General features: G+C 42.5%; 1 protein-coding gene across 2 annotated transcripts; it reads right to left on the bottom strand.

Moving 5' to 3' along the window:
- Positions 1-28338: 28338 nt before the first annotated feature.
- On the bottom strand, positions 28339-113969 carry LOC308291383 (voltage-gated potassium channel subunit beta-2-like; the record flags this gene model as incomplete). Of its 2 annotated transcripts, none has more annotated exons than XM_080733381.1 (14): positions 28339-33376; positions 38789-38877; positions 39670-39790; positions 41254-41348; positions 41969-42089; positions 44463-44548; positions 52834-52920; positions 53281-53324; positions 53588-53632; positions 55311-55355; positions 62983-63062; positions 64993-65030; positions 65968-66011; positions 113620-113969. In XM_080733381.1, the coding sequence occupies 14 exons, from the start codon at positions 113967-113969 to the stop codon at positions 33287-33289; spliced, it is 1335 nt and encodes a 444-aa protein (XP_080589507.1). In that variant the 3' UTR covers positions 28339-33286. The 2 variants fall into 2 exon arrangements, with proteins under 2 accessions (XP_080589507.1, XP_080589508.1); XM_080733382.1 differs by lacking the exon at positions 113620-113969 and adding an exon at positions 91893-92399.
- Positions 113970-144179: the final 30210 nt, after the last annotated feature.

Genomic DNA, 144179 nt, shown 5'->3' with positions numbered 1-144179 from the left:
TAATACAAGTATTACTAGGCGCAAATTGCAACACTACATTTTAAAATCTGATGAATCTAGGGTTGCAACTTGCAATACCTCCCATAGGGATTCAATTCATCAAGTACATTGATAATTTTAATGTTCTCTGGTCATAAACATGTTTTCTGCTGTATCATCAGTTATCATTGGTAGAGAATAGGGATAAATAAACTTAAACAATTTTTGGAGGAGCGCTACCCACACGTTTGGCTGTGTTTCTCATTCCACGAATGCCAGATCCTTACAAACTGTACCTCATTGTAAAGGTGACGAATCAACGATAACAATGATATCAAACACAATACCATTTGGCACAATTAAAGGGGAGATATAATGGACCGAATGTTGGCAAATTTTGGGTCAGCGCAACCCACACGTTTTGCTGTGTAGCTCATGCCTCGAATGCCCGATGCTTACAAGCTGTACCTTGTTGTAAAGGTGACAAATCAACAATGAAAATGATATAAAACACAATACCATTTGGGTTTATTAAAGGGGAGATATAATCGACCAAAGTTAGATTTCCGAACTTTTTGTGGCGAGTGTATAACATCACCTTGTAAACCAACACATATCTGCCACAACCAAACACTTATTTATATCGTGACTACTAATTGAAGCCGAGGCCGAATTGCACGAAAGAGCCCTGACAGCACATGGTTGGTTCTACAGACTCCAAATTTCGCACGCAGATAGCTCAGACCTTTGCCTACGTTCTTAGCTAGGCCTCGACCGGACCCGATATGCGGTTTTCCGGAACCAACGCGAAAGGTTCGGAATCTCCATATGCGGAGTCCTGACTACTAATTGAAGTCAATGGACGCGAATCCGAATTGGCCCGAATCGCATGAAAGAGCCCTGACAGCACATGGTTGGTGCTACAGACTCCAAATTTCGGACGCAGATAGCTCAGACCTTTGCCTACGTTCTTAGCTAGGCCTCGACCCGACCCGATACAGTTTTTCGGATCCGGCACGAAAGGTTTGGAATCTCCGTATGCGGAGATGACTGACATCGGGCCGTTCCGGAGCAAGCGCTGACTCATTGTGACATCACTTCATAAAAGGCTCTGACATCACATACGCCACATGAGTCAACAAAAAATCCTCTGTGAGTGTGTATGTATGTATGTATGTATATATATGTATGTATGTATGTATGTAATCCGCGTATCTTGAGAACCGTTCGTCCCACCAGCTTCAAATTCAGCGTGCGTGTTCCCTGCCACAGCAGTTAGTGCAGTGCCCGGCCTCGACCCGACCCGATACGCGATTTTTCGGAACCCAGCGCAAAAAGTTTGGATTCTCCGTATGCAGAGCTGTTGTCTGACATAAGGGTCTTCCGGAATCTGCACTGTGTCTGCAGAGATCTCCATATATGGGCATAAAATGTACGCAGACAGATACTGATATCTCCATATATGGGCATAAATGGACTCAGGCAAACAGATGGTCAAAATGGATCCTATGACAACAGGTATAATGGGGTTTGCATTACACAGAATTCGGCACACGCGTTCCCCGCCGCAGCAGGGAGTGCAGTGCCCGGCCTCGACCTGACCTGATATGCGGTTATCCGGAACCAGCGCGAAAGGTCCGGAATCTCCGTATGCGGAGCTAATGTCTGACATTAGTGTTTTCCAGAACCGGCACTGTGTCTGCAGAGATCCCCATATGGGCTTAAATGGACGCAGGCAGACAGATACAGATATCTACATATATGGGCATAAATGGACACAGACAAACAGATGGTCAAAACAGGTTATGAGTTTGTATTAAAGGGCGGGGCATTCATTCCCTATTTACATCGTTCCCGAGTAGGCCGGTCCTCGACTAGACGCTCGGCCGACTGTCAGGCAGATACAGAGATATATGGGCATAACTTGGACGCAGTCAGACAGATATCTCCATATATGGGCATACATGGACACAGTCAAACAGATGGTCAACACGGGTCCTATGACAACAGGTATAATGGGGATTGCATTAAAGGGCGGGGCATTCATTCTCTATTTATATCGTTCCCGAGTTGGCCAGGTTGCCGACTAGACGCAAAGGGCGGCCGAGCTTCTAGTTTTATTAATTTGCACAGCAAAGTTAACAATGCAATTGTTCACTGTAAACTTGGTAATTAGTGCAAATCATTTCAAATCGGTGGAGTGGTGTTGTGCTCCCTAGCCTGGTACCCAGGGCCAGGCTTGTATTTTCATTGCACAGGCCAACTGCAGAGCTAGCTCTAAAACGCTAAACGCTATGGACCAGAGCTACTGATAGGCTATAGTTTGCATAGTGCCTCAGTGCCTCCATATTAATCAAACCAACTTCCAACCTGGGTGGTCTTATTTAGGCATTCCAGTTAAAAAAAAGAAAAGAAAAGGCTGATAAGCTCATAATGCATCAAAGATACCACGTTGTGATTCAATCTTCTATTTCCATCTCCTCGAGGCAAAGCAGAGACCATAGGCCTATTATGACGAGGTGCACAGAAAGTTAGATTGGGGCACGAGGAAACAATATTTTAAAACACCATCCACCAACATCATTAATTAACTGTAGAATAATACTCACTTGACAGTGAAATGTCCAGGACTCCAGTTCTGTGTTTTGTGCCAGGTCACAGCCACAGGTTAATCAGATTCAGGAGTTCAACTTCAAACTACGGAAATTAAATGTGTAAAGTTTTAGTCGTAGATATCCACGATACAACACCAAGGAGCCATGTTTAAACTATTCACGTTGGTCGTAAATGGGGGGGGGGGGGGGGGGGGTTTAGAAGCTTACAAAATAACCTCTCACATTGTCAGTCGATTGTTTAATCTGATCAAAAGAAATCTGTGTAAAAAGTAGTCTACTAAAAATGGACGATCGTTGTCGATTGATATCAAGAATCACACAAATTAAACAGTTTAGAACTCACCATGAAGCTGGACGCCAAGTCTCACCAGGTCGCTCTAAAGCACTGCAGATCAGCTGCAAAAAATTAGGAGGAGGACGTTACGTCACCGCATCAGATGAAGCTGGAAGTGATTGTGAATGTTGAGAACCAACTCATATTTATAAAGAAATGTATTTGTCAAAAGTTCTTCTTGATACGTGTTGCGAAGTCCTACAATTTGCCACATAGTCACACACTCATGTTTTGACTTATGTTGTAGGCTATATTTGAATTTTACTTACAGATAAATGGTAAAATTCGATTTTCTTCAATATCCTCCTGATATTTTGATATTGTTCACCAAAAGAAAATCTATTTAATTCTATGACTAAAATAGTCAAGGAATCAAATTAGATCCTATTGGATTTCTTATATAATAAAAATAAATCCTGTAAGAACAAATCCTAATGGATTTCTTCTTATAGGATAATAATCCTAAAAGAAAAAGAAAGAAAAATCCTATAAAAGTAAATCCTATAATAGTAGTCGTATCCTACACTGGGAAGCCATGTACAAGAGCCAAAGTAATGACCCCACCCAGACAACAACGAATTTTACCTTCTGGCTCCCCCTTCCTCTTCATTACTCCTGGATGCTCACTTAAGGCTATGCACTTATGCGGGATAATTATGTTGTTGGTGGTGTTGAAATGTCCTATACAAACTGTCTTGCCTTGCCTATCAGTGGAGGGGAGCAAGTAGGCCTATGTGGCTTAACTACTCTTAACAAACCTAGACCATATATGCTTGCAGATGACATCTGCTTGCTATCTGACGTAAGAATGCACAGATGCTCCAATCCAGAGTTTTTCCATGTCCTGCGATGAATGCCACGAATGCAGAGTTCGCAGTGCTCATTACAGTTGTAATGATTCACTCAACCTATTATTCAGTTCGGTTTATGATACTGGCCGGGTTCATGATAGGATTTTCTTCTTATTCTTTTATAATGGGATTCAATGATTAATTTAATTAGAATACTTAGACAAAAATGAAAAAACAAACAAAAAACAACACTATTTTATTCATCTTATATCAAATTAATTAATGGTTTACTCGATCTATAGTATATCTACCAAAGACTCCCTAATCGCGGAGATAAGCGACCGTCAGGTTGCATACACAAACTTAAATGGGACAGATGTTGATGACATGACTTTAGAAATACTGTGTACCGTTTTCGTGATATATACAGATCTTAGGCCAAAATCCGTAGGAGCAGTGTCCAAAGATGTGTTTTGCAAAAATCGGCCTGATGGCGGCACTAGAAGAGGGCCATGTGATAAATGCGGGTGGAGGTTGTGGTTTGGCAGCCAAGGAGTGTGTGTGCAAAGTTTGGTAGGGGCAACGGTGCCGGATATAAGAGTAGGCCAAAAGTGTGACGTGACAGACTGACGGACAGCCGGTGGAGCTTTTCATAGTAACTTGCGACTTGACGGTCGCAACAACCTCAGTAGTGAGTTTGTAGATCTGTTATTTTTTTGGAGAAACCAGTTGTAGATATTTTGCCATTACCGCGATCTATTTTAACTGTGTTTTGCAGAAGTTTTTGAAATGAAAACTGTCTCGCTGTAAGTGTTGCCCCAAAACAAAAGAGGGCGCTGCAGGGCTCCATCGCGCTCCATGTGTGGGTGGATGTACAGTACCACTCCACTAGATCAATAGCATAACAGTAAGTAAGCCTTGCTGTGAGCCATGTGGCCCATAGGGCAGGAGCCCATCTCCTGTTTCTGTAGGGTGAAGCAGCTTGATGTACACACAGGGTTCCCACACATTTTTACCAATTAATTTCCAAAACTTTTCCAAAACTTTTCCAGAATATTTAACCCTATTTCCAGGACTATATCTAACATATAATTTTCCAAAAGTCTGTCTGTCTGAGTGTCTGTAACAGCGTTTCTCCTCAATGGCTGGAGCAATTGATCTGAAATCGCATCACCATTAGAATATGAACACACCTGACATAACTGTGAAGCCCGTTTGTCACTTTCACAAATCGTATGCTGTATATTAGCATTTTTATGATTTTTATGGTGTATCTGTCTGTCTGTAACAGCGTTTCTCCTCAGTGGCTGGAGCAATTGATCTGAAATCGCATCACCATTAGCATATGAACACACCTGACATAACTGTGAAGCCCGTTTGTCACTTTCACAAATCGTATGCTGTATATTAGCATTTTTATGGTGTATCTACTATCTATTCTGCATCTAGCATGAGGCATATCTATTCTGCATCTAGCATGAGGCAACATGTTTAACCAGCTCTGTGTGTGTGTGTGTGTGTGTGTGTGTGTGTGTGTGTGTGTGTGTGTGTGTGTGTGTGTGTGTGTGTGTGTGTGTGTGTGTGTGTGTGTGTGTAGGCAGGCAGGCAGGCGGGTGTGTGTGCAGGCGGGTGGGCGGGCGGGCGGGCGGGGGGACACATGCAGTATCTCTGTAGCCATTAAACGAAACGGGTATTTCTTACATTGATGCTCCACATATTATCATGCAAGCACGAGTTAAAGTTACTTTCCATCCCTCATATACTGTGTGCACAGTGCTCATCCCATAACCCACACACTGCACATCATTTCAGAGCTCATATCTTTGAACGGGTAAGGGCTAGTAACAATAATTCAGCTCAATAACAGGTCGCTTACTCCTATGCGCAATGCCCAAAGACAGGAAGACAAGTGTATGCCAGTGGTTCTCAACCTTTTCAGGCCACGACCCCCAAAATAATCATGTTTTAACTGGGGACCCTTGAAAGGAGGAAGAGAGGAGCACTCGTCAACAAAGTTCCAATACCAGTCTTGGGTGCACGGCTCAGAGAGCAAATGTACTTAGGAAAGATGCCAGCACTCACTTTAGTCTCCTTGCATTTTTATTTAATTATTGCCCCAGCAGCAGCATTCGTGGACGTTTCGACCCTCTCGGGTCTTCCTCAGCGTGTACATACCTGTACACGCTTCCTCAGCGTGTACCTCACACTGAGGAAGACCCGAGAGGGTCGAAACGTCCGCGAATGCTGCTGCTGGGGCAATAATTAAATAAAAATGCAAGGAGACTAAAGTGAGTGCTGGCATCTTTCCTAAGTACATTAACTGACGAGCACTAAGAGTTGAAGAATTTTGTATAACACGGTTCTATTGTGAAAATAGCAGATCTACTGCTGAGCATGTAGCATGTAGATCGGCTATTTTCTGCCTCTAATGTTTGACAATTTGGCCCATGTTTAATTTGTCATTTCAGTGGTATTAACAAAATCAATAACCAAAGACAATGCATAGCTATTTTTTCCAGGACCTTCCAGGACCCTTGATAAATTCCAAAACTTTTCCAGTGCTGGAAAAATATTTTTCTAATTTCAAAATATTTCCAGGACCGTGGGAAGCCTGTGTACAAGGTACACCCCTTATACAGGAGGCTATGTTGCAGGGACTGGGAGCCCTATCCAACCCTTGATGCTGAGTGCCAAGCAGGGAGGTATTGGGTCCCATTTTTGAGCGGTGGTCACAACGCTCCTATACGTGGCCGTGTGTGTGGGTCTGTCTGTCTGTCTGTCTGTCTGTATGCGTGTCTGTATGTAGCCTACAGTACCTTTTGTGACCACACATGTTAAGGGAGGGGCGCTGTTGTTCAGGCCAGGCCAGACACCCACACACACACACAATATATATATATATATTTGTTTTGCTGTTGCGCAGCCTCCACGACCACCGCTCAGTTCACACGGGTGTGATTTTTATATTTGGTATGACCCAGCCAGGGGTCGAACACCACAACCTCCCAATTTTAGGGCTGATACTAGAACGACAGGGCCACTGAACTGGTAGACCGATAGGTGTCGCCCTTTCTTCTTTGACGATGGGTTCCCAGATTGCTGAACTGGTAACATCTAACACATCCATGGGCAACTGTTAATACCAGAATACGGAATATTATTGATTTCAGCTGTTACAATTCCAAACATGACCTGCTTTAATTCTGTCAGTCTATATTTGTAGCTTAATGACTAGTATAGTACTATTATAATGTATTTTTTATGTCCAATGTATTTGTATTTATGTTCATAAAGTTAACATGAGTATATAACTAAATGCGTTTGAAATAAAATCAAAATGTAACATTTCAGGATTCCAATTAAGAAATAATAATTCAAAAGAAGCAAAAATAGCCGATCTGCAAGCTCAAAACACATCGCAGCGTGATGCGTTTTGAGCTTGTAGATCTGCTATTTTTGCCTCTATTGTATGCGATAATGACAAAGTAGGAATATAGCAATATGCAATGTGGCCCTCTGGAGTGAAGGTGGAAATATAGTGGCCCTCACCATCATCAAAGTTGCCCACCCCTGATCTAACAGTACACCATTGTTATTATAAACTCTGCATGCGGGGGTGCACTTCTACCACTCTAAGAAGTTTAAACTAAATGATGAAATCAGCCATGTTGTGCCTCCATTTAGTTCTAACAGGTCAATAATGGAGTTCAGCCGTCTCTTGATAACTACAGTAGGTACATACATATTTTGTTCTGAATGTACTTCCAAAACAACACTCACACTCAGACCTGAACATTTGAGGACCGCTCATGTTTAAATATATTGTATTTTGTATCTATTAATTCTAATGGCACATAAATCTATTAAAAACTAAACAAAAACAACTGTGCACAGCGGAGAGTGGTTGGAGGGGACAACAACTATTTTAACAGAATCCAGGATGACTGATTGAGTTTGGTTCTCATATATAGGCCAATAATATACATATAAATTATACAATAAGACTGTACTGTCGAGGTGCCAACTTGCGCCTTGTGGACATGCATGGCCTGCGTGTGCACCAGCAGAGCGCGCCTTATTTATCTATTGTTCCATTGACTTGCCTATTTTTGTTATTAGGGTTAATTTATATTGTTTATTTTGTCATATTTTACTTTGACTGCTCTTCCATTTCCGAGAATTGTACAAACTTTGTTCAGTACAGGCCGTTTATCACACAAACATTTGCTGCTAGTATCTTTGTTTAAATGCTCCTATTGAATTGACCCATGTTAACATCAAGTGGTTACTGGTAGTATTTTGTTTGGAGTTGTGTTCTACCAGTGATTCTTACTTCAAACATTCCACATTTGATAAACATTAGGACAATAAGTCCACTATTTGATTAATGTTCATCATAGGAACCCAATCGAATAGTGTTAGTATTCTACAGTATGTAGGCCAATTTATTCTTATAAAAAGGATCTCTAGCCTTCCCTCATATTATATACATATATGGATCAACAAATGATTTTCCTTTATAGATCAAATAGATCATTAGTAATCATAATGACTTAGGATTTTGGGACAGATATTCATGGTGAATCCAAGATCTCTTAACATTTATTTACCAACATTAGTACAAGCTCTTTATAACAGAAATGGGTACAAGCAGCTGCCAGTATGTACAAACTTCAAACAAAATACAACAGCCAATTCAAATAGCATATAAACCTAGAAGTACCGTAGCACACAGACATAAAAAGGTAGACTCCTCCTCTGGCTCTGGGGCGCTGGTAAAAAAGGACTGGCAAGCTTCCGGAATTCTGAAAGACGCTTCATTGTGCATCACAGAATGGGATGCTCGGTAGGACAATCAGATGCGTGACTCCCTCTTTCCCACTGCAGGGGGCAGAGTCATAGAGTATATAGATTAAGGGCAGAGAGCCTTCCACAGTTACACAGTGCTGCACTTCCTCGCCAGTCCTGTTTTACCAGTCGCGCCCATGAACTGCAGCAGCAGATGAGGTATCTAGCTTTTTATATCTGTGCCGTAGCTGCCCAAAAACAATTTAACATGTTTTGAAACATCAAAACAAAAATCTGAGAAAAAAAAAGAAAAGCAGGGCATGTCCCTGGGACTGTCCCAACCCAAAGATCTACCCCCAAGCATTCACTAAACATGGCGTTAACACAGTGGTCACAAGAATATACAGCTACTCTCAAGGCTAAATGTCTGTTACTGACCCAATCAAACAATCTTTGGCTGCCTATCCTGAGAAAACAATTAGGCAAAAAAATATATACTTCTGTAATGGACTTAAAATAAGAAATTCTCACTATCCCATACCATCTTTCCCAGTATACACATACTGTACAGATAGTGTTCAAAAGCTTTTAATATAGCTATCAAAGTAACAAACATGTTGCTAAACAGCCCAATTTCAATGCAAATGTTTGTGCTGCGTTCTTTTCGTATATTTTAATTCTCACAAAAACCGCAGACATGCAATAATTATGTTTCTTTAACATTTCCTCAATGTTATATAAACCTGACTTTCCATAAATGCTTTTTCTTTACTCCAAGTTAAATGCAAATTTAGAAAATACACATTTGGAAATCACACATCGCACATGTTCTCAAGGCCATTATTTAAGGTTCCCCTTTTTGTTCCAACTAACCCATCCCTGATTTGGGCAGATTATAGAACATTCAACAGTTTCTAAATGTTGTTCCTCACAAATAGTAGAATAGGGCTTAAGTTGTTCAATGTTCAAAACCCTAAATACTTTTCTTAGCAAACTGAAACTTCTGTTCTACTCCTTGGTCATCATTCAAATTTGAGTAAATGTTTTTCCATTTCGTTTTATACTATTGAGTATTGACCTTCCCTATTCTATACTCCTTTTGTCATCTCTGCAGGGCTCATTCCCTCAATGTGCTCTCTGAGAACCACAATTGGCATGTTTTAGCTACAAATGCCAACGTCGTCTTGGCATCTAACTGCGTCCTTTAGTGACGCAGAGCTTCCTTGGTATCACTTTCAGAGGGAGGGGCATGCAGGTCCCAAAGGTTGGAAAGAGTCTCTCAGTAAAATTCTGTCTGAAGGTGTGTAGGTGTGTTTTGGAATCAAGATCAGAGAAGGTCAGCTTTCTGTAGATCCAGTCTAGCTGGACCCTGATCCTCCGAGCCTTGTGGGTTATTGAGAGATCGGTGAACACTGGTCCTGGTGAGCATGCTTTGTATTTACCATCATGAAACTCTAGTAACCACCCTCTACGCTTTAACCTCGGGTAACTCTGTTCTGACACACCCAGTCTCCAGTATGTATGGTCACCAACCTCAACTTCCCAGCTGTGAGTCCCAGAGTTAAAAAAGCCCTCAGAACCTTTGACATAGTTAATGTCACACCTCTCTGGGGTGTCAGGAAGCTTCTGTGTTAAACCAATTTGCACACAGGTCAGGTCTTCAGACAGGTTGAGTCGACAACCGGCAGTGTTTGGGTCCAGAATAACAGGAGAGTAAGAGACAAGCTTCTTCATCTTGTCCCAGACTCCGAAGGTCAGGTTGCCCAAGTGTTTGGCCACATCCATCAGTGCTCCTGAGACTGCCTGTGGGTCTGGCAGCTTGTCTGTGAGCTGGACATCTTCCACTGTGGCCTTATAGTTCTGCAGGAATGAAATGTCATCGCTGACTTTCAATTGGTCCTCAGCGGCCTTGACTGTAGCCGAAAGCCTCGCCTTATTTCTGATCAGCAACTCAATCTGGTCCTTCATCACCCGACTCTTCAGTGCCTGTTCCGTCCTCATTGCAGTGAGCCTCAAATCCTCTTCCTCTTGTAGGAAATCTCGAAGCTTCTTAAACTGCTCCTTAATCTGATTCTCTATGTGCTGGGCCTGGACCTTAATGTGTTTTTCTCTATGATAAAAGTCTGCTTCAACTTTATCAAGGACCTTCCTTTTCTCCTGTAAGGGATTCAGTAATGTCTGGAGTTGCACTTTGAGATCTACTGTGGCCTCATCAATGGGTCTAAACCTGTGGTTGTTGTGCTTTGTAGAATCCCGACACACGAGACAGGCAGGAACTTTGTCTTCCAGACAGAAGAGCATGAGTTTCTGGCCATGTGAAACGCAGAGAGCGTCCGACCTCTCCGACAAAGCACTCCGATGTCTCTCGCACATGTTCTTCAACACCAAACTGGTAATAGGTTCTTCATTGGACAGTCTTCTACAAACAGGACATTCCTTTGTTGGTTTTCCCGTCCACCATCCCTGTAGACAGCTTTTGCAGAAGCTGTGGCTACATGACAGGATAACCGGATCTTTATAGATCTCATGACACACAGGACAGCTGAGCTCTTCCTCCCGAGTCAAATTGGAAGCCATTGTCGTCTGCCCGTAGTCACTGGTGTTTTTCAATGTTACAGCAGGAGAACTAGCAGAGGAAAACAGTAATAACACAATTAACCAAAATACAAACATAATTGATACAAATACAAAATATGTCTGGTCCCAACAAGTTTGGTCCTAACAAGCAGTAATACAAGTATTACTAGGTGCAAATTGCAACACTACATTTTTAAATCTGATGAATCTAGGGTTGCAACTTGCAATACCTCCCATAGGGATTCAATTCATCAAGTAAATTGATAATTTTAATGTTCTCTGGTCATAAACACGTTTTCTGCTGTATCATCAGTTATCATTGGTAGAGAATAGGGATAAATATAACATCACCTTGTAAAACCAACACGTATCTGCCACAACCAAACACTTATTTATATTTTATTAATTTGCACAGCAAAGTTAACAATGCAATTGTTCACTGTAAACTTGGTGATTAGTGCAAACCATTTCAAATCGGTGGAGTGGTGTGGTGCTCCCAAGCCCGGTACCCAGGGCCAGGCTTCTATTTTCATTGCACAGGCCAACTGCAGAGCTAGCTCTGGTCCATAGCGTTTGGAGTAACGCCAAAGAGATTCTATAATAAGAGACGGCACTCCCTATACATCTCATTACAACAAGCAGCGCCCATGTTGCTCCGCCATCTTGGAGTGATGACGACTTCCGGTGGTTAAAAAAAAAAAAAACATAATAAAGTCATGCTGTACAATCAAAAATGTGTTTTTATTCTGTTCTACTATGATACATTTAATGATTCTATATAACTGGTCTGTGTTGAACAGCAAAAAAGTATTAGCCTATATATGCATACTACTATAATGATTTACTATTTTATTTATAATATTTATCAATGGATCAAAACTGAAATGACTTAATAGTAACATTTCAGGGTGCGTGTGTGCACATGCGTGTATATGCTAATGCATGTTTGCGTGCAGGCACATGTTAAATATGATGTGTTAATACCAAATAGAAATGATTAAAACCCATCATTATAAAAGGAGGGGAAACTCTGCGCTCTGCTGCTTTTTTGGCAGCACCAAATCTGTTCCTAAGCGATTGTGAATGACAAAACAGTAAAACATGATATAGACCTAATGTAGGCCCACATGATAAATTATTGTCCACAAAAGCCAGACTAATGTCAAACAGATAAAATAAATTAACATTAGACCAATTAGAACAATCCGAAATGTATTATTCATACCAAATTATTAATATTTCTTATAACTGAAAAATACTATTCTATGCTTCTATTGATCTGTTTAGCAGTCTATGATAATATGTAATATCAATGGTGATTTTCACTTTGTTGGGTGATCAAGACAGCTTTGGAAAACGTTATTCACAACCAATTTAATTGTTTTGATTAATTTAAGAGCAGAGCCATCACTCCAAGATGGCGGCAGCGCTACAGCTGCGCCATCTAGTGGTGATTCCATATATTTAAGGACTGCCATCTCTTATTATATTATCTCTTTGGTAACGCTATGGACCAGATCTGATAGGCCAGTGGTTCTCAACCTTTTCCGGCCGCGACCCCCAAAATAATCATATTTTAACTGGGGACCCCCCCACCCTACGAGCACTAAGAGTTACATTTTGTATAACACGGTTCTATTGTGAAAATAGCAGATCTACAAGCTCACAACGCCACACTTATTTTCACAATTTCTTCCTCTAATATTTGACAATTTGGCCAATGTTTAATTTGTCATTTTAGATGTATTAAAAAGGCCTTAAATTGTCACTTTAGAAATGTGTAGATACCCTCTTTACACTTGAACTTTATGTTGCTTAATGTTGATGATTAGCTTAATGTTTCACATTAAACTAATCATCTGGCGACCCCCCAAAATAATTTGGGGACCCCCCTGGGTGTCCTGACCCACAGGTTGAGAACCACTATGATAGGCTATGGGGCTGTTAAGTATGACATCATTTTGTAGGCAGAGGAGAATTTCTGCCCCCAGTTTCCGTGAATCTTTTTACTATTTTTACTATTTACACATTTTTCTTCTCTTTGTTGTTGAAAGGAAAGTGTTAGAATTATACTTTAGTCGTTATTTTTTAGTCGTTTTTTGAAATAGCGAGGGACAGAAAATGCTCTGGGGGCAGATTCTCCTCTGCCTACAAAATGATGTCACGGCTTAAAAGCCCCTTGCATACTGCCTCAGTGCCTCCATATTAATCAAACCAACTTCCAACCTGGGTGGTCTTATTTAGGCATTCCAGTTAAAAAAGAAAAGAAAAGGCTGATCTAAGCTCATAATGCATCAAAGAAAGCTACCACGTTGTGATTCAATCATCTATTTCCATCTCCTCGAGGCCAAGCAGAGACCATGACGAGGTGCACAGAAAGTTAGATAGCGGCACGAGGAAACAATATTTTAAAACACCATCTACCAACATCATTAATTAACTGTAGAATAATACTCACTTGACAGTAAAATGTCCAGGACTCCAGTTCTGTGTTTTGTGCCAGGTCACAGCCACAGGTTAATCAGATTCAGGAATTCAAACTACGGAAATTAAATGTGTAAAGTTTTAGTCGTAGATATCCAAGATACAACAACAAGGAGCCATGTTTAAACTATTCACGTTGGTCGTAAATAGGGAGGGAGGGGGGGGGGGGGGGTAGAAGCTTACTTAATAACCTCACACATTGTCAATCGATTGTTTAATCTGCTCAAAAGAAATCTGTGTAAAAAGTAGTCTACTAAATATGGACGATCGTTGTCGAATGATATCAAGAATCACACAAATTAAACAGTTTAGAACTCACCATGTGGACAGTGGACGCATGTCGCTCAAGCACTGCAGCTGCAAACAATTAGGAGGAGGACCTTACGTCACCGCATCAGGTGAAGCTGGAAGTGATTGTGAATGTTGACAATTTCACTCGTAAGTTTTGGTCAGATCTAGAAGCCCACTTTTTCAATTCGGTCAATCTAAATTATTCCTTTAACCTCAAGGACATCATTTGCTACTACAGCAACCCAGACAATGACGAGTTTGAGTTTATTTTTAATTTCATTACTCTTTATGCCAAATTTTTTATTCACAAGCAAAAATTCGCCAAATCCCCACCTATTTTCACCCACTTCAAATTGGAATTCAATCTTCTAATCAAATCACTAGATCTAGTAAATAACAAAAACAAATTAAAACTCTTAACTTTGTATAATCTTCATTTTCCCGATTTCTCTGTTTAATGTTATCAGATAATATGGTTGTACTGTTGTTTTTTAGTTTTTTTCTTTCATGTATGTCATGTTGTTATTGTCTATTACCCGTGCTGTTTGAATACCTGAACATTGTGTAAATTGTATATTCTTCAATAAAAAAAAATAAAAAAAGGATCTCAATGTAAATAAGCAAAAAAAAAAAAAAAAAAAAGATTGTGAATGTTGAGAACCAACTCATATAAAGAAATTTATTTGTCAAAAGATGATGATACGTGTTGAGAAGTCCTACAATTTGCCACATAGTCACACGCTATGTAGGCTATAGACTTGTAGGCTATATTTGAATTTTACTTAGGCCCATGGTAAAATTAGATTTTCTTCAATATCCTCCTGATGTTTTGATATTGTTCACCAAAAGAAAATCTATTTAATTCTATGACTAAAATAGTCAAGGAATCAAATTAGATCCTATTTGATTTCTTATATTATAAAAATAAATCCTGTAAGAACAAATCCTGATGGATTTCTTCTTATAGGATAATAATCCTAAAAAAAAGAAAGAAAAATCCTATAAAAGTAAATCCTATAATAGTAGTTGTATCCTACAACTGGACTATAGAAGCCATGTACATGGGTACAAGAGCCAAAGTAATGACCCCACCCAGACAACAAATTTTACCTTCTGGCAGGTTGGGCACCCTCTCCCCCTTCCTCTTCATTATACTCCTGGACTATGCTCACTTATGCAGGCTATGCACATATTATGCAGGATATGTTGTTGTAGCCTGGTTAATAAACCAGACTGCACAACACCACCCCCTGGCGGTAGTGGTGGTATCAGGCAGTGAGGAATTAGTATGAGCAACGCCAGGCTAATGTTGTTGGTGGTGTTGAAATGTCCTATACAAACTTGTCTTGCCTTGCCCATCAGTGGAGGGGAGCAAGTAGGCCTATGTGGCTTCACTACTCTTAACAAACCTAGACCATTAGGCTATGCAGATGACATCTGCTTGCTATCTGACCATGTAGAGAATGCACAGATGCTCCAATCCAGAGTTTTGCCATGTCCTGCGATGAATGCCACGAATGCAGAGTTCGCAGTGCTCATTAGTTGTAATGATTCACTCAACCTATTATTCAGTTCGGTTTATGATACTGGCCGGGTTCATTTTAGGATTTTCTTCTTATTCTTTTTTAATGGGATTCCATACCAATGATTAATTTAATTAGAATACTTAGACAAAAATGAAAAAAAAAAAAAAAACACTATTTTATTCCTCTTATATCAAATTAATTAATGGTTTACTGTGGTTAATGCATACTAGATCTATAGTATATCTACCAGTAAGACTCCCTAATCGGGAGATAAGCGACCATCAGGTTGCATACACAAACCTTAGAAATGGGACAGATGTTGATGAAATGACTTTAGAAATACTGTGTACCGTTTTCGTGATATATATATGTCACGGTTTGTTAGAGAAACAGTACGGTCGAGAAACGGAGCACTCGCCGTGCAGCACGGGGCAGAACAAGCGGTCGCCCACAACAACGTCCTCCAGGCGGAGCCGCTCGATTGTCCACGACATTGCAAGCGGCGCGAAGGACAGCGGACCTTGGTCCTGCTCTTCGCCCGAGTGGCTGCGAAGAGCGGGCCATCCGCCAGCCGCGCGAGTTACGAAGCCGTGGTGAATGCAATCGTTATATTTTATGCCCAGGCCGTAAGGCCTGGGCAAGCCCACGATAAACGCTCATAGTAAGCTAATGGCTAAGCTAATGGCTAAGCTAATGGCTAAACACCGCCCAGCTAGGCTAGTAAATAAAGAAAGAGAGTCGCAAACGAGTGACGTCAGCGCCTGCACTAGTGAATGGCTGTCTATGGGCTGTCGTCGCCATCTGGTGGTGATTAGTGTGTGGTGAACGACAAAACAAGCGCTCTTACTCTTACCGTCCTGAGTTACCCAAACATACTGTAACATATATAATCTGTAGGAGCAGTGTCCAAAGATGTGTTTTGCAAAAATCGGCCTGATGGCGGCACTAGAAGAGGGCCATGTGAGAAATGCGGGTGGAGGTTGTGGTTTGGCAGCCAAGGAGTGTGTGTGCAAAGTTTGGTAGGGGCAACGGTGCCGGATATAAGAGTAGGCCAAAAGTGAGACGTGACAGACTGACGGACAGCCGGTGGAGCTTTTCATAGTAACTTGCGACTTGACGGTCGCAACAACCTCAGTAGTGAGTTTGTAGATGTTATTTCTTTTGGAGAAACCAGTTGTAGATATTTTGCCATTACAGCGATCTATTTTAACTGTGATTTGCAGAAGTTTTTTAAATGAAAACTGTCTCGCTGTAAGTGTTGCCCCAAAACAAAAGAGGGAGCTGCAGGGCTCCATCTCACTGTGTGGTTGGACATACAGTACCACTCCACTAGATCAATAGCAGAACAGTAAGTAAGCCTTGCTGTGAGCCATGTGGCCCATAGGGCAGGAGCCCATCTCCTGTTTCTGTAGGGTGAGGCAGCATGATGTATTAATTAAAATGTAATTAAAAATTAATTTCCAAAACTTTTCCAGAATATTTAACCCAATTTCAAGGACTATATAACAATAATTCAGCTCAATAACAGGTCGCTTAGTCCTTTGCGCAATGCCCAAAGACAGGAAGTGTATGCCAGTGGTTCTCAACCTTTTCAGGCCACGACCCCCAAAATAATCATGTTTTAACTGGGGACCCCCACCCTGACGAGCACTAAGAGTTGAGGAATTTTGTATAACACGGTTCTATTGTGAAAATAGCAGATCTACATGCTCACAACTCCTCGCGTTGCGAGGCGTTGTGAGCATGTAGATCGGCTATGTTTGACAATTTGGCCCATGTTTAATTTGTCATTTCAGTGGTATTAACAAAATCAATAATCAAAGACAATGCATAGCTATTTTTTTCCAGGGCCTTCCAGGACCCTTGATAAATTCCAAAACTTTTCCAGTGCTGGAAAAATATTTTTCTAATTTCAAAATATTTCCAGGAATTTCCAGGACCGTGGGAAGCCTGTGTACAAGTACACCCCTTATACAGGAGGCTATGTTGCAGGGACTGGGACCCCTATCCAACCCTTGATGCTGAGTGCCAAGCAGGGAGGTATTGGATCCCATTTTTATATTTGGTATGACCCGGCCAGGGGTCGAACACCACAACCTCCCAATGTCAGGGCTGATACTAGAAGGACAAGACCACTGAGCTGGTAACATCTAACAGTACACCACTGTCATTATAAACTGCCTCCCTTTAGTTCCAACAGGTCAATAATGGAGTTCAGCCGCTCTTCAGTAGGTACATAATTTGTTCTGAACTTCCAAAACAACACTCACACTCAGACCTGAACATTTGAGGACCGCTCATGTTTAAATATCGTCACTGTCGGGCAGAAACCTCGTATCTCCAAGTTTCAAATTTGTATGTTTTTTCACAAAGTTAAGCCCTGCTTCATCATACAAGGTCGTCGCACAAAGGTAGTGAAAACAGCAGATCTACAAGCACACTGTGCTTGTAGATCGGCTGTTTTCACTAGTTTAAATCATTTAAAAAAAAATCAATGCAAAAAGAACAGTTTTGGACATACAAGGTTTTCACCCGACAACGACGATATACTGTATTTTGTATCTTATTCTAATGGCACGTAAATCTATCAAAACAAAATAAACAAAAACACTGCACAGCAGAGAGTGGTTGGAGGGGACAACAACTATTTTAACAGACTCCAGGATGACTGATTGAGTTTGGTTCTCATATATAGGCCAATAATATAATATATAAATTATATATTAAGACTGTACTCTGTCGAGGTGCCAACTTGCGCCTTGTGAACATGTATGGCTTGTGCACCAGCAGAGCGCGCCTTATTTATCTATTGTTCCTTTGATTTGCCTATTATTGTTATTAGGGTTAATTTATATTGTATATTTTGTCATATTTTACTTTGACTGCTCTTTATTTCCTAGAATTGTACAAACTTTGTTCAGCACATGTACACAGGCCGTTTATCACACAAACATTTGCTGCTAGTATCTTTGTTTAAATGCTCCTATTGAATTGACCCATGTTAAGATCAAGTGGTTACTGGTAGTATTTTGTTTGGAGTTGTGTTCTGCCAGTGATTCTTACTTCAAACACTCCACATTTGATAAACATTAGGACAATAAGGCCACTATTTGATTAATGTTCATCATAGGAACCCAATCGAAGTGTTGTTAGACCTCAAGTATGCTACAGTATGTAGGCCAATTTATTCTTATACAAAAGATCTCTAGCCTTCCCTCGTATTATATACATATATGGATCAACAAATGATTTTCCTTTATAGATCAAATAGATCATTAGTAATCATAATGACTTAGGATTTTGGGACAGATATTCATGGTGAATCCAAGATCTCTTAACATTTATTTACCAACATTAGTACAAGTACAAGCTCTTTATAACAGAAATGGGTACAAGCAGCTCCCGCCTCCCAGTTTGTACAAACTACAAACAAAATACAATAGCCAATTGAAATGGCATATAAAACTTGAAGTATCGTAGCACATAGACATAAAAAGGTAGACTCCTCCTCCGGCTCTGGGGCGCTGGTAAAAAAGGACTGGCAAGCTTCCGGAATTCTGAAAGACGCTTCATTGTGTATCACAGAATGGGATGCTCGGTAGGACAATCAGATGCGTGACTCCCTCTTTCCCACTGCAGGGGGCAGAGTCATAGAGTATATAGATTAAAGGCCCCTCCATACTTCGACCGAAACCACTGTTTTCGGTCAAAAGGTCCTTTTCTACCATAAAATTATATCGAGTCATAGAGTATATAGATTAAAGGTCCCTCCATACTTCGACCGAAACCGCCGTTTTCGGTCAAAAGGTCCTTTTCTACCATAAAATTATATCCCTCGGGACTTCTGAAAAGCATTGGACCGAACGAGAGTTCGGAAATTTGCACGTCGGAAAACACAACTCACCGAACATTTCGATCGAAGTATGGAGAGGCCTTAAGGGCAGAGAGCCTTCCAGAGTTCTGCACTTCCTCGCCAGTCCTTTTTTACCAGTCGCGCCCATGAACTGCAGCAGCAGATGAGGTATATAGCTTTTTATATCTGTGCCGTAGTTGCCCAAAAACAATTTAACATGTATTGAAACATTAAAACAAAGATAAGATTCAAGATGACACATGGGATAAAGCATAATACAGTATTGTTTACACTGGTAAATAACAAATTTAAGAATTGACCTTCGCGTAACAATTAAAATAAAATCTGAGGGGAAAAAAAGAAAAGAAGGGCATGTCCCAACTCCCAACTCCAAACATCTACCCCCAACAAGCATTCACTAAACATGGCGTTACACAGTGGTCATAAGAGTATGAAGCTACTCTAGACTAAATGTATGTTACTGACCCAATCATACAATCCGACTTTGGCTGCCTATCCTGAGAAAACAATTAGGCAAAAAAAATAATGTCATAGACTTAAAATAAGAAATTCTCGCTATCCCATACCACCTACTTCCCAGTTTACACATACTGTACAGATAGTGTTCAAAAGCTTTTAATATAGCTATCAAAGTAACAACATTTTTGCTAGACAGCTCAATTTCAATGCAAATGTTTGTGCTGCATTCTTTTCATATATTTTAATTCTCACCAAAACCGCAGACATTCAATAATTAAATATATTCAGTAACAGGTATGTTTCTTTAACATTTCCTCAATGTTATATAAGCCTGACCTTCCATAATGCTTTTTCTTTACGCCAAGTGAAATTTAGAAAATACACATTTGGAAATCACACGTCGCACATGTTCTCAAGGCCATTATTTAAGCTTCCCCTTTTTGTTCCAACTAACCTATCCCTGATTTGGGCAGATTATAGAACATTCAACAGTTTCTAAATGTTGTTTCTCACAAATAGTAGAATAGGGCTTAAGTTGTTCAATGTTTTGCCCCTCAAAACCCTAAATACTTTTCTTAGCAAACTGAAACTTCTGTGTCATCATTCAAATTCGAGTAAATGTTTTTCCATTTAGTTTTATACTATTGAGTATTGACCTTCCCTATTCCTATTCTATACTCCTTTTTTTTTTTTATCTCTGCAGGGCTCATTCCCTCAATGTGCTCTCTGAGAACCACAATTACCATGCTTTAGCTACAAATGCCAACGTCGTCTTGGCGTCTTAACTGTGTCCCTTAGTGACGCAGAGCTTCCTTGGTATCACTTTCAGAGGGAGGGGCATGTAGGAATCGTAGGTGCCAAACGTTGGAAAGATTCTCTCAGTAAAATTCTGTCTAAAGGTGTGTAGGTGTGTGTTAGAATCAAGATCAGAGAAGGTCAGCTTTCTGTTGATGCAGTCTAGCTGGACCCTGATTCTCAGAGCCTTATGCTTTATTGAGAGATCGGTGAACGCTGCTCCTGATGAGCTTGCCTTGTATTTTCCATGAAGACAATCTAGTAACCACCATCTACCCTGTGACTTCCTCGGGAAACTCTGTTCTGACACACCCAGTCTCCAGTTTGTATTGTCACCAACCTCAACTTCCCAGCTGTGAGTCCCAGAGTTAAAAAAGCCCTCAGAACCTTTGACATAGTTATAGCCACACCTCTCTGGGTTGTCAGGAAGCTTCTGTGTTAAACCAACTTTCACACAGGTCACACAGGTCAGGTCTTCAGACAGGTTGAGTCGACAACTGGCAGTGTTTGGGTCCAGAATAACAGGAGAGTAAGAGACAAGCTTCTTCATCTTGTCCCAGACTCCGAAGGTCAGGTTTCCCAGGTGTTTGGCCACATCCATCAGTGCTCCTGAGACTGCCTGTGGGTCCGGCAGCTTGTCTGTGAGCTGGACATCTTCCACTGTGGCCTTGTAGTTCTGCAGGAATGAAATGTCATCGCTGACTTTCAATTGGTCCTCAGCGGCCTTGACTGTAGCCGAAAGCCTCGCCTTATTTCTGATCAGCAACTCAATCTGGTCCTTCAGCACCCGACTCTTCAGTTCCTGTTCCGCCCTCATTGCAGCGAGCCTCAAATCCTCTTCCTCTTGTAGGAAATCTCGAAGCTTCTTAAACTGCTCCTTAATCTGATTCTCTATGTGTTGGGCCTGGTCCTTAATGTGTTTTTCTCTATGACACGAGTCTGCTTCAACTTTATCAAGGACCTTCCTTTTCTCCAGTAAGGGATTCAGTAATGTCTGGAGTTCCACTTTGAGATCTAGTGTGGCCTCATCAATGGGTCTAAACCTGTGGTTGTTGTGCTTTTTAGAATCCCGACACACAAGACAGGCAGGAACTTTGTCTTCCAGACAGAAGAGCATGAGTTTCTGGCCATGTGAAATGCAGAGAGCGTCCGACCTCTCCGACAAAGCACTCCGATGTCTCTCGCACATGTTCTTCAACACCAAATTGGTAATAGGTTCTTCATTGGACAGTCTTCTACAAACAGGACATTCCTTTGTTGGTTTTCCCGTCCACCATCCCTGTAGACAGCTTTTGCAGAAGCTGTGGCTACATGACAGGATAACCGGATCTTTATATATCTCATGACACACAGGACAGCTGAGCTCTTCCTCCTGAGTCAAATTGGAAGCCATTGTCGTCTGCCCGTAGTCACTGGTGTTTTTCAATGTTACAGCAGGAGAACTAGCAGAGGAAAACAGTAATAACACAATTAACCAAACTACAAACATAATTGATACAAATACAAAATATGTCTGGTCCTAACAAGTTTGGTCCTAACAAGCAGTAATACAAGTATTACTAGGTGCAAATTGCAACACTACATTTTTAAATCTGATGAATCTAGGGTTGCAACTTGCAATACCTCCCATAGGGATTCAATTCATCAAGTACATTGATAATTTGGTCACCAGTGCTTTCGCCTATGTTTTTTTCACCTACATGGATATGGTCTTTTCGCGTGGCACTTTCGCCGTGGAGGAGAGTGTTTTCACCTAACCTGTCTGGCCGTTTCGCCGCCGTTGAAGAGCCATTTCGCCTATGCTCAATTCTGCTGTCAGACTGTCTTATGTTTGCATATTATCGCGTTGTCATTTAAATATTATAGTGACTGTGACAGTGGTGTCAAAGGGACCATACCTAAAACGAATGCTGTGATGTGGGGATAGAGAGGGGAACATAGAACCTGGGGAACATAGGGTGGACCCCATGTCAAACAGGGCAACATGTCTGTCCTTAGGTCGAACACCCTTAAATTGCTTTGGTCCGACCACCAAAACCTAACCTTAACCTCAGTAAAACTATGCCTAAACCTAATCCTAACCCTAACCTCAGTAACTGTGATGCGGGTGATTATCTAACCTGGTGATTATCTAACCCATTTAATTATTTGGACGCACCTGATTCCAATAGCTCTAATCTGTATTAATGTGATTTCTAATATGGGCTGCTTAGGATAGCCATGTGTAATGGTCACCGTTTGACAGGTGAGGTAACACCACTGTCATGCAAATGCAAACATGGACAATCTAAGGCAGGAGAAATGGCTCTTCAACTGCGGTGAATGGGCCAGACAGGATAAGTGAAAAGACTCCTCCACGGCAAAAGTGCCATGCGAAAGGACCAAATGCATGCAGGCGAAAAAAACATAGGCGAATACGCCTGACACCGATAATTTTAATGTTCTCTGGTCATAAACACGTTTTCTGCTGTATCATCAGTTATCATTGATAGAGAATAGGGATAAATACCAGTAAGACTCACTAATCGGGAGATAAGCGACCGTTGGTCGCTTATCTCCACAAAGAGGGCAAAAATAAGTTTTTCCAAAATCTTCCTGATCCATGTTGATGACATGAGTGTAGACATACTGTGTAGTGATTTTCGTGATTTTAGAGCAGTGTCCAAAAATGTGTTTTTTAAAATCGGCCTGAAGGTGGCGCTATATGGGACAGATTCATGTCGATGGGATGAGTGTAGACATACTGTGTAGCGATTTGCGTGATTTTAGGGAAAAAAAATTGTAGGAGCAGTGGCCAAAAATGTGTTTTAAAAATCGGCCTGAAGGTGGCGCAATATGGGACAGATCCAAGTTGATGAAATGAGTGTAGACATACTGTGTACCGATTTGCGTGATTTTAGGGCAAAAATTGTAGGAGCAGTGTCCAAAAATGTGTTTTGCAAGAATCGGCCTCCTCATGGTGGCGCTAGAAGAGGGCCATGTGAGAAATGAGGGGTGGGGTCTCCGCGTTGCCTTGGCGGACGAATAGACCTACCGGCCCCGGCTCTCCCGGACGCTCCTAGCCCGAGTTACGGCATTTTATGAGCTGCAGTGGAGGGGGTCCTCCACTGGGGGCGTCACCACTTTTGCATGCGTTCTGGAGCACCAGGAGTGGGGGGTCCCCGGGAATTCACTGTGAGCAGCCCCGTTGGGGTGGTCATTTTTGCACATTTGGTCATTTTTTACACCTGGGGGTCCCCCAGGGACCTGGGGATCCCTGGAGCTCCGGGGGTCCTTGGAGGTTGTAGTTTGGCAGGTAAGGAGTGTGTGTGTGTGTGTGTGTGTAAAATTTGGCATGGATGGGGGCAACGGTTGTGGAGATATGAGCAGGGCAAAAGTGTGACGTGTGACTGACTGACTGACGGACGGACAGCCGGTGGAGGTTTTGGTAGTAAATGCGACCTTATGGTCGCAATAACATCACCTTGTAAACCAACACGTATCTGCCACCACCAAACACTTATTTATATTTTATTAATTTGCACAGCAAAGTTAACAATTCAATTGTTCACTGTAAACTTGGTAATTGGTGCAAACCATTTCAAATTGGTGGAGTGGTGGCGCTCCCTAGCCTGGTACCCAGGGCCAGGCTTCTATTTTCATATAGGCCTACTGCAGAGCTAGCTCTGGTCCATAGAGTTAGTGGGAGAACTCCACTAACACTATGGACCAGAGCTACTGCAGAGCCAGCTGCGTGTAATAATATATTTTTCAACTTTGCATACTGCCTCAGTGCCTCCATAATTAATCGAACCAACTTCAATGAACTGGGTGGTATTATTTAGGCATTCCAGTTAAAGAAAAAGAAAAGGCTGATCTAAGCTCACAATGCATCAAAGTACCACGTTGTGTTTCGATCTTCTATTTCCATCTCCTCGAGGCCAAGCAGAGACCATATTATGCATTATGACGAGGTGCACAGAAAGTTAAATAGGGGCACGAGGAAACAATATTTTAACACCATCTACCAACATCATTAATTAACTGTAGAATAATACTCACTTGACAGTGAAATGTCCAGGACTTAAGTTCTGTGTTTTGTGCCAGGTCACAGCCACTGAGCCACAGGTTGATCAGATTCATGAGTTCAAACTACGGAATGTAAATGTGCAGTTTTAGTGATACAACAACAAAGGAGCCATGTTTAAACTCACGTTGGTCGTAAATGGGGGGGTAGAAGCTTACAAAACCTCACACATTGTCAACGTTTGTTTAATCTGCTCAAAAGAAATCTGTGTAAAAAGGTAGTCTACTAATAGTATAGACGAGGGCTGTCGATTGATATCAAGAATCACTAAACAGTTTAGAACTCACCATGAAGCTTAGCTGGACGCTGTCTCATCAGGACGCTCTAAAGGACTGCAGCTGCAAACAATTAGGAGGAGGACGTTACGTCACCGCATCAGGTGAAGCTGGAAGTTTGTGAATGTTGAGAACCAACTCAGATTTATAAAGAAATGTATGTCAAAACTAAAGTTCTTCTTGATACGTGTTGAGAAGTCCTACAATGTATTGCCACATAGTCACACACTCATGTTTTGACTTGTGTTGTAGGCTATATTTGAATTTTACTTATGGTAAAATTAGATTTTCTTCAATATCCTCCTGATACTGATGTTTTGATATTGTTCACCAAAAGAAAATCTATTTCATTCTATGACTAAAAATAGTCAAGGAATCAAATTAGATCCTATTGGATTTCTTCTAATAATACCATAAAAGTAAATCCTATAAGAACACATCCTAATGGATTTCTTCTTATAGGATAATAATCCTAAAAAAAGAAAGACAAATCCTATAAAAGTAAATCCTATAATAGTAGTTGTATCCTACAACTGGGCTATAGAAGCCATGTACATGGGTACAAGAGCCAAAGTAATGACCCACCCAGACAACAACGAATTTTACCTTCTGGCAGGTTCCTCTTCATTATACTCCTGGACTATGCTCACTTATGCAGGCTATGCACTTATGCAAGATATGTTGGTGGTGGTGTTGAAATGTCCTATACAAACTTGTCTTGCCTTGCCTATCAGTGGAGGGGAGCAAGTAGGCCTATGTGGCTTCACTACTCTTAACAAACTAGACCATAGGCTATGCAGATGACATCTGCTTGCTATCTGACCATGTAGAGAATGCACAGATGCTCCAATCCAGGGTTTTGCCACTTTTTCCTGCGATGAATGCCATGCAGAGAAAACCTAGGCTAGAAGCAGTGCTCTTCCGAGCACAGGTCTCCATCACGTAGCCATTTTGTTCTAAAAATCTGTTTTGAAAAAGTGGACCTACTGCCTGGTGGCTCTGATGCGCTGTGGCTTTTAAGGTTCTTTTATTTGTTTTTAAATCCCTTCATGGCCTGTCACCCTCTTATCTTTCTGATTTAATAAAACCCTATGTCCCCACCAGAGCCTTGAGGTCCGCGGACAAGATGCTGCTGGAGGACACCCTCAATACTAACAAGAGGAGTAGAGGTGACCGCGCTTTTGCTGCCGCGGGCCCAAAGCTCTGGAATATGTTGCCCCTTCCCATTAGATCCGCCCAGTCAATTGGTGCTTTTAAATCTTTGCTAAAAACGCACCTGTTCTCCACTGCCTTTAGTTGTATATAGCTCTTCTTTCTGTTGTCTTAACTCTTGTATTTTGGTTTTGTATCATTGCATTTTAGGTATTGTTGTTTCTGTATTATTGATTTTATCATGTTCAGCACTTTGGTCAGCTCCGCTGTTGTAAATGTGCTATACAAATAAAGGTTGATTTGATTTGATTTGATTTGATTTGATAACAGGCCAATGTGAAAAGGGTGGAATGTGTTCTTTGACCTAGTGAGAATGTGTGCAAATAGTTTCACACAAATTCCACATTGCATTGATGATTTGAGGCATTTTGTTCAAAACGGACCAATCCTTCAAACTTTGGAAGGCAATCTTAGTCAATCAGGATAGAATATGAAAAAGCAAAGATATCCGTCTTGATCACATGACTATAGAGATCATGTGTAGCAAGTTGCGTGAAATTTGAGAAATGCAGGGCAAAGGTTTATCTTTAGCCTGTAGGGAGTGTGCATACAATGTGTTACAGTGATCGGTGGAGTTATAGGGGAAAAAAACACAAATCAGGCTGGTGGGAATGTGCGTGCAAAATTTGAAATCGTACTTCATGTTCGTTTTCATGATTTGAGGCATTTTGTTCAAAACAGAGCAGTTCTGCAAACTTTGGAAGGCAATATTAGCCAATCAGGATGGAATATGACAAATCAGAAATACCCATTTTGTTTAATGACTATCAGAGATACTGTGTACCGATTTGCAATACACAATACAATACAATATCTCCTGGTGGCGCTATAACAGGCCGATGTGAAAAGTTTGGGGCAGAGGTTCGGCTCTGGCACCCAGGGAGTGTGCGTGCCCAGTTTCGCTGCCATCATGGCAACGGAGCCGGAGATTAGCTGTACACAGACAGAAGGAGTGGACGGTCACACACACACACACACACACACACACACACACACACACACACGGACGGACGGACGGACAGACAGACAGGGTGCCTTTCGGCTGGTGGAGACAACAAGGTTATCAGCAATGACACCCTCACTGACCATCCACCTCTGATGACAGCAGGAGGCAATGCCCTGAAAGAAGTGACTTTAAATATCTGGGTTCATCATGGGTCAATGTGACTTCAGTGAGGAAATCCTCGGAAATCACTTGCATGAGGACTGATGGGGATCTACAGTATGTGTGTTGTGTTTTGGCTGCATTGGTTCTGTGTTGGCCTATTCATTATGGCCTTTATTTTCTCTCTCTCTCTCTCTCTCTCTCAGGTTGCTCCTATTGCTGCATGTCATATTGTGTTTGCTATAATTCAAGCTGTTGCCCTTGTGCTGTCATATTGTCTTGTATGTTGTGTACTAATGTGATTTCAGGCTCTAGCTCTATTGCTGTGGCAATATACTGTATCATGTTCAGCGACTGTTTGGTTGATGGATGTGCAATTGTTGCAAGTTTCATGCCAGGTTAGACAATTAACGAATACAATAGGGTGCCTACGTGCTCGGCCCACCAATGAAGTACTTAAAGACCGGGTGAGATGTCATTTCCCTTCCATATCAGCCCTTAACAGAGCCATCAGCAGAGTGGTACTGTCCTCTCGTGTCTGGCATAATGCATGATAGCTCTGTTTAGAATAGTGATTGACAGGTTCTTGACCTTTATTGGTTGAAATTGGCTCTTCAACTGCGGTGAATGGGCCAGACAGGATAAGTGAAAAGACTCCTCCACGGCAAAAGTGCCATGCGAAAGGACCAAATGCATGCAGGCGAAAAAAACATAGGCGAATACGCCTGACACCGATAATTTTAATGTTCTCTGGTCATAAACACGTTTTCTGCTGTATCATCAGTTATCATTGATAGAGAATAGGGATAAATACCAGTAAGACTCACTAATCGGGAGCTGAAGTGGTTAATGTTTGTTTTATAATATAATAATGTATACCTGCAAAGTAACTAGTAACTAAAGTCTACCAATAAATGTAGTGGAGTAAAAGTACAATATATGGGTCCGAGATGTAGTGGAGTTACTGAAGTAAAATTATTGAAAATTGGAAATACTCATAAGTGAAAATGCCTCAAAAGTGTACTTCAGTACAGTACTTAAGTAAATGTACAGTTACTTTACAGTACACCAACGATTACAATCCACACAAAGTCCTAAACTCCATTGTACAATAAGCCAAACAATATGAACCACTTCAAAATTCCATTGATTTCAAAATGTTGATTTTATTACAGCATTTCATTTTTGTTTCTTTTTACAAGTTCTCAAGCTTTACACATAACTTTAGCTCCTGTCCCAATCACAATACTGTAAGCAATGCTCATATAATATACAGAGGAAAAGAAAATACAAAGCAAAATAAATAATAAAAAAACACATCAGCTCCATATATACACTCTTCAGATTAGATAGAGTACAGTACATAGAGTATCTGACAATCCTTAACATCATTCGGAGAGATTGCAAATGTACAAGTAGCTAATAGAACTATAATACACTCTCCCCTCATAATATGCACATTTTATTTTGTGTGGGTTAGAAAAATAAGACCATGAAATAGCATTATTGTGATTTTGTCTAGAAATGCAAGAGTGGCATTCAACTACATTTCCAGGACATACCACAGTAAAAGGCTTAACGTGGACACATCTTAATGAGGCAAAAGAATAAACACTGATGAAAAATCGGTAAATCTGAAATGTTTCTGTGAGTCGTTATGAGTATGAGTATTAACCCTGCAAGCACGTCAGGACCTGGACCAATCAGTGACGTCTCGATTGGGGCCAGATCACAGCCCAAATGGTGATTATCTTGACGTCATTACCAGGACGTCATATGGACTTTTTTGTTTGACAGGATTATCATTATTGTTTGTAATGTTAGGTGAAATATGATCATATAAGGTTATATTCTGGGACATATCTAACTAGTTATGATATTTATCTGGCCTGGAATATCACCATATTTCGACCAAAATAAATCCTGTCAAACAAAAAATTCCATATGACGTCAAGATCATCCCCATGTGGGCTGTGATCTGGCCCCAATCGAGACGTCACTGATTGGTCCAGGTCCTGACCGTGCTTGCTGGGAACTGTGGCAGAGAGGAAATAATATGGACAAAATATGAAAACGTAATCAATTAGACCAATGGAAGATGGCACCAGAGAAGAAATATCTTGCAAAAAAGTATTTAAAAATAAATAATTAAACAAAAAAAATATCTAAGCTGGTGATGAGCCTAAGGGCCATTACAATTGGTTGCACACCGGTGTTGCTCACCGGAAATAGATGTGCAAGCTCGTTGTCTACAAGCTTGCTGTGCTCGTCGACTAGCTCTGGTGCACGACACCGGCGCACAGCTAACTATATATCACCCTTTAGTGTAGCTTAAATTATGAAACATATAAAATGGCTAAAACACATCTATGTATAGTGCTCATAATGGTCACCGTCTAACAGAAACAAATTCAGAACCCATGTTTTAGCATGTCCCATATACTCCTATATACTGGCTTCAGCAAACCAAGTAAAGTTGTGTGTCCTCAGCAAAACTTTTCAGCTGCCTTAAGCTTAAATACTGTCGTGAGACAGCGTCACGCTGTATGACGGAGTCAGGCTTTTTAACTAGTGAGTGGCTTAACGTGTAGCTATAGTTCAGGAGATGATCATCAATGGCATGACTTTCCTCATGTCATCAGTGCTATTTCTACTGTAAGTGACATGCCTTGTACCTCGCCAGACGGAGGGTTAGTTATACCTAAAATGGTGATTTGAGAAATGCATCATGCTGCAATCACACCGCCATTCTCATGTTAATATAAAAGGGGAGGATTCGGAGGAATATAACACATTATACGGCGCCGACACACGTCACCAGGCTCCCTCACATCACACAATCAAAGCCCATCAAGCAAGTCAAACAGAAAGAATAACATATTTTGTTAAAGGAATTTTTCTTCTTCTTAAATTTAACAATGAGATGTTTAGATGCTGATTATTTTCTTAATATTTAGTTTCCATGCTAAGTTGAAGTGGTCTAGGACTCATGAATATAGAGGCCTCTGTTTTGAACTACTAGATTAAGCTACAGTATCCTGAAAGCGCATTCACCATTAATCTGATATGTTCAGGGTCACTTTGATCTATTTGTGGATGGTTGATGAGGATACGTGGAACTATAGGTGATATGCCTAGTGTTAAATGTATAATACTAAGGATTTACTTAGGAGATTATTATTTTATTCTCTGGCATGTTTTCAGTAAAGAAAAGACTTCTGAATCTTCTTGTGCATTGCTCACATGACAAAGATGAAAATTGGACGGAAGGCGAAGGAATATCTCGTATCATGATTTTCAGTGAGAGACATTTTGGAACCTTTGCATCAGACAGATTCCATCCTTGCTCTGCCTCTGAGCATCATACTAAACTACCGGTCTTTATAAAACCCTGAAGTAAGGCAGATATATTCCTCTAATACAAATTATATTCTGGCAGGATGTAATCATTGCAGTGCATACAATATCACGCTGTTACGCTATGTCATGACAAATATACAGTATAGGCTAAGGTAGAATTAAATGATGTCATGCACTTCCCTGTATCCTGAAGAGGGCACTAAAACCTCAGAAAAAGGCGCACAGACGGCAACATCTTCCACACTGTATGCAATTCTGGTATGTCTAAGCCACACTATAACAGACAAACACCACATACACCACCACCTCTTGATTAGATTTATTAGATTGAATTTGACTGATAAGCCACCACACGTCCTCTTGATTAGATTAGATGTGATGTGACTGATTGCATATATAGCCTGTCCCCTGGCCTGTACACATGTAGCAGAGTAGCTCAGAAGTCTGAATACCAGAAGTCAAATATCCCAGGTCAACCTGTATTCAAGGTGTCTACACGTTTGGGGGCTCATCCATGGATACGTTTTCCTAGTGGGGGAAGGTCAAAGGGGGGTGGGGGGGGGGGCATAGATGTTTGACTCCCCACACACCAAGATGAGTCCACCACCATAATAGATCTACTGTACTAGGCACAAATAGCTGGGAGGATGAAGGTGAGTATAGATGCCAGATTGTAATATAGGTAATCACTTTTCACCATGAGATGTCAAGTACACATTCAAACAGCCTCAAAGCTCATCATGCTTGGTGAAGCATCTTTAAAATGAGCTCACGAGCTAAATTCAGTGCATTTATGTCATGCATTTAAGCATGTCAGCACGTCTTTGGCATTGATGGAAACAAATTTGACAGATTTTAAGCAACAGCAGTGCCACAATGCACTCATAGCGCATGAGCTCTATGGCGCTCTCTTGCTCACTAACGCGCGCACACACACACACACACACACACACACACACACACACACACACACACACACACACACACACACACACACACACACACACACACACACACACACACACACACACACACACACACACACACACACACACACACACACACACACACACGAGCCATATGATTTCAGAGATTTATGCAAAGTTAAAGGGAAAAGATGTGGGATCTATTATGTCTCATACAGTATGTTCGGCATAGACCTATTTACTGTGTATAAATGGAGTATTTATTGGTCCCTGTGGGGAGGGGACATTTGTTTTATCTGCATTCAGCCAGCAGATGACTTGTCAGAGAGCTCAGATGAGCATACATACAGGGAATCAAACCGGAAAACCTCCAATTCCCAAACAGCCACTCTACCCACTAGGCTACGGCAACCCAACAAAGCACTGCTCCACTTTTTCTGTAGGGAACCAGTCCTTTACAGCATCCATATTTTCATATTTAGATTCTGTTGCAGTTTGGAGGAATCTACTGTATAAGTACGACTGAGAGGTAGCACAACACTGTGTCCATTTGTATGACATAATAACTGCAGAGCTAGTGCTTCACTTTGATTAAACTGCATGAGCGATCACAAAACCCTGTCTTGTGGAATAACACACATAGGGAAGGGGGAAAAAAAACACTCAGGTTAACATCGCTTGTATTGGAGGAGACAAGAGGAAAGCGGGCAGCGGCCTGTGTCTGGATAAGTGCTTTGCAGACTCCATTAGGCCCTACTTAGGTTATGGTTATGCTTTTATACTCTGCCGTACGTTGGTGTTGTGTGCCGAAAATAGCTGATAAACAAGCTCACAATGTGTCGCATTGTGATGCGTTGTGAGTTTGGAGATCAGCTATTTCTCGCATGGAACACTGTCGGATGACTAAGTCATTCATAAATCAGGCTTTACTGGCAACTATCGAGGACACAAGTATGGATAGTACACCATTTGCAAAAACCCTTGAAGATACATTAAATTAATTTGATTGATTGATCATAACTGGAAGGGGCAATTTGGGGGATTCCTGGATGGACTCTTTGTGAATTGGAATTTTGGTTGATTAATGAGAAAGAAAATATACGGTATACATGACAATTGAAACATTTTGATGTGCTAAAACAGTTTGCAAAGAAAAAGAAAACCAGCCATCACTCAACGCACGCACTTAAAGGGACACTGAGCTCACCAAGTTAAAGAGGAAATGCATTAAACTGGCTGTTCCGTATTCCAGTACTTTGCAATGTTTTATTCATTTGCAGTATGATTAACGCATTTTAAACCGGTATCTCCAAAGCAATTGTTTTCTTCTTCATTGTCTACACATACTGCTGTCCATGCTGTACTGTACATTGTATCTTACAGCTTTGGTTTTCCCAGGAACTGCTCAAGGATTACAATAGTTTATAAAGTGCATGAGTGATTTAGACAATGGACAGAAAAGCTTATCAGTATTTTCCTCTATATTCTTTCATTTTCTTTTTTGAATGTCGGTGTAGGGTGTTCAAACAAATGGGATTTTTTAATGCATATTCTAAACCATAGACTTGTATTGTTAATTATCAAGGTCTTGATAAGACCTGGAAACACTAAAATGTTCAGTTGGGTGATTTCTACACAATAAAAACCCCCTTTAATGTATCCATTTATAACTGTGAGAGTAAAATGAACACGTGGGATTTTACTGTATATTCTGCCAACTGTCCCAACTCTATCATCAAAATGGCTTATATGTTTCCTATGTGCCTTGGTGGGTCTCAATCATAAGCAGCTGAATCACCGATGGTCCCTCCGCTGGGATCTGTAGTCTTCTAGGTTCTGTAGTCCTTTTTACTGTAGGGCTTGTTCCCCAGGATGCTGTCTACCTCATGGTTAATGGAGGAAGATAACTTTGGAATAACCTGTGAAAGAAATGAGGCAAAGAAAACAAACCATTTAATTGTTAATTATTTAGGCCAGGGGTCTTCAACAGGGGGTCCGGGACTAGGGGTCCTCAGACCACAGGGGGTCTTCCAAATCTTTATGTGATAGAAACCTTTTTTCTCCCTTTTTATATTAACTGAAAACACAAATTGACATGAATCCAAAATACACAGATGATTGTGCTGTCGAACGATGAAACTATATGGAATCTATGAACAGGTTGTGGGGGTCCCTGCTTCATCTCTCTCTCAACTAAGGGGTCCTCGGCCTAAAAACGTTGAAGACCCCTGATTTAGGCATATTCCATAAATGTGCAGTGATAGAAAGATACAGTATCACCTGGGCCAAAGGAAGCTAATGCAGTGGTTCTCAAAGTGGGGATTTTTCCAACACAAATCTTGTATGGAGGTCCGTGGCACAAAATATTTTCAGATGTGGGTCTGCGACCGAATACATTATACATTTGGAATGCTTGACAGGAAAAGTTTGAGAACCACTGAACTTATGGTCCCCAAATTTAGTGAAATTCAATATGATGGTCATTTCCTAGGAAACAATATTCTACCTGCAGCCATTGTTTACAGGACATTTGATTGACACATGTGATCTGAGGGAAATGCTCTTACGGTACAGTATATTTACACCTCAGCTGAAAAAGATCTCAAATGAAATGACACCAGCTCCACTGAAGTTACCACTGGTGGGCTCAAACTCCCCTCCTGTTTTCCTTAAACATAAATCCTCTTCAGGTAACTGTTACTGTACATGTTTATTGATCTGTACAAGTCTGTACATTTACATAGATGCAAACAGTCAGAGAAACAGTGCAAATCTAGTGACAGAATCTTATTTTATTATTATTGAGCTTGATTTCTTTTTTCTTTTCTTACTTACCTATACATGTTCTGCGTTTCATTCTTACTATCAAAATAGCAAGAACAAAAAATGCAGATCTATAAGCTCACAACACGTAGTAGTACAGTATATAGGGCTTAAACAGTTATCCTTCAGATCAAATGTGTGCAAACATACACTGGACAAAGCTACTGTATACTTTTCATTCCCATAATAATCACACAGACATTATGTAAACAACAAATGGATGGGAGGAGGAGATGATGCTGAACAAATGAGCTCTGCGCCAGAGCGAGGAGATTTCCCCATCTGGCTATAAATAGCTTTAGGGTCCAACTATGTTAGGAAAAAAAAAGCACACAGAGTGAATCTTCCAGAAATCAAATTAGACACAAGACAGTTGTTGCTACTGACAGCATGACACTTGATGCTAAATCAGTAAGCAGTTTAAATCTTTTTCCCTTTGACCATAGATGCAGCATGACCTTATTAGCTTCTCAAGTGATGGAGCAGAGAAAGCGATAGCATCAGCTTGCTTTTGTTAAAGGAGAGAATGGAACATTTCTCCCCCCAGCACTGTCGGACTGAATGAAACCTTGTATGTCCTAAACTGTAACCTTTCAGGAAATGGGAAAAACAACCTGTGTTCCAATAGATCCCGATGTCATTATTATATTTAGTCATACTTTTCATTCGTTCAATCTTAAAAAGAAAACACATAATACTTAAGCTTTACTTTCAAAATGTGAGTCGCATGAATACAGTGATACAAGGTTTCTGCCCGACAGCATCAATTTGCAAAGAAAGTGCAATGTTCTGCATTTCTGCAAAAAAAGGAAACTGACTCTACATTCTAAATTCTACACCCTAATGACTGTTTCTCGGGCAGTGGGTCTGCACCTGAGTCACGGAATGTTCTGGCAGCAGTGATCGCAAAAACGACCTCGACCACTTAAACAATCTCTCTACACCAAATCTCTTTGGCAAAAATAGCCAGTCTACAAGCTCACATGTCACAACGCGACACATTGTGAGCTTGTAGATCGGCTATTTTTGGACCACTTTTTCCCATCTACATCAAATCTCTTTGCCAAAAATAGACGATCTACAAGTTGTAGATCAGCTATTTTTGGCTAGTGTTATCCCCCAGAATATGGATAAGTGGTTAAATGACTATACCAGCATCGGCTACAGCTACCTCTGTCTGGGAGCCTCAGCCTCCCCTCCCTGCTGTATGCCTGTGAGACATGGACTGAGTATAGCCGGCATGCAGAGCAGCTCAATGCCTTGCATATGAGATGCCTCAGGAGGCTGCTCAACATCAAATGGCAGGACAAGGTCCCAGACACTCAGGTCCTCCACAGGGCTGAGAGGGAGAGCTTATATCGTCGTTGTCGGGTGGAAACCTTGTATGTCCAAAACCGTTTGTTTTGTATTTATCGTTTTGAAAATGATTTAAACTAGTGAAAACAGCCGATCTACAAGCACACAACGCCTCGCACCGCGAGGCGTTGTGTGCTTGTAGATCGGCTGTTTTCACTACTTTTGTGCGACAGTCTTGTATGATGAAGCAGGGCTTTACTTTGCGAAAAAATTTACACATTTGAAACTTGGAGATACAAGGTTTCTGCCTGACAGTGACGATATGCCATGTTCAAGAGCTCCCAGCTGAGATGAGCTGGCCATGTCTGCCGCCTGCCAAAAAGGCTGCTGTACAGCGAACTACAGCAGTGGTTCTCAAACTTTGTCAGGCCGCGACCCCCCAAATAATCATATTTCAACTGGGGACCCCCTACCCTGAGGGGCACAAAGAGTTGAGGCATTACATTTTGTATACCACAGTTCTATTGTGAAAATAGCGAGCATGTAGATCGTCTATTTTCACATTTTCTGCCTCTAATATTTGACAATTTGGGCAATGTTTCATTTGTCATTTTAGAGGTATTAAAAAGTCCTTAAATTGTCACTTTAGAAATGTGTCGATACCCCCTATACACTTAAACTTTATGTTGGTTTGTTTACTGTTGAGTGAGAAAACAATGTTGCACATTAAGCTAATCATCTGGGGATCCCCCAAAACTATTTGGTTCTCACGTGTTGAGAACCACTGAACTTACGCAGCAGCCAGCGGAAACATTATACAAGCAACAGCTCCGCAAGACCAGAGCCAGTACCTCCCTCTCACCCAGCCAGCCCCAACCAACTTAAGTATAAATCACATGCCCTTGCTGCAACCGGACATTCTGTGCAAGGATTGGCCTCGCTTCATTAGCCATCTTCACTCCCAGAAGACATTGTGAAGTCACTTGGTCATCTTTGCGACCGAAGGACAAACATGACATAAACAGTATGTTTTGTTTGTCTTTTTTTTCCTTTTCTTTTTTTGAATTAGATGTTGGGTTTATTTGCATTTTGGTCAAAGTTATTACAACGTTAACTTGCCTGAAGATAAGAGATAAGATAAGCTTATAAGATAAGCTTATTGATCCCTCTCAGGACATTCAGACACCAAAGACTTGTCGACTTTGAATGTTGGCCAAACATTAACAATTTTAGATGATAAAACAAGTTTGAAAAACCAAAAAACAAAACGTGTATTGATGCGTTGGATTCGCGATCTCAACAAGTTCACACCATAATGAAATGAATGGAAATCATTGGTTCCCTCACAACAAACAATCGTGTGATTTGGAAAATGGTCAGCAGTAATGTCAAGTATACCAGGAGTCATAGTAAACATATGGCGCACCTCTGTCTGGCACAGAGCTAATTTATTCAACATCATCTCTTCCTCCCATCCATTTGGTTGTTTACATAACGTTTGAGTCATAATTATGGTATGTGGTCCTTTAATGGAGTGGTTCTCAACCTTTTCAGGCCGCGACCCCCAAAATCATCATATTTTTAACTGGGGACCCCCCACCCTAATGAGCACTAACAGTTGAGGAATTACATTTTGTAAAACACGGTTCTATTGTGAAAATAGCAGATCTACATGCTCACAACGCCTCGCAAGATCGTCTATTTTCACAATTTATGCCTCTAATATTTGACAATTTGGCCAATGTTTAATTTTAGAGCTATTTAAAAAGTCCTTGAATTGTCACTTTAGAAATGTGTAGATACCCTCAATATAGGCCTACTTACACTTTATGTTGGTTTGTTTACTGTTGAGTGAGAAAACAACAGTGCACATTAAGTTAATCATCTGGGGACCCCCCAAAATCCTTTAATGATTGGGTGATTATTACGGTACTTACTGTATGGTCCTTTTAATGAAGAAAAACTGTATTATCTAACAGAGTGGTTCTCAACCCTTTCCGGACCACGGCCCATAAACATTTTCACCCACTTCTTTACTTCTGTAAACCTGTCATGTGATAATAAAACTTCTCAAAAGTGTTCCATTGAATAGTAGTGTCCAGTGAAAAATGACCAACGCTCAAACCTGTCCATCCCATACTGCGGGTATAGCTGAACAGTTATTGTGATGAAGTTGTGGCACAACATGTTTTCAGACGGGGGTCTGCAGCCAAAACACACATACATGTATCTATAAGGTTCATTCATTGCAGTGACAGACATTGCCCTCCCCTGCCAGCTTCCCACCAGTGAACACAGCCATTTGTGTGTCCGGCCAAGCCGGCTGCACCGTGGAGGAATGGAACCCCAGTCTCACCACAGATGGTGGGTAGACAGGCTTACTTTACCACCTGGACGCCCAAAGCCTCTAATGAACGTTGACTTCCAAATGCATGAATCTATGACTGTCATAATGGTCCCTAACTGTGTGCGTGTGTAGGTGCACGCGTGCTGTATGTGTGTGTGCAGGGACGTGCAAAGAATGTTTTCAGATCAGAGAAATCAGAGAAATTTCGAAAAGGGCCTTTTGGTCAAAATATCAACGCGTCGCGCTGCGACGCGTTGTGAGCTTGGAGCGGAGGTCGGCTATTTTCGATGCTTGATTTCTACACAGAGAGGGCAATTGGGCTTGCAAGGCTGGTGTCATACTGGGCTGCCCCTCTCCCGGGCATAATACAAATAAAAAATAATAAAAGAGACTGAAATGGCAAATTGACCAGTGACTTTTGTGCCGGGACAAGTGAATGGGAAATGTACTTGTCCAGATGACACTGTACCTCAAAAAGTTAATGTCAAGCCCTGCTACTATATAGCTAGCACTGTATATATCCCCCGGTCCTCCCAACATGGCTGCCGGGGGAGGGGCGGCCCCGTGTGACACCAGCTTTGCAAGCCCAATTCTTTCAACATAAGATGCTGCGTTCAAGTTCAGGAGAGTTTGGACAAGGCAATTCTCTTGAATGCCGCCTTCAGGTATGGCAAGGAAATAAGGCATTTGCATTTCTTTCACCAAAGTAAATACTGCATTACTGGTCTCAAGAGGGCATTTTTTTACAGACAGATAAAAGGTCAGGGGCTCAAGCCCCCTTTGATTTGTATGTGTGTGTGTGTGTGTGTGTGTGTGTGTGTGTGTGTGTGTGTGCGTGCGTGCGTGCGTGCGCGTGCCGCCTCACCTGTATCGCTCCAATATTTTCCATCAGTTGGTCGGTGGTGGAGGCTCCCAGGAGAACCGAGCTTACCCCCTCGTTCCGTAGGCACCAAGCTACAAGCCACAACAACAAAGAACAGCATTACAAAAGACACCCCTGGTTGAGCGTGCACGTGTGCACGTGTCTGGTTCTGTGTGTATTTTCACATATACTGTTGTTCTGCTGTTGTTGTTGCTGTGGGAAGCGAGCGACATAGAGGGGGAGAGACGACGCTGGATCAGTTTTTACCCAGAGATGTGTGAAGCCATCTGTTCAGAACACCACAGGGAACTCCAACAGCGTGCACACATGTGTGTCTGTGTGTGTGTAGTGATGTGTGCACAAAAGCGACTTTTTGCGTACATCTAGCCAGCGACAAAAGCAATAGACTGTAAACAACTGACAGGAACAGTCTGTTTACACGGATTGAATTCCACAACCAAGGACAAAAACTATATCTTCACTGTCGGGCAGAAACCTTGTATCTCCAAGTTTCACATTTGTAATTTTTTTCGCAAAGTAAAGCACTGCTTCATCACACAAGGCCGTCGCACAAAAGTAGTGAAAACAGCCGATCTACAAGCACACAACGCCTCGCGGTGCGAGGCGTTGTGTGCTTGTAGATCGGCTGTTTTCACTAGTTTAAATCATTTTTAAAATGATAAACGCAAAACAAACGGTTTTGGACATACAAGGTTTTCACCCGACAACGACGATATAATAAATCTAAATAAAAAAGCACAACGACAAAGGAGGATACACTTTCAAACAACGGACGGAAGGAACAAAGGGAACAACGGATGGAACCACAGGAACAGGACGGACAGACAGAGAGAAAAAGAGAGAGCGGCAGGGTGTTGGGTTACCGATAGCGAGCTGGGGCAGAGTGCAGCCCAGCCGCTCGGAGATGGCCTGCAGCTCTTTCAGCTTCGCCTGCTGACGGCGCCCCTCCTCACTCAGGATCTTGTCCTTCATCCACTGGTAGCCCTGTTGCAAGACGGCAGGGGCGTCACAAGGGAGGGGGGGGAGGTTAGTGGGACTGATGAGTTACTAGGGCCCAAGGTGGAGGGGCATTCATTATGTTATACTTTAGCTATTGAAAAATAGCAGATATACAAGCTCACAGCGCGGCACCGAGTGCCGCGCTGCGAGCTTGTAGATCTGCTATTTTGGAAAAGTCGTGAAAATGTGTGGAAATCTTTGAATATGTGTACCGTATTTTGTAAGCGAACATTTTTAACTCAAATTTTGCTTCTGGGGGGTCCCTGGGTCTAAATATTTTGAGATTGGGGGATCTGTGGCCAAATACATATCATTTTGGGGGTAATTGACACGAAAAGGTTTGAGCACCACTGACATAGAAACATAGGTTTTGAGGATTTGAAAAATGTTCAAAGACTTGCACACATTTTCACGATTTTTCAAAAATAGCAGATCTACCTGTACAAGCTCGCAGCGCGGCACTCGGTGCCGCGCTGTGAGCTTGTATATCTGCTATTTGTCAATAGTTAAAGCACAAAATAATTGAAGTGAATCCTTGTACCCAGGGCTCAGAATTTGGTGCGACACCCCTGCAAGCACACAGAGCTCAGGACAGAGGGAGACACCACCCCTCGGGCAGAGGACAGAGGACAGTGGACAGTGGATCGGATGTGATCCACAGCTTTTGAATAGCAATGCTTTTTTTTATGACTTGTGGCTCCTTTGGACAACAAGACAGTAGGGGCGAGATCGTCCTACAACCTACAACCTGCTTGAAACCTGGTTGGTAAATCCAACAACCAGCTTGGTAAAACAGCGACCGCCCGGTTTCAACCAGGTCATAGGTTGTAGGATGATCTCGCCCTCTCTCCAACAAGAACTAAGCGAACCGCGCCGTGCCATGTACTGTAACACGCTCATTCCCAAGCGGTGGGTCGGGAGTCGGGACCCATCTGTGGGTCACGGACCAATTTTTATGGGTCACGACTCTAGTAAAAATCCCATTTTCTTTTCCTACATTTAAAATATATATAAGAAGATTTATTTTTTTAATGAAGATATATATATATATATATATATATATATATATATATATATATTTTTTTTTTTTTTAATGATTGTACTAGACATTTTAAAACAAATTGACAAACAGATCTAAGAAATGCCATAAATAAAAACAAATAAGTAGTGAAAATAGCCAGTCTACAAGCTTTGTGTGTTTGTAAGCGAACATCTCTAGATGCTGCGTTAAGGAAGTCAAACTCCACAAACATCCACACAAATGGTGAATCAACCAGGAGGCTGCACAGTAAATAGAGTTCATTTGTGTACAAATGGAACCTGTAAAATGGTGTCATTAAATGGACCAATAAGGGTCCAATTAATGACACACTGTAGTATGTTACTGTGTGCGAGGCCTGCGGATTCAACAGAGATGACTCGGTCATCGACATGGGTTTGAGTGTTACCTTTAGCGAGGCCCGTGAGTATGGTGGTACCCCGCTGTCATACTTCCCTGAGATGATGCCACACGCCAGTGGGGACCACGTCATGGCTCCGACACCTAGCACACACAACCAGGCAAGGGCGTCACAAGGAGGGGAAAAGTGGGACTGAGTTACCAGGGCCCAAGGTGGAGGGGCCTTAATTATTTTATACTTTAGCTATTGAAAAATAGCAGATATACAAGCTCTTGTAGATCTGCTAGTTTTGAAAAGTCATGAGAATGTGTGCAAATCTTTGAATATATGTATTTTTTAAGCAGACATTTGTAGCTCAAATTTTGCTTCTGGGGGGTCCCTGGAACTAAATATTTTGAGGTGGGGGTCCGTGGCCAAATACATATCATTTTGGGGGTCCTTCACATGAAAAAGTTTGAGCACCACTGACACCGCTGTGAGCTTGTATATCTGCTATTTTTCAATAGTTAAAGCACAAAATAATGTGTAATAATGCGTTCCCAGTCTAAATGGGTTAAACCCTCTCCCCATATGAAGAACATTCATGGGGGGCCCGCAGTGAATCCTTGTACCCAGGCCCCAGGGCCCAGAATTTGCACCCCCTGCACACAACCAGGGCACAATGACGCGCGCCTGTTTAACATTCATGCTGTGGTTTTATTGTGGTTTATGATTTGGACATTCCATTCCATTCACGTCAGACCTCTGGAGCAGGAGCACTCACCTATCTTGTGGAAGAGCTCTGGGAGCTGAACTTCGACCTTCTCCCTCTGGAACATGTGGTACTCTGCCTGCTCACAGATGGGTGGAATCAGGTTGAACTGACGAGCCACGGAGTACGCCTCCTGAATGACACACAGGCATACGCTGATGAGTGTGTGTGTGTGTGTGTGTGTGTGTGTGTGTGTGTGTGTGTGTGTGTGTGTGTGTGTGTGTGTGTGTGTGTGTGTGTGTGTGAGTGTGTGTGTGTGTGTGTGTGTGTGTGTGTGTGTGCGTGTGCGTGCGTGCGTGCATGTGTGTGTGTAAATGGTAAATGCTTTACAGAGATTGTGCATTACATTCACCCATTCATACACCGATGGCGGAGGAAACCATGCAAGGCACCAACCTGCTCATCGGGGGCAACTAGGGGTTCAGAGTCTTGCTCAAGGACTCTTCCACACTAACTCTGGGGGAGCCCGGGATCGAACTGGGAACCCTTCGGGAACCCTCTGAGTTCTAATGACGGTTTCTCTACCCCTGAGCCATTGCGTGTCTCTTTCCCATCTAATAATAATAATAATAATTTGGTCTGCTCTTCTTTGCAGTATTTGTCACTGTATATTTACATTGGAATGTAGTATCTGCATTTGATTTAACTAAGTATGAGGAGCAGTTAAGTGTCTTGCTCAGAGATACTTTGAAGCGTAGACCGGCGGGGACGTGAACTTCTCTCTACCAACTCAAGTCTTAACAGTGGCGATATGTGGGCACTGGGTCTGACTCTGTGGCAGTGGATGTCTCAGTGGAAGTTAGAACTGAGCGCAGTCTGTGAGAGCAACTGTTAAAGAGGTGGTGCCATAGTTTTGTACTTTTTCTGTTTTTCATGTGTCTAGGAGGTTGAAAGTACTTCATTAGACCCCCTGATGTGTTTTTTTTTGAGAAATGATGTATTCTCCTAGTATTTGTTTGTTTTCTCTTGGAGGCTGCCACCTTGTGGTGAAAAGTGTCAGTTAAAAAACACAGATAAGATGACATCACAGAATCAACTCCTCCCCTATTTACCATTCACCCAACACTGTGGGGTGTGGCTATATCAGCTGGGTCACCACCCACCATGCCATCCATGCATACTTAATGAACTGGGGGTGTGTCCACATAAAAACCCAATTCTAACTCTTTCTGTATACTTTTTTGGAAAAGATCTTCCTCCTAGTATAATCATAACACCTGATAATCATGTTTTATAGGGGGGGGGGGGAATCATGGCACCACCTCTTTAATGTGGGAGGAATAGAACACCAACTTCCAATAAACAAATGCCTGAGGTCGCCTCTTGATGGGTCAACAACAATGGCAACAACATCCACTGGATGGAGTTGAGGCAATAAACTAGCATGCCTCCCTGCTGCAGATTACAGTGTTTCCCATTCGGCAGAGCTGTGAGGAAGATGTTTTGACTGGCAAGCCCTCCCACCGCAGTGTGTGGACCTTCAGCACCATGGACAGCTACACTGTCACAAAAATACACTATTCCCAAGTTTGTGGGATAAGAATACAATATTATCTCCCTCTCTCTCTCTGTGTAGGCAGCAAAAAACAAGGCTCTACCTTTAAATAATCTAACCGTAAACATTTAGAATTGAGTGCTGGCCCTGCGAGGGGGATACGGCACCTGGTGGTGGGGGTGAGGCCACACCCTCAGCATGCCTAGTTCCCGCAGTTAAGCCATGCGGTGTTTAAAGATGTCGCAATAGATGAGAGCATTGTCATTATTCACTATAAAAAGCAAGAAAGGTTCTACCAACTAAGCTTAATCTATCTTGATCTTCCTGAGAGTCATGCTCCATTTCTCCTCACTGTAAACAACACCATGGTTATTATCAGATAGTTGAAAGTTAAATGGTTGCCACACATACAGGGGGCTTTACAGTACTTGTCATAATAGTGTATCAGATACTGTATAAAAAGGTATCACATCTGCCTCAAGACTTCCAATAGGCTTCATAAGCATTCTACTGCAAAGCCGATCATGTTTAGTCTGTGTAGTGATCTGTTGGTTCTGGAGGTAGGCTGTACTTTTGACTACAGCCTAAAATGAAGCCTTTCTAACCAACGTGCTGCAATAATATCATCTTATTGCTGGTGCAGACCATTTGACAGCCAGCCTTCAGGTATAAACCTTTAGTTAATACAGTATATTTGACAGCCTAGGTCAAGCGCACACGGTAGTTGTGATGGGCATTCAGATGGCTGGTCTCCCTAAGAGAAGGGCCAACCAGTTAGCAAATCATTATTATTTTATGTATCAGCCATCAGTGCACTGGTGTCACATGGCAGACCACATCAAGAAATGGGGACCTCTATGGGGACCTACCACGGATCACAGACAAGGTCAGAGACTCCGAGAGGTCGATTCAGGAGTCCCAAGTTGATGTTGGCTAGTCTGCACTCTCACATCTCATCATCATCATCATCATTTATGTGGACATAAATACATTATTCAGAAGTGAACTCACCATGATCTCCATGGAGCTCCACCTTGATGTGCCCCAGTACATGGCCATGCCTTGGTTGATCACATGGGTCATCGCTCTAACCGTTTCTATGAAGCAAAACAACCCCAAAACAACAAAGATATATTAGGTGAAATGTATTTACGATAGATAGATAGATAGATAGATAGATAGATAGATAGATAGATAGATAGATAGATAGATAGATAGATAGATAGATAGATAGATAGATAGAGAGAGAGAGAGAGAGAGAGAGAGATCACAAATGCCTCAGTAAATAAGGAACACAAAGTTGTCAGCTTCTTGTAGTTCGGTTATGTTGTGATGTTTCATAATTTTCACATCAACTCCCATCTTTGACCATTTTGTTTCAAGTAGATCAAGGGCATGGTCGACAATAATGCCCTTGATCTACAGTACTTGAAACAACATTGTCAAAGATTGGTAAACCCCACACAAATCACTCACAATGGTGATATGATTATGAATTTACCTTGCCTTCAAAGGTAAATAGATAATCACAATGGATTGACTGGACTCTTGCAAAACTAGCACCAGAATCCTGCTGTCAATTATGCTTTGCAACCCTCATTTACCAGTCTCTCAAGTCAGCGTATCTCTTCCACAATCATCAACAGCTACATAGACAGAGTGATTCCACCCAGTAAATGATGAGAGAAGAGGAATCTGTCATCTGTTCTTCAGACTGCAAGGATATTGGACCAATCCCATTTTGGTATCTTTTCGAATTTTCATTTCTGGTCAGCAGCAAGCTAGCTAGGCTTGGACTAAATTGGTTTACCGGTAGTAGTTATTTATGCGACAGCACGGGCGATACTGAAGTGAGGATTTCCTATTACGTTTTATAGCTTCCGAAGTACGGATGGGCAGGCGGAAATATTTGAAAATTGTGGGAGACAACGTGTCTGTCTTGAGAGACTACTCATTTTCTGAAGTGTTTGTATTATTGTGGTGTTTACCTGTAGTTACAAAAACAGAAGGACAACAACAGTTTGAGAGAAACAGAGGGAGAACTGGAAGGAGAAAGAGGAAGACGGACAGAGGAGGTACGTGTTCAAACCGGGCATAGCAACAAAAAAAAGAGAACTTCAAAGGTCGGCAAAGAAACACTCATGAGGTATCCATGTGATGTCCAAACTTTCACTCAGCCGACTACTTTGAAAGACAAAAAGAGTGCAACACAGCACCACACTTGCACCACCAAACTCTCCCAGGCCAGGTCCCATCTATAATATTGTATCTACTGCTTGCTGGTGAATATTTACCAGTAAGTGTTCATTTGTTTAATACAGTAGACATTATTATCTCCGTGAGTTTGGTGAGAGGACGGAAGCAAACACAAGAGTCAGCGACAACAAAGACCTCTACGGGCCCCGTGCTGTAGTATACTATAATATTATGGTTGGTAGCACATGCAATAGTAATAAAAGGCTTGATGAAGATTGGCCTTGCACAATATTAAAGATAACTTCATTTAAACATGAAGAAGGGGGGAGAAGGTCTATCTGTACATTAATTAGCCTTGCAGTCAGACATGCTCTGCATGATAGAACATGCAATTGTGAGTGTGTTTGTTAGCAAGTGAGAGAGTGTGTATGTGTATTTTTTTGTATTACTGTAGCAAAGAAAGAGGTCATCTTGCAAAATAAATTAAACCACAGTAGTGGCGTGAAAAAAAGCATACAGTAGGTCCCTGTGCTGACAATGATCTTCAGACTACTACACAAGTAAAATGTTGAGTCTTAATTTAACTATTTGTAACTCTGAAAGTGTACAAATGTAGCCATTTAGACATTTTTGGAGCTGTGTGGAACACAAGCTCCCTATACGTGGCCGTGTGTGTGGCCGTGTCTGTGTGTCTGTCTGTCTGTCTGTCTGTCTGTAGCCTACAGGACCTTTTGTGACCACACGAGGGCGCTGTTGTTCAGGCCAGGCCAGACACCCACACACACACACACACACACACACACACACACACACACACACACACACACACACACACACACACACACACACACACAGCTCCACTTCGAACAGAGGTTCGATTTTTGTACACTCTCAGAGTTACAGGAGTTGTGTGTCAGTCAGGCCTTCCTTTCCTTGGCCCTTCAGCTTATCCTTTGAGATTTTGAGCACACGGTACTTTGGAAAACAACAGTCTATGCCCATGTACATTTCTGTAAATTAATTTCATATTGTCTAAAATGTCTAATGTATATAGTGTATAATGGACCATATAGTACAGTAATGTACATCTACTGTGGGATCTGTTTATAGAAGGAGGTAGCTTTGTCAAATCTTGTCAAAGCAAGAGAAATAGTCTGGTTTTCACCTGTTTTTTTCCAGACTCATGAATCGCATGAATTGCTTTTATTTGGAGGATTATGTTCTATAGTGATCCAGTGCTTGCTCCAATGGATTGGTCAGTGTTTAACCAATCAATCACAGTAGTTTAGCTGATTTGAACTTAATTGTGAGCTGGTAAAGCTTTTGCTTTAATCAATCATCAGATGAAGAGCAAATCTATGTTTTTAGTATTATAATTTATCAATGCCACCATGACATTTCTGAAGACCATCCATGCAGTCTTGGACCACGTCAAGAACGATGATAATGATAACTATGATCATATTGTTTTAAACAGCATTCTAACTCAACTATGATCACACACTGACAGCCAATGAAAATCCATCCCATATTACATGGTGTCATGTTCAGCACGTCACTCGCATTCACTCATATGCAAGTGAGAGAGGGACACGCAACCTCAAAATGGAGGCAAGAGCATTAACATTGTGGCCATTTAAACACAAAGGGAGCATGAGACCTCAGATTTGTGTTATTTTTTAAATAGCCAAAATCCCTCAAATGTACAGGCCATTTCAAATATATTGTTGCTAGTAGATACACGTGAAAACCCCTGAATCTAAATGGATTCAACACAAATTGAAAACAATGTGAGCTGGCAATTACAGCAAACTTACAACTATAACAGCTGTTTCCCTCAGCTGGACTTTCAACTGCATGTCAACTGGATGTTCATAAACGTTATAATGTTCAGGGCATACAGTCTATACAAAAACAATATTTCTATGGTTCAGGGCAACTTTGTTATTGTTTAGACCCTGAAACCCTATCTTTAATGGTGTATCATTTGTATAATTTACATTAGTCATGGTGATTAGAAATTCACATCAGGCATCAGTTCCTTCCAGCTTTCTAATAATTCTCATTCTTATCTCATTCTACTATCTATGACCTACATTAATGAGCATTGTAAAAAAAAAAGATCTCCCTCAAAGGGAAATGATCTACAAGCTCACAACACTTTGCGTTGCGATGTGATGTGTTGGGAGCTCATAGATCTGCTTATTTTCAGCACACACCGTCATAGGACTAAGAAAAAAAATCAGGCATAAAAGTTGTGAACTTGTAGATCTGCTATTTTTGGCATTTGGAGTTCAACAATTCTACACTTCTTACATGAAAGGTTGTAGCATTCTCAATATCTTAGACACTACTGCCAACCCAGACATTTATTTGACATACTACTGTAGCTGTATGAGTAACAATAACCAATTCATAAAGATGAGAAAAGAGGTTGTACTGTGACCTCTGTCCCACAACAATGGATTATTATAATAACTATGTATTAGTCTCGCGTAGCCAGACAATTATTCCACAATCTCTGAATGCTATATAGAGTCTGGAATTACAGCTCCTGAACGGCGAGTAATGGAAGCTGGCATTTCCGTTCATGAAAATATATTTGAAAATGTAATTTCTGCTAAGCAGCAAGCTAAATATGCTTAGATGATTTGTATTTATATTAGGATGTGTGCGATGTTAAAACGAAACGGAAGTGGGGAGGCGGCTTCACTTCCGCTTTAACCGGATACTCATCGTTCTTCTTACGTTATTCCAGACTGTATGACGGGAGCATATGCAAATCGCGGAGTCAACAGTCTGGCCACGCGAGACTAACTATGTATTAACAGCGTGGTGCTTTTACCATGAGTTATGTTGACACCTTCAACAGGTGCAAATCATGTATATATATATATATATATGTTACAGTATGTTTGGGTAACATATGTTACAGTATGTTTGGGCGTTTATCGTGAGCTTGCCCAGGCCTTACGGCCTGGGCATAAATATAACGATTGCATTCACCACGGCTTCGTAACTCGGCCACTCGCGCCTGCGGCGCTCGGGGGCGAAGAGCAGGACCAAGGTCCGCTGGCCTTCGCGCCGCTTGCAATGTCGTGGACCGCCTGGAGGACGTTGTTGTGGGCGACCGCTTGTTCCGCCACGTGCGGCACCACGAGTGCTCCGTTTCTCGACCGTCCTGTTTCTCTAACAAACCGTGACATATATATATATATATATATATATATATATATATATATAAATACTGAGAGTATTGAGAAGGAGAATGCCAGTTTTTAAATAAAAATGAGAAAACACAGTGAGGTGGAAAGAATAAATAAACCAAAATAAAGTACATGAGGGACCCCTTTCAGTGGATGAACTCCAAAATGGGCTGTTGTTGATGTTTGTGAAGATCCATTATGAAAAGATATCAATCACTACATCTACTGCATTCCACCTTCTCTACTGCTAACACTAGTAGGGGGAAAGGGCCAGCATTTTATGGATTTCAGGAGGGTTTTGAAAAAGGAAAAGCGGCACAAGCCAACAGTAATTATAGGAAATCACTGCCATAAAATGCTGTTGTTGTTTTTTTGGAGAGAACACTATTCACTGAGGGTACCATGTACCTTCCATGATGAATGTTCTGGACTTTGTGGAGTGAAATGGGTCTCCTGGTGACAAAAACAAAACAAGATTGTGAAGAAATCTGTGAATGAGAAGACAAAAAAAAAACCCTCGGATGTTTCCCCATCATGCATGGCAACCCCCAATGTTATTTCAGTGGATTATGGGAATTAAAGGCAGGCAGCGACCAATTTAAACCTTTAATCAACATAATATGCACATTTCTGGCGCCTGCTGAGCAACTACCGTCACAGCCTAATATTAATAATATTAAGGGCACGTCAATATTTCTCACAAAGCTTTTAATGCAGCCCAGGCTACATCAAAACATGAAGCGATGCATGCATGATGAATTACATCATGTGGCATACATCAAACTAATTAAACAAAGTAAATACGGTAGCTGATGTTCTATTGCAGCTTAATGTTTGTGAAACCTTCCAAGTTCATGCAGACCCACCTCCTACAGTATGGGTATAGACCGATTTCTCCGAGCGGCAACCATAACTGCTGTGCACCTTTGATAGCAGCAGTAGCACCGCTTCTTACAGCGACACCGCAGCTACACGACAGCGGTCTGGAAAAAGGTCTGTAGGGCTGCAAAGTCTCTAACTGGAAGTATAGGAAGTACAGGGCAACAATGTAGTTCCTGTAGCCAGGGACGTGCTGGCCATTGGGAAAAGCGGGACAATTCCCGAACGGCCGGTTCATTCCCGGCCGGTCCAGGCCGGCCATTAGGAAAAAATTAAAAATAAAATGTCGGCCTTCGTTCCATTTTGGGGGCTGGGCGGCCAACAAAGTAAATCGTCACTGTCGGGCAAAACCTTGTATCTATCTCCAAGTTTAAAATTTATATTTTTTTTCGCAAAGCAAAGACCTGCTTCATCATTCAAGGCCGTTGCACAATAGTAGTGAAAACACTAGATCTACAAGCAAAGGCAAAAGCGGTGCGAGGCGTTGTGTGCTTGTAGATCGGATGTTTTCACTAGTTTAAATCATTTTTAAAATGATAAATACAAAACAAACAGTTTTGGACATAAAAGGTTTCCACCCGGCAACAACGAAATATAACTCATGGACAGTAATTGGCCCACTGGCTTGTCACTTGTCATGATCTGAAATGGCAAATCTTTGAGTAGCAGCAGCGCTCTCTATAGCGCGCAATGAGGGCCTCTCCAACTCATTTTTCCCGGGCTGAATCAGGGGCCCAGCATGTCCCTGCCTGTAGCCCTGTACCTCCTCTACTTCAAGTAGTTCTTATCCAGTCTGGATCCCTTGCAAGCAAGCTTCAGCTGTAACATCAGCTTTGCTTCTACCTGGCATTTCATCTATTCTACAGCTAACTAGCCTTGTAGCTAACCTCAGTCAGCAGTGGGTGCCCTGTCACTCACATACCGCACTTATGCCCAAAGCTAATAGTCTGTCTGGAGCGAAAGCAAACATGACGTTCGCAAGACAAGACTGCGGCATCGTGTCTCCTCGCATGTCCCTGAACGCGCCCTTCAAAGTGGTCGCCAAGAAAAGCTGAGCTTGAAGTTTGCCTCAATGCCGCTGAGTCATTGTGGTGGTGAGATGCAGGACATGGTGGCCTGTGGTGGTAATTATCTCTATGGAGTAGAAGACAACACCAGGCTAACAATAAGCCTACAGCTGTCAACATCGCGCTACAAGGTCACTTTAACAACACCCATCTGCTCTGTGTTTAGTTACCCATCATAAATATAACTCTGTGCACCACTGAATATTAAGTATCAATCTTATTTTCTTTTTACTGTATATACTGATGATTTGTCTTTTTCAACACAAAACTGCTGGCTTCAACAGAGGAAGGACATTTCATTCAGTGATGCACAGACAATTAAAACAACTATTATTGTATCTTATTTAACTTGATTTACACTTTGTCGTACTCGTATGGCGGAGTTGCTCACCAAAAATTGCAGATCTCCAAGCTCACACTGCATCGCATCATTTGTCATATGACAAAATATAAATCAGGCTGTAGATGAATCAAATTCACAAACAACACAGACTACAGGTATGCACAGCACTATGCATAATATCCTCTACTTACGTAGGCTAGCTATTAGTTTTGACAGTGCTGGCTGGACCCCCCCATTAAAGAAATCCTTGTGAATAGTGTTTATTTTATAAGGGAGGTGAGGGGTTTTCAGAAACACCTTTGAAACAGTATCAGGGCCATCCCTAAAGCTGCAATCTCAAGTTCAGGGAACCAAACATCTACCGCCGACTCAAGATGTGATTCCTGCCTGGCCTGGGGAGAGATACTGTGTTGGGTTTCTGAGCTTAAAGGTGATACACCATGAAATTTCACTTTTCCTATTTTAAAACCTTTTTTTGGGGTCCCACTAGCACCTTCTATCCTCACAAAGTCCCATTTCTGACCGTTGTGTCTTTCTCTGGTTTTGAGAAGGCGAAGGTTAAAAGTATCCCACGGGTTCTCAAAACAGGCTATCCAGATTTGCTGCCGATTGTGACGTCATCTGCCGATTGTGACGTCATCACAAAAAAAAGAAATTCAATTTTCTTTCTTTTTTTTCAAAAATAAAACTTTTTTCAAAAAAAAAAAAAATTCAAAAAGATTTTGTGGGGGGTGGCGCAGTTCAGGCCAAAGGTGGTACTGCAGCTGAAATGCTCTGAGAGCCATTCAAAAATGAGAGAGGCTCTCTATTCAGGAGTGGTAATTTAGCCTCAAACCTTTTGAAAAACGTTTTTGGGACATAAACAATATGACATAAATACTTTTTAAATGCATGGTGTATCACCTTTAAGGCAAGGCTGCTTGTCAACATGTAGGTTTCTGACACCAGGGTAAAAAGGTCTCAATGGAAGAGGAGAGGGACCTCCAACCACTGCAGATATGGTAGTTATATTCTATAACATACTCTATCTACCACACATAAAATAGAAAGGTACAATTAAACAAAGTCCCGGATTGCAGCTTTAAGGAGAGAATTCACCATAGTCTCAACATAGTCTCATTGTTATAAGGAGAGTGCAACATTCTGAAAGTTACTTTACCAGTGGAAGCAGATGGCCCCATCAGCTCCTCTGAGTTACAACTACTCTAAGTCGTTAAACATTTTTTAGAAAGATATGACATAGTCTAATATATCGTCGGTGTCGGGTGGAAACCTCGTATCTCCAAGTTTCAAATTTGTCGGTTCTTTCGCAAAGTAAAGCCCTGCTTCATCATACACAAATGCATACACAAAAGCATACACAAAAGTAGTGAAAACAGCAGATCTACAAGCACACAACGCCTCGCGGTGCGAGGCGTTGTGTGCTTGTAGATCGGCTGTTTTCACTAGTTTAAATCATTTCTAAACTGATAAATGCAAAATGAACGGTTTTGGACATATAAGGTTTTCACCCGACAACGACGATATGCACTTGCGCGCGAGCACACAGGCTGTATCTGAGTTTGAGTAAGAGAGGGTGAGTCGGTAGGAATAGATTTAGGATTCAACACTGGTGTATTCTGTTTTATCTACAATACCATGCTTTTGAGCATTAGATAATGACTGATGATGTGGTGGATGGGTGTGCCTACCTTCCATGGGTGTGTTGGGGTCTGGACGATTTGCAAACACCACATCCACATATTCCAGCTGAAGTCTCTCCAGCGACGCTCTAAGACCTGTTACCATGACAACAATGACACAGTAAAAATAAGTATTACATTAAATTAACACTTCTGGGTCTATTTGGTTCCATTTGTACACTCTCAGAGTTACAGAAGCATACAGTAAGTGTCCGTTGGTTCCTCCACATTTGAATATCATTCATGTGTGTGTCTTGTGCGTGAGTCTAAAACAGCAGTCTATGAAAGGGTGTGTGTGTGTGTGTGTGTGTGTGTGTGTGTGTGTGTGTGTGTGTGTGTGTGTGTGTGTGTGTGTGTGTGTGTGTGTGTGCGCGCGCGCGTGTTAGTGTACTTAAGTGCAATACATACAAGGCCTATTTATTCTATAATCAATAATAACTGGTGATTATAGCTTACCTTCAATTATATGTTTTCTGGATAATCCTCGTTCTGTTTCTGCTCTGGAAAGCAAACAGTAAGGAACCATGTTAGCATGATTTTATTGATGTATTGTTTTTTGTTGGAATTTGACCTTTAACTTGTGCTTGAGTCTGTGTGCGTGCGTGCGTGCGTGCGTGCGTGCGTGCGTGCGTGTGTGTACAGTAACTTAACAATAACTTTCAGAACTCAAAGTGGAGCTGCTTTGAGTATGAAACAATTTTGTTGGTAGAGAACTTGCATGGTTTCAGCAAGCAGAAAAAATAGAGTGAGAGGGGCTACTTACTTTCCTCCCCAGAAAATCTTTGTGGTGATGACCAAACTGGAACGCCTGTATGACAGAACACATCAAATATGGAAGTGTCATTCATTCTAAGAGCACAGTCCGCAGTATGCACAAAGTGGACAAACAACACTATGTTATACGGTATACGTACTATACTATCAGAGTCAATGGCCGAGTTTCCCAAAGCGATTTTAGCCCATCGTAGGTCACGCATGGTCGTAGAGACCAAGCCTCGACCGTCATGTTCCCGTGTTTACATGGGTTCGGGCAGAGCGACTTAATTAGCCCCCTACAACTACACCATCATTCAGATTTCACAAAGTGTCTAAATACGGTACGGCATTCTATAATTACCCGTATCCTCCGTGATCATTAATAATAAGCCTTTTTATCCGATTGCTTTCTGTTTTCCCATGTATTTCCTGGCGTTCCCCATGCACACCAACCCCATTGAGATAAACAGACAGTGAGCGGATTATTAAAGAACACGGAGGACACGGGTAATTTTAGAAAGCCGTACCGTATTTAGACAGGTGTGAGACTTTATTAAGCACTTTGTTTGTGAAATCTGAATGATGGTGTAGTTGTAGGGGGCTAAATACGTCGCTCTGCCGGAACCCATGTAAACACGGAAACATGACGATCGGGGCTTGGTCTCTACGACCATGCGTGAGCTACGATGGGCTAAAATCGCTTTGGGAAACCCGGCCAGTATCGATAGTAATAGTCCAGATGGGTAGTAGAGTATAGCACGTCAATGCTGTCGGCATGCAGCTTCATAACAATCCCATACAGATCAGGTTTGGTTATCTCATTCTCTCTATAGTGATCTAGGAAGCATAACAAGTCCTCCCTCCTGGACTGGCTAAGTTGCATTTGTAACTCTTGGGTCAACATCCCTCTAAAATCCCTAAGGATGTGACTGTGTAGTGTGGCGTTTGTGCTGTAATGTGTGTCAAACACAGACACTTTATGCATAAACTGCTTTAAATTAGAAGTACATCATTCTGCAATCTATTGAGGTGAACCATGTTTACTAGTATGTTGCTGTATACAGGCCTTCCTCAGGGTATTTGTTAGAACACAGCAACACACATACCATATACAGCAACGCAAGTATTAATTATTAATAATAAATATGCAGTATTAATATTAAGTGGCCTATTCTGGGAATATAGTGGCACAAGCTAAAAATAAAATATATATATATATATATATATATTTTTACTGCTATGCAGTATTAATATTAAGTGGCCTATTCTGAGAATATAGTGTCACAAGCTAAAAATAAAAATCTTTTTTTTACTGCTATACTGCTACTCCTGCTAATACTAGCACTTCTGCAATACTACCACTGCTATTTACAGTATAAGCAATGTCTACTAATATCATTATTATAGTCCATCAGAGAGTTAATGTGGATGGCAAGTCATTGTAATCTTTTAAGTCGCTTCAAAAAATCACATGAACAGGCTTTTAAATCGCTATGTCACTGATATCATTTTTGTTGTATTGTCTTGTTAAAAATTACAAGATGATGAGGCCTCATACACACAAACGCACGCACACGCGCGCGCGCGCGCACACACACACACACACACACACACACACACACACACACACACACACACACACACACACACACACACACACACACACACACACACACACACACACACACACACACACACACACACACACACACACACAGTGAATACTCTACCTCCATCCCTTCTTCTTAATAATACTTCCTAATACGACTTCAGCCCTGGGAAAGAGAGAGGAGGAAGAAGAGAGACACACACAGACAGACAGACAGACAGACAGACAGACAGACAGACAGACAGACAGACAGACAGACAGAAAGGGACACAGAGAGAGAGAGTGAGAGAGAGACCAGACACCAATTACCATGAGGCTACTGTACTGTATATCAATTAGCATGACATGAGAGATCAGCTATGAATTAGCACGAGAGGCCATCAGAGAGAGGACAATGAAGCCAAACAATGCAACAAATCATACAGTAGTACAACACAAAGACACATTTAGTTGCTGTCAGGTGGAAACAGTATGACCAATTGACCATTGACCAATAATTTTATTTTGGGTAAACAACAATATTGAAAATAGCCGATGTACAAGCTCATAGTGCGTTGCATTGTGACTCTTGTATGACAAAGTACTGTAGGCCAGGGGTCTTCAACAGGGGGTCCGGGACCACTAGGGGGTCCTAAGAGTTACTACAGGGGGTCCTCCAAATCTTTGTGTGATAGAAACTTTTTTCCTCCTTTTTTATATTAACCACTTGAACCCTAGCGTCCATATTCTGAGAATTTTAGCCAAAAATAGCAGATCTACAAGCTGCGAGGCGTTATGAGCTTGTAGATCGGATATTTTTGGCAAAGAGCTTTGGTGTAGAGGGGGAAAAGAGCAGACTAAGTGCATAGTGAAAGGTCAACTTTATTAAGTATTGACGGTTCAAGTGGTTAAATATCTGAAAACACAAATTGACATGAACCCAAAATACACTGACAATTGTGCTGTCAAACGATGAGACTATATGGAATCTATGAAAGGCTGTGGGGGTCCCTGCTTCATCTCTCTCTCAACTAAGGGGTCCTTGGCCTGAAAAAGTTGAAGACCCCTGCTGTAGGCCATTCATTTACAAATAAAAAAACCCATAAAAAGTTGAAATAAGGAGCTGCAAGGTTTCTGCCCCAACAGCGAGCATATTTCCTATGACTGTTTTAACCTTTGTTTACTATCATGTCAGAAAGAGTCAGACAGAGGGGTGCTTTAGGGTGAAAGGGGGAGGGAGGGAAGGGGGGGGGGGGGGGGGGCGTCCTCCCACATCTGAAACAGATGTTTCATGTCCGCCTAAAGGCCTAATGTGTTCTTCATGAACGGCTCACGCGCGCACACGCACACAAACGCCTATACTACACACACAGCACATCTGACTGCAGCTGACTGCTCCGCCTCCGTGTGAGAAGGGGGGGATCTCACCTGAGCTATCTGAGATCTCAGGTACACAGTAAAATGAAATCCTTGGTACTTTATAGTGTTATATTATTCACAGTGTTCATTTAACACTGACTGTCTACTGTCTACAGTATTTTACTTACACTATGGCTATGGCAGTTCTCAGCTCACATGAGCTCACAAGGGTTCATAAACACATGGCATTATGCTACGGCACTGACCAGTCATTCTCACAATGCCATTTTGTACCGTCTATTTGGCTGTTTTCCGTGAGTCGCACACAGAAGAAAAAAAAAGAGAGAACAGGCGCATATTTTCTCGCAGAGCATTAGCACATAATTTGCCTTCACAGACGTCCACTCTACATGAAGGATAACTTAATGGGGTTACTATTGTGGGGAAGTGTGGCGATTAATTGGCTTTCGCATTTTATGATTTCTTTCTCTCCTTTTCTTTACCACATTATTAATTGTGTGTCAAACTATTATAATGAGGCTGTCTGTCTTAGAAATAAGTGAAGTAAGAAGGGATGTGGGGGGGGTTGTCCACAGTGCTGTATGGTCTCTTACAAATAAATAAACTTAGTAAAGTAAAACCTTTGCACAGGCTAAGATATTGTTCTCCAATGAAGAGGTGCTGTGCACCTTGTTTACCCAAGAACTGCATGGACTGTTTGTCACGTGTAACCTTTATTTAACCTTTATTTAACCAGGTTAGTCACTTAAGAACACAATTCCTATTTACTAGGATGACCTGGGGCGGCCATTCTTCAGCTCAATAAGTTCAAGGCCTTGCACTAAAGGCAGTGCAGTGTGTTCCTACCAGTGTTTCTTTGGTGTGAGAGGAAGCACTTGAGACCACACAGAGAACATGCACACATACATGTTGCCAAACTTGCCATTGTATGTGTTGTACCAGATTTATCTTCTATCTACAATAGATATAACATTTAAGTTAATATTTAGTGAACGAATAATCTAGATCGAAGCATCCGATCCTCCAGTCATGCTTATCAATGCTTCTTCGATGTTCAATCTAGTACTGTTTGGTAAAAGTATATTTGATGTTAATGAAGCTGATAAAAAAGAAAGAATATCATTTTGTTTTCGTTTGTTGCCAACAAACACAGACAGTTCACTCTCTCTCTGTCTGTCTCTCTCTCTCAGTAACACACACACACACACACACACACACACACACACACACACACACACACACACACACACACACACACACACACACACACACACACACACACACACACACACACACACACACACACACACACACAGGCATCCACGTGTGTGAGTGCGCATACGTGTACACAATTAGCACCACCTCATATTATTCTCCACGAAAATTCCCAGCTGGATTTCACTGGGGATTAATCTAATGTGGAGTGGCAGCAGCCGATTCAAATCTAATGGATGATCCGTCATTTCTCACTATGTCAATTTCACAGCTGCCCTGATCGAAGACAATGAATAAATCATCAACATCCTTCGAGTGCCTTCGAGATCTGAGACTCACGCTGCTTCCGCCAGTTTCCTTTGCTCATTGTCACAACAACTTCTTTCAAAGTCTGTAGTCAGAACATCTGGAAATGTCACACATGATAACATTTTGATTTACTTGGTTGCACAACAGTGTCACCCACCGAAAAAACAAACAAACAGAGATACAATCTCACATCTGTCAGCTTGCAAGGTGTTTTTGTAGACTGAGTTTGTAGACTGTGCGCAACAACCTCGCGCAACTAAGTATAACCAGATGCTGAACAATGTGTGAGCCCGAGTGGGCCCATGCAGGCCCATCCAGACTGAATGTGGTCCAGGGACGTGCTGGCCATTGGGAAAAGCGGGACAACTCCCGAACGGCCGGTTCATTCCCAATAGGAAAAAATTAAAAATAAAATGTCGGCCTTCGTTCCATTTTGGGGGCTAGGCGGCCAACAAAGTAAATCGTCACTGTCGGGCAGAAACCTCGTATCTCCAAGTTTCAAATGTGTATATTTTTTCGCATACAAGGCTGTCGCACAAAAGTAGTGAAAACAGCAGATCTACAAGCAAGATCTGCGAGGCGTTGTGTGCTTGTAGATAGGCTGTTTTCACTAGTTTAATTCATTTTTTAAATGATAAATACAAAACAAACGGTTTTGGACATACAAGTTTTCCACATGATCTGAAATGGCAAATCTTTGAGTAGCAGAAGCGCTATGGAGAGAGATCTCTCTCTATAGCGCGCAATGAGGGCCTCTCCAACTCTTTTTCCTGGGCTGAATCAGGGGCCCATCAAGTCCCTGATGTGGTCCCACCCAGATTGAGACATTTCCCCAATAAGATATGTATTACATCCATAAAAACATTGGATTCCACTGGGCATGGTAGCATCGAGTTCTGTCTGGACACGGCAGCTGCACCTGACTGCTTCGGAAACATCCCACAGCCCCAGAAGGGGTGAATGTGAGCTGTGCTCTGCTATAAAACATGTGCATGTTCTCTTTTTTTCCTGCGTGCCACTCATGGAGAACAGACAAATAGACAGTGAGAAAAACTGTCATAATTGTCATCATCCACCGGTCAATATAATAGATAAAAACGTAGGCTCTGCCAGATTGTTCCAGGCCGAGTCATTAAACACATTCTGCCCACCACTGAGTATAACTCTGGAATAATCTCCCACTCCCACCATCAAAATCTTTGGTGAGACATGGCAGGTGAATAGGGTAAAAAGAATAACTGATAGCTATCACAATGAAACTTCTCCAGTTGATTACTTACATTAAAACTAAGAAGTTTTGTATTACAAGTTTTCTGAAATATGTTTAAATATCCAAATTTGCATACATTTCAGGTACATAAATCTGAAGATTGGATAAAGCCAGGTTCAAAACAATTGTTTCATTTTCTTGATATAGAGACAAAACAAATTACAGAGGGGATTTTAGAAATCTCTTTCGCCATGTTTTTAGGAATAAAATGGGATGTAAATCAGGCTATGAATGATACATCAACAAACCCATCAGTAAAAAATCTCTTAGGCCTAAGCATCTGCATAACAGCAGCCAGTTGACAGTGCAGAGACATACAGTAATTGCCTTCCTTTGATGCGTTAACGAGCGGCTGTCAATTACTTACTAGCATCAGCTGGACACAGACACACACAAACCTTCCCTCTGCAGTGCTCTAAAAGTCTCATTTCTCTCCAAAAGCACTTGAACATGATTGAAAATGATTAAGGATTATGGTAAGGTTACGTTCCATATCGCACTGACCAAAACTGCAACTTTCACTAGTCCCCCAATAATATTTTTTTGAAAAGAAAAATCTTTTTTTATTTTTTATTATTTTTTTGACTGGGGTTGGTGGGGGCCAGACAGAACCCCGCGTCGGGCCGCAAATGGCCCGTGGGCCGCCTATTGGGGAACCCTGGACTAAGGCCTATTTGTTGTTTTTTTTCTTTGGAAAGCACTTCGGGTCAACTGCTGTTGTTTTTAAATGTGCTATTGCAGTTGTTTTTAAATGTGCTATTGCTGTTGTTTTTAAATGTGCTATATGAAACATTTTGAAAAAGCAGAGCAAAGCAGTCTTTCTGCAAAGCAGTCTTTCTTTCTTTGTGCCACTACATTGAATTTGGTGGATGTGACATGATCAGCAATATAGAATATTTGAGGTCAAACCACACTGCAGTTGCATGTAAAAGGGGATGTCAGGGGATGGTTCATGTTATATACTGTAGGCCGGTGACCTGACACAGTCTTTACTGTAAGGAGGAAGGAGTAAAGTCACCCTGACCTCAAATACTCATGGGACTTTAGACCTCTGAACATCAGAAGGGGAGATGAGAGTCGAAGGGTGTGTGTGTGTGTGTGTGTGTGTGTGTGTGTGTGTGTGTGTGTGTGTGTGTGCGTGTGCGTGTGCGTGTGTTTGTATATCGTCGTTGTCGGGTGAAAACCTTGTATCTCCAAGTTTCAAATTTGTACGTTCTTTCGCAAAGTAAAGCCCTGCTTCGTCATACAAGGCCGTCGCACAAGAGTAGTGAAAACAACAGATCTACAAGCACACAATGCCTCGCCGAGCGAGGCATTGTGTGCTTGTAGATCGGCTGTTTTCACTAGTTTAAATCATTTTTAAAATGATAACTGTAAAACCAACGGTTTTGGACGTACAAGGTTTTCACCCGACAACAACGATATGTGTATTGTGCGTCGATGTAAGTGGTCATGTGTGTGCCGTCCTAGCAAGTGTGTACGCGGGTGCATATTGTGTGTAGGTGTGTGCATGTGATTATAAGTGCATTGTGTGTCCGTGCAAGTGTGTCTGTGTGTGCACGCAGTTGTGTGTATGTGTGTTGGGGAACCCTGGACTAAGGCCTATTTGTTGTTTTTGAGCGGTGGTCACACCGTCTCCATAGCGTGGCCGTGTGTGTAGGTATGTTTGTTTGTTAGTTAGTTTGTTTGTATGTGGGTGGGTGGGTCTGTATGTAGCTTCAAGCCTGTGTAGTACCTTTTCTGACCACTGTATGTTAAAGGACCTACACCATGAATTTTCACTTTTTCTATTTTAAAACCTTTTTTTGGGGTCCCACTGGCACCTTCTATCCTCACAAAGTCCTATTTCTGTACATTGTGTCTTTCTCTGGTTTTGGGAAGACAGAGATGAAAAGCTTTCCACGGGTTCTCAGAACAGTGCTGTTCTGAGAGTTGACGCATGTGACGTCACACGCGTTTCCCGTTTTTTTTTCAGAGTCAAAAAAAAAAAAAAATCAAAAAAAAATTTTTTTCAAAAATTTTTTTTTTCAAAACTTTTTATTTTTCAAAAAAAAAAATCAAAACATTTTTTTTTCAAAACATTTTTTTTTCAATTTTTTTTTTCAAAAACTGTCAAAAAGTAAAAAAAAAATATATTTTTTTTTCCAAAACTTTTTTCAAAAAACTTTTTTTTTCAAAAACTTTTTTTTCAAAACATTTTTTTTTCAAAACTTTTTTTTTCAAAATTTTTTTTCAAAACATTTTTTTTTCAAAAATTTTTTTTTTCAAAAACTCAAAAAGTTAAAAAAATATATATTTTTTTTTTTTTCAAAACTTTTTTTCAAAAAACTTTTTTTTTCAAAAAACTTATTTTTTTTCAAAAAACTTATTTTTTTTCTGGAAAAACCCCACTAGATGCGCCCCTGAGCAAACAGAGGCCGTTTTGGTATTGCAGCTGGAGAGCCTCATTATAGTAGAGCTAGAACAAACAAAAAGAATGGTCAGAGTGTTTGTTGAGGGTTAAAACCTGTCTAAGACTCAATTTTGAGCATATATTTATACAAAAAATATAGTTTTAAAAGCATGGTGTAGGCCCTTTAAGGGAGGGGCGCTGTTGTCCAGGCCACACACACACACACACACACACACACACACGGGGGGGGGGGGGGGGGGGGAGAACCACCGCTCAGTTCACACGGGTGTGATTTTTTCCTTTGGAAAGCACTTCGGGTCAACTGCTGTTGTTTTTAAATGTGCTATTGCAGTTGTTTTTAAATGTGCTATTGCTGTTGTTTTTAAATGTGCTATATAAAACATTTAGAAAAAGCAGAGCAAAGCAGTCTTTCTGCAAAGCAGTCTTTCTTTCTTTGTGCCACTACATTGAATTTGGTGGATGTGACATGGTCAACAATATAGAATATTTGAGGTCAAACCACACTGCAGTTGCATGTAAAATTACGTCAGGGGATGGTTCATGTTATATACTGTAGGCCGGTGACCTGACACACATGGCAGGCTTTACTGTAAAGGAAGGAGTAAAGTCACCATGACCTCAAAGACTCATGGGACTTTAGACTTCTGAACATCAGAAGGGGAGATGAGAGTCGAAGGGTGGGTGTGTGTGTGTGTGTGTGTGTGTGTGTGTGTGTGTGTGTGTGTGTGTGTGTGTGTGTGTGTGTGTACTGTATGTGTGTGCATGTGTTTGTATATCGCCGTTGTCGGGTGAAAACCTTGTATCTCCAAGTTTCAAATTTGTACGTTCTTTCGCAATGTAAAGCCCTGCTTCGTTATACAAGGCCGTCGCACAAAAGTAGTGAAAACAGCAGATCTACAAGCACACAACGCCTCACGGTGCAAGGCGTTGTGTGCTTGTAGATCGGATGTTTTCACTAGTTTAAATCATTTTTAAAAGGATAACTGTAAAACCAACGGTTTTGGACATACAAGGTTTTCACCCGACAACGACGATATGTGTATTGTGCGTCGGTGTAAGTGGTCATGTGTGTGCCGTCCTAGCAAGTGTGTACGCGGGTGCATGTTGTGTGTAGGTGTGTGCATGTGATTATAAGTGCATTGTGTGTCCGTGCAAATGTGTGTGTGTGTGTGTGTGTGTGCACGCAGTTGTGTGTATGTGTGTACGTGCACATCATACTGTACTCACTTCCCAGCAGCATAGACCTCGGCTGTGTCAAAGAGATTGATTCCATTCTCATAGGCTAATGTCATCACTTCTTCTGCCACCTATAACCAGATAGATATGAGAGATGGAATATAAAGAGACAGCGAGAGAGAGGTTAAATCATGGAATGTACATTTTAATTATTATGAATTAATGGAAGATTATCACAGTGACATTGCTTGAAGAATTTCATACATAAAATATTAAAGTATATTACAGTATAGTACATTCCTTATTACTGTAAGTTACATGGTCTAAATGACGTCTGTATTTTATGGTACTAAAGGAATATCTTTCAAAACTGTTCATCTCACTAGATATTGTTTTAGATTCGTTACACTTGTTTGGTTTAATATTGCAGTTATAATTATAATTGTATTCATAAACATGTAGCCGTCCATTAGTTCACTGTGGGGATGGGGGTTGCATATGTGACTGTGAACAGAGCTCACCTGTCTAGTACTACTCAGCATCACAGTTCATGTGGCTTTAGAACAGTGTTTCACAAACTGAATTTCAAGGTCTCCCCTTAACTCTGACAGTGTACAAATGGTACCAAAGGAATCCTAACGGGTTCCTTTGGTTCCATTTGTACACTGTCAGAGTTACAGACTTGTATGGGTCAATTTAGACCCACCTAAAAGAACCCACAGAGTTCCTGGATTCCACTTTTCGACCATCAAAGAACCGGTTTGGGTTCTTTCTCCCGCCTATGGGATGAACCAGGGGTGAACTTTTCCACCGAGAACCGAGTTGGTTCTGAACCGTAAAAGTTGGTTCGAAACAGGAACCACACAATCCTTGATTCTTCTGGTTCAATCTGGTGGAAACACAAGCCGGTTTCAGAAAGTTGAACGGCACTGGTTCTTGAACCAAGGTTCTTTTGGTGGAAAAGGCCCCTCTGAGAACCACTGCACTGGCTTAGAACCATGGAGATTGATGTGGTTTAGAACCATGGACAGAGCTCACCTGTCCAGCACTACTCAGCACCATGGACAGCTCCACTCTGCTCAAAATGTGCAACCCCTTATTGTGACAAGAAAAATAAATCCCCTTCCTCTGCTAATTTTAATGTAATATTTTGTGAGTGAGTGCATGTGTTTGGAGTTTATTTTCATTTTGTGAATAGTTTGTTTACAACCAAAATATAGACTGTTGCCGTACAATAAATGGCTATTGATTTATTGTTCACTCTATTGGCTAATGGATAATCACGCAAGCTCCGGTGGCCACATGTTTTATACCAGGTTCTGATTCGTATTGGATGTATGCATGACACCAAGCAGTTCAAAGAAATACATTTCCGGCTGAATTAATTTCATGGAAATAACACGGTGTGTAAGGGCCAAAAATGAAGTATAGCGTTAGTTTATGCAGGAGGACACGTGAGTCTCGCCTGCCTCAGCTGTAATCAACTTTTCTATTCCTCATTCACTCTGCTGGTCATTACGTCACACTGTCATACTCCAATCAGAGCTCACGCTCTATAAGGGAGTCTCCTTTAAATACGGCTTGAATTCACTATAGCTCTACTTCTCTTGGATCCAAAGCTTCGGATCCGCTGCTGCCTCCTCCACCTTTTGATCAGAGTCTGGCACAGGCTGAAATACTTGTGATTTCGTGTCTGCTGATTCAAGCTAATATGTCAATGTATCGCTATTTATTGTACTACAGTTGTATCGCTTTGGGGTTTTGCTTAACGTTACCTGATTTTGCCTGGCAAGCAGCGTGGACAAAATTCAGGGAACATCTCCGAAAGCGGAGCCTTTAAAGCCAAGTTTAACTGTATTCCATGTGTTGCAATAAATGGTTAATCTACTGAGTGTTCCTGACTAAACCTATTTCAGTCCCTGCAAATATTATCACAACAGCTGTACTGTATTTAACTTTCCAAATTAACACTGAGGATTTAACATGAGCCTGTGATGTTCAGGGTAGCCATTTCAGGGTAACATGAAGTGAAGGCATCGTTGTTGATTTATTCTCACTTACCTCGTCTGTTATCTGGCCCCCGAAGGTAACCCATGTGCCTGTGTAGAGAACAATGAGTGGACAATTAGGCTATAATGTGCATTGTGTTAAGTTGTTTTGACTCCTTTCTACTTAATTGTTTAGTATGTGAACTGTCACAGCTTGTCCGTATCTCTGTCTATAACGTCTGACACTGTGGTTCCCCTGACACATCAGTGTGACGTCACTGTGATGTCAGGGGAACCACTCTAACAGAATGGGTTTGCCGCTCTGACATCACACACTGACTTCGCTGTGATGTCATGGGAACCACACCAACAGAATTAATTGTATGCCCATACATGGAGATCCCTGATGTCATCAATATTAAGCCCATATCTAACAGGACTTCATATGGGAATGCCCATATATGGAGGCCACATCGGCCACATACCACACCAACAGAATCCATATATGGCCAAGACAGATGTCCAAGACAACCCACACGCTGGTTCTACAGACAGGGATCTCCATGTACTGTATGGGCATATAAGGGATTGTATGTATGATGTCAGATGTCATAGATGTCATAGGACTTTCACATAACAAATAACTAAGTAAGCATGTTTGGGCTCTCACAGCATATCTCCATATACAGTACATGGATCTCAATATATGGGTACCAGGGGTCTCCATATATGGGTAAATGGTCCAATATACATCACTGGCCAGATGGCCAAGACATGGCACGACCAGGGCAATGCTGCCATGAGGCGTCTTGCTACTGTAGTATATACTGTGTAGCACACAGGTTTTGAAATGTTTCATGGACATTGCATTGGGTTAGGGTTAATCGTAATATTTTGAAAAAGAAATGAAGTCAAATTGCATGTACCGGTACACACATGCATGCACGGCGTGCGCACACACACACACACACACACACACACACACACACACACACACACACACACACACAGCATACACACACACAGCATACACACAACACCTACTCACCTAATCCTAGACAGGACACCCTCAGTCCAGATTTCCCAAGATTCCTGTTGACAAAATGAAAGGTTGTACAGTGAGGAGACGTTGACAGCTTGGTTTATAAAACACTTGCAGTGCAGTGAGCAGAAGACTGTAACAGGATCTGAGCTCCACCTGGACACAAAGATCAATATACTGTAGCACAAAACCCTGGACACTTATGACCCTGACTAAACAATATCTGGCCTCGTATCCACTGAGACATGCTGTGTGAATCCAGTCAGTTCAGAAAAAAGGTATGGCAACATGACTGGTGTCACACCAGTCATGTTGCCATACCTTAAGAAGTACATTCTATTTCCCCCCGTTTACGGTTTCTTGGGCTGGATATGTCAGCCTGGAATGGTTGTTCAAGTGCAGCTAAACTTGGCATGTTAGTAAAACGTGCCACAATACCTTGTTAAAGTGACCATTTTGTAAAATGTTGTAGGCCTAGTTATTTTACTGTAATTTAACAACATAATACAGATAGACAAAGAGACATTCATGGATTTATATTTAAAGGTAGCTTTTATTTTGATTATTATTAGAAAACATAACCTTCGGCCCTATATACATTTTGGCCATTTGAAAATAGCCCATCTACAAGCTACTGTATCGCGACGCATTGTGAGCTTGTAGATCTGCTATTTTCAAGATTCAAGATTTGGATACATTTCATACCTTTGAAAACTTGTGAAATGGGACATTCTGCATAATGACTACTTTCTACTTTTGGTACTTTAAGTACATTTTGATACCAATACATTTGTACTTTTAAATACATTCTGAATTCCGGACTTTTTTACTTGTAATAATGTAACTACATTGCAGTATTGATACTTTTACTGAAGTAAACAATGTGAGTAATTCCACTGGATGTAACTAGATAGGCACAGGGGCGTCAATTGGGTATGGCAGGGGTATGCAGGTGCCATACCCTGGGTCCAGGGGGGAAAATAAATGTTACTTTTAAATATAAGTCTCTTTGTCTATCTGTTCTGGTTATTATGTTGTTAAATTACAGTAAAATAACTACAAATGCAACCTTTTACAAAATGGTCACTTTAACAAGGTATTATAATTATATTTCCACACTTGTATTCTCCCCATCTTGACAGAATGGTATATTCCCAGGTTCTGCAGGTCAGCTGCACAGGTGCAATGCATTATTGTTAATTGTGGAACGTTTATTAACATGCCAAGTTTAGCTGCACTTGAACAACTGTTCCAGGCTGCCATATCCAGCCCAAGATACCGTAGAAACGGGGGAAAAATGTAATGTACTTCTTAAAATAAATGTATCATGTCTGTTGCTAAGGTATGGCAACATGACTGGCGTCCACACCAGTCATGTTGCCATACCTTAGCTTTTTCTGAACTGACGCCACTGCACTGGATGTAACTAGATAGGCACAGCTGGACTAAAGTCACTGTGCACTGCAGCCTTGGATACAACAAGAAAGGAGGCAGGGACATTCACCTTCCACTGAAGCCAATCGCGTTCTACTGCTGCATGATTAGTTACATTCCTCAGGGCTGAAGGACAGCCACGGTTTCAGAACTCTATTCATAACAGCCGCAATGTGCAAGGTCTCTCTCCTCTCTCCCCATCCCTCTGCTTCACTTTTATTATCTTTTCCTCGCTCTCTTTCATTCGCATTGAACGTTCAACCCTGGATCTGCACAGCTTGAACGGACCGATTCTTCTGCAAGATGCTTTAAAATGCTCGCCCCTCGCACATATAAAAGAAACGCCGCTTAAGTGAAGCCATGAAAAACGACAATTGTGCCTGCTGCCTTGGAAAGTGAATGGTGCTCGCTCAATGGCGAGATCTTTATTTATTTGAAAGCAAAGAGAAAGTAACATTCCTCGCCCACGCTGGATGGTTAGCAATGCGGCAGATGAGGTGAAAAGTAAGAGAGTGCCTCTATCGCTGTAGGTATTGATTTGATTTCAAAAGGCCGACCTTGTGCACAAAACCTCTCCGCATAACAAGCATACCAAACGCCCACGTGCACCTGACACGCTAAACATGCTCGCTTCAAACTTTGTTGACAAACTTCTACGTTTAACCTGGCGTTTCAATCTGGCAGTCCTATTTTGGGGCATGTCTTTATAGCTTGTAGATCGTCTCTTTTCGCTATCCGTCGTAAGGAAGTGTATAGAGCTTTAGGGGGTCCTCCCTATGTTCCCCTTGTTCTATGCTCCCCAGGTTCTGTGTTCCCCACTTCCCAGTTTAACATTCACCAGGTTATATTCACCAGCGTCGGGACTCGGCAGGTTAGCATTTCACCTATTCTGGGAGGACCATTTGCCAAAAATAGCTGATCTACAAGCTCACAACGCATCACGTTGTCACTTGAACCCTAGCATCCCTATTCTGGGAGGACCATTTGCCAAAAATAGCAGATCTACAGCTCACAACGCATCACATTGTGAGCTTGTTTATCAATCTTTTTTCGGCGAAGAGGTTTGGTGTATAGGGAAAAAAGAGATCAGACCAGACAGAGCCAAAGGTCACGTACATTAACCCATTTAGAACGGGTACACATTTTGTGTATTATTATTTTATGCTTTAACTATTGAAAAATAGCAGATCTACAAGCTCACAGCGCGGCACCGAGTGCCGCGCTGCGAGCTTGTAGATCTGCTATTTTTGAAAAATTGTGAAACTTAGAATTTTGACCCGATTCTATAAGTGTCTTTTGAATCCTTCTAAGGTTTTTTGAAAAACCTATGTTTCTATGACAGCAATCTGGCCAGCCATCGTCAAAGAAAAGGTCCTTTTCACTTAACTGGAGCTCAGTTAGTCTGTTCTTGAGAGACTTGTGGTTCTCAAACCTTTTCATGTGAAGGACCCCCAAAATTATATGTATTTGGCCACGGACCCGCATCTCAAAATATTTAGTTCCAGGGACCACCCAGAAGCAAAATTTGAGTTACAAACGTTCGCTTTGAAAATACATAATAATTCAAAGATTTGCACACATTTTCAAGACTTTTTCAAAAATAGCAGATCTACAAGCTCGCAGCGCGGCACTCGGTGCCGCGCTGTGAGCTTGTATATCTGCTATTTTTTAATAGTTAAAGCATGCAATACTTTTAGGCCTAAATGGGTTAAGGGTTTAAGTGTTAAAGCCATTTTAGATCACACACACAAGCTGTCATTTACAGCAGGTTGCCATATACAGTACCACCAGAGCTTTACCGTAAACATGAAGGTTCCCTAACGTCAATGTCATATACCGTAAGGGCGTTCCAAAATAAGCCCAAAGTCACTGCCGACTGCACGGCTCTGAAACGCATGTGAAGTCATGTAGGCTAATTAACCTATTAAGTCACATTAGTGAGCTGGCTGACGAGGCCCCAGTGAGAAATGTGGAGCGCCGGTGTAGAATGTTGGGTGGGCTTAGTGGGACGATGTGGGGAATTCTATACAATACACGCCCCCCACACCGATGTGACCCATGAAGGACAACAGGAACTGTCCATGCAGGACATAACGTCTACACAGGTCCTTTATGGCTCCTTTTCTGGACTGTTCTAAATTAGATGGTTCTAGCACTGGAATGGTCTTAACCACTAACAGTAAGCCCTGTATACTTAAAGGACGACTTCACCCATTTTCAACCTATCTGCATACTGTATAATTCACCCTTTGTCAGCCTTGTGGTTGGTCCCTGAATGACCAATGTGAAGAGGGGTGGGACCACGGGTGGGACTTGTCAAAGGGTCAGTTGGTCCTCAGTAATGCTCATGACCATTTTTGTCTACTCACTGCGTGTCTCATAGGAGGACCTTGGACACTTCAGGAAACCCGCTATACCAGTGACATCATTGTGTGGAAGTTTTTTCAAACAAGATTTTAAAATGTTTATGTGGATTTTTATTAACGGGCGGGGGAACAATGGCTTCCATGATTGCATGCTAACTTTAAAGGAAAACAAGGCTTGCAGTTTGTATTAGTTTGGATTCCCCATCGATGATGTCACTGGTAGGCAGGTTTCTGAACCGTCCACAGCCCTCTGAGACACAGACCGAGTAGACTCGGTTCATAAGGAGCGAGGACCAATTATGTGAACATCGGTTGTTACAGTATGTGATCTATAGCCTGTAGATCTGTTATCACGTTGTCACAATTGTTGGAACATTTTGAATACGACCTGGCAGCCAAAATTAGGGATGCCAGGTTGAAAGTGGTTAACTGAATAATGTTATCGACACTAGGACACTAAGACACTAGGAGGTGCTCTTATTGGGCCCCTCATTGATTACGGAGTCCTTGTCTGGTATCGCGACGCCCCAGCTGCCTTAAAGTTAAAGCTCCAAACAGCCCAGAACAAACTAATTAGGGTTGTGCTTGGTCTTCCACCTCAGACCCACCTTACCGATCGTCACCACGAAAGCATGGGGTGGCTCAAAGTAGCTGACAGAGTACAGCATCTTGCAATGGGCCTGGTGTACAAGATTCACTACACCTCCAAGATACCCATGTACCTGGCAAACTACTTCTTAAAGGTCAAGGATGTTCACGATCACAACACCAGAGGCAGCGCCACTAATCATCATCAACGTAGATTTAACACTAAACAAGGCGCTAACTCGTTCTCCTGCTATACCATCAACATGTGGAACGCCCTTCCACAAGCCTTAAAGGAGAGCAAATCCCTAGCCTCCTTCAAAATTGGTATGAAAAGTCACCTTCAGACAGCTGCTACCCGTGACTTGTAAATAGACTAAGCCCCCATGCTCCCCCCCCTTTTCTTTTTTTTCTGCCTTTGTATTTGATGTTATGCTTTTGAAACTGATATTATCCTAGATAAAGTACTATGTTCTATCCGTCTAGCCGTCTGTCTTTCAATGTTATATGAGATACTTAAAGTGTGGTTCCTGTGGAAATAAGCCTCGGCTTTCTAGGATCTCCTTTTAGTAGACCTTGTACCAGTGATTTGTCATGAAACTGTACTTTTTTCTATTGCAAACTTCTAATAAATTCTTCAATCAATCAAATCGTTATCATATGGATCTTAGGATGTTACAAAGCTCCATAGCATGTAAAAAATACACATTTTATTACTGTAGCTAGAGGATTTCGACATCAGTTTATCTCTGAGGTTAAGAGGTCAGAGTGTTTGTTTGATGTGTTGTGTGGTGCTGTTTGTGTACAGACCTTCCACTTTGCCAAGGTTAAACAGTGCCAAGGCATCTGGGACAGCTGCTCACACATTTGTGTGTAAACATACACATGTAGACGCAACTCACGCTCCGCTAAAATGCACCCGTAAAGCCTGAGTTATGCTTAGCTGCGCACCGAAAATACACGATCTACAAGCTCACAACGTGTTGCATTGCGACGCGCTGTGGGCTTGTAGACCTGCTACTTTTGGTGTGCCACACCCGTGCACATCTACAGTACGTGGAAATCCGGCATAAGGGCCCAGAGCTATGAGGCTGTGAGCCCATGGCATGTCTCACACAGTATAAATTAGGCTTAACCCATTTAGGCCTAGAATTATTGAATGCTTTAACCAGTGAAAAAATAGCAGATATACAAGCTCACAGCGCAGCACCGAGTGCCGCGCTGCGAGCTTGTAGATCTGCTATGTTTGGAAAAAGTTGTGAAAATGTGTGCAAATCTTTGAATATATGTATTTTCAAAGCGGACGTTTGTAACTCAAATTTTGCTTCTGGGTGGTCCCTGGAACTAAATATTTTGAGATGGGGGTCCTTGGCCAAATAAATATCATTTTGGGATACTTCACATGAAAAGGTTTGAGCACCACTGACATAGTCAGTCTCTCGAGAACAGACTAACTGAGCTCCGGTTAAGTGAAAGGGACCTTTTCTTTGACGATGGCTGGCCAGAATGCTGACATAGAAACATAGGTTTTTCCAAAAAAAAACCTTAGAAGGATTCAAAAGACACTTACAGAATCGGGTCAGAATTCTAATTTTCACGATGTTTCAAAAATAGCAGATCTACAAGCTCGCAGCGCGGCACTCGGTGCCGCGCTGTGAGCTTGTATATCTGCTATTTGTCAATAGTTAAAGCATAAAATAATGATACACAACAATGTGTACCCCGTTCTAAATGGGTTAAATACAGTAAGGTGAAGGTCACTGCTGTCACCGGTACAGCGCGTTGTGGGACAGGCTTTTTATTAGGTGTCAACAGCACGGCTCCCCGTGGAGTTTCACACCGCTCGGCACACAGCAGGTGGAGGACACCGCCTCCCTGGAAAATAGGACACCGCAATATTGATTTATGTAAAAAAAGAAAATCCTATTGCAAGCTTCACACGCCCTGGCGTCCTTATGTTGGGGCGTGTTTCACATTTTGTAAAAACAAATAAAAATAAATAATTACGAAAAAAAATAACTAGGCTATTTTCAGTATTTGTCATACAATGAAGTAATTAGGGTTTAAGTGGTTAAAATAGACCTGCTTTGTGATTATAATATAAACTGCAATCAAAATGCATTTTACAGCGTGGCTCACGTTGGCTCATGAGAGGGTCTGTCTCTCTATCTGTATATACTGTAACATGTATTCATAGATGACAGGTTGGCCACAAGATGTCAAAGATCCACATTGGAGCCACGATGTTTCCATGTTGATCCTGAGATTCATCTATTATTGTTCTTTTCATAATAAAACCACATGGGTCTTATTCTAATAATGGTGTGGCAAGGATCTCTTCAGTCAATCATCTATATGTACATTTGTCTTACTGTTATTAGTATTTTTATTGCTGCTACAATGTATGAGGATCCAGAACAAAAGCATTGTACTCTTCTGTACTTGCTACTTAGAGAAGTTACAATGGAGACACCTTGACCTTGGCATTGATTTGATAGCTCGGATCCTACAGAACCATGCCATAAATAAAATTACTTTTCAAATCTCAAGCCATGCATTTCAGAAGACTTAGATTGGGTTTTGAAAGGGACAGCAGTGTGATACAATGAAGGATGAACACACACACACACACACACACACACACACACACACACACACACACACACACACACACACACACACACACACACACACACAGAAGGGCCTTTTACACCGGCAAAGAACCGGTTCTGGTTCTTTCTCCCGCCTATGGGATGAACCAGAGGTGAGCTTTTCCACCGAGAACCGGGGTTGTTTCCGAACCGTAAAAGTTGGTTCCGAATGGGAACCACAAAATCCTTGGTTCCTCTGGTTCAATCATGGTACAATCTGGCGGAAACGCAAGCCGGTTCGCAAGAACGAACCAAGGTCCCAAGAAAGTTGAACCGGCACTGGTTCTGGAACCGGTTCTTTGCCCGTGGAAAAGGCCCCGGAGACACACATCAATGTTAATGGCTAAAACGCAATACATGCTGTAAACCCAGCCAGATTCACACATTTCAAAACCAAGGAACTGGCCATATTGTGTGACACCTGCAGTGCTTAACCACACTGGTGTGAGGTCAGGACACCATTCATTTGCAATTACAATCCAGGCATTTGCAGACGCACTCATCCAGATGGACTTACAAAGTGCTAGATTGGAGTAAGTGGCATGAATCCAATCATTCCTCAACGCTGAAGGACATGGGGTTGATGAACCTGGCTGGAGCAACACTGTGTGTGTTGGACAAAGTCCACTCAGGGCCAAGAACAAATCTTCCCACGAGACACCAAATTACACGTTCCACTGATGCTTGGCAGTCATTAATGGACATGATGGATGACGTGTTGAGGGCTGTTATGTTGCTTTATTTAGCTGTATATACGGAAGATTTAGTCAGAGAAAGTGATATTGTTCTATTTGTCAACTCTAAAGCCTGAGTTATACTAGAGCTGCCTGAGAATAGCAGATTTACCAGCTCACAATGGGTCGTACTGCAATGCCTTGTGAGCGTGTCGATCGGCTATTTTAGATTGCGTGACACACAATTGTGTGATTGATTGCGCAACTAAGTACGAATCACCCTTAAGCCCAATGCATTCTGTCCCTTATGATTATTTGACACGTTGTATGATAACAAGGCTCATGGCATTCAAATGAGCCTTAATACAGCCAGGGTAAAGGGTCCCCCGCTTGAGGACCATCAGTGGTTCTCAAAGTGGGGTCAGGGACCCCTTTAGGTCCTTGAGAGCAAAAAGTTTAATTTCCCTATTATTCCACTGGCTAAAAGTTAGCCCAATGTAATCTCCACTGTTATCTCCCCACACAGTACAGTACAGTACAGAGACAGTTGTACAGTGATAAGTAAGTGGGTTGGAGGGCATCTATCCCCTTTACAAGGCACTAGACCTCTGGGAGATGGAGTGCTGAGGTGGAGCTCCACATCTACCGTTAGCTCCCATTACTTACTTTAGCCTTAGTTAAGTCAGGCTACAATGCAGAGAGTGGATTTTGGCTGAGACCCAGGACCTTGAGATTCAAAGGCGAGCTCTTTACTGACTGAGCTACCTCAACGATACTTGTAGAATTCCGTACAAAATGCAATCTAATAACAAAAATCTCCTCTTATGGAGATCCCTGGCACAAAACCCAGGAACAAGAGGGTTCATAAAAGATCTAATAAAACACTGGCAAAGTTACGCAACTGCTTAAATAAACCGTATAAGCCTTTTAAAGCACAGCCCTGTTCCACAGTGTTTGGTGATCCCTTTTAGCCCTGAAATCGTTCCCCCAGCGTACATAGAGCCTATTAACAGTGCAGTGACTGTGAAATGATAGGAGACCATGATCTTCCGGTTGCTTTGGCCCAGGCTCGGCTGCAGGATGAAATGACTGAGGAGGGGCAGTTGAAAATGGCGAGGGGGCACATCTAATTTTTATATTAAAACAATATATATTTTGATGTTGTCTAGTGGAAACCTTCTATGTCCAATACCATTGGTTTTGTATTTATCATTTTAAAAATGATTTAAACTAGTGAGAATAGCAGATCTACAAGCAAACGTAGCTATTTTCACTAGTTTTGTGCTGTAGTTTTGGAAGATAAAGCGGGGCTTTACTTTACGATAAAACGTAGAAATTTGAAACTCGGAGATACAAAGTTTCTGCCCGACAGTGACAATATAAAACTTAAACTAAGGGGGCAGAATTTGCAACTGAGGGTGAAAGGCCCCCTCTGGCACCCCTGTGGTGCCGGGCCTGCTTTGGCCTGGCAGCCTCGCAGTCGGGCAGCTGGGTTAATTAAGACGCTTCGCCAACACGCAACCATTAGTGTATTAACCCGGCACGTGGCTTCATCGCTGCTGTCAGGCAAAAACCTTGTATCTCTTTAATACAACTTCATACTTCATACTTCATCATACAAGAATGTTGCACAAAGAATAGCCAATCTACAAGCTCACAATACACGTCACTATTTTAAATGTTTTAATAAGGGAAATAATAAAACATTTTTTTTTTTGGACATACAGGGTTTCCACCCGACAGAGACGTCACGCTTGCTGCGGCTGCTTGAACCAGAAGGCTGCGGAGGCTGGAGGCAGAGTGGTATACTAATCAACAAGCTTGTTGGCCCGCACAGACCAAACTGCTGTGAGTTAGAGGGCTCTCAGCCACATTGTTGACCAACCCCAACCCTATCAGTGACATGATACGAACGGACAACACCGCAATATTTGATTGTGACTGAGATTTCAGATTGCTTCGGTTACACTCCATGAAATCGAAAAACATGAGAGAGAGAGAGAGAGAGAGAGAGAGAGAGAGAGAGAGAGAGAGAGAGAGAGAGAGAGAGAGAGAGAGAGAGAGAGAGAGTAAAAGAAAGCAATAAGGATAGAGAGAGAGAATAGGCATGAGAGTGTTGTTGTATGTTTGTTCTAGTGCAGGGGTTCTCAAACCTTTTTAGGCCGTGACCCCCAAAATAAACATATTTGAACTGGGGACCCCGACTCTGACAAGCACTTGGAATTGTAGGTATAACATTTAATGACTCGGTTCCACAGATAAATATTGTGAAAATAGCAGATCTACATGCTCACATGTAGACTATTTTCACAATGTCCGCCTCTTGCTTACTTAATATTTGACAGTTTGGCCAGTTTGGTCCTGAAAGTCCTTAAATTGTCACTTTATAAATGTGCAGAAACCATGTATACACTTATACTGTGTGTTGGTTTGTTTACCATTGAGTGAGGAAAAAAATGACATTAAGATAATCATCTGAGGACCCCACAAAATAATTTGGGGACCCCAAAAAATAATTTGGGGTCCCGACCACAAGTTGGAGAACCACTGTTCTAGTTGATGTATGGGAGTGTTAGGGATCTGCAGATGCTCTGCTGGATGAATGGGACACGAGCAGAGCAATAAGACATGAGAGAGGAGATACAATCTATGCTGACAAAGACGATAGGAGTTGAACACAAGGAAGGACTGATGAATTCTCATATCGTCGTTGTCGGGTGAAGACCTTGTATGTCCAAAACCGTTCGTTTTGTATTTATCATTTAAAAAATTACTTAAACTAGTGAAAACAGCCGATCTACAAGCACACAACGCCTCGCACCGCGAGGCGTTGTGTGCTTGTAGATCTGCTGTTTTCACTACTTTTGTGTGACGGCCTTGTATGATGAAGCAGGGCTCTACTTTGCAAAAGAATGTACAAATGTGAAACTTGGAGTTACGAGGTTTCCACCTGACAACGACGATATGCTTTCTTATGGGGAAATATTGTAGACGGCAGATCAAAAAGGCAGGGGATATTGGCTTTGTGCAGACATGCATGCACGCACACGCTTTCTGCTTTTCTTTCACATAATATTGAAGCGTCCCGGGGTGTGCCATTGGACGAATAAGGACTTCCCAGCATGCCTCTGGGTGCACACCGTGACATGTATTGTTTATTGTTGTGTTTATTGCATGTGTTATTGAGTTGGGAAATGGGTTATGGTTTCATTGTGATTAATGTTGTTTGTCGTGTTGTGCTGTGTGTTGTGTTTGTTTTCTTACAGTAATGGGTAGTTATCAAAGGCACCTACTGTTGCTCTGGTTATACTAGAACATTTGAATGCAATAAACCTGTTACAATAAAGTTATTGTCATGGAGCTATCTTTGAATCTCCAAACCACCAGTCATTACAATATGAAAGAGAGACCAAACTAGACAGACAGACAGACACAGGGAGTGCTAGAGAGAGAGAGAGAGATGACAGGGGCGTCATTTGGGTATGGCAGGGGTATGCAGCTGCCATATCCTGGGTCCAGGGGGGGAAATAAAAGTTACCTTTAAATATAAATCCATGAATGTCTCTTTGTCTATCTGTATTGTGTTGTTAAATTACAGTAAAACTAGCCCTTACCCGTTCAAAGATATGAGCTCCGAAATGATGTGCAGTGTGTGGATTATGGGATGTGCACTGTGCACACAGTATATGAGGGATGGAAAGTAACTTTAACTGGTGCTTGCATGCTAATATGTAGGAGCATCAATGTAAGAAATACCCGTTCCATTTAACGGCTACAGAGATACTGTGTACCGATCTGCATGATTTTGGACAACATCTGTAACAGGGCCAGAACCAACCCCCCCCCCCCCCCCCCCCCGCCCGCCCGCCCGCCTGCCCGCCTGCACACACACACACACTCCCCCCCCCCCCCCCCCATGTGTGTGTGTGTGTGTGTGTGTGTGGGTTTGTGTGTGATTGTGCATGGCCTGAACAACAGCGCCCCTCCCTTAACATGTAACATGTGTGGTCACAAAAGGTACTGTAGGCTAAATAGATATAGATACACCATAAAAATGCAATTATACAGCATACGATTTGTGAAAGTGACAAACGGGCTTCACAGTTATGTCAGGTGTGTTCATATGCTGATGGTGATGCGATTTCAGATCAATTGCTCCAGCCACTGAGGAGAAACGCGGTTTCAGACAGACAGACAGACACTCAGACAGACAGACAGACATTCGGAAAATTATATGTTAGATAACTACAACATTTTACAAAATGTTCACTTTAACAAGGTTTTGTGGCACGTTTACTAACATGCCAAGTTTAGCTGCACTTGAACAACCATTCCAGGCTGCCATATCCAGCCCAAGAAACCGTAAACGGGGGAAATAGAATGTACTTCTTAAGGTATGGCTGACTGGTGACTGGTGTCTTGCACGCGCGCGAAGGCGCGCGTGCAAGACATCAGTCATGTTGCCATACCTTAGCTTTTTCTGAACTGACGCCACTGAGAGATGAACAGAGGAGAGAGAGAGAAAAAGAAAGATGGAAAGACCAAGAGAGAGAGTAACTAGGCATGAGATGAGGCACGTATGGGAGTGGAAGGGTTTGGTGAACTGACAGGAGAGGAGAGAAGGAGAGTAGAACAGAATAGACCAGGCCTGACAAAGAGGATATGAATGATAGGCGTTGAACACTGAAAAGGACTGATGAATTCTCATACGATTTCTTATTACGGCGAGAGATAGAAGATGGCAGATGAAAAAGGTAGCGGATATTGGCTTTGTGTTTGTGCGAGTGCACGCACGCACACGAGTACAGTGGGTAAACACAGTGCACGCGCGAGAATGTCATTCGTTTTTCTCAGCATCCTGTGAACCAAAACGAGTGCTGTCTATCCCTCTGCATCAATCACAGTGATGGGAGCATGTTTTTGTGGTTTTGCATAGTTTTGGCTTTGGAATAGCATCACACGCACCCACGCACACACACACACACACACACACACACACACACACACACACACACACACACACACACACACACACACACACACTATATATATACATCACTTGTGAGGACATTACATAGACTTCCATTCATTTGTATGCAAGTCATGTGGCCTTACCCTAACCTCTATCCCTAAACCTAACCCCTAACCGTTGTGGGGACCTACTATTTTGTCCCCACACTGTCAGAGGTCCCCTGCAGGTGACTGTGTGAACATGCGTTTAGTCCCCATAAGTATAGTTAGACAAACTCACGCACACACGCAAACACACACACACAAACACACACGCACACAAAATAATTCTGAGAAATATCACATTGTGGAGTCGCAAACCAGAGTAAGAGTATCAAAACAGAGCGTTGGTGGAGACTCTGGGGTCGGAGGTGAGTGAGCACACAATGATGCAAAGCCCAACATTAGCGGCTGGGAGTAATAAGACGACATGAGAAAAGGTTAGGCAGGACGTGACATTTACAGACCCTTCAGGGGTTCGGCTGAGAAGCACATTTAATGCAGGAGGCGATGGGGAAACAAAGGCTGCGAAGGAACTGGTGTCCCCAAGGGCATGAGGGGATTTGTTCCTGTTATCACGCTGTTACGCTTTAATTAGTTTAGTTTGAGCAAGAGGCAAATCCAATGCTATATATATCATTATAATTATAATATAATTATAATATAATTATAAAAAAAAAATATATATATATACTGTATAAGCCTCGGCTATGAGAACATCGGTTATTGGAGGAAATTGGGGATTGTGCCTTTCCAACCAAAAAAACGAATTGAATCAATCTATAACCATACTGTAAACTGCCCATTCACAGTGACCACATTAGTGTGTAACATGCAGACATTGCCACTACTACTGTCTGAGTCTCACTGAGCTTCGGCAATGAATACTGGAGAATATTAGGAGAGAGAGAGAGAGAGAGAGAGAGAGAGAGAGAGAGAGAGAGAGAGAGAGAGTTTGGAGCAAAACGACAAAACAATCCTCGTTTAATTGTGTAATCACTCTTGTCAGCCATCTGTGGGGGTGACAGGGCAGCAGAGGGAGAGTGTCGGCCTCTCTCTTCAATCTTTTGTTGCAGCTCGTACCTACAGTACATGTATTCCCTGGACCTTGACACAGCTGTCACGACTGAAGTTCTTCTCCATTGAACAGTCCAGGGAAAAAGGAATATGAAGCAGAGAGAGAGAGAGAGAGATATCTAATGTCGGGAAATAGAGGATCGAGAGAGAGAGAGGATTAAAGCGGGTGTTGTGTGACACAAAAGTCTGGTTGAGCCACCAGGTGAACACAAAACGTTGTCGATTTTTGGTTCTTGCTTTCGCCTTCCTTTCACCCAACTTGGGCTCACCATCGATCAGCCCCTTCTCTTGTCGCAGTATTAAGGTGTGTTTTCACGCTTGGTTTCTTTCAGCCTCTGAAGTGGACTCCGACTGTGATTCAGCAAAATAAAATGTACGCATAACGTGAACACTCCAACAGAACTCAGGGTGTTTTCACGCTCGGTTCAATTCAGACCTTGAAATGGATTCAGACCATTACTCAGCAATTTTTTTTCCGCATAATGTGAACACTCTGAAACGAAGTGTACCCCGACTCAGGAGGTGGTCTGACTCTGAGTTCATTTCAGGTCTGCATTGCAGTTTGCAATGTGTATTGTGAACACAACACAATGCACTCCAGCCATTTTCCATTGTATTTTAACCATCTAGTCTTGCTTTAAACTGTGTAGGAGGCAATCGTTGGGCTTCTTTTCGTCTGGGCCTCATGCAGTGGTGTGTTCTACCGTGATATGCAATATACGCCGTGTGACCTGCAGATTTCTTTCGTAGCCAAGCGTAGCCAGTGATAATCTCAGCTGGCGAAGTAATTCACACATTAAACCACTGACCTGCCACTTTATAGTATTCAAACTCCATTCGGTGACCAAGCTTGTGTGCGTACTGTATATACCGGTAAGCGCGCATGTACCCGTGCCTTGCGTGTGGGATGGAGAGATGGAGAGAAGATAGATGCCATTCAAAAAAATCTAGAACACACCACTGGCCTCAGGGTTTACAAGAGATCACTAACAAAATGAATTCATGGAAGACAATGAGTCATGGCCATGAGACCGGTCAATTTCATCAATTAAATGTGAGACTCAGTTGTGAAGCCCTGCGACATAGAGAGAGACTGCTGCTTATTATATGTGGATGCACATGTGCAGCTGTGTATACATACAGTACAGTATGTGTTTACTAACTATGCTGAGATTTTCACACTGGTGCCCTAGTGTATTTACTTCAATGCTAATCTGAGCAACTGGTCTCTCTCTCTCGCTCTATTCTCAGTGGGCACCATTTGAGAGAAATCCACTTTGACAAGAAGACATATTAACACCCTCCACTCAGTCAAGCAGGCAGCCACAGGCTCTGGCCAACTTGTCTTGATGAACGCAGACATGATACTGTACCTAGCACACCAAATACACCTCCAAACTGCATCACACATTCACTGGAACAGGCATCATTATGTAGAACACGTACAGTATGCAGCGCTATTCCCACATGTGCCAATCTGCATCTTGATCCGGGAAAATGCGTTAAGCACGTGAACATCTTCTAGATGAAAGTATCTCACTTACAAACCCACGCATAAAAGTGAACGGAGAAATTGAAAATGATCCAAACCAAGTATAGGCTAAGTCTAGAAACCTGAAGATTTTACTGAAGGAGTCGAAAGATACTGGGTGGGTACTTTTTTTTTTACATATCACCATGACTGTGTTACTGTAAAAGGAATCTTGATTGTACCTTTTATTCAATACAATTTACATAACATTATCCTCGCTTGGGTGGATACGCTCTCTTTAATGGTGGGAATAATTGACAGGTTGATTATTTTAGCAATCATTCAGAGGGGGTATTTAGTAGCCACCGGCCACAACATATAATCTACTCCGCACGGCAGCAGGGTTGTAATTGACGGGGACTTCGGATTATATGTAAGGAGTACATATAATACTCTTTTTCTAACAGTGTGCTGTATCCGGGCGAGTATCCACACGACCAGAGTGAAAACAGGGGCTCGGAAAGCGCGCCGAGCAGGCTCCAGTGGGAGACACAAGCATCCCTGTCAGGGACTCATAGAACTAGAGAGAAGTCAGGACTCGCTAATTTATAATGGCTACTGCCAACTTGAGCTCAGACGCAGGTGCGTCTGGCCCAAGACCATCGTCGGTCGCTTCCACCGCCTATGGCGAAGACCTATACGATCAAAATGAGGTCATGGAGCCTGGGCGCAGGTCCTTGCCACCAATTGGGCAGGAGCTGTGCCGCTTCATGGAACAGAACCTTTCACCCCACGGCAGGGGAGTTTGGTCAGCAGCCGAGAGAAACGGCGAAGGTTATCCACCGCTTCCAGCATACGCGGAGGTGGTGAATGAGTGTCGGAGCCGTGCGGGCTCCCCGAGTTTTGAATGGGATGATCAGGATCTCCCAGGGGGTCTAGGGAACTGGGAACGCAGGCCTCTCTCCACCGGGACCGCTCTGGCGAGCGCTCCGGTTGCAGAGGAGCCCGTCCCACCTAGACGTCCGATGCGTATTGCTAGTTTGGGGACAGAATCAGTCCCTCAGATAATGACGATACCACCCAGAGAGTATCCTGCGACGCGTGCCACCATGAACAGGTTGGCCGTCCAGGATATGTACCTGGAAGATTATCGGCCATTCGAGCTGGCATGGGTGGTGAATCCAGCCAACACACGTTTAATCAATGAAGGGGGCATGGCCCGGTCCATCCAGGACCTGGCGGGCCCAGCCCTCAAACAAGAATGTCTGCGCTACGTGGACCCCGAGGTGGGTCCACCGCTGGCCGACGGACAGATAGTGCTCACGGACGCCCATGCGATGAGAGACATGGGTTATACACAAATTATACATGTGGCGTTGACTAAATGCAAGCATGGAATGACAGTACGCGAGCAGCAGCTAAAGTTAGACAGGTACTATGCTAAACTGTTTAGATTTGCTAGTGCGCGCTTTGTTGCACGGTTGGTGATGACTCTATTTGGATGCGACGCCTACGGATATGACCAGGGAGCGTCCATCTGGGCATTCTTAAATGCCCTGGAAAGAGATGCAGGTAACCTAGAAAGGGAGAGAAAGAGAAATCCACCGGTTAATGGGTCTTTCTCTTTCCCTGATCCCCAGGTGAAGTCTTGGGGGTGCACAGGGAATTGCGCGCCAGGAATCCGGCGCCGAGGTACGAAGCCAAGGACGAGATCATGGATCATAGCCCTATTCTTGAATAGAGCAGTCCTTGGCCCTAACCGACAGCAGTGGAAGATTTTGGTATAAGTCCACGTAGATCAGGTTGGGAAGACTGAGTGAGTAGCATGGCTGCTGCCGAGGATCTTAAGTGCGGCCTAGCCCGAGGCCCTGACGCTGACCTGTCGGGGTGTAGCAGTGCTATGCCGGGTCAGTGCCTTGGTCTCCTGTCGGGCGGGGATGGTCTGCCTTTCGCTCTGAGGTGCGCAGGGATGAAGGTTTTTATTGCACTGTCTCCTGGTATAGATGGTAAAAACGTTTGGCTTGCGATTGAGGATGGAGTGGCGAAATCAACAAAATTGGGGTATCTCCCCAGAGAGGAATATCGCAAACGCCCACTGAGGTGGGCGTTGATGATGTTAGGTGATTGTGTTTTGTGTTCCCTGCCAGTGGGCGTGACCCGGTGGAGTGGACCACAGATGGCCAAACCGAGGGAGGTCCCCCCAGGCGGGGCGACCAAGCTGGGGGCCGGTGGTTTAGAGCTCATCGGGGCACGTGAAGGCCCTAGAGGGTGCCGCGTGCTGCTGTGCAGGGATTGTTATCTTGCGTGGGGTGGCCGGACGGCCATCTCCAGTTATCCTCCCATGCCCAGCAGCCGAGTCAAAGAGTGTAAGTGTTGCTGGGATGGGACACATCTGTTCCCTTGCCCTCTCCATGAGGGGGTCAGAGTTTTCTCTGGAATACATATAAATCGGGGTGAAGGCTTCTTGCACCCTGGAAAAGCCCTGGCACGGGAAACTTTGCTAGGAAAAGACAAAATATGGTTCCGCGGGAGCACGGAGGACCTTGACTTCCTCCTGCTCTCGGAAATCGAGAGGATGGTGAACGGGCATTTTCCCCCGTGGAATCCATCCCGGAAGAGCCAGGTTAACACGATGAAGGGGTCGGAAATGCTGTTAATTGCAGACACACCTCCTCGTGCATTGGTGCTGGGCAGGACTCCTGATGGTCTAGAGAACGAGGCCATTAGGGGAAGAGCCGTTTGTATGTCGGTCCCTGTTCTGATCAAGAGCATGTTAGCTGCTCGGCACCAGTTAAAGATACAGTGTGAGCCCAACGAATTCGCTACCGGACGTAGTGGGGCGGGCGGAGAATGGGATTGGCTGACTGAACATTCCCGATACAAGCACCAGAGGTTGCGGAGGGAATGTTTGGTATGGCACCTTAAGGTGAAGGAGGCCCCGTTTGGGAAGAAGGGCACCGCAAGTGAACTTATGACCAACGGAGGTGTCAGCCTGGATAACCACAAGGGTTTTGTCTGGGCGAAATGTGTGATCGTGCTCGACACCACAAGTGATGGGAGCGTAGTGTCGATGTCCACCAGCTTTTCGCCGGAAGTGCCCGAGAAGGGCACCAAGGCGGAGACGCAGAAGAAGCGGGAGAAGAGGAAGGCTAGGATTATGCAACCCAGTGGTAGGGGCGGTTGCTGGAGGAGGTTTCGGTCCAAAGGGAAGGGGATGTCAGGGTAGGGACTGATCCTGTCTTTCCCTGTATTCCATCCTCCCTGCAGGAGGACGGAAGAGGGGGCGGAGGACACAGGGTCAGCCCGAAATGGAGTTTAGGCTACTAGAACCTGACTCCCCCCAGCCAGAACCTGCATCTCCTCCAGGGATATCACCGGAAGCAGATAGAAAGAAAGAAAGAAAGAAAGAAAGAAAAGTGTCACAGTACAGATATTTTAATTGTCATGTAAAGTAGCGGGGATCGCTATTGCTCTGGTGATAGCCTTTGGGCTGTCTAAAGCGATGGTTAATCCCCAAACGCGAATGCAATGGCACTACACCCCACCCGTGCTTAGTACTCGCATGGGGGGGGGGGAGGTTGCCGATGGTCGTTGAGACAATGAAAAGGTTAGCACATACACTGTTGCATGTGCGAGAATGGAAATTCTCTCCTCGCCAGAGAGGTGAGGGGGGGAGAGGAGGCAGAGATAAGCTTTAAGTAGGTCATGACCTATGGCAGGTGCAGAGTGAGCACGCGTCATGGATCTCACTGATCTCACTGAGCATTTCTCTCTTTCATTTTACTTTGAAGAGTGGTGTGGCAATAAGAGCAGATTGTCACAGAGGCAGGAGGAGAGCTGTGAAACATTGCAGCCACTGCCGAAGAACAGTAAATGGCGTCTGTCGAAGGGGCCGAGAGACCGCTTTCCCCTCGCGCGAATTTCGACGAGTTTGGTCGGGAGTTGGAGCTTCTTATGTCCAGCCTCCCGGAAGCTCAGAGGCAGCGGGTGATAGGAGTTATCCAGAGGAGCCTGAGGCGATCCTCTCCGCGACCTCCGGACCCGGGGCTGCAGGACCCGACGGTCTCGTCAACGGAGAGTAATGGTCCGATAGGGACGCCTCAGCGAGCTGCCTGGACCCCAGGCAGGGGCCCGAGAAGTCACATCCTCCCTTTGAGGGGGAGGAGTGAGTGGAGACAGCCTATAAGTAGGTCACCACAGATGCCAGAATAGAGTGAGTGAGCACAGAACCGCAGTGCTTGCTGAAAGTAGGTGACAGTAGCTCGGGGAAGACAATGCTACAAGTGTCGAATACTGGGGAGGCGGAGGTCATCCACCTCCACGCTGAGGAGGAGAGCGGCCTTCTGAGTGCCGAACCACAGGAGCCTGAGAGCCCTGAACCGAGTGAGACGCGGACAGGCTCGGGGAGTCCACTGCAGATTGTGAGTGGACCCATTCCGGCGCCGTCCTCCGCGTCCGAAGTGATACTGGTGGACCCCCCACCCTCCGGAGGAAGAAATGCAGCGCCTAAGGGGGCCTGGCTCCATCGGAAGGTGCAGACGGGGACCATGGGGAAGAAGCAGCGTTTGCAGCTCTGCACCCTGCAAGGTTTAAGATTGCAGGACAGTGCGCTGGAAAATCCGAGAGTCTGGGAAACCATTGCTGGAGTTATTCCCGGACGAAGGCCATACTGGGGCCCTTTCAACGAACTAGGGCCACGGGCTTTAGCCAACCTGGACACCCAGTCCGAGAGGAAAGGTGTCACGTTTGCGTTCCTTGAGGGGGAGGGCTGGGGTGACATCACCCCGGCCAGAGTGACCACCTATATGGTACTCGAAGGTGACATTAAGAAAGGCCAAATCTGGGCGAGCGTGGAAGCATTGCTACCTAAAGAGGGCGGCTTGTTCGAGACAGTCGCCATCTTGGGACCATGCCCACAGCCCTTGAATTTCGAGTTTGTTACCGGCTGCAGTTACATGCCTGGTAGAGGCCCGAGAGAGAAGCAATCGGGCGGAGGGGAGGTAGAAGTTCCAGCCGTCCCTAAGCCTGTATCGAAAGCAGTGGTGGCTCGCCAGACAGGAGATGGACCCCCACGGGGGTCGGGTGAGGGCCACACTGTTGGGACCTCAGAGCAGTCCACACCGGCTGGCTCAGGCCGACGCAAGAAGAAGAAAAAGAAGCGCCAGGGCGATCACCTCGAGCCGTCGAACCGAGAGGACAGTACTGGACAGGGGCCCTGCCCGCCCCGCCCGGAGTGGGGCGGAGACCAGGGAGGCTACCGGGCTCCCCGCCCAGAGTGGGGTGGTGACCAGGGAGGCTACCGTCCTTCTCGCCAAGAGTGGGGTGGGGACCAGGGAGGCTACCGTCCGTCACGCCATGAGTGGGGTGGTGACCAGGGAGGCTACCGTCCTTCTCGCCAAGAGTGGGGTGGGGACCAGGGAGGCTACCGTCCGTCACGCCATGAGTGGAGCGGTGACCATGGTGACTACCGGGCCTCCAGACAGGACCGGAGCGGTTGGACCCACTCTCATCCTCCGGCTCACCAGCAGGTCATCCCACAACCACCTCCCCAGCAGGTCAACCCACAACCACCCGTCCAGCAGGTCAACCCGCAACCAGCTCAGCAGCAGGTCAATCCGCCACCACCTTCAACGCAGGTCTACGGCACACCGGCATATGGCCCACCTGCAGCCAGCGGGGCGGCCCAGCCGGTCTACTATGACCCTTATGGGGGTCAGGGATGGCCTTCATACGGGACTTCGTACCAGAATGGTGCGGGGTGTGAGGGTCGAAGCCCGAATCACATGTGATGTGTGGAAGTATAAAAAAAAAAAAGAAAAAAAAAAAAAAAAAAAAAAAAAGAAAGAAAAATGGAAAAATGATGATAATAATGATAATAATACCATTTATATTGTGATGTTTTCTTATATAGGCTATGACATAATACCATTGATATTGTGATGTTTTCTTATATAGGCTATGACATGTATAATGGAGATGTGCTGTATGCTTAGATTTAGAATGAAACATGACCTGATGTTCCCATCCAATACTTGTGCTGAATTCTATAGAATGAGTATGTGTTGTCTTAGCTCAGGCCTGGGGGTGTACGAGGAGGATCCGCCGTGGAGAGGCAACCGGCCATGAGGGGGTGTTGAGAACCCGCACATGTCCATGCCCGGGGTCAGAGGAATGGCCGCTCGCCAGGTGGAGGGTTTAGGACAGGGGGAAATGAGGGTTATGATTTAGTAATATATCTGATTAAATAGGTAGTGATAGGTGTTGCTTAACAGTACACATCTGAGAAACACAATGATAATAAGGTTCACTGTTGTAACTTAGTTATCAGAGCATTGCATGCAGGTACACTGTTAGGTTGGAAATAACTAATTGACTTTGTGCATGAACAGACAACGGAGTAGTATGTGATATTGTGGGGCTTTTGCACCTCTTGTAACTTCCTGTATGTACTGTCTGTCTTCTCTGAAGAAATGTTCCACACAGCCCGTGACGCAAGTGAGTGCTAGAGAAGCGTTTAACCACAAGCCACCTGGGGTTATAGTGGGGGCAGATAGAAGACAGGCATTACTGTAGTGTATGAACTTTGACCAAAGAGTTTGTCACCGAATGTTGCATCAGGGTGGAAAATGTATCTTTGTCTTCGTCCTGCAGATCTTGCAGGATGGCTAACTGTCACGTACACTCTGAACGGATGGGTGGGGGGGCTGTGCCGCCCCCCCATGCATCTCTGGGGTATAAAAAAGGAAAGCGCCTAAAATACGCTCTCTCTTCTTTTTGGATCGGACAGACAAGGAATCTATACTTTTGCTGTGCTTGTTCTATTTTTTACTTTCTGTATTTTCTCTCTAATAAAACAATAAAAGCCCTTTTTACTTGGGAACCAAATAGTGTGTTGCGCTGCTGCTCCATCCTCGGTCAAAGGTCATCTGCCATTTCTATCTCTTTGTAGGATTATTCCTGAGTTTGGGTGAGTCAAGATATACTGTATTATCTAGATTTTCATAGCCAAACGGTTTAGTCTGTTGTCATTTTAACGGTCTTGCATCGTCCTGTCCCTCTGGGAGCTCGGGACCGCTGCTGGTCAGCAGGCGTTCGGAGGGGGCTTTGCTCTCAGGAGAGCGAGGTTTACCCGGCCTGGTGATCACCGGTGGGAGCTCTAAATACAAACAGAGGGAGTTGGATTGCGAGACCAGCGTGGCTGAAACAAAGCCTGCACTCTGCTTATCACAGGTGGTAATCTTTAGTGCGGTGATATTGAGAAGGGAGACACGGAGAAGAAAGTGTGTCAGGATACACTCTCTCGCAGGTGCATGAAAAAATCCTTCATTCATTGAGTGTCAGAAATAGCTCTGTTCTCATCCATGTTGTAAAGTCACTTTGCTCGGAGATAGCTCAGTCTATAAAGAGTGCGCCAGGAGTAGATTATAAGACGTTGATGCAGTGGTGTTTTTATGTGGTTTATTTTACAACGCTAGAATATCCATCTAATTACATCAGACGAATTCAGCCGAAACACAGATATAAGTGAACTGTGGTGTGTGTGTCCCCATAGTTGTAATTTCGTAGAAAATCCCCTCAGCCGATTGTAGTAGCGCACAGTCGTGGTCTGAGGGTGGGGTAAGCCACCAGTGAACCCCTGAAGCCACCGCTCAGCAGCGTAACAGTATTGTAAACCCGACCGTGAGGTGCTGGTGTGCTGTGAACTGGGGCGGTGCCTCTCGGGGGGTCATCTGGTCAGCTTATTCTCAACAATTTACTTCAATGCTAATCTGAGCAACTGGTCTCTCTCTCTCGCTCTATTCTCAGTGGGCACCATTTGAGAGAAATCCACTTTGACAAGAAGACATATTAACACCCTCCACTCAGTCAAGCAGGCAGCCACAGGCTCTGGCCAACTTGTCTTGATGAACGCAGACATGATACTGTACCTAGCACACCAAATACACCTCCAAACTGCATCACACATTCACTGGAACAGGCATCATTATGTAGAACACGTACAGTATGCAGCGCTATTCCCACATGTGCCAATCTGCATCTTGATCCGGGAAAATGCGTTAAGCACGTGAACATCTTCTAGATGAAAGTATCTCACTTACAAACCCACGCATAAAAGTGAACGGAGAAATTGAAAATGATCCAAACCAAGTATAGGCTAAGTCTAGAAACCTGAAGATTTTACTGAAGGAGTCGAAAGATACTGGGTGGGTACTTTTTTTTTTACATATCACCATGACTGTGTTACTGTAAAAGGAATCTTGATTGTACCTTTTATTCAATACAATTTACATAACATTATCCTCGCTTGTTAGTGAGGATTTGTCTCGCTAATTGTGCATTTATTCACTTGAGGGAAGATCTATTTAAAGTTGGTATATCATTATATATCAAGGTTTTTTTATATATATATATTTGTGCAAGAGTGTGGGGGGAGAGAGAGATAGAGAGATAGAGAGAGAAAGAGAGAGAGAGAGAGAGAGAGAGAGAGAGAGAGAGAGAGAGAGAGAGAGAGAGAGAGAGAGAGAGATAGAGAGAGATCACTGCAGCAGTTAAAACCAATCTGGGACCAATGGGGGGGCCAATGTGGCATCTTTGAATTATTTATAAGTGAATGCTTCATCAAAGATGTTTGTAAAGTGGTGATGATTGGCATGTTTTTTTAGTTTTTTTTTTTAGTAATGGTTACTAATGGCATGGTTAATACAATAAACAAAAAAAATAAAGACCCACAGTATAATCCTCAGTGTTCATTTAAAATTGAACAATTATATTCTCTCAAAGACTGAGACTTTATTGTAATTAATAGCGTATAGTTAATCTTGCTATCTTGCAGAATATGCTAAATTAAATATGTACAGCATCAATAATATTAACATATACTGTATGTGTGCAGCAGTTACAGGTGAATACTACAGTCTGGCCTGATAGAAGCTATTCTAGTCTGTTGGAGGCCGAAAGTCTGACCTTCTGTCTGACCTGGTGGAGGCTACAAACTGGTCCTTTGGAGGCAACAGTCTGGCCCAGTAGAGGCTAGGGTCTGGTCGGTAGAGCAGTGTTTCTCAAACTTTCAAATTTCAAGATCTTCCCTGACTGTAAGTTACAGACTTGTATGGGTCAATTTAGACCCCCCTAAAGGAACCCACAGAGTCCCTGAAATCCACTTTGAGAATCACTGCGGTAGAGGCTAGGGTCTGGTCTGATGGAGGCTAGGGTCTGGCCTGGTGGAGGCCACAGTCTGGCCCAATGGGAGTCTCTACTTGGAGAGGGAATGGACACCAGTTTCAAATTCCATTTTAGGAGTGTGGAATGCTCTGGATATGGCTGTATACTCGGTTACAGATAGCCTTTGAAGTGTAATTACAGACATGGCATGTTGAAGACAATGCGCATATGGTTTTTGGACAGGGGTCTTCAACAGGGGGTCCGGGACCCCTAGGCTCAGAGTTAGGTTAATTCTTGAACCCTCACATTCCTATTCTGAGGAGAACTTTAGCAGATCGGCTATTTTGGCAAATAGGTTTGGTGTAGAGGTTTTAAAAAAAGAGCAGACAGAGTGAAAGGTCAAATTTACTAAGTGTCGACGATTTAAGTGTTTAAATGTCTGAAAGCTAAGCGGTCCTTGACCTGAAAACGTTGAAGACCCCTGGTTTAGGAGAAAGAAGACTGATTAAAAATGTTTTTGGTGGCAGGGAGTGGCACCAAACATTCAGTTTGGATTAAATGTTATCATGAAAGGTATTAATTTAATTCAAGTCCCTCAGTCCCTTTGCCTTTTGAAATATTCTTTTGAATGGTATTGTAGGTAATGGGTGTGCTTGTGTTAAGCACTCTATTTCCACTTCAAAGTAATAAATGGGATTTAATCATTCCATTTGATAGCATGTACTGTACAGCACTCCTTGCATATTAATGTCATGGCAATGTGGTGAATATGGTACAGACGGTGGAAGTATCACGTTCCTTTCACTTGAACACCGAGCTGTAATCCAGGATTATTAAAAACAGAAGCCCTTTCACATAAAGCCAGGAAATTGAATTTTTTGTTGGACAAAAACATTGGACAAAATATGTTTGCTTTATACCTCTGTGGGCAGTTGTTGTGGTTCATTTGTTAACTGACTGGAAAAATCCGAGCTGAGTACTGTACATAAATAGCTGCTGCTTCACCAAAAAATGTTCCCACAGTGATCCTGTACAGTATTTAAATAGTTGACTATTGAATGTCTGAGAAGAAAACAATGTATTACTGTTGAGCCGTCCAACCTTGGACTTTCATGGCAAAAAACAAACATCCTGAAATAAGCACAAGTCTTATTTTGCCAATGTTGTATCACCATTTGCTTCAAGGCAAAGTGTACAGGTACCACACACAAAAAAGGAACTGGCAATTGCTGCCAAATAAGCTGATTTCTTTGCAAAACTGCACAATCAAGAATTCTTACAAACTTACAAGAACCTTGTCTCACTGACTGTTTTGATTCTTACTCTTAAGCAAGTTCACTAATACCAGATATCATTTATCACCTTTACCATCTTTCACAGATATGAAGAAGGAAAAAAAAAGAATAGGCAAACACTTCTTATTTGATGCCCTTTGATGGCGATGGACTTCAGGTGGACAAGACCTGCACTAAGCTGCATGCCTGCCGAGGGTCTCCCCTACCTGTATTTCATGCCCGTTCGTATGCTCTGGTCGCTGGACGACGGCAGGTTCTGCACCGAGAGGTGACCCAGGCTGCGCGCCACCATGGCCACGGCGCGGAACTTGGTCTTGGTGCTGGGGCTGTTGGCATTCTGCCGGTTGAGCCTGTCCTCCGTGCTGCGGCTCACCGTGCGGTGGTCCGTGCAGACGAACGACACCTGCATGGGTGCAGGTGGGGTGGGGGGGGGGTCCCGCCGAGTGGATAAGGTGCTGACCGGCGCTGAAGACTTCAAGATGAGTCAGCACCTGGGCTGCCTCCGACTGAACCCAGCTCCCTCAGAGTCCTCGGTGGAATGAGGAGAGTGGAGAGAGGGAGGGAGGGAGGCTGGGGGAGAAGAGAACGTGTGGGCTGTTTGGGCTCAGTGCTGCTGCTCGCAGAGCGCACACAGACTGAAAGCTCTCCAGCTCGCCCGGCACTGCTTTCTGCCGATGGATGCTGCTTGACCAATCAAATCGACACGCAGCGATTTACGCATGGTTCTGTGACACCTAGAGGGGAGGCATCTCTCTCTCTCTCTCTCTCTCTCTTCACCCTCTCTCTTTTTCAACCCCCGCACCCACCCCACCCCCTGCCCTTGGGGCTGCCCCCTGCAAAAAAAGTCTTTGTCCGGACCGTCATCAAGAGCCACAGAGGCTGAGAGAGTAAGGCACAGTAATGCTGTCATCCTGTTAGCACATGGGATAATAATAAGAGAGGAGAGACAGGGAGGGAGGGGGAAGTGCCAGGGAGTAAGAGGTGTGTGTGTGTGTGTGTGTGTGTGTGTGTGTGTGTGTGTGTGTGTGTGTGTGTGTGTGTGTGTGTGTGTGTGTGTGTGCGTGCGTGCGTGCGTGCGTGCGTGCGTGCGTGCGTGCGTGCGTGTCAAAGTGAGCAGGGGGAAAGGCAGCAGCAGAGTGGTGAGATGTAGTATTAGTATGAGAAATGTACTGTATAAGCTCAAAACATGAGCTTGTAGATCGGTTATTTTCAATGCATGAGACTAGAGAAGGTGTAGTGTGAAATGTGTGTGTGGGAGAGAGGGAGAGAGAGGAGAGAGAGAGAGAGAGAAAGAGAGAGAGAGAGAGAGAGAGAGAGAGAGAGAGAGAGAGAGAGAGAGAATTGCGTAGTTTCTCACCTGAGCTAATTTATTCAGAACAACAAAACAGGAGCACAAAGCCTAATCTACAGTTTGTTGCACGACCTGGTGCTTGATGAAATCCGACGAGCAACACTGTCATGAGCGGAAGTATAAATCTGGGTCAAGAGTCTACTGGGCACATGATCAAAACACTGGGCTTCATCAAAATACATAGAGAAAGAGAGAGAGAGAGAGAGAGAGAGAGAGAGAGAGAGAGAGAGAGAGAGAGAGAGAGAGAGAGAGAGAGAGAGGTTGGCACATGAAAGTGGCAAGGGTCAGTGTCAGGAGAATTGAGCAGGTGGAGACAGATCTTTACTGTAAATAGTTTAATTTGATTTCAATTCGCCTTGTGAATTTTGTCAGTCAATTAGAGTATTAGAGTATGTGTTGATGTTTGTCATTTAGATAACAACTAGTCCTGTGCCCGGGGGGTGTGAATAGGTATCTGAGGGATTGAATGTAGGAGTCTCAGAAGTAACGTCGAAGTGCCGGTTGGGCAGATCTTTATGCCTGGTGTTCCGTGTCCAGGCCAGTCTGTGATGTCAGTACTATGACGTCAGAGTACTGCAGACAGTGTAGCGTAGTATCAGTGATGTCAGCATGCAGACAGATGGTTACCATGGCGGAGAAACTGTGTATAGTATCTGTGATATCAGCATGCAGATGGTCAGACGGACAGACATTTGCTAAATAAATAGTTAGATAGATATATTCCAATATTGAAGTTAACGGACGGACAGCAACATCTATCAATATGAGCTGAAGAATTAAACAGTGTGTCCTGAATTGAATAGAGAGGTCGATACGTCTGGTTCAAAGTCAGACAATTAAGAGCACAGCACAGTAGCTGGACTTCACACACACACACTGGACTGCCCACAATGTGAAGCAGGCAGTCTGACCAGCATAGAAATAGTGCCAGGTGAAGAGTGATGGAGGCGAGTGCTTTATAATGTTGTCAACTCAATTCCCTCTCTTTCCATCCCACAAAGCAATTCTCCACTCTGCAGGAACGTACGTTTGAGGGTTATACAACATTTTATGTCAAGTACTGCACATGACTGGTAAAAGAGCACTTGATCTTTCCGGCTGCCTACATCAGATGTTGGAATAGATTCTGGCTCCTGCATGCAAATACAATGCCCCCCCCCCCCCCCTCTTAGTTTTTACCTCTACAATGCTAGTCATTAACTCACTTACTACCAATGACGAGATATGACAAGCTATTTTAAAAGGCCTTCTGTACCAATGACGAGTCTTGACAGATTTCCTTTTTATTGTATTTAATTCAACATTACCCTGCCGTTTATCTGCCCAAAAAGAAGCGATTCTTGTTTTGACTGGAAACAGTTAAAAACCAGAAATGAAAGAAAAAGAAAGTGCATTGGATCTCCTGTTAAATCTTGGAGGAAAGCTTATACTGTAGCATGCTAACGCTGTGTCGCGGCGACATGAAATCCTTTGTGATCGGATCTGAACGGCGACATGCACACGGATCTAGCGACCGTGCATGCACATCGTGCATGATGGACACGATGCGAGCACATGATATGTAACCGGCCAGACATCTTTGTTACCCAAAGGATGATTTATACTGTATCTGTAGTGCTGGTGTCACACACCGAAAAGAGCAACTCTAGCACCAAGTATAAATCATGCACAGGCTCTAATGAGTGAAATAAAAATGAATCATTACAGCAATGTTTTATGGACTTCCATACAGATTTTTATTGTGGTAATAAAGAGGAAAAGTAGCCTACTTTTTACCAGCTAGAATAAAGAGTATAAAGCTAGAATTCAGGTCTTGCAAAGTGTAGTCAGAGTTAGGCAACTTTTGCTCCTACCATGTTGACTTGAGAAACCAAAAGCAAAGAATTTGAACTCAATGTGTACTTGTACAGCCTAATGACTCACCAAACACAATTTTCTCATGAAGAAATCTAATCCAATATACTCTGAATGCTTCTTCTTACTGAATACATGAAATGTAATACTGCACAGCTGCAAATTTGCAACACCTGAAACTAGTTTGATTGATTTTCAAAGTTACTATGGGAAAGACTTTGGTTTAAAAGCCCTGTCCAGCTCAATTTGTTTTGTGTGGATGTATTCGTCTGCAATGAAATTCTTGCAGGCTGATTGGCATCACTATGACAAACTGTCACAGTGATGCCTGTGATGACGGTGTCAAAAAAAAAGTCTTCTTTTTAGTCATACATGATGTTTCAGAAGATAATTATTATTTACAAAAAAAGAGAGGAGCTGAGGTGGTGGTGTTGTTTTTTTGGAATCCACACTGTAAATATTTTATTAAGTCATCGTCTATTCCATATCTGGAATATCTGGTGAAATATGGGCTGGGCTGTGCAAACATTATACTTGTAGGAGTGTATCGCCCTCCAAATGCTCTTCCAAGTGCTATACTAAAAAAAAAAAAAGATTGGACAAACACTGGATTTTCTCTGATCATACTGATGATGATTTTCAACATTATTGCAGCTCTCAATCGACTTTAAGGAGGCATGCAACAGCCTAAATTTCACTCAATTAATTACAGAGCCTACACTCTGCCACTTTCATTGATGTGATATTGAAAAATAGACTATGAATATGCTTTGTATTTGGAACATTGCCAAGTCTCTAAATGATGGTCTTTCATCATCACTGCCACACTCTATGCATACTGACTTTGGTCCCATTACTGGCCGACACATTGTTTTCTGGATCGTGCCCACTTGAAAATCTCAAAAGAGAATTGCGGGTCATCCATCTGACCACATCTTACAGGGATCGTTCACCCCACAAATCATTTATTTTCTATCGATTACTCACCCCATCATAATGACCGACAGCAGACTTGTTGTGTCTCCATAGGGAAACACATTGCTATGGGTCATGAAATTATTGGCTCAGCAAGGAATGTGACAAAAAAAAAACGATTTTTTCTTTTGTTGCAGAAACTTGCAAATGGCAAGAAACCACTCCATTCCCATTGAAAAGCAGAATCCACCTTCATAGTGAATTTAAACTTTGAAGAGAAGGTCATAAAATAGCTAAAATAGCTTATCTACAAGCTCAATGTTCTGCAAATTCCCTGAAAATCTACTGTCTTAATTGCCAATGGCAGGACGTGTGATGTTTTGAAATGTCACTCACATCTGCACACGGATGGACTGACAGAGATTTCACAAATTTATAGTAGGATACTAAACTTTACCTTGAGGCACTGAGCACCAAAGCAGCTTGCATTACCGTTGCAGTCACGAGGAACATTTCACAATTTATTTTCTATAATAAATTAAATATATTGAATTGAAACACCTCCATCTCTGCCCATGTGTAGCATATAAAATCAAAAATCCAATATTTGTGAACATGTTAATCCAAGAATGGTCCTATCCATGTACTGTATGATTTCTTGACAGAGCGCTGTACAGTAACACACTTACAATACACACACACACACACACACACACACACACACACACACACACACACACACACACACACACACACAAATATGTGTATTACTAGTAAGACGCCTCAGGGCGACATGCGACTTCGCCAATTCTTGGCCATCTGGTAAGCGTCTCTTGTCGGCAACTGATTCCGTCAGTTGCGTACAGTGTGTGTGTGTGTGTGTGTGTGTGTGTGTGTGTGTGTGTGTGTGTGTGTGTGTGTGTGTGTGTGTGTGTGTGTGTGTGCGCGCGCACAAGTGCGTGCTGGTCGGCCAGCCACACATACAGTCCAGTAAACTGTCCACTTACAGTAGATACCCAGTTAGCCCGCCATAATTGCGCCGCCAATCAAGCGCTTGCGGAAACTTGACCCGGCTCACATGCACACGTGCACTCTCTCAGGCACACGGCAAAGAGCTTCTGTTTGACATTGAGGTGTGTGGAATGGGAGCAGGTGCCAAGGGGACGGCTGGGGAGTGTGCGTGTGCGTGTGTGTGTGTGTGTGTGCGTGTGTGCGTGAGCGTGAACATGAGCGTGTGACTGTGGAACAGCTGCAGGGTTCAGAGGAGAGAGGAGATTGTAGGAAAAACTATGGATCAGCAGCTCTGGACCAGCGTTTCTCAATCAGTGGGTTGAGGACCAAAAGTGGGCCTCAAGCCCTCGACATGCCCTGCGCTGGCATGTTGTGACAAAGACCACCTTTGATGGAGGAATATTGCAATATTATTATATAGTATGTTAATTTGCTCCTGACTTTGTGGTTAATGCGAGCTGTATCAAAGTGTTATTTAAGCAAACCATGTGATATATTTGGGTCTTAAGACTAAACTAAAGTCATTCATTTGTTTCGTTCATTCATTTGTTTCGTTCATTCATTCATTCATTGTACTCATATACAGGAACTAGCATGCACTGGCTTCCCAAAGGCTGCTTGAACTTCTAGCCTACAATATTAGACCGAAGCTGTAGGATAAAGACATATATAGAGAACAATGTTATGGATCATTGGAACATTGCTCTCTCTCTCTCTCTCTCTCTCTCTCTCTCTCTCTCTCTCTCTCTCTAAATATATATGGTTATTGCACATGATGCACCTCTGTGCCTGTGAGGAATGAGGATGCGAGTGTGTGTGTCTGTGTGTGTCTGTGTGTGTCTGTGTGTGCGTGCGTGCGTGCGTGCGTGCGTGTGTGTGTGTGTGCGTGCATGCATGTGTGTGTGTGTGTGTGTGTGTGTGTGTGCGTGTGTGTGTTTGTTTTAAGGCACAAATGTGTAGTCTCTGTGCAGAAGTGTATTAAACCAGGACATCAGAGTTTATCTGTGGAACAGACTGAATTTCTTCTCCCTTGGGATAAATGTTAAGGAGAGTGCCGATAGCACTGTAGTTGCATACGGAAAAGGCTACAAGACAGACATCTAACCTTTACTATATAAATGAAGGCCATGGAGAATAAACAACAATATGAATCGACTTCTGGCGAGGGCCGAAAAGGAGGCTATTCTGCACTCAATAGATTTCTCACTGACAGTTTGGGGAGCAGCTTTGGGATGTCTGTGAATCCCGGATGAGCTTCTCCTTTTCGCCTCGCGTCACTTCACAACACTGGTGTGAGATTTCATCTGATAAGCCCAGGCTCAAGCCTTTGATATTCAACCCAACCATGAAAGAACCTCAGCCACTGTCCGGTAAGCCAGTAGCCTCATCCCCACATCCCTCTCTCAGTATGTAGGGCTGACACTTTCTGGTACATTTCCAGAAATCTTCCACGGAAGTCGATTTGGAAAATTATGTTCAACTTATATGAGGTAATAATAGTGTCTTCTCCTCTACCAAAACCATAAGGCCAAATTTACAAGATATCTCTAAATCCTAATCGTTGCTGTTGGATGGAAGCCAAAATCCAAATTCTGTAACTTTTCAGGATTCAAATAAAAAAGTAGCCAAAATTGCAGATTGCGACTTGTTGTGAGCTTGTAGATCGGCTATTTTTACTACTTTTGTGTTACGCTGTAGTATGACATGGAACATAAAATGTTAAAATATGGAGATAAGAGGTTTATGCCCGACAGCAATGATATGATATGTTCCATGGAGGATGAACCCCACTGATTTTGGTGATCCCAAAGGCTTTACTCCACGACATCGGAGTGTATCTGTGGAACAGGCTGAATTTATCCTTCCCCAGGATAAATGTTAAAGAGACAGCTGATAGATACTATAGTGTGGGACCGTGGCGATGTTGCAACATACTGTAGCAACTGTTCGGCGGTTCATTCTTCGACACAGGTGAATGTTAACCTGGTGAAAAGCTAACCTGCCGACGTGGATGTGAATGTTAACCTCTATGCCTGAACCTAACCCAAACAATGACCCTAATCTCAGTAACCATGACACGGGTGAGAACAGTAGCTAACATGCCGACGCTCATAGTCGAAAGAATGACACGTAGAAAGAGCGAGATTTCCCCAGATAGCGTGGTAGTTAGCCTACATACAGAAAAGGCCATAGGCTACTATCTTTCCTTTACTATATGGACATGAAGAAGAGACAACAATATGAGACTTGAGCGCACAGGGGAGCAGTTAGGGTTAAGTGTACCCGCTCAGGGACACCTCAACACATTGCCCGGGTGGGGAATCGAACCTGGCAATGTTTCCCAGGTGGCCTCTACCCATTCAGCTAGAGTAGCATAGCGTGCTCGTGATTTGTCAGCAGGCTCACTGCCAAATGCTACCAGTTACTGAAGCGTTCCCCTACCCTGTTAAATTAATGATGATCATTGTGAATGCAGAGCACTGGGGACCATGCACCAGTGGAGAAGATGCTAACCAGTATGCCCTGCCATCTTCCTATAGACAGTACATACGTCTCTATGTCTGTCTGCACAACTCATTCTTAAGAACCTGCTATCATTTAAATACCTTGATTAATTATAGACACACACACACACACACACACACACACACACACACACACACACACACACACACACACACACACACACACACACACACACACACACACACAAAATTCTGTCATAATATGAACTGTGACAAGACTGTAACAATGATCATGCACTATGCATAATGGGCCCGATTCACCAACCTACTTATGAACGTTCTTACGAAGAAATTTCTTCTTAGACCCTTTTAAGAAGTTTTTTAAGAAGATTTGGCATACACCAATGTTTTCTTAGCTGTGATTTGTTCTTATGTTAAGAAGAAATCTACGCATACTGTAGAGCACTCTTAGGGCAGCCTTTTAGTTCTTAAGTGTGAAATGGTGTGCAAAAATAATCTATTCTTTAAGTTTCTTCAATTCTACAGTTGTATAATAATATGATTTAAATCACCAAAATATTTGTATCATATCTTTAGAGCAGTGGTTCTCAAAGTGTGGTTTGGGGACCCCCAGGGATCCTTTAGGAAGTTCCAGGGGGTCCACTGTAAAACGAGGAAGAGTTTTACCATTAACCCAGTTTTAAACTTTGTTTGAAAATAGCCGATCTACAAGCTCACAAGGCATTACCATTACAGCCCATTTTTAGCTTGTAGATCGGATATTTTTTAAACACTATGATAAATCTTGAAAAATCTTCAGAGGCAGAAAATATTTTCAGGTGGGGGTCTGCAGAATGTGGTGGTCCTTGACATGAAAATGTTTAGAACCACTGCTTTAGACTAGTTTTCAACAGGTCTGAAATTGCATCCCAACCCAAAATGCCCCCCCCCCCCCCCCCCCAAACCCTTCACCCCCCTCCCCCCCTCCCTCCCCCCATAACCCAACTCCCTACACCCTCACCCCCATATCCCAACAGCTGCCACACGCCCATTTTCCTGTCCCCTTCCTACCTGAAAGCCCCCCTTGCACCATATCCCAACCACACCCCTACCCTACTTCACCCCATTACATACCAAGCAGCTGCTAACTTAAAGCCTCTCTATACCCACCCACCAGCTTTCAGTAATACAATGTTTTATATCCACTAATAATGCGATTTCCAAACATGAAATATGGATAACATTCTATTTTCAGCAAATTTACCTTGATGTCTATAGTGAAATAATAAAATACATTCACTCATTAAATACAAATAATTAGCTGTTCACTTCAAGTACCTCCACAGAAGTATTGATATATATCTTTTTAATGTTTGGAGTCTAGTGTTCCACCATCTTTACACTTTAGGGATTCTTGACTTCATTCTCTCAACTTTATGTGAGTGATTTCTTGTGATTTCTGTGTACAGCAATCAAACACAGGTGTGACTGCAGAGAGTGTCATGAAGTCGTGCCTTATATGGGGATTTGTGGGTGGCTCCCTATGGTAATAGGGATGCAAATTAGGATATGTGGGGCGTCTACCTATGATAATTAGTATTAGCTGGCACACCCCTTCAAGTTACGAGGATTGGCATTCATCATGAAAAGAACATAGTTAAGAACAATTTTGCCTTCCTAAGAACGTTTCATGAATCGGACTCAACTTCACTTAGGAATTCACTTAGGAAGAAATTTAAGAACAGGTTAAGAAGAAAGTTAAGAACTTATTGGTGAATGAGGCCCAATGTGAGCTGGGAACAGGCCATTACTGAGATCAATTTGTTGACCGATCTCACATACTTTTGCAAACATAAAACATAACCCTATGCAACTAATGGAAAATGGCCGCTTAAAGGCAAACTTTACCTTGATGTCACTGATGTGAGGAGGTCAATAATATTGTGTGGTAGAAAATGCCCTGTTCTCTGTGTACTGTGTTTCTATTGGACATAGAATACATCATTTCATGTAATCGAGTGTACGGAATGTCAAACACATGAAATGCCCGACATGAAACAATGAAGTCGTCATTTCACGATTTATCCATTCTGACCAACCCCTCTTTCTTCTAACATCTGAACTTGTTTTGAAAGGTACTTACACAGTACAGTAAACTGTATGTGTCACTTGGTGCCCCCTGTTCAGGGTCAATGGTAATACTGCACAAAACCTCAGAGAAGGGTTTGTTCTGAAGTCAGTATCAGTTGCCCGTGTAAGGTGTGGCATCTCTCAATGTCAAAGTGCTACAGTGCACAACTCGTAATGTTTGCAACTTTTGTAACTCTGAGAGTGTACAAGTTTAACCTTCAAATGGACCATTCCGGGCCACAGCACTAACAGCGCGGAACTCATAATGTACAAGTGCGTGTTAATTTGTCCATTTGGGTACATTTGTACACCCTCAGAGTTAAATTAACAGTGAGGATTTTGCAGATGGCACAGTCAATATTGGACCTGACTCTTGTGTAAATGTCAAACCCTCTGTCAAGATGCCAAAGCTAAGGGCATCATCCACAGAGACTTGTGTTGTTTGGATATAAATCAGTCCAATTTTCTGCACATGTTCCCATTTTAACAGGCACATTTTGGAAATAACTCTCTCTCGCACGCACGCACGCACGCACGCACGCACGCACGCACGCACGCACGCACGCACGCACGCACGCACGCACGCACAACTGTGGGAGGGGTTAATAATATGGTACTCTCACAGACTCTGGGCTAGAAATAGCTTTCCCCCTAAAGGGGCCATGGACATGGACATGGGGACAAACAATGCCACCCATGCCTCATACCCCTCCTCTTCACTGGAGTCACGGGGAGGAGGAAGAACAGCTCTGTTTATCCCAGCGAGTCCAGGGGGAATTCATTTACCCCACACACAAACACAGAGTGCTTCTTCCCCCATTTATTAATTAGCCCAGGGCAACATTAGAGTAGCTCCACATTGTTATCATAATAAAGGACTTGCACGGTTGCATGGGTTTCTTTTAGTCCATGTCTCCTTGAAGCCTGGTTTATACTTCATCGTATGACAGTGTCGCGCAACGGAAATAGCCAATCTACAAGCCCACAACGCTTTGCGGCATGGCGCGTTGTGGGCTGGTAGATCCTGCCCTTAATAGTAAAGCACACCTTGAGGGGCCCATGTGTGTCATTGAAGTGAGCCGACAGAGGGTCGGGTCTGTTTGCCGGAGCCCACCAGGGGGTGGAGCCCCCCCCCCCGAGGACCTCTTGAAAAGTGTTGTTTATCTTGGTTTACCCTTCCACTGTCTGCAGTCAAAGGCTACAGGCCAGACACAAATAGTACAATAACAGGACCAGATACTGTATCAGGTTCCCTGGTAAGTGGTAATGAATATGTTCTTCTCATTCAGATATTTAAACCTGTGAACAATCTTCTTCTTTTCTTTGTTTCTTATTTTACAGTAGGCAATAATTTTTCTTCGGGTGGAAACCTTGTATGTCCAAAACCGTTTGTTTTGTATTTATCATCTATAAAATGTAATACATTAGTGAAAACAGCAGATCTACAAGCGTGCTTGTTTTTTTTTTGTGTGTGCTTGTTTTCACTAGTTTTTTGTGTGCTTGTAGATCGGCTGTTTTCACTAGTTTTTTGCTACAGTCTTGTATGATGAAGCAGGGCTTTGCTTTACCAAAAGACGTACACATTTGAAACTTGGAGATACGAGGTTTCTGCCTGACTGTGACGATATTTTAGTGATTATGTTGTGAGGAAAATGTTGAGATAATAGCCATTTTGGTTAGAACTGACTGAAAACAACTTTGTTCTTCAAGTTTAAAATGATACTAAATATATTTTTAAGTGTCCAAATAAATTCAAAATATTATCAAATTATCTCGCGGCACCCCTGGACTGCCATCGCGGCACCCCAGGGTGCCCTGTCACCCACTTTGAAAACCCCTGCCCTAGGCTCACCTGCCAGTGACATAGTGCCTCTGTCCTAGTCCTCCCTGTTCAACACGTACCACCACAACGTCCAATGTCCAACATCCACTAATGACAGCAACTGGTGCAACCTTACATTCTCCACCATCACCTTCACCAACACCCCGGTTCAAAAAAGTATAAATGCGATCAATTTCTTAACATTTACACAATAAAATGACAGCTGGGAATAAGAACCCTGAAAGAAAGATCCCAGCTTCATTTCCTGGATATTTCAGGCACTAGGGAAATAAGTGGAAATGGCTTTGTTTTGTTTTTTGTTTGTTTTTTTTGTGTCAGATGTAGTTATGTAAGAGTATCTAAAAGAGATTCCTTTCAGTTTCAATTCAATGTAGAATATTTTCACCGCGGGCAAATCTGCTAATAAAAAGGAAAGGGAGCCACTTGATTAAAGAGGAAGTAGAGCATAAAAGAGGATGAAGGGAAAGGGGAAAGCAGGAGATAATATAATAATAATAGCACACATTCAAGTCCTGTAAGAGCTACTTACCCTCACAGCACCATCTCAGAGCTAAATTAACACAGGATATTAAAGTGTAGTAGCCTAATTCTATCACATGTGGAACACTGGGTTTAATTTAAATAAACTAAAACTGACAATTCTGCACATTGCCATAAACACAAATGTGTCTGCTTTTCAAATGAAATCATTTTTGTACCTTGAAAGTCTACATATTTGTGTTAAATTACCTGAGTAAGTAACACATTTTCCCAGATATTTAACAGGAATTCAAAAACATAATTAAAACATTACTGTAATAGCACATTTGGTGAAAAAATGGCTAAGTGCACCAAATATTTCAACAAGACATACCAGAACACATAGGCCTATTTGCAGCAGTTATCTGAAAGGTTTTTAAGATTAACATTTACATCCTTACAGTGCCATCTGCTGGAACAGAGGAACATTGCAGACATCTACTGTACATACAAGCTAATACATATTCATTGCAGATTACTGCACCAAATAAGAGCTCAATAATAATCATCACCAAGCTCCACCGGCTGTCAGTCAGTCTGTCACACTTTTGCCCTAGTCATATCTCTTCCACCGTTGGCACTATCAATGCCAAACTTTGCACACACACTCCTTGGATGGCAAATCACAACGTCCTCCACCCCTCATTCCTCACATGGCCCTCTTCTAGCGCATCAGGCCGATTTTTGCAAAACACATTTTTGGACACTGCTCCTACAGATTCTGGCCTAGATTCACACAAAGCGGTACACAGTATCTCTAAAGCATACATGGGCAACTGGCGGCCCGGGGGCCACATGCGGCCCCCACCTTCACTTAATGCGGCCCGCAGGTTAATACTGGAATACTGATATATTATTGATTTCAGCTGTTGCAATTCCAAACATGACCTTCTTTAATTCCGTCAGTCTATATTAGTAGCTTTATGACTTAAGTAGTATTAAAATTAATGTTTTTTTATGTAAATTCAATACATTTGTATTTAAGTTCATACATTTAATATGAGTGTATAACTAGATATAAATTAAATCAAAATGTTACATTTCAGGATTCCAATAAAAAAATAACAAAAAATAAGTCAGGATTCGAATTCAAAAGCGATGCGTTTTGAGCTTGTAGATCTGCTATTTTTGCTTCTTTTGAATGCCAAAGTAGGACTTAGCAATATGCAATGCGGCCCTCTGGAGTGAAGATGGAAATATAGTGGCCCTCGCCATCATCAAAGTTGCCCACCCCTGCTCTAAAGTCATGTCATCAACATGGATCTGTCCCATTTCCCATATTCCCTCGTGGTTGGCTACGATTGCCTTCTAAAGTTTGTGTATGCGACCTGACGGTCGCTTATCTCCCGATTAGGGAGTCTTACTGGTGTATTGTATATACGGTACTGAGAGGGGCGGCCAGCCGTCACGTCACTCTGGCTCAGACATGACCATAAGCAAACTCAATACCAGTTGTCCAGAACCACTGGTCCAACCAAGGCCGATGCATACAGTATACTGTATGTGTACAAAAGGGACACAGACATTCGGGTAGAACAGGCACACCCCACCGACTGTCTCTAAGTCCCCAAGAGACAGTGGGGGCTGTAGCATGCCACTTGGACACAATCTGGGGTGTCCAAGTGCCCTTTCTCTTGCACCCATACTATCTGTGCTGGCAACTCGCTCCCTCCCTCAAAAATATGTATGTGTATGTGAAGATGTTCATCGTCTGATCTTCATGCTCCCCTGTACTCAATTATTTTACTTAAGTAAAAGTATCTATACTGCAAAGTAAGAACACTCTGTTACAAGTAAAAGTCTGGAATTCAAAATTTACTTGAGTAGGAGTACAAACGAATTGGTATAAAAATGTACTTAACCCATTTAGGCCTAACCTATAGTTGGGGCTAAATCAGAAATAGCCTACAAAAACAAATATGTTGCTACATACTGTACATGTACTGTAAGCCCCTCCCAAACAGCAAAATGTGAATCCTCTGGGTCTCTTGATGAAAACACACACACGCACGCATGCACACAGGCACACAGATGCACGCACTCACTCACTCACGGACGCACACACACACATGCACACACGCACACAGCAACCCAATTCTTGCAACAACTGTATCAGATAGATTGCAACAACATGAAGCGGCATGCAATATTGTATCAACAAAGTTTCAATAAACCTGAAATATGTAAAACCGTCTCAGAGCCAGGATGAAGTAAAAGACTACCAGTGACATACCTGACTGTAGCTACTTTGTGGGCAATGGGGTCTCGGGCCCGGTTATAGGGGTCCCGTAAGGGGTCTGTTTTTATCTCAAGAGAATTCGCAGTTTAGTATTCTTATTTCCAGGTTGTGTCTGCGGCGGTCAAGTTGGATGCATATTATTTCATGACAAAAATAGTGGAGTGGGTGGGGTGCAGAGAGGTTTGCCACCATGGAAAATACTTTCAACAACGCAAGACTACCTTTGTTTAGGTGAGAAGCGAAGAAGTTTTCTTTATTTTTACTGAAGTCGAGCCCTCGTGGGGTAGTGGAATTCCTGGTCCTGTATCTGTCCTCGTAATGCTCTGGAGTTGAGTATGTTAGTTATTGAGACTGCTATAGATAGATAGATAGATAGATAGATACCTTTATTATCCCAAGGGGGAAAATCAGTTGCCCAGAGGCAGCACAGCAGTATAAGGTTATTTACAAAGTTACAGAGAAGTACAAGAACAGAGTACAGTAAGAGCAAGGTACATCAAGAAAAGGAACAAATAATATATATATATATACTATGTGCTACCAGGAGAAAATCACAACTCAAATTGAGTTACTCAATTGTCAACGTAGCTTGTCATTCCATGATGAAATAAGTATAAATGGAATCCAATGATGGTCCATCATTGAATTCTACTGCATGTGTGTTCTTTATCTCATACAGAGAAACACTGCTGCTCTTGCAGTCATGGTGCTGTCTCACAGCACACTTGGAGCAATGTTTTGTCCATGCCTTAAGTTACCCCTTATCCCTTCTTTGCCTTTTGATTATTTTGAAAAAAAGTTAAAATACTTCAAATAGTCGATCTACATCGACAATTTGCAAGCTTGTAGATCAGCTATTTGAAATATAAAAAAAAGTTTTTTCAAAATAGTACAAAATTGCAAAAGAGTTTAGGGATAAGGGGTAAAGCATGGACTAAAATAGGGCCATTGGTCTGTCGCTGTCCATCAGTGTTGGTGCTGAACCATTCACTAATCTATCCATGTACAGTGACGTGCTGTCATCAACCATTGCATTGCGACTGGCTAAACGGTTCGCTTGGCTCAGAATTAGCTTACGGTAAATATCAGCTATGAGCTATCACCTATTTACAGTTGTGTATTTTGAAATTATTTAATCAGAAGGACCCCTGGAGAGTGCTTTGCCCAGAGTTCGAGTTATACTCCGAGAGCTATGGGGTCCCTCTAGCGGTGCCGAAGGCGCCGCCGAAAAATAGGGCCCCCATAGTTATGGGGGTGGCCCCCATAGTTATGGGGGCCCTATTTTTCGGGTATAAAGTCGGCTAAAACGAGTATTTTCCTATATTAAATCATATTAAATCAGGTATTTTTCGGTATATAGTCTGGATTTCTTGGTACCAACAGTCAGACAACAAGTGCCAGTTTCATAAAATCATTCAGTTCCCAGAGCTTTTCAGTTAATCTACTTAGTTACTTTACACCACTGTCTACAACAGCAAGCAAACATTTTAGCCCGTGAACCTGTCTACAACAGCAAGTATGATGGTTCCCAAACTTTTTAGCCCGTGAACCAAGAGACATTACTACCTTGTACCAAACAAGTAGTGAAAATAGCAGATGTACAAGCTCACAACGAGTTGCTTCGCACTGTGTTCAGTGCGTTGTGACCCATACAACGTGTCCGCCACATCGGTCCAGACCCCAGTGTTAGGAAACAGCTAGCCTCGGAAACCCAGGCTTCATTGGCGATGGTTCTGGTACACCATAGCCATTAGCCACTAGCTAGCCCAAACGTTAGCCTAGCCAGGCAGCACAGCAGCATAACATAGCATTCATTCATCATTACAAGTCTATAGCCACGAGCCCACGACTCACCAGTGAGGACGCCAGGGCTAGCAGAGGGCGATGTTTAATCCCTTCATAGCCTAGGTTGTGTTGTCTTGGTGTTCTGTAAATTCCTTTATGGCCGTATTGTTATAATCCACCGAGTCCATGACGCATCAGTTACGCACGGAGAGACAGACGTTCAGACAAGTTAAAAGGGAAGTCCTTTGAAAGCCATTTCCTCTCTGAACAGTGCCCAGAAGCACATTTCAAAACAAGAGCCTTTCTTTTTTTTTTTTGTCTATACAATCGATCATTCAACACATGTTTATTTTGAAATTGTACTGGAAATAGAAGTAGCCAATAGCTCCTACTTCACGCCACTGATGTCAGAGCCTCTACTTGCCGATCGGCAATATTTTCCCCCCAACCCCCCTTTAGGGGGTGCGGTGGGACGTGGGGGAGGGGGTGCGGCCGCACCCCCAGCACCCCTACTTCCCTCGGGTATGGTCTTGCTAAGACAGCGTTGTTTTGTTTGGTTGTTTTGTTGCTCTCCGGCGTGTCCGCCTTCCTTTGCCGTCCGGGCCGTGGCTAGAAGTGCAAAGACTCGATGCAGTGGTTCCTAGCTTAGCCTATGCCCAGGCCATGGCGAGACCACGCAGCTGGGTAGGTCTGCATCCAGAAAGGTAGGAACCATTGCAGCGAGTGTGTTATAACCCGGACGGTAAAGGAAGACTCACACCCCACATTAAATGCGCCTGATTTATAATAATAAAATTAATAGTAGGATTAAACGGTGTGATGTCATTGTTCAGTCTTACTGTCTAACATGTTTATTTAGTATATCTAGTTAACATAAATAATATAAATTCTTCCAATGGAACATAAAAAAATTAAAAAAACGAAAAAAAAAAAAAAAAAAAAAAAAAAAACACACTTAGAAAAAAAGAGACCCCAAAGGGGGTTGTTGACTATGGGGTCCCAGACTTTAACTATGGGAGCTAAGACCCCACTGGCTCCCACATAACTCGAACTCTGGCTTTGCCCCAAGGCCCCTGGGAGGCTAACTACACCCTTGATGACTGCACACAACAAATAGCACTACAGTGCCTTCAGTTATTTTGGAAAACCTGTTTCTTTTATCCTATTAATCTAACGTAAATAACATTGTGTGATTAAACACTTTCTTTCTTTTTTGTTGCTTTTTACCCATTTCTATTGATTCTTCCCATAAACCACTTTCAACCCAGCACCCCTATTTATTATCTTAAAGGTAAAAGAAATATATATAAAAAACAATTGTGAGAATAACCAAACTACAAGGTCATCACCATCGTATGACAAAGTATAACATATGATAGGGCACAAAAGTAGTTAGAATTATGGTATTGGAAATGTATTGGTGACTCTACTGTATGTCATGGGAGTTCAGACACCTCCTTATGGGAGTTCACTCAGTTCAGCTCCCACTGGCTACCACATAAACATGCTCTGGCCTTCATCCCACTGTTTTGCCAGTTGCTGCTGGCCTATTATGTGATTCTCTAAACTTTGCAGAGTAACTAAAGTAACTACTTTTCTATTTTACTTTGACGTGTAAAGGGTTTTCAGAGCATTTGTCTTATCATGAAGCATTTTTGTATCATGACATCTTTTGGCACAGTTAATGATAGTACTGGACACCTATTCTGCACATTACTATATGAAAATATAATAAAACATGTTATACTATACTATATATTGTTACTATTGTACTGTACAAAAATATGGCATAAGCTTGCTTATTAGTGTTCCACATCCAATTAGCCTACAGTATACTCTACAGTACTGTACAGTACCGCCTCCTTCATAACACTTTAAATATCTCCAGATGAATACGGCCAGCTGTAACACTTCTTGTTATGAAATACCATATCACTATGCAGCTGATGACAGGGGTTGGCATATAAATGACACTCACTATTGATGAGAGAAAGTAATTATAGCCTTGGAGCGGGCAGACATTTTCACTGGACAGCCAAGAGACCACTTAAAGGCCACCTAAATCAGCTGTGTCTTCAAACAATAGTGTTTTAGTAATTCAATAGCTGCATGATCCGCTGCACACGGGCCGGGCCATCCCTCATGGTGAAAGGGGCCGCGCTGAGACGTCGGGTCACAAAAGATAAAGTAGAGATGGATATTCTACCCTGCGTTGTGGTCAAAACAGCAGCTGGCTTTGACCAATGGTGCATGGATGACTTATGGTGACCATGAGCAGCAGTGTGCGGCGCAATGCACCAGTAGTCTCCTTTTGTTTTTCATGGCTAATGTGGGATAACTTTCATGGACACTATGCTTTCATAATGATTTTAAGGTTGAAAGACCTGTCAGACTTTATGTCCACTGACAGTCATAATCTGTTAATAGATAGACAGATAGACCTTTACTGATATACGGAACTGGATTTCAGTTGTCATAACAGACAGAAACGTTCATTTAACAGCCTTACACTCTCAAAGCTAGATTAACAATCTGAATTATGTGAGGAATGGACAAAGTGACTTATTTGCCTCATATTCATCATAGGGAACCAGGCAATTTAAAGGGGAAGACCACCCATTTTCAATACGTCTAGTCGGCGACCTGGCCAACTCGGAACAATGTAAATAGGGAATGAATGCCCCGCCCTTTAATGCAAACCCCATTATACCTGTTTTCATAGGACCCGTTTTGACCATCTGTCTGCCTGTGTCCATTTATGCCCATATATGGAGATATCTGTATCTGTCTGTCTGTCTGTCGGCGTCCATTTTATGTCCATATAGAGATCACTGCAGTTATAGTTCTGGGTCCATTTTATGCCCATATATGGAGATATCTGTCTATCTGCGTCCATTTTATGCCCATATATGGAGTATCTGTCTGTGCCTCCAACTGTGTTGCAGACACAGTGCCGGTTCCCCCTTTAATGCAAACCTCATTATACCTGTTGTCATAGGACCCGTTTTGAACATCTGTTTGCCTGTGTCCATTTATGCCCATATATGGAGATATCTGTATCTGTCTGTCTGCGTCCATTTTATGCCCATATATGGAGATCTTTGACCATCTGTTTGCCTCTGTCCATTTATGTCCATATATGGAGATATATGTATCTGTCTGTCTGCAATCCATTTTATGCCCATATATGGGGGCATTCATTTTATGCCCATATATGGAGAACGCGCGTGCCCGTGGGACGAACGGTTCTCGAGATACGCGGATTACTTACATACATACATACACACTCACAGAGATTTTTTGTTGACTCATGTGGCGTACGTGATGTCAGAGCCTTTTATGAAGTGATGTCACAATGAGTCAGAGCTTTCGCCGATTTCCTCCGGAACAGCCTGATGTCAAGGAGATTCCGAACGTTTCGCGCCGGTTCGGGAAAACCGCGCGTCGGGTCGGGTCGAGACCCGGCACTGCACTCCGTGCCGCGGCGGGGAACGCGCGTGCCGAATCTGAAGCCGGTGGGACGAACGGTTCTCGAGATACGCGGATTACAGACACACAGACACACAGACAGACAGACAGACAGACACACACGCAGAGACTTCTCGCATTTATAGATAGATTGAACTATGTCATTAATATACCTTAGAGGAGTTGTGTGGAAATAGAAAAAAAGTTCCCCCTCTTCTGTGTTGCCTAGAACTTGAGGATTGATTTTGGGGTTTGTATTGTAAAGTACAACTTGATGACATCACACATTGTACTTTACAATACAAACCCCAAAATCAATCCTCCAGTTACAGGCAACACAGAAGGGGGGGGGGGGGGGGGGGGACTTTTTTTCTATTTCCACACAACTCCTCTAAGTTATATTAATGACATAGTTCAATATTGAAAATGGGTGGTCTTCCCCTTTAAAGATGGGGTGCCGTGATCCACAGCGGGACACAGTATTTTGCAACTCATGTCATCAACATGCATCCATTTCCCATATTCCCTCCTGATAGGCTACGATTGCCTTCTAAAATTTGCTGGATTGCTCCCTTTCCGCAAATCATGAACACCACATGCCCTTTCTTTGCAATTAGCCATGCACATTCCCTCAACACATAGGCATACATGCCACTTCAAATCTTCACATCTACCTGCACGTGCCCCTGTTCTAGTGCCACCATGAGGCTGCATGTAAACTTGCGACCTGACCGTCGCTTATCTCCTGATTAGGGAGTCTTGCTGGTGATTATACTTGGAGGACTTTTTTTTTCTTCAAAAACGTGTACAGAAAATGTTAAAATTATGTTTATATGTGGCCAAACCTACGTGCTCATTAAGTTTGCCTGGCTGTAAGGTGGGTAGTGACCCAGCTGATGTTAGCCACACCCCACAGTGTTATGTTGAATGGTAAAAAGTGGAAGGGATGATATTATGATGTCATTATATCAATGTATTTCAATTGGGCCTTTTGACTAAGAGGCTTTCAGCTTTCAGGAAATATCCGAAAATACACAGAGCAGACATATTTACATATTTTACCACAACTGGGGGTCTATTAGACACATACAAAACAGAAAAAGTACAAAACTATGGCACCACCTCTTTAAAGGAAAGTAAACACTCATTCAGTTAGACAATGGTGTTGCGTTATTCAAAAATAACCTTGATACTTGATTCATACTCTGCAGTACAACAGTGTACAGTAGCTCACCGACTCCCTGTTGGAAAACAAGGATGTGCCAAAATAAAGATGGTGGGACAGATGGAGTGACTGAGGCAGCCTAACGAGAATGCGTCAGAGCAGTGCCAATCACATGATTATTGATCATTAAATTGATTATTAAAAGAGGACAAACACTCTTTAATGTATATTCCCGTCAAAACACAACATTATGTCAGCAACCAGACAATGGAGAATGGCAACAATTTACAGTAATGCTCATCGCAAATGTACGAATGATTAATGTGTACGGAACCAATAATCTCTTTCAATTTATGGTATAATACGGTCTCCTGCTCCAAACAACGATGTCTCATGATGATAATTTGGTGGTGTCTGGAGTGCACAGGTTATTTGTAAGGGCTTACATGAATCAAGTCTGTGGAACTTTTAACATGGACATAAATAGGATTTATTGTGTGAGTTGGTCTCATAGATGCCACGTTGAATAAGAGCCTTTTTGAACCTACATGACATTTAAGTTAGCAGCCTTTCGGTTCTCAGATTACTGGGTTTACACTATCTGCATATATTTAGCCTGAGCTACTTGTGTCTCATTATTATGTGGATAACTAATTGTTGCTCTGCCAGGGATATGTCATCTCATCAACTAGTTGACTTCCCTTCTAAACTCATACTGCTAATATGGTACAGTATCCCCCCCCCCCCCCCCCCCAATACACACACAGAACTACTCCAAAAACTAGTGTGAAAACTGTTATCACATGTCATCTTAAGCTGACCCAGCTCACCTCTGTATTACTCTGTTTTAGACAGGTATTGAATTTGATCCCTGAGGTATACTTGGCGTTACATGATACTAAGATTATTACTCCTCAGGCTAAACACTTGTCATCTTTGATGTTGAGAGGTCAATCCTTCCTATATCCAACTGTATGTCAGCCAAGTTATTTTTGGATGACACACTGTATATAAGACTATGTGAAGCTAGGAATCTCTGCCATGGAACTCTTTGATGGCCACAGGGAGATCGCGTTTAGAGCAGAGCCATTAGTTCTCGCAAAGCTACTTTTCTGTAGGCTGTTGGGGCGTCACGGTGAACCTTCAGCGCTGTCAGCGCGGTGTCCTCAGCACGGGTCATCATCTTACCTGTACCTCATGCCAGTGGTGTAGGACACGCACTCCCTCAGCGACACGTGGTTCATCTTGAGGAAGTCCTCCAGGTTCTTGAGCTGTGCCGCGGCGCGCACCTCGCGCAGCCGCTGGAACTCGGCCAGCTGGTTGCTGCGCTGCCGCTTCTCCTCCTGCTCCAGGGCCTGCTCTGACAGGAAGCAGCTCAGGCCGCTGCGTACGCTCTCGCTCATGGAGGACAGGGACAGCATCTTTCCCCCGGAGCCGCCTCCGCCACCTCCGCCGCCGCTGCTGACGCTGCTGCTTCGCCGGATGGGGGCTCCGTCTCTAGCCCCGGGCGGGACCCCTCCGCCACCGGGCTTGGGCATCTGGTGGTTGTCAACAGGATGGGATGGGATGCTCATTTGGCGGCTGAGGCTGCGTCCCACATGGCTGACCCGCACCTCAGACACACTGCTTCTGTGTGTCGCAAACATGCCTCAGGCGTTCGTGTCAAGCGCAGTCAGGTGCCCCGCGGTCAAGCAGGGTGCCACCGGGGTGGGTGGAGGTGGGAGGTGGTGGTGGTGGTGATGGTGGTGGGGTCAAACAAGGGGTCGTCAAAGACACACAAATAAGACGCACGGAAAAACTGACCGAACGGGAGCTGGTGCCGCACCACTGTTATTACAGTCTGAGGGGAGTGGGACAGTGCCACGGAGCTTTAAATAGCACCTGTTCCATGTGGGAAGGGGGTTGGTCGGCCAACAGGACAATCCTGCCCCCCCCCCCCCCATCATCAGCCCCATGCATCGTGGCCTGTAGTGTAATCAGAGCCCCCACCGACCATCCCCCACAACCTCTGCCTTTTCCACATCTATTATTTGAACACAAGCACAATGGCTCCTTGAAAAAGGAAATCTTTGTGCGTGAGTTTTCAAGTAGGTGAAGAGACAAAAGTGTCCCTGTTGTGCACGTGGTACAAGGTGTTCCCTGCTGTGTGAGATGCCTGTGTACACACACACACAGTGCCTTGGCAGTGTTTGTGATATTGTGGCATGCGGGAGGCATGATAAAATGTGGGCAGCGATAACTACTTTGGGTTGCTGTTGAGATGAGTGACATTATTTCTCCAGAACTGGCAGTCTCCCTTTTTGCTAAAGCTGGCCTGCTATGTTGGGGTCTTTAAGTAGTATCATGTATAATAATAAACTAATAACTAAAGGGGAACACACACTGGACGCGGAGGCGGCGCGGAGGCGGCGCGGAAGCGGCGCGTCAAAACATACAGCCCCATTATTTTCAATGAACTAACCCACACCGGCACCGTCAGACGTGCGCAGCCGCGGGTCTGCCGCCTCGCCTGCCACGCTGATACGCCGCTGTTCTATTTTTCCAGCGTTGCCGCGCGGTGAACATGTTCTCCCATGGTTCTCCCCACCGGGGAAATGGATGTGCTGTGTGGCAGCGCGCCACACAGCACCAGTTGGGGTTACCGCGCGGCACTTCACGTGCGTCGATAGCACGACGTGACGCTGCGCAGCCGTCCGCGTTCAGTGTGTGCTCCCCTTAAGTTTGCTGGACTTTATTGTCTGTATGTCTATTTGTTGTGACCTATTTCGTACAGTGTGATTGTTGATCAAATCATGATGAGCAAAAGCTCCCGATTTCTGCATTTGCGCTGTACAGTATGTTGCATGTTTATATTTTATTGGGCATAATCTTAACTCATCTGGTGCCGATCCCGAACTAGTTCGGCTTTATTTCAATCCAATACAATCTTTTTTTTATTAATTCACTTACCCCGAGCTGCTTGTAGAGTCGTGGGTGGTCCTGGCTCGCTAGCCGCTAGCCAGCTAGCCGTTCTACTCTGTCCGACGATATATTCCATTAAAAATGGTTTAAAATACATTTTTGAGCTCCCCAATGTTCACCCGATGTTCGGCGCCGCTTCCGATGAGTACACGAGTGTGCCGATCCCGAAGTAGTTCGGCTTTATTTAATTAAATGAATAAAATGATAAGAGGCCTTCTGAAGCCTGGCTTGATTTTTGTAGCTACTAGCCGAAAGCTAACAACGTCCCAATGAAAGGCCGCATCTTTAAAGGCTTATATCTCTTTTTTGTGTTTTAGGAAAGCGGCGCAAGGTTTATTTACGGCGAAATCGCCCAAAAATGATCTTTTAGATGACAAAATGGGAATAGCCATTCTGTTAGCATCTTCATCCGGGACATTTCCATGCAGTGCATGAACGTAAGCACGTCAGGTCCTGGAAGCTGAAGTCCTGGAAGCTAAAGCGCTTGCCTATGAGAGATGCGCTGGCATTCTTTGGCCCCTAGAGGGCGCTGGCACGAAAAGAGTTAATGAGAAGATGTAATTTAAGATGGTACCAGTTGTAATTTAATTATGAATTTCTAAACAAGTTAACCAGAGCTCGTATTTAAGCGATATCACAAACTAGTGTCCCCACCTTCTTCAGTTTTGTAAACAAACACATTTCACCTGTCTGGTGTAGTATGCAGCTACCTTTAGAAAGGTTACATGCTCCAAAGTATCAATGTCGAACATAATGATGCTTCAATTTCCTCGGCCAAAGTGCACAGCGTTTGCCGAGCATATAATCTATCTTATATTAGCTTTACTAGATCGGCACCCTTTGAGCGACCCCAACATACTTTGTTATTTTAAATGTGCAAGAGATTTTTCTCAACGTTGAATATAGGGCTTGATACTCAGTTACTAATGTGTCCCAATTATATGCAGTAGAAACATACCGGTACTCCATGCTCTGTGACAAATAGTAGGTGTTTGTATTTTAGCACCTTATTCACTTGCATTTCACCTACTGTACAATATAACATTTTCTACACTTCAAAGAACCCATCGAATACCAAGTCTTATACAGTATGAGTTCTTTCCTCGACAGGGTTGAGCTATTTTTTTCCAAATGTTATTAGTTTGGCACTTTTTTCTTTCATTCACGCAATACATAAAACGGAGCTGGTATTCAAAAATGTATTTAATTGAGGTCATAAGACTTCCTGGATCTACTTTATACACCAATTAAGATCAAGTAGGGAAATTAACCAACAGAACTAACTTTTATTATTGAATATACATATTACAGTAATATTAGAGAACTTCAGACTTGAAACATGTTTACATTCTACAGTTCGTAGCTTGTTCAATGCAAGTCAATGGGGACACAAAATGCTAACTCCTTCTGTTCGTCACAGAGGCATCATTCTGTTGAGTTAATTTTTAAATATAGAAAATGTAATATATTGGTAATTGGATAGCACTGGTGGAAGTACATTGTTTTTTTATTTAAGTAAAAGTAGCAAAAATATATAAATACTTATATAATTATATACAAGTAAAGGTCCTGTATTACATAAATATATATTTAATGTACCAATTACCAAAGTAAAAGTACTCATAACTTTCAGAATATGTCAAACCTTTTCAAAAATAGCTAATCTGTACTGTAGATCAGCAATTTTCAAAAAGCTTAAGTATACAATAGGGCTTAAGTTGTCAATGTTTGTGATAATAATCTATAAACTATTAACTAACATTTTAAAATAATTGTAGTGGAGTAAAAAGTATAAACTATTGAAAAATGGAAATTATGTCAGTTAAGTAAAAGTATTGTACCGAAGCAAAGTACTTGAGTAAATACTTCACTTTATAATAACTTACTTGTACTTAGTTACTTTCCACCACTGTTGGATATCAAGACCTATATATATTCAACGTTATTATTAATTGTTGTTATTAATCTGCAATACACTGACTCCTTCAAAGTAAAGAGTAGAATGAAGCTCTACAGTACATGCAGCGTGCACACAGATATCTAGTGCAGGGGTCTTCAACAGGGGGTCCGGGACCCCTAGGGGGTCCTCAGAGTTACTACAGGGGGTCCTCCAAATCTTTGTGTGATAGAAACATTTTATTCCGAGAACTTTAGCCAAAAATAGCAGATCTACAAGCTCACGACGCCTCGCGCTGCAAGGCGTGAGCTTGTAGATCAGCTATTTTAGGCAAAGGGGTTTAGTGTAGAGGGGAAAGAGCAGACTCAGTATAGAGTGAACGGTCAAGTTTATAAAGTATTGACGGTTCAAGTGGTTAAATATCTGAAAACACAAACTGACATGAATCCAAAATACACTGATGATCGTGCTGTCAAGCGATGAAACTATATGGAATCTATAAAAAGGTTGTGGGGGTCCCTGCTTCATCTCTCTCTCAACTAAGGGGTCCTTGGCCTGAAAACGTTGAAGACCCCTGATCTAGCAATATCATTTAAGATCCATGATTCAAGATCATTATCCGTTACATCTCATCTCATAACGCTCTTACACGAAAGTCAAATTCTTTGGTGTCGGCTACTCAACATTGTAGCAAAACCACAAGAAACTAAAATCAAGCCTCCTCTGCTCTTCCTTGGTTTCTGTGTGCTACTAGTAGTAGTGCATTTTCCCCAACCAGCCACAGCAACAACCACCAGGAGATGCCACACTACTCAATATTTCAACAGCCTCTTTCCCCATCCTGACGCCTAACATGGAAACACATCGTCTGTCGTGTTTCCACTGCAGCCAAACAACAGTGTCTTGGAACATCAGATAAAGAAGGGTGGAGAAGAGAACCACAAACCCACGACATCTTGACCATACAAGCTCCCCCCCACCCCCCCATGAGGTTACTGGGGTCTTCAGAGGACACTGTCTGCCTAATAGTTCCATACACTACGCTATACACTAGTAGTTGGGGCTGTCACGATTAGGACATTTTACATGACGATACATTTTCACTCAAATAATTGCGATTAACGATTTAATTGTGTTTTTGTCGTGGACAATTACATTTCTGTTTGGCTTTTAGGCTTTGAAGTTGCACATGGTAGATATCACACACAACCTAAATATACAAAGAAATTACTGACATATTTGACAACTTTACACTTAAAAAAGAACATTGATAGTGGAAATAGCCGATCTACAAGCTCACAACGCGTCGCGATGTGACGCGTTGTGAGCTTGTAGATCTGCCATTTCCTCTATTTTTGACTTTCTTTTAAATATATGAACATTTTTCAACATGGAAACGATTATGACGATTATGAAAAATAATCACGATTATGTCAAATAATTGCGATTAGACGACTATGTAATAATTGTGACAGCCCTAGTAGTTGTAGGTAGTAGCAGATGCGGGGCAGCATATCCATGCAAGATCAGTCCATTCCATTCACGTCTCTCTCTTCATCCACCCATCTCTCCAATCCGTCAACATGTTCTCCATCCAGCACTTACCCGGATGCCCGGGGTCCGGGTGATGTAGGGGTTCTGGCACGCTGTTGTCATACTGTTGGCTGGCGGTGGCCAGATGTGGCTGCACGGTGTTCTGTGGAGCCCAGCCTGAGATGGGCTGGTGCTGCCTCCGAGTCTGAACCGCTAAGAGCCCGGGATGGGTTATAACAATGCTCTCCAACCACCACCTCCACCCCCCACCTCCATCCCCCCCCCACACTTGGTGACATGGCACACGCAGAAGCCCTATCACAGCCCCCCATCTACGCCGCAAAAGCCCAGCAAATAATCCCACAAGTAAATTATTTAGCTGGATGTTGGCACTAAAAGCCTTAGATTGTCTGAAGCAGCAAATAGAATGCTAAAAGCCCGTCACGGCGCTCGTTCCTTGGTCAGCGCGTGTGTAATACACAAACTCACTCGCTGTGTGCGCAGCGTACAAAGGGCCATTACTTCCCTTCCATTGAGGAACACGTCAGAAACATGAATCAAACATCATAAGCATCGTCCTTAATAGGATAGTTCACTTTCCCAGTGATCTCAGTATGTTTCATTTGAAAAGAAATCACAATCTCTTTCATACTTAAAAAAAGTATCACTACTAAACATAATAATTCCTCATAGTGTAAGACAAATATTACAAAGCCTGTCATTTAATAAGTGAACATGTAATGTAATGGTATTTTTACCTAACTTATATTTGCCTGTTTATCATGTTACTATTACTGTTCTTTTTGGTGCTTTGAGACACTTTGTGGCGTGACAATATGTTTCAAACTATTCTTTTTAGTGCTACCTGCTATAATTTAAATGTTATGCTCCTACTGTAATGCATCTTGTGGTACAGTTTGATGTGGTAAATTACTGGGGTATACTGTAGTATACAAATTGTTACTTTAGGTTAGGGTCACTTTATTGTATGGTAGTACTCTGTGGTACTTAGGGCTACTTTGTAATTAACATTGGTTTTATGGTACTCGACAAAGCTGTGGGAACATCATTATTTTGAGTAGGGTTGCTGTAAGGACGATGCCCCCCCCCCCCCCCCCCCCCCCCCCCCCCATCATTAAAGGTCCTACACCATGCATTTAAAAATAATTTATATAACACTGTTTGTGTCCCAAAAACGTTTTTGAAAAGGTTTGAGGCTAAATTACCACTCCTGAATACAGAGCCCCTGTCATTTCTGCCTGGCTTTCAGAGCATTTTCAGCTGCAGTACCACCTTGTCCTGAGTGGGAGGACTGCGCTATTGAGCCAGTTTTGGCCCCACACTCCTCCCCACCTCCTGCTCAGCAGGCCTGCCCTCCCCTCCCCAACCCTCTCCCAGCTCCTCCTGCCTCCTTCTCAGGCCTGCCCACCCCTCCCCAACCCTCTCCCAGCTCCTCCTGCCTCCTTCTCAGGCCTTGTGACATCACAAATCTGACATTTCACAATCAGGACCGTTCTGAGACATGCTAACATAGATCTGCCCATAAACTGAGAAAGACACAATGGTCAGAAATAGGACTTTGTGAGGATAGAAGTTGCTGGTGGGACACCAAGAAAATACATAAATATTGGAAAAATGAAAATTCATGGTGTAGGCCCTTTAAGTACAAAATATGCGTCCCTGTTTGTCCTCGTACAGTTTCCTCTGCACCCCTTTCCCCGACCCCTCCCACTTACAGCCTCGACGACGCTGTGTCACTGCTGCTAAAAATATATTGCAACCATCTTTACAAGGTTTATTATGCTACCATTCCATATTGTTGTTACTTTTATTTTGACCTTTTATTGGTTATCTGGGGTTGTACTGCGTTATACTTATGTGTGTGACAAATAAAGACGCTTGTTTTTACATTTTTTCAAATATATATATTTTTTTCATACACTTCTCTTTCATGCGTCTCTTGGTGTGTGTGTGTGTGTGTGTGTGTGTGTGTGTGTGTGTGTGTGTGTGTGTGTGTGTGTGTGTGTGTGCGCGAGCAGGGAGGCAGGGAGGGGGGGGGGCTGCGGGAACGAGAAATGAGTGAGGACAAACAGGGACACCTTAAATACTTTGACGAATATACAATATTTGTCTATAAAAGGACTGGTTTGTGCGAAGATAATACACACAACAGCGGCTGGGTAGAGCCAGATACACATTAAACAGTGATAAAACAATGACAACCAAAACTATTATTTACTTGAAAATTACAGACTTAGCTAGAATGGCAGATTTTCTTCCCAACATATATTGCAGGTATTTGGGATGTATTTGTATACTGTACTTACGTAAAAAGTACATGCAATGCATGGCATATCAGCCATTCTAGGGTCAGTACAAACTACACGCATGCATTATACAGCAACAGCTATGCACTGGCTGTTATGAAAGCCAGATTTACAAAATATCTTGTTGATGAGGCCAGCGATCACGTGGTATTCACAGGCAATGGATAATCAGACTAATAGTTATAGGGTAATATGAATATAGTCTTTTCCTGTCAGACATATAGGTGAGTAGAAGTATAAAGTATTGAAAATGGACGAAAGAAAAATTACCTCAAAATTGCACTTAAGTACAGTACTTGAGTAAATGTACTTTCCACCACTTTCAATCAGGGCGATGTGCATGAGTAGCAAAAGTACTCAAATCTTTTACTCAAAGTCAAAATGTATTTCAGTAAAAGTACAAAAGTACTGTCAATAAAAAGTACTTAATGCACCAATAGTAAAAGTACTCAACTACTCATTATGCAGAATGTCCCATTCCAAGTAAAAACCTCACAAGGCATCGCATCGCGACACATTGTGAATGTACATTTTTAAATATAGTAACTAGTAACTAACTAGTAACTAAAGTTTTCAAATAATTGTATCTACATGCTCACACCACCTCACATTGCGAGGCGTAGATCGGCTATTTTCACAATTTCTGTCTCTAATATTTGACAATTTGTCATTTTAGAGGCATCAACAAGTCCTTCAAATGTCACTTTAGAAATGTGCAGATACCCTCTATGTTGGCAGATACACTTTATGTTGGTTTTCTGGGGACCCCCCAACATAATTTGGGGATCCCCCTGGGCCCAACCCACAGGTTGAGAACCACTGTACTAGAGTACTGGGTTACGTTACAACACTGGGCAGCAGCTCCATTAAGCCACCTCTTTAGGCAGCACGTGCCATATATACTGTACGTCTATCCACTGACACAGCATCCCAGAGGGCGCTCAGCTGTGTGCTGACCAACTGTTAGATGGTTGTGTGCCTCCTCCACCTCCAGCTGCTCCATGGGGAGCTGGTGTCATGTCAGGTGATTGTGCATGCTGTCACGAATGTCGCTGGCCTTCTCATTGGCAACCTGCCCTCCCCAAACCCCCGCAGTGTGGGCACGTCGCCCGTCTGGTTTCTTACTGCATGCTATACGTCTCTAGACGGATAGAGATGACCACCACTCCCGTAGTGTACTTGAAATGGACTGAAATTGTCCTTCTAATGTCTCTTTCTTTTTTCATTCCTTTTTTTTTTTTAAATATTGTTTTATGAAATAAAACATTATATAAAATAACAAGTGCATTCATGCATATATGAAAAGGGTTGCACTCATCCATAATTCATCGGTAACTTCAGTGCGTTTGGACACACCGATGCAGGCTGCATAGCCGAAACATGTGTTCTTGTGAGGCATTATTGAAGAATAAAGGTAAACTCGTACAACCCTCACATTAATCTAACAAGGTAACAACTGGCCTTTAGGCCCCTTTCAGAGCAGAATGGCATTGTGGCACAAGCAATTCCACAGTCCCCAAATCTCCCCCTGACAAACATTCACCATCTTGCATCAGTAGCCTACAATCTATAATTTAGGGTAGACCCTTTTGCTGGCGCTGCCACGAGCGCTTTCTCTATTTACGCACTGATACCATTTTAATGGGTCCTCCAAATGTCTAATCTGTCACAATGAGGCCTAGCAGCGAAGAGCTGAAGTATCCAGTGAAAGCAAGAGGTGTGTGTGTGTGTGTGTGTGTGTGTGTGTGTGTGTGTGTGTGTGTGTGTGTGTGTGTGTGTGTGTGTGTGTGTGTGTGCATGATTGTATTGGCTCACCTATAGAATTGCACTTGTCTTTTGGGGCTGCCATACCGTGCACTGGGGACAAGAAAGAGGGACAGAGAGACAGAGAGAGAGAGAGAGAGAGAGAGAGAGAGAGAGAGAGAGAGAGAGAGAGAGAGAGAGAGAGAGAGAGAGAGAGAGAGAGATTTAAATGACATGACACAACATGAAAACTTTATTTGTAGTCCATAGCTCTCCCTAGTGGCTGCTACTTGTACTACACTGGTTCTGTGTCTCAATATAAGAGCACTGGAAATAGTGTCTAGGCCTATGATGAGCGTGCTGCATTGCTACTGTAGTTGCAATGTCAGGGAATCAAATATACAACAGCTCCATTCACATGCCATTACCTTTGATCCTGCCATGCCTAATGTCTCTTTCCCGTAATTCTCCATCCAACAGTCCAATAATGCAGATAATTCCTTAAAATAGTCTTTCTCCATAGAGTCTAAAAGAAAGCCTCCCCATATAGCCAATCTCAGTCAGTCAATCTTCCTTATCCCTTGCTGGGGAGATCAATCTTCCATATCCCTTGCTCTCACAGACTTCTCAAGTGTCCTCTCTTCATTGTGTTTGTGTTGTTTATTGTAATTTGTTAATACAATACTCGGTAAACCCATTTTGTTATTTGAATTAAATGAAATCACAATACCCTACCTTTAACCCATTTAGACCTGAAGCCGATTAAAAAAGAAACGCCTTCTAAATCACATTCTATTAATAATAATAATAATAATCATGTTGTGAAAATGGGTGGAAAAAAAGGGTTACAAAAATGGTGGTATAAAAAAAAGTAAAATCAGAATTTTCTGTAAAAATTTGCACCGGTGAAGATCCTGTAGTGTGTAACCAATCCATGCTCACCTGTAGATCATGCCTGGAGAGGCATGTTGTCTGTGCGAGAGACGGCCTGGAGAGTCATTGGTGGGTTCAGGATACATGAGGCCTGGGAAGAAGCAGGTGGGACCCAATGGAAGGGGGGTGTCTTACTTTCTCACACCTGTGTGGACAAAAACAGAGAATAAAGAATTTACCCACAAAAACCCTGCCGTCCCTTTCCTCAGCATGTCAAATAGGCAAAAATTAAAAGCGATTTGGTGCAAGATGATAAAAGGAGGGGGCCAAGTACACACAGAGTAAAATACAAAATGTCAAGTTGTCAAGTAAAACACAACATTTTCTTCCTCCGTTTAACGTAAAAGTGATTAGATTCTAATCACTCATTCACTGGAGGACATTCTTTATAATTCTGTAATAATGATACAAAAGTAAAGAGCTAGTTTTTGAAGCATTGTGAAGGTAATGCCTGAATTTCACTCTCTAAATTAAAAGTTTGTGCAGGTTTGGATAATGACCCTGCCTTGAAACACTGAGAAGTCAGGAGAACACTTACAGTAAAAGTTAAATACACAGTAGTCAGGGAAAATTAGCAGAATACCTGTCAAATCTGGGAATAAATTCCTTACCAAACAATTTCTTCACCAATGTGTTCGTAAAGGTGTCTAGTAACATATCTAACAAAGATTGAAATTCAACATCCCTAGCAAAATGTTTGACAGCTAGGGTAATTCTGGGTCTCATTCACTTACTATATACACTGTACTAAAAGGGAAAAAAATCACTCCCAAAAATATGCTTTAAGTGGGATGTTAGGGGTCTAACTAGGTGTTTTTTAATTATTCTGAATCCATTGCAAGCATTTGTTTTGCACGAAAAACATTCCTTGGGCCAAAAATGCCATACCCCATACACCTTGTGAAAAGTGGAACCATCATTTTTTTGTGTCTGATTTTGGCCCAATGAATGTTTTTCGTGCAAAAATTGGATTCAGAATAATTAAAAACACCTAGTTAGACCCCTAACATGCTACTTAAAGCATATTTTTGGGAGTGATTTTTCCCTTATAGTATAGTGAATGAGACCCAGAATTACCCTAGCTGTCAAACATTTTGCTAGGGATGTTGAATTTCAATCTTTGTTAGATATGTTACTAGACACCTTTACAAACACATTGGTGAAGAAATTGTTTGGTAAGGAATTTATTCACCAGGGTTTTATTAAAATTCCCTAACTACAGGAAACAGAAAACATGATCATGACTCTCATTTTCCTCTGAGTGCACTTACAAAACATAGCCAACAGATGGAGCCAGACTGTAAGGGTACCACTAAGTACCGGTATATTCAACCTATTTTAATCCAGTTTTGTTGCAGTGCACTCAAGTTTATTTCCCATGCTTGACTTGATTAAACAGTATCAAATAATCTTTAATCTGCTGGATGAAGACAATTATTCAGCATGCACAGATTACGCCATAACCACTATGGATATTGCCTTACAGTAGGCTACTAGTATCCAAGGGTTAGGTGGAGATGAAATTCAAACCATTTCAGGGATGAGTAAGCAACCTTTCACATTTCTCATGTAAACGTATTTCGTATTTGTTTCAGTTGGAAACACTGAGGACATGGTGGGTCAACTGAAGTATAGTCCATACATCAGCTATAGTACCATGTCCTTACTCCACTCACTGTGGTCAATCAATTTATTGGACAGACTTGAAAACAGACCACAAATCACAAGCTACGTACTAACTCACACTATACATACCGTAAACATAAACAATTTTGTTCCAGTGTGTCACAGAGCATCCTCTTACAGACTAATTAGCGTGATTGCTATAGGTAACACACTATTGTATTCGGTCAGAGATTTTTTTTTTTTTTGTGAACCTGTTTTGTAAACTTTTTGAGTGATGTTATCCGAGTTGTAAGGCTGAATATCATGGACACTGTAATGTCCAATCAGACCCGATTGGTCAAGCTTCGCTCTTCTTCCGATCGCCAAATGAAGCCTGGGTTTCCGAGGCTAAGCTTCGCTTGACATCACAATATACAAGGGCGAAAAGCGCCCATGTCTTGGCCATCTAGCCAGTGATGTATATAGGACCAGTTACCCATTATATGGAGACCCCTGGTACCCATATATATGGAGAACCATGTGTGGAAAGGCTGGTCGACGGTTCGAGGCTCCATAAGCAGACAGGTCCATGAGTACATTTTTAGACATTTTATTTACCTCTCCAACACACAGACAGTGAACAGCCGGCAACAGGAACAAACATAAATAAACACTGGCCAACAGTAAATGTTCCAAAATTAGGAAACTGAAATTAACACTTGAAACTAAACTTAAGAAAAACAACAAACAGGAACTTAAGACGCTGCTACAAGACTATGCCTCCATGAGGCCCCTAGAGGCTCTCCCTGATGCTGTCTCTTACAAGCCTCAAGCCATACTGAACTTCCCTCACCAGCAGCATGCCTGGTCTTAAACGAGAGAGTGTTTTCTACTGGTGATTCAGTCCGAGTGTATCAAAGGGTGTGCTCGTTTTATTGTCCACGACATTGCAAGCGGCGCGAAGGCCAGCGGACCTTGGTCCTGCTCTTCGCCCCCGAGCGCCGCAGGCGCGAGTGGCCGCGAAGTTACCGCGAAGTTACGAAGCCGTGGTGAATGCAATCGTTATATTTATGCCCAGGCCGTAAGGCCTGGGCAAGCCCACGATAAACGCCCGGTGCGCATTTCCGAACGCACCCTTTGATACACTCGGACTGAAACACCAGAGGAAAACACCATCCCGGTCTTAAACAGGTGGGGCAAACCAAGCACAAAAGTAATAATTGAATCAATTATCTCAAACAAGGCAAACCACAGCCCATGAGTTGATTTACAATTACCTGTGCTTCTTTACTCATTTTCAATCAATATACTCCAATAAATATTTCAGGCATCAAACACAAACAATAAATGAACACAAAATAACGGGAATAGACAGTGCTTGGCCCATTCCAATCAACAGGATTGCCAGCACTACAGAGGAGAGACAGGTGACCATCACATAATTTAACTTCAGTGACAATGAACCCACATACACATATTTAAACTCATTTAGTTAAATTACTTAAAAATGTCCTTTGTACAAACATATGCAACACAATGAACAGTCACTTCCAAACCTGCTGGTTGTCAATTGATCAGGTTGACTCAGCTGTGAAGTGTGTGTGCACGGTCCTTGATTGTGTGTGTGTGTGTGTGTGTGTGTGTGTGTGTGTGTGTGTGTGTGTGTGTGTGTGTGTGTATGAATGTATAGAGCACGGCTGCCCTGTGACACCATGTATATGGAGATAATGCTGTGAGACCCCAAACATGCTTACTCAGTTATTCGCTATTTGAAAGTCCTATGACATCTGTCTGTGGAACCAGCCACACAGATATGGGCTGTGGAAGTGGTTTGGTTCCAAATGTGGCAACAGGGATCTCCATATACAGTATGGGCATAAAAGGGATTTGGTTCCCCTGGCATCACAGGGATCTCCATATCTCCATATGGGCATAAAAGAGATTTGGTTCCCCTGGCATCACAGGGATCTCCATATATGACAATAAAAGCGATTTGGTTCCCCTGACATCACAGTGATGTCAGAGCGTGATGTCAGAGCAAGTGAGCAAGCAGAGTACAAGTGTGCAAATGCAAATGGAGAGTATGATGTGCTTGGACCTCCACAGAAGCGTTTTCGAGGCACCTACTGTACATGTACATGTTTGCATCTTATTCTTTGATGAAGACCCCTCCTCCAACACCCACAGTTCTTATTGCCTGTCTCAACCTGGGGAAGAACGACTACGAGATTACACTGAACAGCACTCCCACCATCGTGCCCTATGATGATAGCCGAGACATTCCCACACTGCAGTATGACTGGCTCCTGATCCATTTTCATGTCACAAAGTGGGACATAGAGGAACACTGTGTAACTTTGTTTTAAAAATAAATGTAATGTTACACTTAATAAGGCAGGACAGGTGTTGGAGGCCTGATCAACTAAGAATTTGTTTGCATGTAGAGAGGGTTTAAGGGGTTAAAGGGAGACGAGGTGGTTTTATAGCACATTGTATGACTCATTAACTCTACACAAGGGCTTGCAGCAGGCTATGAACATGGGAGTAATAAACTATAGTCAGATGACAAGGTGACCCGACACTGAATCTAATGCAAGGCAAGACTGAAAGGAAAGCACATAAAGGATATGCATATTAACGTGAAGTTGTGCCAAAACCCTACTTCACATTAAGAGGAGTGGGAAGGGGTGTCAGAATAGGTTCCCTTACATTAAAACTACTAGCCCTTACCCGTTCAAAGATATGAGCTCCAAAATGATGTGCAGTGTGTGGGTTATGGGATGTGCACTGTGCACACAGTATATGAGGGATGGAAAGTAACTTTAACTGGTGCTTGCATGATGTAGGAGCATCAATGTAAGAAACCCGTTTTGTTTAATGGCTACAGAGATACTGTGTTGCACCCCCCCCCCCTCCCCCCACACCCCCCACACCCACCCCGCCCGCCCACCCGCCTGCACACACACACACACACACACACACAGAGCTGGTTAAACATGTTGCCTCATGCTAGATGCAGAATTGATTAGCCTCAAGCTAGATGCAGAATAGATAGTAGATACACCATAAAAATGCTAATATACAGCATACGATTTGTGAAAGTGACAAACGGGCTTCACAGTTATGTTAGGTGTGTTCATATGCTAATTGTGATGCGATTTCAGATCAATTGCTCCAGCCACTGAGGAGAAACGCTGTTTCAGACAGACAGACAGACAGACAGACAGACAGACAGACAGACAGACAGACAGACAGACAGACAGACAGACAGACAGACAGACAGACAGACAGACACTCACTCACTCACTCACTCAGACATTCGCAAAATTATAGTATAGATGTGCGGTAAATAGATAGAAGATAGAAGAGGAGTTCATTCAGTTCCTTTTTAATTTGTTCTCATGATCACCAGCATTGCGGAGTCAGATAATGTAGCTTACTGATAAAGAATCGTATGAATGAATTATTTAATTAATTACACTCAAGTCACTCAAGTGACGTCAAGTCCAGTGGTTTGCTCATTTTAATACCTAAAAATATATAAATAAAAGACCAAAACTGCATCAAAAGTTATAAAACATTGGCCAAATTGACAATAGTAAAAGAGGCACAAATTGTGAAAATGGCAGATCTACAAGCTCGAAATGCCTTGTGTTCCGAGGCGTTGTGACCTTGTAGATCTGCTATTTTCACAATATCTATCGGTGGAACAGAGTGAAACTAAATGTAATGCCTCAACTCCTAATTCCAATTGCTTGTCAGGGTGGGGTCCCCAGTTCAAATATGATTTCTTGGGGGGGTCACAGCCTAAAAAGGTACACATTTAATTTAAAAAGTAAATGAAAGGATGACACAAAAAGCCAGACATGAGGGCTTGTTTCCAGTTTTATAATAATCAATCGACCTGAGCATTTTTTGCCTGCCTATTTGTTTGGTGGAAAGTTGTACTTGATCATGAAGTTGATTTGTTGTAGTAAGCTACTTTTGCCGTGTAGCTTGTAGCTTGCTTTGCTACATTTCTCTGTGGATAGCTTCGCTGTAGCTTAAGCCATATTTCATCAAGAGTAGCTTGTAGCTTAGCTTACTACATTTTCCAAGTAACTACATTTTCCAAGTAGCTTGCCCATCACTGCACGCGCACGCACGCACGCACGCACGCACGCACGCACGCACGCACGCAAGCACACGCACACGCACACACACACACACACACACACACACACACACACACACACACACACACACACACACACACATACATGGTGCTGAAACACTGTGACTTGTTTGCTTCGGAGGTGACGTGTGTCATCCGAAGCCCCAGGGCCTACAAAGTCTTAATCCGGCCCTGGTGGTCGTATGCCGCAGGTTTGCACACCAGGGGAATTCATGAAGTAGAGCACCTGCATGTTGTTGCGACCGTCAGGGAGCAGTTTACTATGAAAACCTCCACCGTCCGTCCGTCCGTCCGTCCGTCCGTCCGTCCGTCCGTCCGTCCGTCACACCTTTGTGACCATCAACAAACGTCACACCTTTGTTGATGTTTAAATCGAAGAGTCTTGGTCAAATACTTCTGTTGGTTTCTGCACTGATCATTTATACAATTCAGCTGTGTTTGCTCGTGTCATCATGATGAGGTCATAAATCAGCCATGCCCAAATATAGATTTTACGGGTTTACATGCTTACTCAGTTATTCGTTATGTGAAAGTCCTATGACGTCTATGATATCTGACATCATCATACATACATTCCCTTTTATGCCCATAAATGGAGATCCCCTCTGTAGAACCAGCCACTGACATCACTGTAATGTCAGGGGAACCAAATCCCTTTTATGCCCATATGGAGATCCCTGTGATGCCAGGGGAACCAAATCCCTTTTATGCCCATATATGGAGATATGGAGATCCCCGTGTTGCCAGGGTAACCAAATCCATTTTATGCCCATATATGGAGATCCCTGTGATGCCAGGGGAACCAAATCCCTTTTACGCCCATATATGGAGATCCCTTATGTCATCAATATTAAGCCCATATCTGTGAATATCTTTGGGTACCAGATGTCTCCATATATGGTTAAATGGTCCGATATACATCACTGGCCAGAAGACCAAGAAATGGTGCAACCTCGCCCTTTGCTTTTCTCCCTATAGGCATCTTACTGGTAGGTAGTTTAATGAGGAATGCAGTATGGTGGTAGGTAGGTAGTTATGGCCTTTGATGTAAGATTTTCACTTTCTAGGATAACTATTGTTAGGATAAATTATGATACATAATTATGTTATTGGTGTATGAGTCTCATATGACCATATAAAGGCATAATATGAACTGAACGTACAGTATATAAGAGACCACCTTTTGGTCGCATACTGTAGGTTCAGGCAAACTGATTAAAGGTCATAATAACTTTGAATGCCCTGAATATAATCATGTTTTGATACTATGATATAAGTCACGAGTGGTGGAAAATAACCAGCACTACGTGGCACTTTCTTCCTCTTATTTCCTTGTTATGATATGGGAACAAATGAATGAGTTCCTACTACTTCCTTGTTATGATTTAGGAACAAATGAATAAGTTCCACGCTTCTTACTGTCATAAACTGTATGTCTTTATATACATGTTAAACTTCCATTTTGGGAGAGAGAATCCTCTGTCCTGCCGTTAGGGTGGGTAGAGATTTAGAACTGTTTGTCTCTTTGTCTGTCTCTCCTCAATACAGCAATCTAAGATATACGTCCTTTGGTCTCTTTGTCTTATTTTAACTATGGATTTAGAGATCCATATTTATCTTTAATAATTTATCTAATAATAATGGTCCTTATCGAGCGAGGATACTGTTTGTAACATTGGCCGACTGAGGGACGGATAAGTGTTCAGGCTGTTAGCCATTTAAAGTTCACTTTCTCTCCCCCGGTGGAACAATGTTACAACACGTATCTGAAACCAGCCAGGAAAATCTCTATAATTGCTGTATTATCAGACAAAGGATTTTATTTGACAACAGTGTTATGAGTTTTCGATTAATGTGGAACCGCGTGGACCCCCAGGAGCAGCGGACCGTGTTGGACCGTCTTCCTTGAGGTTGGATACTCCCCCGGTCCTGGGCTGCATCTGGGATTTCCACGCTCGGCAAATTCCTAAGTGATTAAGATAAGTACATATTTACTAAATCCCTGTAACGTGTCGTGTCTTTGAATTTTGAATTAACGATGTTAATGTAATGATAATTAATATGATTTGTGAATTATGTTCTCCCTCCGTTGGAGGAGTCCGAAAGCTCCTAATAATGTTTTGGTTTGACACACGTCGTAAATTAAACCCTTATCTATAGATACAGATGGTCGTAAAACTCTTTTGTTTCATCTTTGTTTCAGGGTGTATGTACAACACCTTTAATCTATTTTTAACTATTTCTGGTTCGTGCTCTCGCTCTCTCATTGTGATGAGGAGTGCAGAGACAATACTGATTTTCAGACTTTAACTTTTTACGGTACAGTTGTTTTTGTCGTCAGTTTGTTTGGACCCTATGAATGGTCATTATATGTTTGGCTTATAACCTAGGGCAAGTACTTCTAGTCGGCCTGAATTTAACGAGTACTTCTAGTCAGTTGCGGTTATAGCTTTTTACTGTTATGTCTGGACCCTATGAAGGGTCAGTATTTGTCAGTTTGTTACTGTTATGTTCACTGTACCGATAATACTGTGTTTATTTAGGTCTCTCACTTTCATGGCTTGGCCCAGCCATTTGGAAATTGAGAAACAATATTTTTATCTTTGACTATGTTACTGACCAGTTCTGTTTTCTGTAATATTAAATATTTTTAAGACGTTTTAAAATGTCTCTGAGAAATTAAAGTTAAGATTTAAGATTAAGAATAACTAACTCAAATTATGTTGTCTAAATTAATATTATATGTTGTAACGTTAAGTTTTAAACCTGACCAGAGGCTTCTGGCTGTGTTTGAGTATAATTTCATTTATTTGATGACTTTTCTGTGAGAATGAATTTACCGTACTGTATGTGTGTGCGAGCAGAAGATTTGCGTGTGGGTGCTGCTTCAGTAAACCCCCCCCTCTCTGACTCCCATCTCTGTGAGCATGAGTGCGTGTGCGTGCGTGCGTGCACTTGTGTGTGTGTTCCAATACTGTATGTGTGAGTACGGGCATGTGCCTGTGTGTGCGTAAATGTCGCTTTAACCCCTTATCTGTTCCGCTCCCTCTCCCCCACTCTTGTGTGAGTGCGTGCGTGAGCGTGCGTGTGACTGTGATTCATGCCTTTTGAGGTGTGTGCGTATGTGTGCCTGTCTGAGAAACCACCTGGAGCCTTCAAGGTCAGATGGTCTGTGTGTGAGAGAATTGTTTTGGGAACATGTCTGTTTAGACTTTCCTTTCTCCTATTTTTCGTAAACGTTCTGATTGTTTACTGTCTATGGTATTTTGTTTTGGTTCTATCCAGTCTTGTTATGAATACATTTACTGTTAAAACTCCATTACCCATAAAGCTCTGTTGGGAACGTCATGTCCCAGGTTACCATAACAACCAAATTAGATCCCATTGTTGGGAAGGACACAAGGTCGCTTCTCGCCCTTCAGGCGTATTACTTATCACTAGACACAGTGTCTAGCAACTCTCCCCATTCCTGACTGGTACTGTATAGTGCCCTTTTCATTGATTTAAATAATTTAAATTATTTTATTTAACTTTTACAACTTGTTGTAAAAAAGGGGGGAGTCTAAGGTTTAATATATTTTAATTTTGATTTGATTTTAATTTATTTGGTTTAATATATTTTAATTTTGATTTGATTTTAATTTATTTAATTTGTTTTTTCATCGATTTAAGATTTATTTGAAACTTAATTTGAAATGTTTCTGTTACATGGGCTGACGGTGACGGAGAGAGGACTGCAGTGTGGGGAAGGAGGAGAATCGGGTCATCATCGAAAACCACCTGACTGATGGGGTGCAGACGAACCACGACCTGAGGCCCGGCCAGACCAGTGCACGAGCCAATCAACCGCAGCGGCACGATGTAAAAATCGTGCCTTGTCGGTGAGAATTCTGTTGCACTGTTGTTGATGCCATGTGTAGTACAAACACTATCATGATGAACTAAATTGTTGTTGAAACAGTAAACTGGCCAAGTCTTCGTCCCCCCTAGGAACTACCTGAGAAGAAAGAAGAGACCCAGAAGAACGACCCCACATCAACTGCATCCTGCGTCCTCCTCCCTCACGTCTCTACAATGCCCCAACGTCAACGTCAACATCACCACGTCATCATCATCACCCTCATCATCATCATCGTCATCATCGTCATCCGATCAATGGTCATCCGATCAACTCATATTTTCTTTTTTCATTTTTCATTCTTTATTCTTTATTTTTATCTGTTTATTCAATTTTAATTCTGTCTTCATTCATCTGTAAGAAACGATGAATGATGTGTCACATTTCTTTAAACTTTAAGGATTTATTCCAGTTCCCTTTTAAAAAAAATATATTACAGTCCTTTTCGAAATTTGAATTTATAAATATTATTAAAGTCTTCATAATATTATTATTATTATTACCCTGATAAAATGTTTAATATGGAGGTCATATGAACCTCATACAAATATGAAAAGGATAGATTGTTAGGATAAATTATGATACATAATTATGTTATTGGTGTATGAGTCTCATATGACCATATAAAGGCATAATATGAACTGAACGTACAGTATATAAGAGACCACCTTTTGGTCGCATACTGTAGGTTCAGGCAAACTGATTAAAGGTCATAATAACTTTGAATGCCCTGAATATAATCATGTTTTGATACTATGATATAAGTCACGAGTGGTGGAAAATAACCAGCACTACGTGGCACTTTCTTCCTCTTATTTCCTTGTTATGATATGGGAACAAATGAATGAGTTCCTACTACTTCCTTGTTATGATTTAGGAACAAATGAATAAGTTCCACGCTTCTTACTGTCATAAACTGTATGTCTTTATATACATGTTAAACTTCCATTTTGGGAGAGAGAATCCTCTGTCCTGCCGTTAGGGTGGGTAGAGATTTAGAACTGTTTGTCTCTTTGTCTGTCTCTCCTCAATACAGCAATCTAAGATATACGTCCTTTGGTCTCTTTGTCTTATTTTAACTATGGATTTAGAGATCCATATTTATCTTTAATAATTTATCTAATAACTATATTTGCTATTCCCAGATGATGCCCTTTTAGGGTACCCCTCATGCCCATATATGGAGATCCCCAGGCTTTACTAATTAACATAAGTTTTATGCCCATATATGGAGATCAGTGTCCCAATGTCATCAGATATATGGGCATAAATGGACACAGGCAAACTAGATGGGCTGTATGGATATCCAGATGTGTGATGTAAGTGTTTTATTCCAAATGTGGCACCCCACAGACATATTTCCAGAAACAAAATCCCTTTCATGCCCATATATGGAGATTTCTGATGTCATCAATCCCAGGCCCTGTAAAAAACATGGTTGCTATGGTATGAGCAACTTATGTCTCCATATATGGAGATTCAACTTCAATGAGTAACCATGGCAAACTGTCAACTGCCCGTATGTCTTGATAATTGGTAAAACAAACTTTTGGCCTATTTGTGGAGATAAGCGACCAACGGTCGCTTATCTCCCGATTAGGGAGTCTTACTGGTACTAACCTACTTGACAAGGTACAATGATGTATGACAGTATCACGTTTTTGTCCCACCCGCACTTCTAACAGATGTCCATTAGGCAAAGCCTGCTCCTTTCTGAGTCATCTATCATTGGGCGGGTGTCCGGATAACACACACATTATACCAGAGATATTGAGCTTTAGGTAACAAATAGCATTAGAGATTGCATTTACTTTAGCTACAATAGTTAGCAATAAAATTAGACACAACATTCCATGTAAATAATACAATACATAGTACGATTACTACAAATTAGGGTGAAAACGTTACACCAGATTGATATGTTGGGTACTGGCATTTGCGTAGCTCAATAAAAGAAAGATTCCTTCCATCAGATGCAGATAGGAAAGCTGAACTGGATGCTTTAAAGATGCAGTCATTACAAATATGAACATGCTGTATATTTCTGCCCAAGCTTTTATTTAACATGTCTCTGTTTTTGTGCATTTGAATCTACAGGTCTGGTCTGTCAAGACGTGTCAGCTTTGAACTACAATCGACAGAAGGCAAATTTAAAAATAAAGGTAATGTATGATTTTTTATTAATGTATTTATTCTGTTTTAGGGGATATATTCATTTGTGTGAGTCATTTGTCCTTTCAGAGAGAAATGGCTTGTGACATTGGTAATACAGACTTCTTGTGTTCTAAGAATAGAATGCCACCAAAATATAAAACAGAGGATATGACCTTGAGGATCTATTCTACAGTTACCACTCCAGGTTTACAAGCACCATGCAAATAAGGCCAATACAATGTTCTCTGAGACATGGATCGCACTCTAAACTCTTCATGAAATAGCGCAAAACAAGGAGGGATTATTGCATGTTTGGTCTAAATAGTAGTACCAGTAAGACTCCCTAATCGGGAGATAAGCGACCGTCAGGTCGCAGCGTGATTTTAGGGCAAAATGTGTAGGAGCAGTGTCCAAAAATGTGTTTGAAAAAAATCTTCCAGGTGGTGGCGCTATATAGGACAGATCCATGTTGATGACATGAGTGTAGACATACTGTGTACCGATTTGTGTGATTTTAGGGCAAAATGTGTAGGAGCAGTGTCCCAAAAAATCAGCCTTTTTTTTTTGCACTTTTTGGTGGCGGCGGAAGGGGGTCCCTGGGGGTCCCTGGAGCTCCGGGGGTCCCTGGTGGGGTGGAGGTTGTGGATTGGCAGGCAAGGAGTGTGTGTGCAAAGTTTGGCATGGATTGGGGTAACGGTGGCGGAGATATGAGTTGGGGAAAAGTGTGACGTGACGGACAGACTGACTGACAGACTGACAGACTGGCAGACAGCCGGTGGAGGTTTTGGTAGTAACTACGACCTGACGGTCGCAAAAATTATAGTACAATTAATAAAAGTACAATTAAACTGAAATGCCATAAATACAGACTTAAAACGTATCACTTCTCTGGTGTGTCTCTACTGCATTCATATTTCTGAAGAACAATGCCTGGGGTGGTGACTTACAGTATGATGCCATTGCCAACATGTACAATATATATATGTTAACATGACTAGAATGATAGGCCTACAAGAACGAATGTTTTGGATTTGTAAAACAGTTCACAGTAACATGGTCCATGCTTAACCACTTAAGCCCTATTTTATACTGAGTCGCATGAAGATAGCTGGTCGCAACACGTTTACAACAATGTTCACAATAACTAGAGCTTCAGACCTAGCATTGGTTGTGTGTTATTGTTTCGATGGTGCATATATATAGCCGTTGAAATAATGTCTAATCAGCGTCTAATCTAAGCTTAGACTAAAAAACTTTCACTGCCAATCTAGACTAGTGCTCAGTGTGAGTATATATGCCCACATATGGAGCTGACTGATTTGTTTGCGCGGTGTGATTAGATACAAAGTAACCTCACATCACCAGTCTAAGCCTGGTATTCGTTTACAACGGGTCACTTGATCCGGCCTAGACCAGTTGGCAGAAGAGAAGAAGCGGCGTCGATTTGTTTTGGTTCCCTGTTTGTTTCCCCAATCCCAATTTAAATCCTAGAGAAGTGTAGTCTTGCCAGTCGCTGCGAGTTGGACAAAAAGATGGATATATACCAAACAGACTTTTAAAAAAATGAGCAAAACTACGTCGCATCAAGGGTTTTATTGGGTAGGTACTAAAATTATGCCCTTGAACGTGGGGAAATGTTTTGGTTTCCGGTTTGGTAGTCCCGGCCAAAGTGTTGTCCGCTTTGACTACAAAATGACATAGGACGCCATCCGCTCCCGACCGGATCAGAAGCCCGAATTTGGAAGCGATCCCAGGCTAGATACAAAGTGAATGCAAAGACGAGACGAGGTGCGAACGGTCGATTCGGTATCTTCACCCCATTTGGAAAAATCCAACTGAAGCGACCTTCGCTTCCCCCCCACTCCACCCATCACGTCCTGACAGCCAGTCAGCATTGATGTTGTCCGGAGACAGGGAAATGTTTTGGGTGTTTGTTTTTGGGACTCCCTTTTTTCCAGGTGTTCCGCCTTAATTCTGACTAGGGTTGGGACCCGAAACCGGTTCTTTTTAGGACCCGGTTCCATGATAGCGGGTCCAGAACCGGGTCAATCATTTTTGCCGGTCCGATTCTCTTAACGGGTCTCATCACCGCATCGCGGTAAAAGAAAAACACTAGCGATTAGCGAATCGCAAAGGCCGCGATTTTCTGCAAAGTAGACTTCCCAAGCAATATGGAGACGTTTTAATTTTTGAAATCCCTTCATAATTGACTGTGCAATGATCAAATCAAACCGTGGTGTCTGTCCTTAAATCCTTGTGCATTGATTAAAAGCTGCCATTTGTCCTAAGCTGAAAGTGAAAGTAACTTCTGTGCAACGGTGGCTCCCCCTCCTCGTCCCAATTTCAATAAAATATTATTGTATTTAATGTTTTCCATTTTCCCAAAGAATTATTAAAAATAAAAGAAAAAGGTTATTGAAAAAACACGGTCTGCTCACGTATTAGGAGGGTATTATGAGTCACCAGAAAAAATAATGTGTGTTTTTAATGAATCTATCCTGGTTAAAATGGAGTTTGAAGTTACAATGGGTGTGTATGTGGAGAGGGCCTGGGCGTGTTGGAGCTGGTAACATTTACATCAAATATCTAAATACTGAATGAAGCAAATTAAAAACTGTTCAGGGTGTTCATACAAGCCTGATTAGACCTAAAAGTTTTTTTGAAAGTGGAATATCCCTTTAAGCAAGGCAGCGACATACAGTACTTTCTTCCTTGACAATAAGCAAAGTAAAAGGGAATCTTTTGGAAACTTTATGGGTCTGTAACTCAGTGAATAAATGGAACCAAATGGACCTGTTCCATTTTTACTCTAATATTTTAACATTTAATATAAATTGGGGTCCCAGTGATATAAATATAATTAAATGGGTATCTGTAGCCTAGTGTATTTAGAAATCCTAGTTCTAAGTTCAAACTAAGCCATATTGTAAAATAAATATAAGAAATAGGCAAACATTTTGAAAATAGCCGATCTACAAGCTCACAGCGCTCAAACACATTTTATTGAGGACTCATAAAACTTTTCTGGGACCCGGGACCCATTACATTGAAAACCTATTAACATCACTGCTAACTACTGTTTGAACGCCCATTAGGCTTATGTAAACAACTACTGTTAAATGGTCTCAATCGTTCATGTTTTATTTAGGAAAAAAAATCATTAAAAAAAACCATGTTGGACTCATGCATACAGCCAGACTACCTAACCGAACAGTGTTCAAGCCAAGTGAAATGGGTGCAGTAATTTAATAAAGCTGATTTTCCATGGTTTAAGTTGTGTATATTATGTAATTGTATAATGGATGATAGAAAATATGAAAAAATATATATATTGGAACCGTTAAGAGAACCGTTAGGAACCGGAATCGTTAAGAGGGAATCGCTAAGGACTCGGAATCGTTAAAATCCTAACGAGTCCCAACCCTAATTCTGACGTGACATCATTTTTTTACAACGCTGACCAGCGCGACCAAAGTGAAGCGATTGAAGTGACTAGAAACAAATATATCTCTTCAGGTTTGAATCAGTGTTGATTTTGTCGACTAAAACTATGACGAAAAATGTTTGTCGACTGTGTTTTTTCACTGACGAAAACGAAATAAAAACGAAATAAAAACTAAGCTGTGATGACTAAAACTAAGACTAAATATTATTGACAATTTCGTCTACAAAATAAAAACTAGACTAAAATGTTGGGGAGGGACTATAGTGGAGAAGAAAGTCAATTTATGTTTGGTTGCTCTCCGGTGTTGCGTGCTGAAAATAGCCGATCTACAAGCTCACAACGCGTCGCAATGCGACGCGTTGTGAGCTTGTAGATCTGCTATTTTCACCACGCAACCAAGTGTAAAATAAGTCATTACGATGCCATCAAGGCCTGCCAAAATACATTTTAGTCGACTAAACCAACTGTAGATTTAGTCGCCTAAAATATTATGATATTCAGTCAACTTTTCAGGTGACTAAATTATGACTACAACTAAATGACATTTTATTCAAAAGACTAGGACTAAAACTAAATCAAAATGTGCTGTCAAAAACAACACTGGTTAGACAACACATTCCTTATTCCGGCATTGGAAACTCCTGCATGGTTATGGCTGAGTCATGGTGACATAAGTGTGATGTCAGAGGTCCGCCCACTTAAGGGAGGCCGGCTGGCCGGTCATCCCTTAAGTCAATTTTAATATTGGAGGATTGCTAAATAAGGACTAATAAAACGAATAAAATGATGGATGAATAATGAAAAAAAGACTTTGACCAATATCGACATGCCAAAATAGTTACCGTGACCTAGGACAGAAACGCACGCACGCACGCACTCACTCACGCACGCACGCACACACACACACACACACGCACACGCACACGCACACGCACACGCACACCCACACGCACACAAACACAAACATGAAAACATATGTGAAACATATATTTAGATACGTACGTTTGCAGTGAATCATTCTTTAAGCTATGCTGTACTTTTTTGCTTCAGGATTTTCTTCCTACTGAGTGATACTGCATGATTGCCATGAAAACCATGTCACACATTAGCAGCACCACAGAGGAACCAAGGAAGTGCCGGCCTCTCCTAGGCATTCAAGTGAAAAAGAAGCAGTAACCTGGTTTCTGATCTAATAATATTCAATTCTCCAACGACCTTTCCACCTACTCCCTCTGATGCGGTGTGTGTGTGTGTGTGTGTGTGTGTGTGTGTGTGTGTGTGTGTGTGTGTGTGTGTGTGTGTGTGTGTGTGTGTGTGTGTGTGTGTGTGTGTGTGTGTGCGTGCGTGTGCGTGCGTGCGTGTGTGTATGTGTGCGCGTGCCTGTGTGTGTGTGTGTGTGTGTGTGTGCACGCGTGCGTGCGCGCTGAGTCTCAAGTGTGCGCTCGCAAGTGCATGTGTGCAAACGTGACAGAGAGAAGACAGAGAGAGAGGACACGGGAAGTCATGAACCTGTCTGTGGCCAAGGGAAGCGGTGAAAGGCAGCCAAGTGGAAGTTTCCTGGCAGAGAATGAAAAGCTGCAGATACTCAACTACAGAGAACATATGGACAGAATGGAGAGAGGAGAGAAGGACAGAATAGAAGAAAAGAAAAGAGAAGAGAAGGGAGGAGACAGGCTGCAAGCCTGCTACAGTGTTGGGGTTCATTTCAATCAGTTAGAAGACAATGCGTCATCTGTAATGGTGTTTAGCTTGGACACAATAATTAAAGCTGTCCCTTTGATCAAAACAACAGACAGATAGATGCATTACTTACTGTAACTACTGGCTTATTTTATAGGCTAAATCATTTGTGTTGTATTGTTGTGGAGAGAGAGAGAGACAGAGACACATTTTGGCCTATTAAATGAAGTTGGGAATCTACATTAGATGCATGACAGATATATTTAAGAATATTGATTGAAATCAAAATTACTTTATCCTAATACTGCTTTCCAGATAAGAGCAGCTTTCTGCACCAATTTTTGGTGCTGCGGCCTAGCTTGCCAACATGCTATACTGACTTATATACTAATTTATTCTACTGTATAATCACATACTCTGAACACTTTGCAAGAGTTGTGCAAGAGTAACACAGGTTAGGCACAAGCTATAGCCTCTGTAACCTGCTCATTTTCATCGGAGGAGAATGTCGACAACGACCTCACAACCATGCAACATTGGGTCCAAAAAACATTTATTGGAATATCTTCAGAAGAGCAGAGAGAAGAGGTTGAGGGAAAGGACGAAATTACTTATTTACGTCTAGCTTGTGCTCTGACGCCCAAAGGATCTACAAGCTCACAATGCCTTGCGTCCGTAATGCGTTGGGAGCTTGTAGATCGGCTATTGGCACCATCGTACGACTAAGTATAATCTGTGGGCATGGATAGCGACAGAGAGGTTATAAGACCACTCACTTCCCAGAAGGGTAGCCAAGCATAGCGGGGCTATGCAGCATGCTCTGCACCAATGACAGTGCGTCTGGGACAGTCAGCAGATACCGTAGTGACTGCGGCCGTATCGCTCGCTCAGTCGTTTCGCGAGGAGAGGACGTTTGATGTACAACCCTCAGCTCGCATTTCTGCTGCCTCATGCCATCATCATCGGCTTTCAGGGGGAGAGAGAGGGGAAGAGAGAGACAGTGGCTGGCTGTGAAAGACAGAAAATGAGGATAAGAAAGAGAGCGAAGGAGGGCGAGGGAGAGAGCGAGAGCGATGGGGCAAAGGTGAAGAAGATGATGTTACTATGCAGCACAAAGTGTGACTTAACAACTTAAGGCCATTATACTTCATCTTATGATGAATAGCAAAAAATAGATTGATAGATTTTTTACATTTTGGCAAATGTGTGAAGATCTTTAACATTTAAACCTAATGGCATGCCCAATGCAGGGATGGAAGGTGTAGAGAGTAAAAGAGTGAGTAAGCAAAATAGAGACTTCTCAGCAGCTTTGTGTGCGTGCAAGGAAATTACTACTCCAGAGATAGCACCAAAGTAGAACTCTAAGGGTCATCAAAATAATGTCAAACCTTCTACTATAAATGTCCTCTGTGTTTTCAACATATCCAAGACAGGCCTATATTTTTTTTAAATGTTATGATGCTATATTTTCTTTAGTTAATTAGTATTTACTAATGAATTAATAATAATTAATGATAATAATTTATCTTCAATACTTTGTCCTCAAACCTCATGGTGTAATGAGTAGCTAGAACCTGAAGTTACTGTAAGTGACCAACCTGTACTTCCTCTTTCCTTACAACAGTTTTATATTAGCGTTTCCTATCCTGTTTCTCCATTGGCTTTCATAGTAAACAAAATAGAAACTGATCGTGAAAGTGAACCATCTGTGTTTTCAAAATATAAAAAACCTCAAACAACCAATCAAAGTGAGTGGCACATGCACTCTGCAATACAGTAATATTTCAAAAATAATGTAGAGCTCAATTTACACCTCTGAAGTGTAGTTGAAGGGATATCGTTCACTCCCAAATTGATATTGCCAGTAGGAGTGATGCATTTTTTACAAAATGTCAATATTTTATTTATTTCATTCACCACAAATCCTAAATAGATAAAGACACCCTCAACAACACTACCCGCTCCTCTTACTGCTCAGGAATGAACCAGCCTGCCTGCCAAGTCAAGTCAATTTGTATAGCACATTTCATACCAGGCAAATGGTCTGCATTTCTATAGTGCCTTTATTTCCTCCGCCAGGTGGAAACGGCCAGGGATAATGTTTTCAGCCCTGTCTGTCCATGTGCCTGTCCTGTGTCACTCTGTCTTCCTCTCAAGATTCTGTAGTGGGACTTTGCTCAAATCACATCCTACCTGACCTCCCCTATAGCACAAACTCTTTTCCTAGATGGGGGTCCATAACCAAATACATATCAATTTGGGGGTCCTTGGCATGAAAGAGAACCACTGAACAATACCAAGGAGCTCATTGTATTCTAATGTACTTTTAAACGTTTCCTTTGCTTAATGTTTTATGTAAAGCATATTGAATTGCCGTGTTGCTCAAATGTGCCATACAAATAAACTTGCCTTGCCTTCTCTTTTCTATCACTGCACCTTATGTATACATCTGCTGCTTTGTTTTTACCTTGTATATCTGTTACTATATATGCTGCTTTCTTTTAATACCTGTTTCATACCAGCCATTACCATTCTCATGAATATTCTGAATATCTGAGCTGCTTGTATGGGGCTTTTAAGCCATGACATCATTTTGTAGTCAGACCTCCAAGCAGATTTATTGTCAATATGTGCCCCTCGCTATTTCAACAGATCCGAGACAAAAATAACGACTAAAGTATAATTCTACCACTTTCCTGTCAACAAGAAAGAGAAGATAAATTAGTAAATAGTAAAAATAGTAAAAAGATTCACGGGCGCTGGGGCCTTTTGGCCCCAAAGGTTCTCCTCTGCCTACAAAATGATGTCAGACTTAACAGCCCCTATGATATTTTTTTCACTCCTGGAGAGAGGAGAGAAGGACAGAATTTCACTCCTAATCCTATCAGGAGTAGTTGAATAATTGTCCATTTTGCGACCGTCGCAGTTAGTATGAAAACATCCACCTCATGTCCGTGAGTGAGTCACGCTCAGAGTGTCAGTTACGCTCATGTCTGAGGCAGGTCACAAAATGTTGTAAGTAACACATTTGGTGTAACACTCACTCACATGGGTCTGTGCCGCATCGCTGATTGTCTCACTAACTCATGGGTCTGTGCAACGTCGCTGATTGGCTGTGGCTTTCACAGACAGCTCAGCTAACCTCAGCTAACCGAACGGTGTGTGTGTGTGTCTGTGTGTGTTAGGAAATTGCTGCGCAACCTAACGGTCGCTTCTCGAGGTGTAAAAAAAATCACACCTCTTCTTTACAGCTATGCTGTGATGTGGCAATAAAGTTGATTCCTCAACTCAAGCTGGATTCACCAGGACATCTCTGCTGCCACCCAAGCACACACTCTACCTTTACCACCTCCAAACGGCCATCAAAACATTGATGCAGCATTTTGGGTGGCAGCAGG

The sequence above is a fragment of the Nannobrachium achirus genome, assembly GCF_963921795.1.
Source record: "Nannobrachium achirus genome assembly, chromosome: 9".
Taxonomy (NCBI): domain Eukaryota; kingdom Metazoa; phylum Chordata; class Actinopteri; order Myctophiformes; family Myctophidae; genus Nannobrachium; species Nannobrachium achirus.
This window is presented reverse-complemented; position numbering and strand designations above follow the sequence as displayed.